Source organism: Bos grunniens, chromosome 2, assembly GCF_055505025.1.
Source record: "Bos grunniens cultivar Pamir isolate PY7600 chromosome 2, Bosgru_T2T1.0, whole genome shotgun sequence".
NCBI classification, from domain to species: Eukaryota; Metazoa; Chordata; class Mammalia; order Artiodactyla; family Bovidae; genus Bos; species Bos grunniens.
In genome coordinates this window covers 62,550,084-62,694,262 of record NC_141166.1, presented here as the reverse complement: position 1 = coordinate 62,694,262, position 144,179 = coordinate 62,550,084, and the positions used below count along the sequence as shown (strand labels likewise).

General features: G+C 38.6%; 1 pseudogene; it reads right to left on the bottom strand.

The window, feature by feature from the left end:
• Positions 1-103,865: 103,865 nt before the first annotated feature.
• LOC147378144 (peptidyl-prolyl cis-trans isomerase A pseudogene) lies at positions 103,866-104,399 on the bottom strand (annotated as a pseudogene).
• Positions 104,400-144,179: the final 39,780 nt, after the last annotated feature.

Below are 144,179 nucleotides of genomic sequence, written 5' to 3'. Positions count from 1 at the left end.
TTTCAGTTTTTTATTTTATCTGCTACATCAATCTTATATTTCACTCTATGAACACTAATTTTTCCTTTCATCCGATTTCTATATCTAAGAATTTATGTCTCTTGGTCTGGCTCCAAACATCATTCAACTGGAATTTTTATATATTCTGTAAACTTCTGAGTCCATGGCTTGTAGTCTAATTTAATAATCTACTGTGTGAAGACCCAAGGCAAGATATTGAATCTCTCTGTGTCCTCCTTTCCCTATCTGAGAAAGAGAGTGCCTTTACTAAATGTACCTTGAGAACTACTGGAAGGATAAAATTAAATAACATTGGGTGGAAGAATCCTTGGACGTACACAGTGGATCATCCATACCTGCTAGATCCTGTCCCTAACCATCCTGAAGAACTCTAATATTTTTGAAACAAAGATGATTTCTTATTTTTTATTTCTATGTCTCACATGTCCATTGTCATGAATTGCTTGGTCATATTGAACCATTTGCAGTTTCTGACATGTGTCATTCTTTCTACCAGATGCATTCTGAAATTGTTGACCTGTAAAAGTGTTGAAAGTGTTGAAATTGTTCAACACTTAGCTCAGGCTCACTTCATCTTGGAAGACTCCTGGGATCCTTGAAGCTGAGAGTTTTCCTCTCTCTTTGTGCCTATTACACTTCGTTACCTATATACATATTTCCTCTTGTGGAGCAAGAGCCTCTTGAGAAGAGATTTATTTGTCCTTTTATCCATGGAACATAGTTCAGGCCATGAGGTATAGGTGCTCAATGAGTATTTGTTGAATGAATGAGGTGAAAGAATGAGTACAAGCAAGACTCTCAGGAACCAAATGCAGCCACTGGATAGAGCCTCAAGCTGAACCCTGGGGATGTCTAATTGCCAATGCGTTCATTCAGCATCAAATTACTCAGCATGCTGTTGGCATTTTTGGTGATCCTTTTCTCCTTCAAACTCCCAGATATGGCAAAAGACACATGAAGAGTTGGCATCCTGGTCAGCCTTCAAGATGACCTTTGGATATGTAACCACAAGGAATAACTTGCCTTTTTTTTGACAGTTGTTTTTGTAACTTACAGATACTTGTAATGGTTCAGATCTCATTTATTTGTATGCATGCCATGGCTGATCTATAAAACATATGGCATTTTGAAATATTGATCTTTTCAGTGCCAGCAAGTAAGAGATATTAGTGCAGCCTGGGATTCCATTTGTAACCATGGGATTAGAGTCAGAGGAGTGGAAAATTGGAATAGACCAAAATTCATGTGCAATGGAAAGTACAGCTGGCAATGGTGCTAAAGAAGGAGAATAACAAATATGGGAAGCATTATTTTAAAAGCTGACTCGACCATCAAGTGGGAAAGGAGCAGTCAGCTTCCTGTGCCTCCAGGTTGGTTTTTCAGACTTAAATTAAGCACAACAGCTGGGAAAGGCAGAGTTGAATGATTTGGAAGCTGAGAAAGGTGGCATCCCTCTGGGTTCCTGTCACTTCTGCCAAGCAAGTAAATGGGAAGATGAATTGAAAAACAAGAAGTAACTGTGGTGAGGAAAGATTGAAAAAATAATAGAACGTTTTCCTAATGCTTGTAATTATATCTAAACTGGACCTTTCAAGTTTCTTCCAATGTCACTTGCATTACAAAGCCCTTCTATACCTTTCCTGACTCTGGAAGATTCTGCAATTATGCCCCAGAGACTTAACTCCATGTGTTTCTCTGTGGCTTCTGTTTGTGCAGAACCCAGGTTTGATTTGATTTTGTGCGTTCAGAGACAGAGAACCTAGCACACTCTGTGACACATAGAAGGTACTTCAAGGTGGACAAACTTAGAGACTATTACATAGAATGAAGTAAGTCAGAAAGAGAAAAATAAATATTTGTATACAATATTTTTACACATATATATGGAATCTGATATTCATAATATTAGAGTCCAAGCTAATGAAAGGTGTCTGAAATTTATTGTATACCCCTTGAGTCCAAATGGACTTGAGTCCAGGTTTACGGAATTCAAAAAGTTTCTGTCATTTTTTTTTAAATTTATTTTTTTATTGAAGGATAATTGCTTTACAAAACTTTGTTGTTTTCTGCTGAACCTCAACATGAATCAGCCATAGGTATACATATGTCCCCTCTCTTTTGCACCTCCCTCCCATCTCCCTCCCTATCCCTCCCCTCTTGGTTGATTCAGAGCCCCTGTTTGAGTTTCCTGAGCCTACAGCAGATTCCCGTTGGCTATCTATTTTATTGGAGAAGGAAATGGCAACCAACTCCAGTAGTCTTGCCCGGAGAATCCCATGGACGGAGTGAAGTCGCTCAGTCGTGTCCGACTTTTAGCGACCCCATGGACTGTAGCCTACCAGGCTCCTCCGTCCATGGGATTCTCCGGGCAAGACTACTGGAGTTGGTTGCCATTTCCTTCTCCAATAAAATAGATAGATACATTTCTCAGTTATGTTGGAGAGGGCCACGTGGATACTTGGGTCAATTGGAGGTTATTGAGAGGTGATATAGCACCATTACAGGCTGAGGCAGTTGACTGGCCTTTTCCTCTTCCTGTTGTAGTAACTGTTATTGTTTAGTTGCTAAGTCGTGTCTGACTCTTTTGTGACCCCATGGACTGTAGCCCACCAGACTTCTCTGTCCATGGGATTTCCCAAGCAAGAAAATGGAGTGGGTTGCCATATCCTTCTCCAGGGGATCTTCCCAACTCAGGAATTGAACCCGTGTCCCTGCATTGGCAGATGAATTCTTTACCACTGAGTCACTTGGGAAGCCCAGCAGGTGCTGTAGGTGTACCCAATCAGCAGCCTCAGCAAGAGGGATTCTGCAAATTACTCTCGATTCTAGCTGCAAGGATTTCATGGGTCCATGCCAAACACTCTACTGTCTGCATGTTATAAATGATATTCTTTCTGAAAAGGAATGGACCTCCCTGAGCCTGGATCCTTGAGTGATTTGTGTAATCGACCCTCCACCAATCCCCTGGTGATGTGTAACATAAGAGAGACTGAGGCTTGTGTGTTAAGTAAACACATTTATGGAGTTGTTTGCTGTGGCATCATAAGCAAGGCTCTCATGACTAGGACCCACCACTTATATTTTCAGCAATTTCTTTTTGCATATCCTTTCAGCTATACTTCATCTGTCAATCTGACCTTGTCTTTTCAATATCTTATATGCTATAATGTGGATTTATTATTTTTGAAATATGACTTGTCATTTTTAAGAATTTAGAGCAGGCAAGGTATCAGATATATATATATATATATATATATATATATATATATATGTACATATACATATATATACTCTCTTTTTATATATATTTGTTCAACCAGCAAATTTTAATGCAATCTAAAGATATACATGGATACATTTATGGATATTAGCTTCCTAAGAGAAATGAAGCTGCTTGAAACACATTCCAATCATTTGAAGGAGATTTCATGATAAAAAGTGACTGTTCTTCATATAATGTCATTTTGATTGATCAAAATGATCACATATCTATTAAACACCTAATCCTGGGCTTGCTAGGTGCTATGGTAGGGAAGGGGGAGGGTGAGAGAATTTTAACTCATGCTTGCTATTTTCCTTCCTCCCACATAACCTTTATAATTTTGAAAGGATGAAAAATATCATGCAGGTGGGATATTAATGTAACAAAGCAGAAGAATATTGAGTGATGTGGAGTCATCTTCTATTGAGGCTCAAACAAATAGACAAAAGTGAATCTGCTTTGAAGTTAGTTGACTTTGACCATTTTATCTCTTCTAACCTCCATGGTGATCTCTTGGACAATTGTTTTTGGAGACTCCCTCTTTTTCTGTGTTTTCTCTACAGTATTAATAATATGAATCATAGCAGGTAAGATGGATTCTGGGAGGGAGTTTAATTTGAATTTGGCCTTGAGGGATGTGGTACAAAGAAGTGGGGGCACATTACAGGCTTTGAAAAAAAAAAAAAGATGGTCAGAATAAAGGTATGGGAACGGCCACCTAGGTAGACCAGGGCTATATGTTGGAAAACAATAGAAGTGATCCAGGTATTGGTGGATCTTCTTATTCTCCTATCAGAAACATGGCTCTTCCTTATTTAACCTTTTTAGTTCCTTAATCTTGTGCATTCTCTACTGCCGATTTTGTAGTGATAGCTCAGTTGGTAAAGAATCTACCTGCAATGCAGGAGACCCTGGTTCAATTCCTGGGTTAGGAAGATCCCCTGGAGAAGGGAAAGGCTACTCACTCCAGTATTCTGGCCTGGAGAATTCCATGGACTGTAGAGACCATGGGATCACAAAGAGTCGGACACGACTGAGCTACTTTCACTTCACTTCACTTTATATGGTAAATACAATGTAGGGACATTTCAATTTTTACCAAGACATCTGGTTTTCAGTCATTTCTCTATCCATACAAAGCTAAAAACTTATTTCCTAATCTCTCTTTATCATCATCTATCCTTTATTCTTTTTGCTACACCTCTTACTCTGACTCTCGACACCAGGTAGACACACAGGCTGACGAGTAGTGACAAAATCTCTATGAGGATCAATCATCATCTGGATAGTACTGTGCCAGGATGTTTATCCTCGTGTGTCATTTCTCCCATTTATCCCAACAAGTGTTAACTGAATGTCAGAGATTGCACTAGATATTAGGGATATAAAGAAGAACAGTTGTGGTCTCTGGCTTTACAATCTTAGAAGGGAAATAGCTCTATAACATCCTATAACACAATGAGATAATTAGAGTTACAGTTAAGAAACAGTAGATGACTTATCTTTTGAGAGGTGAAATTTGAAACTGGTCAGAATTTCTTGTGTCAATTCATTTGTTTGGACTTACTTGACTTGGCTGCTACTGAAATATTGTCTTTTGGGTTAGCCTGATGCTGCTGCTTAAAAATGGACTCAACCTCTGTCGCTGGGGGTGTTTAAATCAGCCATGTACCTCATAAAATAGGAATTGTGGTGTAAAGGCTCCTCAAAAGAGTTCTGGTGGTGGTACTGTCAAAACAAGAAGAAAGGCCCAAATTAGCAAATAACTACAACTTGTGGTGAACCTATCTGAAAAGAATTCTACAGAGCCGTGAAACACGCTAATCCAGAGGGGAGAACCCTGAATGTGAACTAGACACTTCCTGAGGGAAAAAGCAGGTATGTGGAAGTGTGATAGATGCTTCCTTTCTTTCCTCCAGATCCAATCTGCACCCTTCTCTCCACCTTGTTCTATGTTCTAAGAAAATGACTATTACTGGGTGTCCCAGCCAACCTCAGTTGTCCCATAACTTCCACAATCAGAAGATAGGAAGGCAGGAATAGACAGAGGTTGCAGTGTTTATTTCCTTTGCTCCTTTCCTCTGGGGCTCGAGTGGGCAATGGCTGTGCTCACCAGAAGGTCAGAGTTTCTGTCTCATTTTCTTGTTATACAGCTACTGCAACTGTTACAAAATGACTATTACCTTCACCACGGTCTAGAATTTTTCCCTCTTTATTTGCCCTTCAGCCAAGGGGTAGAGTGTCTTCTGCAGTTGCTGGTTCTGAGGTGCTAGACCACTCCTTGTTGGCTTCCTGGCTTTGTTCTCATCATTTAGATAGGTGAAATATTACTATGCTTGAGTGGCATCTGTCTCATGTTGGGTCATCGAATGCAGGGTGGGACCTAAATGCTGGTGTTAGATTAAGAAACAGCTAAGAATATGAAACCCAACATTTGGAGACCATGGAGCCAAATGTTCGATAACCACTTGGTTCAGTGAAGTCCCAGCAGGCTTGAAAATCATACTGAAAGAAACTGATAACACACAACCAAGCAAGTCATGGAACAGTTGATGGCAAACAGGAGCAGGACTTACTGCATTGAAAAATTCCAATGATAACTTTTCACATTGTATTCTAAGAAAATCATTTATTTTCACCAGCATTCAGGAACCAGTTCTAGTCTTAGAGAGGAGCCAGACAAGATAAAATGAATTACCCTTCCAAGAAGTACTGAGGTGCTAAAGAACTTGTCCTTCTAAGACTGTGGGTTAGACAGTGCCTTTGAAGTTACAAACACCACAGTTGATGGGAATAACACTGTCTTTTAAAATTTTATAGAAAATATATTAACAGCTCTTCCAATTTCTTTATTTCCTTTGGTAGGTATTTAAGTTCTCTAAGCCCTGGTTTCCTTTTCCATAGACTGGAAATAATGATATCCACTGTTACATGCCAGCTAATCTTGTAGCAGTTTATAGAAAGCAAAGTCTTGGCTCAAATGTGATCATGATTTCTGAGCACAGCAAAGGGGATCCTTGGTCTGTTCTGTTCATTTAGTTAGAGGTTTTGAGGTGCATTCTCTTGTCTTCCATGTGGAAGATGAATGACTTAAAAAAAAATGTTTGTTCTACTAACAACCAATGAGTCATGAAGAAATCAAAAGGGAAATCTTGAATCAAATGAAATCTTGAATCAAATGAAATTTTGAATCTCAAAACAAATGAAAATGGAACTACAACACATTAAAACATACAGGATTCTGTAAAAGCAGGTCTAACAGGGAATTTTGCAGTGATAAATGCCTATATTAAGGAAAAAGAAAGATTACAAATAAACAGCTTACATTTATACCCCAAGAAAATAATAATAATAAAAAATAGAACAAACTAAGCTCAAAGTTAGCAGAAAGAAGGAAATAGCAAACATCAGAACAGATATGCATTTAATACACTTAACCTATAGAACATCATGCTTAGCCTAGCCAATTTAAACATGCTCAGAACACTTCTATTAGCATACAGTTGCACAAAATAACCTACTAGAAAACCTACTTATAATAAAATGTTGAATATCTAATGCAATTTATTGAATATTATGCATGCATGCGTGCTCAGGTAATTTAGTTGTATCCGACTCTTTGTGACCCAATGGACTGGAGCCCACCAGGGTCCTCTGTCCCAGGCAAGAATACTGGAGTCAGCTGCCATTCCCTCTTCCAGGGAATCTTCTTGACCCAGGGACCAAGCCCAAGTCTTCTATATCTCCTACATTGCAAGTGGATTCTTTACTGTTGAGCCACCAGGGAAACCCATTGAATACTATACTGAAAGTGAAGAGCAGGATGACTGGATATAGAATGGCCATAAATGTATTGGCTGTTTATCCTTGTGAATGTGTGGCTGACTGGTACATGCAGTTTGCTGATGCTGCCCAGCATCACAAGAGAGTATATACTGCATGATGCTAGTATTGGAAAAAAATTAAAAGTATAGTTTCTACTGAATGCATATTGCTTTTGTACCATTGTAAGAAATTGCTTTTGTACCATTGTAAGAAATTATAAATAGGACCATTAGTACATCTTTAATGTTCTCACCACAAAAAAAGAAAGCATAACTATTGGATGGGATGGAGGTGTTAGCTAATACTATGGTGGTAATCATTTTGCAATATATAAGCAATAAAGTTAACACATTGTACACCTTAAATATACACAATATGTCAGTTATATATCAATAAAGCTGGAGGGAAAATGGAATATAATCTCAGAGCATGGAGGAGCCTGGTAGGCTGCAGTCCATGGGGTCGATAAGAGTCCGGCATGACTAGCAACTTCACTTTCACTTTTCACTTTCATGCATTGGAGAAGGAAATGGCAACCCACTTCAGTATTCATTCTTGCCTGGAGAATCCCAGGTACAGAGGAGCCTAGTGGGCTGCCGTCTGTGGGGTCGCACAGAGTGGGACACGACTGAAGCGACTTAGCAGAAGCAGCAGAATTATATTATAGGGCCAAAACAAAAGAGCAGACAAACAAACAAACTGATAAACAGCCTCATCTCTACAATTATTAGCAATGCTGAAGAGCAGCAACAGTTTAGTAAGGCAGGCAGGTTTTTTAGCATTGCTCTAATCTCAGTCAAGCCATCAGAATCTTTAAACTACATACGCGTCCATCAAAGTTCCTATGCTGTTTTCAATATTCCAAGTTAGCTTGTTGTTGGATAAGAAATTTGGATGACAATCCATGTAATGAACTTAATAATTCATTCAGAAATTTGACTTGTGACTTTTTGTATTTCTTTCAAGATTCCCCAGCGCCTCCAGAAAAATCAATGTTAATGAGATCGCATTAAGAGTTACTTTTTGTGAATGGTTTTATCGGAAAGGTCATCCCAATAAGTATGCTATCTAAGGGGTCTGAATAGGATTGAGAAAGTAAATTTGTGTACCAACAATATCAGTAATAGTTTTATATAATATAAATAATAGTAATATAATGAGAATAAAAAATTCCACCATGCATATGGTTTTAGAAGCAGCTCAGCATTAACATTTAACTGATGACAATCCAATTAGGATTCAAGTAGTTCCTCCTTCATTTAAAATTAGTTGTTTGAAGCATTCTGGCTCCATCCAGATTTTTGTATTGGCTCTGACCAGAATTGGTGTCATGGCTTATGGCTTACCATCATTTGCAATTTTATGGAAAATTACAATGCAGTATAACATGCTTTCAAGGCATAATGACTATGTATTTGGAGAGTAGAGTGAATTATTAAGTCACAGGCTTTGATTATATGCCTAAAATTGATACGTTGGTAAGTCAGTTTGTCAAGCTTGGATAAAAAGTTGTGATGGAAGTGTTGAGGTAAGATGAAAGGGGCAATAGACTGGCTATATCCTCATAGTCTCTGCTGAATATTTAATCAAGTAGGCAAATAGGGCCTAAAAATGCAGACCAGGACATTTAATCACTGCTTGGTCTTTCATTCTGGAGGAAGGTATGCCGTATGTGCGTGCGTGCTTGCTAAGTTGCTTCATTTGTGTCCAACTCTTTGTGACTCTATGGACTGTAGCCGCCGCCTCCACCCACCCCCCGCCCCTGACCACCCCACCACCATCCTGCAGGCTCCTCTGTCCATGGGATTTCTCAGGCAAGAATACTGGAGTGGGTTGCCATGCCCTCCTCCAGGGGAATCTTCCTGACCCAGGAATTGAACCTGCCTCTTATGTCTCCTGCATTGGCAGGCAATTTCTCCACCACTATCACCACCTCAGAAGCCCCTAGGAAGGTATAAGACCAGCATTAGCCAAGACAAAGACACTAACAGAGGGAATAGAGACAGGGCATGGTGAAAGCACATTTAGAAGGTGAAATCCAATTCTGCACCACCAAACCAGCTCTCCAACAAATACTAAAGGATATTCTCTAGACAGGAAACACAAAAATGGTGTATAAACTCGAACCCAAAACAATAAAGTAAATGGCAACGGGATCATACTTATCAGTAATTACCTTAAACGTAAATGGGTTGAATGCCCCAACCAAAAGACAAAGACTGGCTGAATGGATACAAAAACAAGACCCCTACATATGTTGTCTACAAGAGACCCACCTCAAAACAGGGGACACATACAGACTGAAAGTGAAGGGCTGGAAAAAGATTTTCCATGCAAATAGGGACCAAAAGAAAGCAGGAGTCACAATACTCGTATCAGATAAATTAGACTTTAAAACAAAGGCTGTGAAAAGAGACAAAGACAGTCACTACATAATGATTAAAGGCTCAATCCAAGAAGAAGATATAACAATTATAAATATATATCCACCCAACATGGGAGCACTGCAGTATGTAAGACAAATGCTAACAAGTATGAAAGGAGAAATTAACAATAACACAATAATAGTGGGAGACTTTAATACCCCACTCACACCTATGGATAGACCAACTAAACAGAAAATTAACAAGGAAAAAAAAAAAAAAACATGTATCTATAAAGTTCACTAAAGCAAAGCAAAAAAAAAATAAATAAATAAAGATAAAATATGAGAAATAAAAAAAATAAATAAAATAAAACACCTTTGCTCCATCAAAAAAAAAAAAAAACAAACAGAACTTCCAGGCACTGTAATTTGGGTGGTTTGTTGTTTAACAACACGTGTATATCTTGTTAGCTTGCACATCTCCTGGTTCGTACTCAAGGATGCAGGCTCTGGAATAAGTGACTCCACGAAGTCCATTCTCATGCTTCCTCAGTCTCTCTCGTTTCTTTCTTTCTTTTTTTTTTTTTTTTGCTCTTCAGAAATAGAAATCCATTCAATAGAAAAAAAAAAAAAAGAAGGTGAAATCCAAGACAGCTAATTTAATTGATATAATAATTTTCTTCTTTGTAAACATGCCAAGTCATCCATCCCAATAGTCAGGAGCTCCAAATTAACTGATTTTGAGGCCATTTCTTTTCGTTCTGTCAGTGCTTTAAATTTACCATGGCAAATAGATGGAGAAACAGTGGATGACTCTATTTTTCTGGGCTCCAAAATCACTGCGGATGGTGATTGCAGCCATGAAATTAAAAGACGCTTACTCCTCGGAAGGAAAGTTATGACCAACCTAGATAGCATATTCAAAAGCAGAGACATTACTTTGTCAACAAAGGTGCGTCTAGTCAAGCCTATGGTTTTTCCAGTAGTCATATATGGATGTGAGAGTTGGACTATAAAGAAAGCTGAGTGCCGAAGAATTGATGCTTTTGAACTGTGGTGTTGGAGAAGACTCTTGAGAGTCCCTTGGACTGCAAGGAGATCCTACCAGTCCATCCTAAAGTAGATCAGTCCTGGGTGTTCATTGGAAGGACTGATGTTAAAGCTGCAATTCCAATACTTTGGCCACCTCATGCAAAGAGTTGACTCATTTGAAAAGACTGATGCTGGGAAAGATCGAGGGCAGGAGGAGAAGGGGACGACAGAGGTTGGATGGCATCACTGACACAATGGACATGGGTTTGGGTATACTCCGGGAGTTGGTGATAGACAGGGAGGCCTGGCGTGCTGCAATTCATGGGGTCGCAAAGAGTCAGATACGACTGAACTGAATGTGCAAATGCTGTTGAAAGCAGGAGAAACTTTTGACTTTTAAAGACAAAAAGGAAAACAAAGTGAAACCTTTTAAACTGGTTCATGTCAGGTCAAGGGTCTCATGTGTATCCTTCAGTTCCTGCAGTGTCCCTGTTTATTGCTATCTTTGAGTTTACCAGGATGAACTGGAATCATCTACTTGCTGCTCTGCATCATTTTTCATATTGATGTTTTCTGAAGGCAGAGCTCATTTTCTAGTTTAGTTCAGTTCAACTGGAGAGTTTGCTATACACTGTCTGTAGGTGTTACCTGAAAGTTTGGCAATAAATATATATACAAGATGTAGTTATGGCCAGAGAGTTTGGTGGGGAAACTTGCCATATTATCAATGCAGTACGGGCTGGGAGGATGGTACTTACATTGCCAATGAAAGCACAGATGAGATACACTGTATCATGTTCGCCTGGGAGAGGAAGGGATTTGGGCAGTTTTCCACAGTGGATGATAATAGAGTTAAGTGTTTTAAACTGTTTCATTGTTATTCATGTTAGGTGAGGCCAACAGATAAGAAGGTAGTTACCACTGAAAAGATACTTTGTTACTCAGAATTCCCAAGAGAAGGCCCCCCTTCATCCCCCACAGGAGATCACCAGGGTCCCTCAGTAGGCAGAGGGAGCCAGGAGAAGGCATGGCAGAGTCTTTATTGTGGTTTCCACAGGAAGGAACTAGTGAAGCAAGGTAAGTAGGTTTAAGATTGGCTAGTTTGAATAATTTCAACAGGCTCTGGGGCACAAGGGCTATCCCTTATTGTTATCTCATCCCAAGCCTTTCCCTTCTCCAGATGGTCTTCCTGACCCATGGAACAAACCTGGGTCTCCCCCATTAGAGGCAGATTCTTTACCACTAGGCCACCAGGGAACCCCCAAGGGATGTTTAGTACTGTGAAATAGTGGTTTGAAGTTTGAGAGCTTGATAAAGGGGTAGCCTGGCTGTGAGCTGTGCATTGGTTGGTTTGCCTACGAAAGACACTCTCCCAGGTGAGTTGTTTACCGTCTCTGGGAATTGGCCAGCCTTCAGGGAGCAGTGTCTCCAGGATCAGCAAGGACCTGAATATCAAAGCTTTGAACATATGGAAAATTAAAAGGCATAAGTAATAAAGTGGGCTCTAGGGTAATGGGAAAGAATTATCCAAGCAAAGAGATGGTCAAGGGCACACCAAGGAGACAAAAAGCTTGGGTAGACAGGGTGTGGAAAGCACATCACAACGTGTGACTGTGAATATATATATTTAAAGTTCACTAGAATTCAGATGATAAAGAATTCACCTGCAATGTGGGAGACCTGGGTTCGATCCCTGGGTTGGGAACAACTCCTGGAGGAGGGCATGGCAACCCACTCCAGTATTCTTGCCTGGAGAATCTCCATGGATAGAGGAGCCTGGTGGGCTAGTCCATGGGGTCACAAAGAGGTGACTGAGCAACTAAGCACAGCACAGCAATAGCACTGTAGTAGAACAGGGATGGTGAAAGCTGAGACCAAAGAGAAAAACCAGAGGCAAAATCAAGAGGAGCTTGGATGTTTTCCTGGAGGGCAAGGATTCTGGAGAAAGGATGGTCAATTAATTAGCCATGGGAAAAAAAATTGCAAAAAAGTAAAATGGACAGAAGGCTGTCATAATCTATCCAAATGAGAAAAGATGAAGGCATGAATTGAAGGTTGAAGGCAAGAAGTTATATCAGATTTATTCGACTCCTGAACTCATGTTCTTAACACTCTGTTATTTGGTTTATTATTATTATAATCATTCCATTATTATTATCACAAAAGTGTTACTAATTGTAGATAATTTGAGCAACAATATTGCAGGCAGGGATGAAAAACAAGGGTGTATTGTGGATGTAAAATAGACAGGATTTGTTAGGGATTCACTATCAAGGTGGCATTAATTTTGTATTGTATCTTCAAATCTTGGCAGGTAACAGTAGGAGCTCAGTACCAGTTTGTTAAATATACTAATTTCTGGTTAAAAAGTACTTTTGTGTAAATTTCTATACAAGCTACTTTATTCATCAGAGATTATATTCCTGAAGTTTATAATAGAGCCTGCGTATTTCCTGAAATGGCTAAATCTCTTATAATCATTGTTACTAGGCTCTCTCAAGAGAATAAAAACAATTTAGTCTAATTATTCCAGGTTTCCTGAGCGGAACCATTATTACACATGCATAGCATCAAAGAAAGCTCCCCATACTCCCCTTACAAAGTCAGGGAGATGGTTTCCTAAGTTAGATCACATCACTTCTGACAGTAAGAGAATTTTAGACTTTTCAGTTCATTAGTTTTTTGGTGGCTATATACAATGAACATATCCTTTGCTAGTCTTTAGGCATTTAATTTTGCCAGGTGTTTCAGAAACTAGACAGGCCATTGAAGAATCTAATGACTACCCTGTATCCAGGTAGGAAAAAGTTGAAACCTTGACTCAAAACACACCTGCCTACCACTGGCTTTATGGTCGCAAGCTTTATGATACCTTGGCTGATGTACTCCTGCAGCGAGCATTTCTGTTTTGGTATCCAACTTTCTATGCAGAGACACAGACATAAGATTTTTGAGTCAGAACATTGTCTTAGCTTACTTTTCATTGAGGCTTCTTCAATTTGGATAAAAATTTTACTTTATAAAAGAGTAGCATGATCATGTGAAGTAATTTACAGAGGTTATTTTATCTAATGTCAACTTTGGGAGGAAGGTATTCTGTAAGGAATTTGACAAAAAGTAACAATTGTGCCTTATAAAGGTGATGAGACTTGTCCATGGTCTCGTGGCAATAATTTAAATCACATTTATTTGACTCCTGAGCTCATGTTCTTTTCATGACGTTACTGGTCTTATTATTATCATTTTATTATTATTGTTACTACAAAAGTGTTTATTACTAATTGTAGGCAATTTTAAAAAATAAGAAGAAAAAATACCTTACCCATAACCTATCTTAAACATTTCAGTTTTCTTTAGGTTTTTTTTCCCCCCCAAACCAGTTTCTTCTACATTTATATGGCTGTGAATACACTGCATATATTATTTTGTATTACTTGGAAAGATTTTAAATTTTCTTTTGGGAGAGAGAAAAAAGAATTTAAATGATACAAAAGAAGCTGAAAATAGAAGGAAATATAAGCTTGAAGAAGTGGAAACAAATATTAAGAATTAAGATGTGCTGCAAACCCAAGAACATGTCAATCATTATAATTTATTTTAAAACTTTTTTTTTTTGCAGTCTTGAAGAAATGGCATCCTGTCACTGCCAATACACAGAAGACACACCTACCACTGTTCAGCAAAACCTCCAGAGTCCCAGCAAGTTTATATTAATTTTCCTACTTTCCATGTCAAAGATTATATTAGCTAAGATATCATAACTTTTGGACCCTTTTCTCTGGATAAGAAAGCAATAATTCAAGAATGAAGTTGTATGGCCTATATTTGTGAGAATTTAGTTAATAATGAGATCTCGTTAAATTCATCCTGTAATAGAACTATAATAATACTAGGAAAAAAATTGATTCTATTCTACAAGATTTAGAAACTCCTTCTAAACTTTTGAGGTGGCAATCAGGAAGCAATGACTCCTTGGTAAATCTGAACTAAAATTAAATAATTATGTTCAAAGAGTTAATTGTTAAAATGAATTCATCAGTTTCATTACTTCAAAAAGTGGAACACCTTATTTCAGCTATGCACTCTGGAATCCAACCCAGGAAGGTGTTAGAACTTGAGGAGCCATGAGAAGCTCCAGTGCACTTTCTGCCATCCAGCTGCCTTTAGAAATGGTGTTTTGTTTTGTTTTTTTTAAACTGGTGCACCGTCTTTTAGCTTATACAGAGTCTTGTGATGATTCAGCAACAGAATAAGGCAACCCCCCCAAAATTGATCTATATTGTATCTATCAAGAATTATCAGAAGTGATTTGAACTATGTAGGACTAATAACAGGAGTAAGTGCTTTGTCCAAAGCCATGCATGTCAGCAGTGGTATCAGTAATGCATGCTCAGTTGAGAAGGCATAAATCACAGTTGATGGGCGAAACCAAAGTAGGGAACCTAACTGTTGGCCAGATGTTGGAGGAAAAATCCAAATTCATACATTTGAGAGTGAAGTGGGCTCAAGAACAAAATATGGGCCAGAGATCACAAACAAGAATTGGCAAGAGATGGTCACCATATTGACAGATGTCTTATTATCTTAGATATCTTTTTTTTAGCTCCAATAGAGTGAACTGTCACCCTTCTGTGGCCATATGGAACTGTCTCCAACCAGTGAGATAAACTTAGGTAATTGGATAAAGCCCAGATACCAAGGTTGATAAATGATTAATATATAAAGATACGTGAATGACAAATATTTTAAAGAATATATGTGATAGAAACATGACAAAAATCAAGCCACAATCACTGGGGTCCAGGAAGTGATAATAAAATATCTTGAAGCAGCCTTTGGGCAGGTTAGTAATTTCCCACTCACGTGGACTAACCACTTTCCTTCCACCCCTCTTCCACCCAAACAGAAGCAACGTATTTTTTTAAACTGATTTCATTATATCTTCTAGATATCATAGCAAAAACTCTTTGAAACACTATAGGTTCCTCTACAGTTATATTTCATTCATCTTTCTATATGATACAATTTTGTGATATATATTCTATCATTGTATGCATCGCTCTTATTTCAGACTCTTCTGTTTATATCTTATTTCCCTAACTGATTATAGTCTTCCTGTGAATAGAGGTGGTGAATATGCTGAATATAGTCTTCCTGAGATGGTGGTCAATTGGAGGAGAATCAATAATTATCCTTAAATGACTTTTTTTGATATATTGTCCTCATTACACTCCCGTTTTCAGTATAAATTACTTTGACAGTTTTTTTTTTTTTTTGTTGTTGTTGTTGTTCTTTTTTGAAGGAAGGGGACAAGATCTATATGCTTAGACAGAAATTAATGGACCTGTGGTTAATCCTGTGACCTATGAAACCATCTACTTCTTTAGTTGATGATAAAGTAATTTGTGTGGAGACATTTTGTAAGCCATTAAGGCCCCTTAGAAACAATCATTTTTATTTGATTAAAATTCTGTGAGCTGATGATTGCTTTATAGAATTATTTTCAATCCTATTATTATTTGTAAAACATTGTTTTTAAATTCAAATGAATTTATTTTGATCTTTATACATAAGGACAGTCTAGGTTCCTAACAAAACAGTGTTAGAATTGGAAGTTACTACAATAGTTGGCTAGAACTTCCATAACAAAGCACCATAGCTTTGGGGACTTGGACAGCAGAAATAATTTTCTCACAGTCCCGGAGGCTGGGAGTCCAATAGCAAGGTGCAGGCAAGGCTGAGTCTCTCTGCATTGACTGACAGATGACTACCATCTTGCTGTGTTCTCATATGGGTTTTTCTCTTCAAGCCCTAATCCCTTCTGGGGATTCTTTGGTGCCTCTTCCTTTTGTCACAAGGGCACCAGTTCTACTGTATCAGGGCCCCACCCTTATGACCTCATTTATTCTTAGTTATTTCTTTCAAAGTCCTACATCCAAATATAGTCCCACTGGAAGTTAAGGCTTCAAATATGAATTTTGAGGGGACACAATTCAGTCCATAACAGTGAATTTATGGCTTAATCCAGTCCCCACATTTTGTAAATGAAGAAACTGAGGTCTGAAAATGGACAGGGCCCAGCAAATCAAAGACAGAACTGGGGCAGAGCTGGTAGACCCAGCTCCAATCTAGCCATCTTTTGCCTTTCTTGGTTGTGTTTTTCTTTCTCCAGTTTCCATCCAGTCAGTACACAATCAAAACAGGACACTTCAATGCATTTATTTCCATCCTCAGACCCTCAAGAATATGTTTGTGGGGAAATAACTTAAGCATCATTGAGATTATACTAGTAAATATAGAAGATAAGACTGCTGATAAGAGTAATGTGTTAATGATATTCTTTGTACTCTTTTTTGTGACTTCTAAGGTGTAATGTGAGTGTGTGTGTGTATTTATATGATAATAATATCAGATTTGGACATGACTATGTGTTTTGTTAGCCTTTTTTCAAATATGAAAAAGGACAGATGAACAAAAGAAAGACAGAAAAAATAATCGAGTATGTTCATACAGTTAAACACAGTTCACCTAAAAAGTAGACATGTACCTTCAAACACATATCCCTAGTTGACAAGACTGTTTAACATTTGGCTCAACATAGGCATGGACGCTTGGTTTGGGATGTGATGAACACATGTGGGAATTGCTGGTCACCCCTGCCTGTCCTTGTCCTCCTTCACTGGAGTGTCCTCTTTTCACAGCCAAGCTGTCCTGCCCACCACCCTCAGCACTGCTGTAGGAATGGTGACCCAGTGACCCACCCGCCCTTGCAGCTTGGTGTGGAAATGTGACTATGTTCTAGCAAAAAGTTAAAATTTTCTTTTCCTTATCCTTTCCAGTGTCTGGAATGCAGAACAAATGACTGGAACTCAAGCAGTCGTATTGCAGTATGAGAGAAAAGGCAGATTCTGAGAATGACAGTCACCAAATGGAAGGAGCATGTACCTGTCATACTTACATGAATCTGTTCCATCTAGCTCTCTACCTCTGAGGAGAGGGAGGGAATCAACCTCTCACTTCCTGTCACTTTAGGCTTTCTGACACATACAGACCAACCCAACCTAACACAATCAGCAGGCCTTTAACACGTACAGTAGTTACAAGCTCAGCAACAGACACTTTCTGTACTTTTCTGTATGAGTGCAGAGTATTTTAATTGCTTTAGTGGGTTAGCCTGGGAGCAAAGCCACCACTTAATACATCATTCATTTACTAAAATTTCAAGTGACAGACTATTGCCCCCCACCCATGGAACTTAATTTTCTTGTACAAAATTGTTTTGATACTTAGAAACCTGAAAATCATTTCAAATATTTTCCAAAGAACAGGAGAACAGTGTCAGGTATTTGTCTATTTGAGTGGACAAAATATACACTAGCTTAAAAAGGGCACAACGTAAGAGAGATTGTGGTCAGTGGTTGTTGAGGGAAGGAGGCTTCTGATCACACATTTAGTCCTGCTGGCAAATTGGGGTCATCTTTAATTTTGGCCAGGGCTCCTTTTTAAAGATCACATCCCCCTTTGTCTTTGGTTAGCTTACTATAGTACTGAGCCTTTACTCAATGTTAAATAATTTAATGTTTATTATACCTAGTGTTTTTAGATATTTAACTTTTCAGATTATTAGAAATAATCTTCAATGTGCCTTAGTGGCTCAGATGGTAAAGAATCTGTCTGCAATGCAGGAGATACGGGTCTGATTCCTGGGTCAGGAAGATCCCTGGAGAAGGGAATAGCAACCCACTCCAGTATTCTTGCTTGGATAATTTAATGAACAGAGCCTGGTGGGCTACAGTTCATGGGGTCGCAAAGAGTTGGACAAAGTTGAGTGATTAACATATTCACTTTCACTTTTTTTGATGTGCTAATAACTTCCTTAAAATAGTTTGAATGCTTAGGTTCCAGTTATTCCATCTACATTCCCATCAGCAGACAAAGGAAGAGGCAAAGAATGCCATGCCAAACTTCCCTTTAAAAAATTACTGGAAATTGTGCACAATACTTTTACAGAAGAAAAGCACATGATAATTTTTGATATTCAAGTCATCCCTCATCAGTGTTGAACATCATTATATAGCATATGCAGTATTTCTTTGGCAAATAACAGACATTTTCTTTAAAATTTGTTTTGGTATCTTCTTACCTAAAAGCATCATTTTTTCAAACTATGACACTGTACTATACAAAAAATATTGTTTTTTCTCTTTTTGTAGTTGAACAAATTGTCAACATTGTTGGAATTTTGAGAACTAGTTAATGTGCAGTTAGACTTTTATATTTGAGTTTACAGTAAAACCAGAGATTAGTTGAATCTCCATCATTAATGGAGGAAATACAAGGCACAGAAGAGATGCTTAAAATAATTAGCTTCTTTTTTTTTTTTCTGCATCCAGGTGTTGAACTTTGTTCTCTGAGTTTCTTTCTCCATAGGAGGGGTGGTCTGCTATAAGTAGTGGCAACAAGATGGCATCTCCCATGGAGAGACACTTGTACCACTTACAAGTTGGGAAGATGCTCTAACAAAGGTGGGCACTTCTGCTGTGAGCTGGTTTGTGCAGGTCTAAATATATCCCACATCTGCACAGACAGGAGAGATGCTTTGGCAGCACGTCTTAGCTTTAGTCTTTGTAGGAATTTGTGTTGAGCATTTTATAAGACACACTTGACATGAAGTTCAAAATCCATGTTGACTATGCTTTACAAAAATAAAGCCTATGTTTAAATGAGGTTATCATCTCATAAAATTAATACCTTTTTTCTCCCTAAGACAAAAGCAAGAAGTGAAGGATAGTTTGGTAGATTCTGAGAGTCAATTAGGAAACATTAACTTGGTTTGTTGGTCTCTGGGGTGTAATCATAGATTGTCAATACATAATAATTCAACAGAAGATGTAGGTGAGAAAGACTGGACTTGCAGTGGAGTTTAGGATAGGTTGTAGGTTGGATCAGGGACAATAAGTTCAGACAGAGCTAAAGAGAAGCCCCCTGTGAGCCTAGACTTGCACATCTCATTTTTATAACACATTTTGGGAAGACGTTTCAGTGGAGTTGTGGATAAGGAGAATAGAAGATGAAAAAGCCCTTGAGGAATAGGTGTGATTTTGAATGTGTAAAGTGCTATAAGATACTCTTGAAGGTGTCCTGGACAAGTTTGAGATTCAGGAGAGGTAGAGTGGAGAGAACCTGACTGAGGAATACCTAATAAAGTGGGAAGTGGTAGGAATCCTAGGTTAAGAGGATAGAGGACACCATTCTCAATAGAAGTTAGACTTCTCAGATAGAGGAATCAATAATGAAAGAGAACCAAGGAAAATGGAATTAATGGGAAATCAGGGCTCAAGAAGCTTATTTGTGACTCATGGTAAGAAATCTACCAGGACTTTAAAAAGCGGAACAATAATGGGGCAGTTGGCAGAGACAACAGTGATGCTAGGGAGCAGAAGGATTAGCCAGAGGGCAGAACAGAGGTGCCTTCTTGAATAAAACATTGGTGGGGTAGGGAGGACTAGAAAATGCAGGCACCACATAAGGTCCAGAGGAGGGACACTGACAGAACAGTGGGCTGGTCAAGCAGTGCAAGATGGGGTGAGGGTGCAAAGACAGCAACTTTATCAAAGCAGTTTGCACTTTCCAAAAGATCAAAGGTCAAGATTCCAAGGGAGATTAAGGTAGAGAGGAGAGAGCTCATATGGTGTCCTCAGCAATGGAAAAGTAGAAGATTCCATCGTTTCCTGAGATTTAAGAAGATGGTGAAGTGTGGATGCCCAGGACAATTGTGGGGGCAGGGCAGGTTTGAGGTATCACTGTGATACAGGTGACAGCAATCAAAACAAAACCCCAAACACCAGAAAGTGCAACTAAAACAAAACTCAGGCAAACACAATTTGTGATCCTTCTCTGTCACAGTGGAAACATGATGTAAAATGGGCAGGGGGGATTACTCAGTTGGTGTAGAATTTGTTAGCCAGACTCATTCATTCATTTATTCAATGAATATTATTGAATATTTACTGTGTACAAGGCATTTCCCCAAGTTCTGGATGTTTAACAGAACTCAGAAAACAGAACCCAGTCTTGAATTTCAGGACTTCATATCCTAGACCTGGAGGAGGAAGATTAAAAACAACAAATGACAAGCAGGTGTGATAAGGAGTCATGCATGGGAACCCAAAGCATCTGATCTCATCTGGAAGGGTAGGGTCAATGAAAAGAGTACAAGGCATAAGGTGAAGCCTGAGAATAATAAACAGATCACACACAACAGAACCACAGAGTTCAGTTAAAGGGTCTGGAAGGGAACTGGAGAATACTGACTGAGAGGGTGGTTGAAGGGGGATAGAGAATGAAAAAATGGGGTACAGAGGGTGATTTGTCCCTATAAGAGGGAATGGCTGGCATAAGCTATAAGGGCAATAAGAAAAGGAAATTGCTGTGGAGGCAGATATTGGATAAAGGAGAGAAGTAAAGAAATATAATTGGTCTTCTGGTTGCTTTCAGCAAATGCGGACTAGAGCAAAGGAGGGGCAAGTCCTGTATCTCCTCCCTGGCTCCCCAGGAGGTTGGCTTGTGTTGAAACAGAAAGAATCTATATCTTGGAATCATATGCAGGCTTGAACCACAACTCTGCATCAAATTTCCTGGATCTCAAAGTACTCATCTTAAAGATTATTGTCATAAACTTTGCAAGTTTTTGTAAGGACAAAATAGGATAATTTAAGAAAAAAAGTACTTTGTAAATTAAGTTGCAAAACAATTCTTTTTTGACATAAAGATGCTTCTTAGAGCATTTATGAGAGGAATACCTGTGTTCAGCCATCAACAAAACTCTTCATCACAACTTTTCTTTTTCCAAAGAGAGGGAAGAAGCATTAGCTTTATAATTTCACATCTCAAACACAAATCAAGACATGGTTGACAAGCATTTGTTAGGCCAGCAGGAGGACACTGTGCATTTACAATCTGAGAAGAAACACTTTGGAGTGTACCATACTGTGGCAAGCCCAACCCGATATAAATTAGAATTTAATGATTTTTACAAGAGCATTCAGGAGTTTCATACAGTCATGGCATGTTCACTGTATAGTATTGCTTTTCTCTGGAATTTGCTTTTCTGTCTTCATTTCCCTAAACTCTTTTCTTCCCACCACCCGTATACTTTACACCCCAAACTCACTCTCAATAGCACATCCAAAATTCTTCACAATAGGTAAAGTAGGTACTTCATTGTCTTAAGCAAAATAAGTGAGACTCAAAGCAAGATATTTTAAAATCCTTGGTCATTAGCTATGCCATATAAGAAATATGTTTTATTTATATACAAATCAGGAATCTGACCATACATAGTTCTGACTTACTTTAGTTTTTGCTTAGATCTATGATATGCTCTTTGCTTTTTTTTCCTCCTTAAGTTTCTCATTTTAGAAATTAGGTCAAATTGGGCCTAATATCAGTTTGAACTGATTCATCATGGATGGACCTAGAGACTGCCATACAGAATGAAGTAAGTCAGAAACAGAAAAATATCATATAATACCACTGATGTGGAATCTAGAAAAATGATACAGATGACCCTGTTTGCAAAGCAAAAATAAAGACACAGATGTAGAGAACAAACTTATGGAAACCAAGGCAGGGAGGGGGTGGAATGAATTGGGAGGTTGGATTGACTACTCTGTAGAAAATGAATAACTAATGAGAACATACTGTATAGCCCTGGGGACTTGGCTCAGTGCTCTTCGGTGACCTAAATGGGGAGGAAATTCAAAATAGGTTATATATGTATATGTATAGCTGATTCACTTTGCTGGACAGTAGAAACCAACACAACATTGTAAAACAACTATATTCCAATAAAAAGTAGCAACTAAAATAAATAAAATCCTTTGTTTAGTAATGTATAGGTTGTTTGATACATTCATTCACTCACTCAGCAAATGTATATTCATGGAACAAACATCTGTGCTAGATGCACATGGAGAGACATTCTAAGACTCACCTGGAACTCGAAGAGCTTGCAGCCCAGTGAAATGGGGGACTTGAAAGAGGAAAAGCAGAGCCTAGGAGAAGAACAGCAGAAGTGACAAACAGTTCTGGCACGAGGTGAAAAGGTGTGGAGGTGCTTGGGCTGAGATGAGGACAACTGAGGTCAGAGTTGCTGATTCAGAAGAGGCAGGGTGGGACATGTGACAGGCAGAGTCCACACTTCTGTGAAGTATTTAAGGTGAGAGTTTGGTTAGTGTGTAGAGGTTAGACCGCAGAGCCTTTTATTTAGAGGGGCACAGGGAACTATAGTCAATGTCCTGTGATAAACTATAATGGAAAACAATATAAAAAAGAATGTACATACATATATGCTCCAGGCATGTCCAACTCTTTGCAACCCTACGGACTGTAACCCATCAGGCTCCTTGTGGGTTACAGTCCTTGTAAAATTCCTTGTCCATGTAATTTTTTAAGCGAGAATAATGGAGTGGGTTGCTATTACCTACTTCAGGGGATCTTCCTAATCCAGAGATCAAACCCATGTCTCTTTTGCATCTCCTGTATTGGCATGTGGATTCTTTACCACTGCATCACCTAGGAATCCCATACACACATACACATACACATGCACACACACACACACACACACAAAAACAGTCACATTGCTACATAGCAGAAATGAACACAACACTGTCAATCAGTTATACTTCAAAAAAAAAAAAAAAAAAAAAGAAGAATATACTCCCTGGAGAATCCAACCCGAAACAGGTTGACAATTCAGTACTTTGAGTAAATCAATATTGAAACTAAATTGTTTTTCTGTTGCAAAAAAAAAAAAAAAAAAAGAATGGAACTGGGGGAACTGCAGTGGGAGCACCATTGGGAAAAAACTTCTGCTCTATGTTGAAGGGCTTGAATTTTTATCACATAGGCCAAAATGAGTTGATATATTTTAAATAGTGGGGTTATACCAGAAGATCTGTATTTTAGGATGTTCACTTCAGCAGAAATGGGAAGAAAACACAGGAATGGGGAGGAGAGATACATTATATTACTTACGGAAATCATTTCATGGTTCATGAAATTAATATGGTAAGTTCAAGCACTAGGGTTCAATGGAATGCTGAGAGTTCCCTTCCCTGAATTTCTTACAAAATTAAAATAAAAACAAAATGTTGTAGAGTTTTTTTTTTTTTAAACAAAGCAATATCTGCGATGACTTTCAGGTCTTTCTGTCATTCTGATATTAGTGTAAATGTGTCCCATCCTTCTGCTATTCTCCCAAGCTTAGAAGAAACTGTGGCATAGTGAGAGGTTGAGTTTCAGCAGTGTGATAACATGAGTAGGATCATTTTAGAACTCGAGTCATTGACAGAAGAGCATGCTGAAGTCTGAACAGCAGAGGACAGGATGAATGTTTGCCTGCCTAGAACACATGGAGTATCAAGGGTCCAGCCAGATCTAACCCACCCATGATTTCTCTGCAGACTTGACCATGCTTGTTGAAATGATGTGTTAGGGTGAATTTTACTATTACTAGAAATTTCATTACCATCCTCAGGAAGGCACACTACTGAAACCTGAAGATAGGGAACTACAGGCTGGGCAGGTGTGCAGACAGGATTCTCTTCTGAGTCCTAAACACCTACAGCAGCTAGGTAATAAAACCTTACTTGCTCTCTCCCTGAATTAAAGCCTTCACTCAAGTAAAGTGAGCAAATGGACATTCACTTCTTTCAGGGTAGATGTTTCCCTATTGGACACTATAATTATAAAGGCCAGGTTTACCTGTAAGTTCAAAGAAATTTACCAGTGCAGAAGAGTATGCACTGGATAATGTGCAAGCATTGGTCTTGCATGCATGATGTGAGCAGGCTCACAAAGCACATGACCCAACACAGTCAACCAGTGTTTTTATACTCATCAACTCCAAGAATTAATGTGGATTATCTGAAGTGAAGTTGATGTGCATTGTGAATTAACCAACTCACCAAATGACTTATAATGTGCATTATTAGCAATCAATCAGTTCATGCAATTGATTAATTCATTTGCACACTCATTCTGTAGATATTTATTAAGCATTTTCTTTAAGTGCGGGGAATGAAGATATACTGATACATCTTCTGATTCTAAAAATGATTTTACATTCATTAATGTCTTCATTCCTTTGTTCAGCAATAATTTATCATCACCTGCCTGATGAAGAATGAGAACATTCTTAAATCTTTCCATCAACAATGGAGAGTCAGACGAGGCATGACCAGGATGGCACTAAGATGAAGGAGAAAACAGGATCAGGTGCAGTGCCGCAGGGCTGCCAGTGATGAAAGCATTGATTCAGAGTGAGGGAATCAGGTTAGGATCTGCAGAGGGGTAACAGTTGTATTGAACTTTGAGGAATGTGGTGATTTTGACATTTAGCAAAAAGGAAGAAGATTCTTAGATGATCAGTATGGACAAAAGCATGGAAATTGGAAAGCAGAGGTTGGATAAGGGAAACAGTAAGTTGTTTCTTTTTTAATGTTCTGGGCATAGCATGCAGGAAGAGAGATAGGAAATAAGTTTGGAGAAGTCTACTGCAGAAAAAAACATGGAGACCTTGAATATTAGGCTGAAGTATTTAGATTTTACACGTTTTTCTCAATGAAAATTGTTAATATTTGGCTAAAGCTATGCTTCATGAAGGACTTTCCAGGTGGCACTAGTGGTAATGAATCTGCCTGCCAATGCAAGAGACACAAGAGATGAAGGTTTGATCCCTGGGTCAGGAAGATCCCCTGGAGGAGGGCATGGCAACCCACTCCAGTATTCTTGCCTGGAGAATCCCATGGACAGAAGAGCCTGGCAGGCTCAGACACGTTTGCACATGCACACAAGTATAAACTTGCATGTGAGAGCACACTCATGCACACACATGCACATAGATACAATCTAGATTAAAATGGAACCCACTGGATATTAGGAAGCTGGGTGGGAATGAATGCGGCAGTTAGACCTTCGGTAAGTGAGCTGTGTGCAGAGAGCAGGTGCAGGAGGCAGAGGTGCAAGGCTGGCTGGGGCTGTTTTGGAGCTTTCACTATTTTCTTAAGCAGTCCCAACCCTGATGGAGGCAAGTGGGGAGGAGGCAGTGCTGTGTTACTGGTGATGGGGAAGAAGTAGCCCAACTTGGAACTCTGGGCGATGACCAGGGTGACCAAATCTGTTTCCTTGCCATTTGCCCTTTACTTGCTGGTCTTTTTGGCTGAGAGGATGACAGAAATAATCAAGAGTTTGGGGAGAGTTTCAAGATGGACTAAAGGCCAACATGTAAGACTGGATACTGTAAAACTCCTAGAAGAAAACATAGGTAAGACATTCTTTGACATAAATTGTAGCAATATATTTTTTGAGCTGTCTCCTAAACAAGGGAGACAAAAATGAAAATAAACAAATGCAGTCTAAATAAACTTAAAAGCTTTTGCACAGCAAAAGAAATCATCGGCAAAATGAAAAAACAGCCTATTGAATGGGAGAAAATGTTTGCAAATGATATGACTTACAAGGAGTTAATATCCAAAATATATAAACAGTTCATACAACTTAACACAGACCAAAAAAAAAGGCTCAATTAAAAAAATGGGCAGAGGAACTGAATAGACATTTTTCCAAAGAAGACATACATATGGCTAACAGGCACATGAAAAGAAGATCAACATGGTTAATCATCAGAGAAATGCAAATTAAAACCACCTCACACCTGTCAGAATAGCCATCATCAAAAAAGAACACAAAAAGCAAAGGCCTCCCTGTCTATCCCAACTCCCGGAGACTCATGTCCATCGAGTCGGTGATGCCATCCAGCCATCTCATCCTCTGTTGTCCCCTTCTCCTCCTGCCCCCAATCCCTCCCAGCATCAGAGTCTTTTCCAAAGAGTCAACTCTTTGCATGAGGTGGCCAAAGTATTGGAGTTTCAACTTCAGCATCATTCCTTCCAAAGAACACCCAGGGCTGATCTCCTTCAGAATGGACTGGTTGGATCTCCTTGCAGTCCAAGGGACTCTCAAGAGTCTTCTCCAACACCACAGTTCAAAAGCATCAATTCTTGGGTGCTCAGCTTTCTTCACAGTCCAACTCTCACATCCATACATGACTACTAGAAAAACCATAGCCATTATGTTAAGTAACTGAAACTTACATAATGCTACAGCTCAATTTAAAAAAAGAATTTGGGGAGAGTTTAATCTTACTACCTTCTTTGACTTTAATCTTTGACTCCAGCAAACAACCAAAGTTCAAGATCTCTGAGCCTGTTTCCTTATCTGTTAAGTGGGGACAATGCAGTTGTTTTTATTACATAAGTTATGGTATTATAAAGAGCCTAATAGCATTTGTCAGTGTAAGAACTTGATAAATGGTAAGTGTTATTATCATTATTGTTATTATTACTACAAGTTTAAATGCCATAGACACATTACAGGACTTCCCAGGTAGCACTAGTGATAAAGAATCCACCTGCTAATGTAGGAGACAGAAGAGTCATTGGTTCTATCCCTGGGTCAGGACATCGATCCCTGGAGTAGGAAATGGAACCCTGCTCCAGTATTCTTACCTGGAAAATTCCATGGGCAGAGGAGCCTGCCCATGGAGCTACAAAGAGTTGGACGTGACTGAGAAACTGAGCACAGACACATTATCTCAAAAATATTTTATATAACAGGTGGCCTGGAATCATCAGGATGATTGACCAAGAACATTTATAAATGTATGCACTTATACATCTATAATTTTCCTACATTTATCTTTATTGGATATTTCTTGTCTGCATTTTTCAATTTACTTGAATTCTTTCTGTGTAAAGTTTCTAACTCCTAAGAAGACCTTTATTTCATATAAAGTTAAAAATATAGTGTTTATCCCAAGTTTCTAGGTTATTAGCAAAACCTCACATCATACGACTAATTAAGTATCTCTCTGTGATTTTCCCCTGAGTGACATTGTCCCAAGCTAGTAGTCTTTTAAACATGTTTAAATTAATCTGTGAGCCTACCAAATTGATTTTAATAAAATCTTTTGTGAACATTTCTATGTCTAAATAACACATTTCAAATACATGTGCATATCAGGTTATGTGCAGTTGTGTACAACATACATGTGTGCACACAGTCATAAACAAATGTGCACATCATTTGTCCCTACCCCTTCTACTAGTCCTGCCATCTTATCACAGAGCAATTAGATTTGTTTGGCATCAGTTGACCAACACAATCCACTATTTTTGTTTTCCTTTGTACTGTTCAAGTGGAAAAAAAAATTGCTATTTTCTTGCACTTTTCCCCTCAACAAGCACATATAGACTTTTTGCATGTTAATTGCTATATTTGATTTGCCAGTGTTGATTTATAAGGTGATGAGCTTTTAAAGACGTTTCCCACAGGACATTTGTTTTCTCTGACATTGTTTTGCTGCTAGACTCTGAGTGTTTTTGTTACCCAAGGCCATGATCATTGCTGATTTTATTAATTGGTTGATGCATAAGAGTTTATTTTGAATAAATACTGCCAAGCTTATAGCATGTGTCTTTCTTTTAGGTCGTTTTTAGATTATCATCTTATCTGGTTTCTCCTAAGCAATTAAGATAAGAAAGTCTATTAAAATTAAACTTTGAACAAAGATTTCAGAGTCATGAATATATGATAGGATATGCTTTCCAAAACTGTCAATGGATTGGTTTCAGATCTTTCTGCACAAGCATGTTTGTTATGACTTTGGAATTATCCTTAAAAACACTCTTATTTGCCATCCTTATACAGTTCTACTTTCCTGGTGGCTCAGACAGTAAAGCGTCTGTCTACAATGCAGGAGAGCCGGGTTCCATCCCTGGGTCAGGAAGATCCCCTGGAGAAGGAAATGGCAACCCACTCCAGTATTCTTGCCTGGAAAATCCCATGGATGGAGGAGCCTGGTAGGCTACAGTCCCTGGGGTCGCAAAGAGTCGGACACGACTGAGTGACTTTACTTCACGTCATACATTTCTAAGTACTTTGGTAGAAGACAGGTAGCATTTATTATTTTTATGAAAAAGGTTTGAAGTCAACATATGTGTATTTAATCCTGGCTTGATCACCTAAGAACTGGATGGACATACTAAGTTACTCAGCATCTGTGAGACTTGTATCCCTCCCCTGTAAAATGGAGATAGCAATGCCTCTTCATCCTGTGTGGAGAGTTCCAAATGTATGTGCACAAAAACAGCAAGTGTGTCAGTTACTCAGGCTTCCATTTATAATCCCAACTGTCCAGTTGCTTCTAGTTCAGAGCAGGAGTCTCCTGTTAGAAGAATTTGGCCTTTCCAAAGTGACTCCTCAAAACTCCCCTCTGCTGTTCCACTTCTATTCTCAATTTGGGACCTTGCTTCACACTTCAATGGGGAAAGAAATATTCCAATTGGGAAGACCTAGCCTCTCCTCTGGTCAGTCTCTGACCATGCTTGCATACCTCCTCACACCTCCCTCTCTGTGGTGTCTCCTGCTGTGATCTGAACCAGAAGCACCAACACCTCCATCACCTTCACCTGTAGCCTGGCTCAGTTCTTCCTCCACACTCGAGGTCTTTACTCCCTCAGACTCACTCTCTCTTCTGCATCCTTTGTTTCTTCTCTATGGGTCATTGTCATTGGTGTAAAAACATGTACCAGTATAGTCCAGTTGTAAATAAACCCTTCAGTGATCCAATGTCCTCCTTTACCTACTACATTTTTCTGTTGTCCTTTTCAGCAAATCTTTCCCAAGGAGTTGATACACTCACTGCACTCTTTCTTCATTTAGCTTCTCACTTCTTTATTTCACATGCTTTATAATCTCATGAGTCTAATTCCTGGGTCAAATATCCTTAACTTCTCTCTGGCCAATTCCACTTTACATTTTATGCCCTTATCTTCCATTACCTATCAGTAGCATTTAATGTAATTAACCATCCCCTTTGGAAACACTCTGCTTTCTTTTTTCTGAAAATTATTTATTTATTACCATTTTAAAGTTGACATATAGTTCATTTACAATGTTGTGTTAGTTTCAGGTGTATAGCAGTGATTCAGTTATTTATATATACATATATACTTATTTTTCTTTTTCAGATTATGTTCCACTATAGGATATCACATGATATTGACTGTAGATCTCTGTGCTCTGCAGTATGTCCTTGTTTATCTTATAGAGATGTGTATATGTTAATACCATAAAACTTAATTTATACCTCCCCTTCACTCCCCACTCTTCCCTTTGGTAGGCGTAAGTTTGTTTTCTATGTCTGGGCATCTATTTCTGTTTTGTAAACATGTTCATTTGTATCATTTTAAAGATTCCACATGTAAGTAATGTCATATGATAGTTGTCTTTCTCTGACTTATTTCACTTCATATGATGATCTCTAGGTCCATTCATGGTGATGCAAATGAAATTATTTCATTCTGTTTTATGGCTAAGTAATATTCCATCATGTGTGTGTGAAGTCTTTTTATCCATGTATCAGTGGACATTTAGGTTGCTTCCATGTCTTGTCTATTGTAAACAGTGTTGCTGTGAACACTGGGATGCATATATCTTTTAAAATTATGATTTTCTCTATTTGCCCCAGAATGGGATAGCTAGATCATATGGTAACTCTATTTTCAGTTTTTCAGAGAACCTCTACACTGTTCTCCATAGCATTGTCACCCTCCTTATTTAACTTATATGCAGAGTACATCATGCAAAATGCCGGGGTGGATGAAGCAGAAGCTGGAATCAAGATTCCTGGGAGAAATATCAATAACCTCAGATATGCAGATGATACCACCTTTATAGCAGAAAGTGAGGAACAACTAAAGAACCTTTTGATGAATGTGAAACAGGAAGTGAAAAATCTGGCTTAAAATTCAACATTCAAAAAACTAAGATCATGGCATTTAGTCCCATCACTTCATGGCCAATACATGGGGAAAAAATGGAAACAGTGACAATCTTTATTTTCTTGGGCTCCAAAATCACTGCAGATAGTGAACGCAGCTATGAAATTGAAAGATGCTTGCTCCTTGGAAGAAAAGCTATGACAGACCTAGACAGTGTATTAAAAAGCAGAGACATTACTTTGCTGACAAAAGTCTGTATAGTCAAATCTATGATTTTTCCAGTAGTCATGGATGGATGTCAGAGTTGGACCATAAAGAAGGCTAAGTGCTGAAGAACTGATACTTTCAAACTGTGATGTTGGATAAGACTCTTGAGAGTCTCTTGGACTGCATGGAGATCAAACCAGTCAATCCTAAAAGAAATCAGCCCTGAATATTCATTGGAAGGACTAAAGCTGAAGCTCCAATACTTTGCCACCTGATATGAAGAGTCTACTAATTAGAAAAGACCCTGATGCTAAGAAAGATTGAAGGCAAAAAGAGAAGGCAGTGGCAGAGGATGAGATGGTTATATAGCATCACCAGTTCAATGGACATGAATTTGAGCAAACCCTGGGAGATAGTGAAGGAGGAGATAGTAAAGTGAGGAGCCTGGTGTGCTGCAGTCCATGGGGTCATAAAGAGTTGGACATGAATTAGCAACTGAACAACATCAAATGGTTCTTTTCTTTCTACAATGGAAGGGTACTTGTGAAAGGTACTATATGGACTGCAAAGTAGAAAATATTTGCTATCTAGTTATTTATCAAAAATTGTTTTAGCTGATGGACAAGTGTTATATCAGTAGTTGTTTTTTAAAAATCACAATTTTCCTATTAATTAAAATGTAACATCTACCATATATCAATTTCCAATTACATGTTTTGTTTTTACCAGTACTATTTGTTTTGTTCATTGTTCTGTGTATTCTTGGGTCAATACCACTACTTTACTACAATTGTGTTGATTAAAAATGGTGAAAAACAAATTATCTGTCATTATTATCTTTCCAGTTTTCCTAGGGAATTCTCACACAAATAGTTTTCCATATAAAACTCAAAAAAATTTCCAGTTTATAAAACTGAAATCTTGATTGCCATTAGAGTAAGATGACTTATCGGTTTGGGTGGAATTGTCTTTTTTTATGATATTGAATGTCTTTCAGCCCAGGAACACACTATGCCTTAATCTTACTTATATTTTACTTTATGTCCTTTTATAAAATTTTATAGCTCTTCTCATATAAGCCCTATAATTTGAAGTTAAATTTAATCTATATTTGTGTTTTTTACAACTTTTGATAACAGGATTTTCCTCTTTTCATATCTATTATTAACATGGAATTGTTAGCATTAAAATCTATCTATTGAACTTGTATTCAAACATCTTATGAAATTGTTTTATCATTTTGAATATGTTTTTCATAGTCTTTTGTATTTTCTAGCAAACCATCAAATAAGGATATTAGTGATATATTTTGTTAGTGACTACAGAAATAGCTGCTGTTAATCATGACAACTTTCTTACTTCACTATTATTGTTATATCTCTTGTTGGATATTGTTAATTATACTTTGTGGTGTTTGGGGGAATTTCTATTCCTATTTTGCTAATAGTTTTTACTGTGGATGGCTTCTAAATTATGTTAGATGCTATTTTACCACATGGTAACATAATCAGGTATTCTGCTTTTTTCCTCTTTAATGTGTTGATAAAATTCTACGCTGACAAAATTGCTTAACACTAAATCAGTAGTCATGGAACAAACTTTTCTTAGTTAAAATGTGACATTTAGAAGTATGGTGCTATATTTAGTGTGAGTACAATTTTAATGTGATTATGATTTACCAGGATTTTCTACAATTTATAACAAAAATTTGCTCTAGTTTTCTGTTATCTTTGTTAAGTTTTGACATCACAATCTATGACCTGGGATCAGGTCAGTATGGTCACTCAGTCGTGTCTGACTCTTTGCGACCCCATGGACTGCAGCATGCTAGGCTTCCCTGTCTATCACCAACTCCCAGAGCCTACTCAAACTCATGTCCATCACATCAGTGATGCCATCCAACCATCTCATCCTCTGTCGTACCCTTCTCCTCCAGCCTTCAATCTTTCCCAGCATCAGGGTCTTTACAAATGAGTCAGTTCTTTGCATCAGGTGGCTGAAGTAGGAGTTTCAGCTTCAGCATCAGTCCTTCCAATGAATATTTCCTTTAGGATTGACAGGTTGGATATCCTTGCAGTCCAAGCTACTCTTCAAGAGTCTTCTTCAATACCACAGTTCAAAAGCATCAATTCTTTGGCACTCAGCTTTCTTTATAGTCTAACTCTCACATCCATACATGACCACTGGAAAAACCAGAGCCTTGACTAGACAGACCTTTGTTGGCAAAGTAATGTCTGCTTTTGAATATGCTGTCTAGGTTGGTCATAGCTTTTCTTCCAAGGAGCAAGGGTCTTTTAATTTCATGGCTTCAGTCACCATTTGCAGTGATTTTGGAGCCCCCCCAAAATAAAGTCTGTCACTGTTTCTATTGTTTCCCCATCTATTTTCCATGAAGTGATGGGACCAGATCCCATGGTCTTTGTTTTCTGAATGTTGAGTTTTAAGCCAACTTTTTCACTCTCTTCTTTCAATTTCATCAAGAGGCTCCTTAGTTATTCTTCACTTTGTGTCATAAGGATGGTGTCATCTGCGTATCTGAAGTTATTGATATTTCTCCCGGCAATCTTGATTCCAGCTTGTGCTTCATCCAGCTAGACATTACTCATGATGTACTCTGCATATAAGTTAAATAAGCAGGGTGACAATATGCAGCCTTGATGTACTCATTTCCCAATTTGGAACCAGTCTCTTGTCCATATCCAGTTCTGTTACTTCTTGACCTGCATACAGTTAAGATAATTAAAAGAAAATGTTGGTGATGGCAATGATAATGATATTTAGAAAGTTATACAGAATTCAGCTCCAAAGCATTCTGTATTTTATACCTTTTTAAGTAATAGATTTTTATAATTTATGTTTTCTTAAAATGGGTTAATCTTGTTGTTTTTGTTTTTAGTTGCTAAGAAATCGTGTCTGACTCTTGTGACCCCATGGACTGTAGCCCACCAGGCTCCCCTGTGCATGGGATTTCTCAGGCAAGAATACTGGAGTAGATTGTGGTTTCCATCTCTAGGTGATCTTCTTGACCCAGAGATTAAACCCACGTCTCTCACATTTCCTGCATTGGCAGACATTCTTTACCACTTATCCACATGAGAAGCCCATGTGGATAAAATCTTATAAATTTATATTTTCATGAGAAGAGCAGTTTTCTTTTTATAGAGTTGAGTTCATATTCTCTTATTACTATGAGCTTCATACACTTACAGGACTTTCTCATTTTTGGTATCTGTGTTGATCAGAATTGCCAGGAGGTTATAGATTGTTTTCTTTTTTAAAAAGGGCTAAGTGCAATGGAGAAGGAACTGGCAACCCACTCCAGTGTTCTTGCCTGGAGAATCCCAGGGACGGGGGAGCCTGGCGGGCTGCCGTCTATGGGGTTGCACAGGGTCGGACATGACTGAAGCAACTTAGCAGCATCAGTAGCAGGTTTAATAAAATATTTCTTTTAAATATTACATTTTATTAATTTCAAGTTTATTTATATTATCTATATTTTATTTTATTTCTATATATATTGCTATTATTTTATATTTATTATTAGTTTAGTAGTTATCTATTATGTAAACTTATTAGTTATCTAGTGGAATTTATCTCTATTATTATCTTTTCCCTAGATTATCTTATATAGCTATTTAATTATTTTTTCCAGTTTTTCATCCTTCTTCTCTTTATTTATAGCTTGCCTATAAGTATAATAAATATTTTTAGGACTACAAATTGCCCACTGAGTACTATTTATCCCATAAGATGGGATAAACGAATTTCTTCTTTATAAATTTTCATTCCTGATTTGTCTCAATTCTGGTATTTCTGGTATACGTTTGGAGGATATGAATAAATGAATGAAAAAAAACCCTGTAATTTCACCTTAAATTTCTTCTTTGAGTAGAAAGAATATTTTTTAGAAGAATATATTTTTTTAGAAGAATACTTCTTAATCCAAGTCGTAGATTTATTTTGATCATTTTTTGTTGTTTTTGAGGATTTCTTGTTATATTCTGTGTAAAGATTTCAGCCTTTATCATTTCTTTCTTTCTTTTAAAATGCTTGATAAACTTAATTTTTTTGCATTATTATTGATTCTTTCCATTATTACTGACTCTTTTCAGATAAGAAGCCAATCAGAGCATGGCAGGGTGGGAGGACTCTTTTCTAGAATTCTCAGAGAGGGTCACATTCACAACTTGCATTACTTCCCATGAGTCTGACAGAGAGAGGCCTCTTTGGTCATGTGCTATGAGCTCAGTGATGTAATCCTGTCAGTACTGTTGGTGTCACCTGCAGATATCTTTACTCTGAGTGTTCCCCATGAGCCTGTGGGTGTCATCTGACCTGGGCAGTTGAGATGTTCACCTGAGAGGCGAATGTCTCCTCATTGAGATGCTGTGGATCCGTAGGCTCTTACCTAAACTCCAGCAGGCAGTCGTAGGGTGGAGACAGGCCAGTAGGGTGGCAGAGGAAGGGATACCTGAGCATTTCCTGCTATCTTTTTTCTAAAGCAATGTAAATGGAGGATTTTCTCCTTGGTGTACATTCCTCCCCCTTCCCCCTCCTCTTCCTCTTCCCCCACCTCCTCCACCACCTCCTCCTCCTCTCTCTCTCCTGCTGCCCCTTCAGTTCTTCCCCTCCTCTTTACTTTTCTCCTCCACCCCTTCCTCTTCTCCCTCCTCCACTTCCCTCTTTCTTCTTTTTCTCCTCCTTTCTTTTTCCTCTCCTCCTCCCCACTTTCTTCTTCTTCTGATATGCTATCCTGCCTGAATTGGTTGGTCTATCTTGCTCTTGCTGTGGTTGATCAGCCTGCTTGGGATACACTGATAATCCATGTTGCATTGAGCCTCATATGTGAACTCTTCTAGGTGTCAGTGTCCCTTTCTCCACTTTTCCAGTCATGAGACTTAGTGGTAATATTTACTACATGCCTGGCAAGGTTCATAATGGGCAGTTTCTATTGTCACTATTTCTATTAATTACTTAGTCACTGCTTTGGCAGTTTACTTTCAGTTGAGCTGTCTCTGTATTTGAGTTAACCCTAATAATAAAGGGATCTCTACCTCCCCTTGACCTTGGAGCTGCTGTTCAATATTCCAGACTAAATGTGTTGATGTGTGGATGGGGGACCATCTGACCTCATCTTGGCTGCTGGCTCCAGTTCTTTGACAAAACAAAACACCCCCAAAAATCTGTCAGGAAAACTCTCTATAGAGGTCATTTGGAAATACAGTGCTACAAACAATATCACAAAATGGATATTATTTAAATTCTGGCTTGGCCAGTGTTAGAGCTTCAGTGTTATTTTAGCAATTTCAGCAGACCTGGGAGTGCAAATAGTTGTAATTAAAGGCTTCCAGTAACAGCCCTGTCAAGTCCTTGTGTGTATCACATTTGGCACATGTTTCAAAGCCGAGAGTGATATTAAATAGGCCATCTGTTGGTTTTCATTAGGTTTTCTCTCATCAATGGCACTATTAAATATAACTGAACCCATTTTTAAAAATTCCCTGACATCTGTGCTTTCAATTGGAACATTGATCAATATTAATAACAATGCTGCTTCACCTGAATTTATTATTAATGAAAAGTTAAATACAGCATAAATATCAATGTTTGCCCTACAATACCTTTAATAGTACTTAGCCAAACAAAGTCAGAGAAAGCGTGCTGCTGTCTTATGAGTAGAGTTAATGAAAATGCCTGGATACAAGTATTCCACTGAATCCCACTGGTGGCCAGCATATTTGCAGCATCTGGGCTAGCACATTTCTCACTGAAAAGACTTACCCTGAAAATTTTACCTGGCAAATTTTACTGTCCTTCAAGTACTGTCTTAGGCATGAGCTCCTCTTGGAAGTCTTCTTTGTCTTTATCAGTGTTGACTTACCGTTGCCTTTCCCTTCCTCCAGTTCTTGAACAAAAGACTTTGATCAAACTTCGCTTTCTTTCATGTTTGTCTCCCCAGGAAGAGCAGAATCATGCTTTATGTATTAAACCCTGTGTATAGTAGGTGCTCAGTTGTAACGAACCAAACAAACAAATGAACAACTGAAATGCGATTTTACCAGAAAGAAGAGAGAAAACTTTACTGAACTCAATAGTTGATGATGACTATATTTTCCCCAATGCACCAACAAGAGGCATGGCAAAAGTAGAAAGATTTATACAATGAGTTCAGTTCAGTTCAGTCGCTCAGTCGTGTCCCACTCTTTGTGACCTCATGAACTGCAGCACGCCAGGCCACCCTGTCCATCACCAACTCTCGGAGTTTACCCAAACTCATGTCCATCGAGTAGGTGATGCCATCCAGCCATCTCACCTCTGTCGTTCCCTTCTCCTTTTGCCCCCAATACCTCCCAGCATCAGGGTCTATTCCAATGAGTCAGCTCTTCACCTGAGGTGGCCGAAGTATTGGAGTTTCAGCTTCAGCACCAGTCCTTCCAATGAACACCCAGGTCTGATATCCTTTAGATTGGACTGGTTGGATCTCCTTGAAGTCCAAGGGACTCTCAAGAGTCTTCTCCAACACCACAGTTCAAAAGCATCAATTCTTCAGTCCTCAGCTTTCTTCACAGTCCAACTCTCACATCTGTACATGACCACTGGAAAAACCATAGCCTTGACTAGACGGACCTTTGTTGTCAAAGTAATGTCTCTGCTTTTCAATATGCTATCTAGGTTGGTTATAATTTTCCTTCCAAGGAGTAAGCGTCTTTTAATTTCATGGCTGCAGTCACCATCTGCAGTGATTTTGGAGCCCAGAAAAATAAAGTCTGACACTGTTTCCACTATTTCCCCATCTATTTGCCATGAAGTGGTGGGACCAGATGCCATGATCTTCGTTTTCGGAATGTTGAGCTTTAAGCCAACTTTTTCACTCTCCTCTTTCACTTTCATCAAGAGGCTTTTCAGTTCCTCTTCACTTTCTGCCATAAGGGTGGTGTTATCTGCATATCTGAGGTTATTGATATTTCTCCTGGCAATCTTGATTCCAGCTTGTGCTTCTTCCAGCCCAGCATTTCTCATGATGTACTCTGCATATAAGTTAAATAATCAGGGTGACAATATACAGCCTTGACATACTTCTTTTCCTATTTGGAACCAGTCTGTTGTTCCATGTCCAGTTCTAACTGTGGCTTCCTGAGCTGCATATAGGTTTCTCAAGAGGCAGGTCAGGTGGTCTGGTAGTCCCATCTCTTTCAGAATTTTCCACAGTTTATTGTGATCCACACAGTCAAAGGCTTTGGCATAGTCAATAAAGCAGAAATAGATGTTTTTCTGGAACTCTCTTGCTATTTCGATGATCCATCAGATGTTGGCAATTTGATCTCTGGTTCCTCTGCCTTTTCTAAAACCAGCTTGAACATCTGGAAGTTCACGGTTCATGTACTGCTGAAGCCTGGCTTGGAGAATTTTGAGCATTACTTTACTAGCATGTGAGATGAGTGCAATTGTGCAGTAGTTTGAGCATTCTTTGGTATTGACTTTCTTTGGAATTGGAATGAAAACTGACCTTTTCCTGACCTGTGGCCACAGATGAGTTTTCCAAATTTGCTGGCATATTGAGTGCAGCACTTTAACAGTATTCTTGCCTTGAGAACCCCATGAACAGTATGAAAAGGCAAAATGATAGGATACTGAAAGAGAAACTCCCCAGGTTGGTAGGGGCCCAATATGCTACTGGAGGTCAGTGGAGAAATAACTCCAGAAAGAATGAAGGGATGGAGCCAAAGCAATAACAATACCCAGTTGTGGATGTGACTGGTGATAGACACAAGGTCCAATGCTGTAAAGAGCAATATTGCATAGGAACCTGAAATGTTAGGTCTGTGAATCAAGGCAAATTGGAAGTGGTCAAACAGGAGATGGCAAGAATGAACGTCAACATTCTAGGAATCAGTGAACTAAAATGGACTGGAATGGGTGAATTTTACTCAGATGACCATTATATCTACTACTGTGGGCAGGAATCCCTTAGAAGAAATTGAGTAGCCATCATGGTCAACAAAAGACTTCGAAATGCAGTACTTGGATGCAATCTCAAAAAGGACAGAATGATCTCTGTTCATTTCCAAGGCAAACCATTCAGTATCATGGTAATCCAAGCCTATGCCCCAACTAGTAATGCTAAAGAAGCTGAAGTTGAACATTTCTATGAAGACCTACAAGAACTTTTAGAACTAACACCCCCAAAAGATGTCGTTTTCATTATAGGGGACTGGAATGCAAAAGTAGGAAGTCAAGAAACACCTGGAGTAACAGGCGAATTTGGCCTTGGAGTACAGAATGAAGCCGGGCAAAGGCTAATAGAGTTTTAGCCTTTTTAGCAAAGGCTAATAGAGAACCCTTGGTCATAGCAAACACCCTCTTCCAACAACACAAGAGAAGACTCTACACATGGACATCACCAGATGGTCAACACCGAAATCAGTTTCATTATATTCTTTGCAGCCAAAGATGGAGAAGCTCTATACAGTCAGCAAAAACAAGACTGGGAGCTGACTGTGGCTCAGATCATGAACTCCTTATTACCAAATTCAGACTTAACTTGAATAAAGTGGGGAAAACCACTAGACCATTCAGGTATGACTTAAATCAATTCCCTTATGACTATACAGTGGAAGTGAGAAATAGATTTAAGGGACTAGATCTGATAGACAGAGTGCCCGATCAACTATGGACAGAGGTCCGTGACGTCGTACAGGTGACAAGGATCAAGACCATCCCCATGGAAAAGAAATGCAAAAAAGCAAAATGGCTGTCTGAGGAGGCCTTACAAATATCTGTGAAAAGAAGAGAAGCAAAAAGCAAAGGAGAAAAGCAAAGATATAAGCATGAATGCAGAGTTCCAAAGAATAGCAAGGAGAGATGAGAAAGCCTTCCTCAGCAATCAATGCAAAGAAATAGAGGAAAACAACAGAATGGGAAAGACTAGAGCTCTCTTCCAGAAAATTAGAGCTGCCAAGGGAACATTTCATGCAAAGATGGGCTTGATAAAGGACAGAAATGGTATGGACCTAACAGAAGCAGAAGATATTAAGAAGAGGTGGCAAGAATACACAGAAGAATGGTACAAAAAAGATCTTCATGACCCAGATAATCACTAAGGTGTGATCACTCACCTAGAGCCAGACATCTTGGAATGTGAAGTGAAGTCGGCCTTAGAAAGCATAACTATGAACAAAGCTAGTGGAGGTGATGGAATTCCAGTTGAGCTATTTCAAATCCTGAAAGATGATGCTGTGAAAGTGCTACACTCAATATACAATGAGACCAGATATTAACTCTGAACTGAAGAGTCTACCTTCTTTCTTGTTTCTGTTCTTCCATCTTGCCCTGCAGCCCTAGACCAGTGTTCACTCCTGGCTGTCACATTATTTCTCTTTTAGGGGCTCAAAGACATTTTGTTTCAGTGGAGAAAGTTTAGAGTCTGGGTGAATGCCCTGTATCAGTATCTTTATGCTCTTGTGTGAACTCCTCCTCCTGGGTTATCAGGCACTTGAGAGTGGGGTTGGGTGTAATTCATCGCTGGACTCCTTGTGTCATGCACAGTGTCTGGTTCAAGAAAATGTTGCAAAACAGAATTGAACCCAGCAGAGACAGATACCTGAGTTCAGGTATGTTTGACAGGCCCAGTAAGTCTTCCTTATCTTCTAATTCATGATTTTATTATGTAGATTTTATAGCAATGTAAGCATTTATTATTATTATTCAGGTCTTATAGGGCCAACAGATGAAGAGATTATAGTCACTGAAAAGATAGTTTCCTACTCGAAGTTCCCAGAAGGAGGAGGCATGCTATACCAGCAGTGCCACACAGGGAAACACCAGGGTTGGCTTGGAGGCAGAGGGAGGGAGGAGGAAATGTGAGAAGAAGCTGTCATTGTGGTTCCTGCAGGAAAGAATGAGTAAGGAATTGTAAGTAGTTTTAGGATTGACTAGTTATAAAAGTTCCAACAGCCTCTGGGAGGTGTTGTGGCTGTCTCTAGTTGTCTGGTACCTTGGTACCTGGCTTTGGGTGATAAGGTGATCAAGTAGATAGCAACCTAGAGTAAGAGCTCAATAAATGAGGTCTTTGGGGGTGGATGTGGAGCCTGGATCTGCTGCTTTGCATATGTAAGTCACAGATTAGTTGTTTGCTGTCTCTAGGAAAAGATTGGAGATAGGAGAGACAGTGTCCTCAGGGTCAATAAGACTCCAGATGCCAAAACATCAAAATCAAAAGACAGCTGAATACATTCATCTATTTGCTCAACAAGCATTTCCTGAATGACTGCTACCACCAGGCCATTGTGTTGGAGAGTCAGTGTTGAATAGTCCCAAGCCCTCCCCCTGCGGTGTTCACAGTCATGTGAGAACTGGGGAGATAGTCACTGCACAGAATGACGGAGCTGTGACAGAGAACATAATAGGGTTGCCCAATGTGGACTAGGGGTTAAGAGTAGGGAATATTCCTGGGGGAACTGAAATGATTATTATAAGTAAGATTTTACGAAGTAGGGTGGGGTGGAAGGCAGTAGCAGTAGCGTTAGAGGTCATCCAAAAGCCAGCACGCCTTAATATTTTAAAGTTCCCTTAAGGACCGGGTGAATGTCTTCACTGGAACAGTTGCTGGGAGAAGAGACAGTTAGAGAAGGCCCTTTATATGAGAGGCAGCCTTTTCTCCTTACCCAGGTCTGATTGATTTGGAAGGTGTCATGAGAAGGTGCATGTCAGGGGATTTCAGCAACAGCTTGTATTCATCTAGTGCTTTCTTCATGCTGCATGCTTATTTTCTCTTCTTACACACAACTTTTGACTAAAGAGGGGCACATATATTTCTGTACTGTATTTCATTGTAATTATATGTTTAATAAAACACATATACAACTAAGTTGGGCTCCTTGATGGAGCTAATGAAACTTTGCTGTTTTCTTCATCTATTTAATTTCAGACTTGCCAGAGTCAATTTTAGACTCTGGCCATAAATATACACATCTATGAAGACGAAGAGAAAGAAGGAAGATGGGCCATTAGAGGAGGGAGGGTCAGGAAGAGGAAGTAGGGATTCTTTGATTCCAGAAACTTTCCATGACTTAGCATCTCATCAAGCTGAGAGTGTCTGCTATGCACAAGTGTCTGTTATTGATATGGATGCTCCTTGCCAAGAGAATAGGAGGGGGTAATATTTAAAGAGCATTTTGTGGTTATTAAATGACATATGCAACATACTTAGGAAAGTATCTGGCACTTCATAAAAGAGAATGATAAAATGGTAATTGTCATTATTGTCAATATTGTCCTTACTATCTTTTCATATGTGAACACCTACAATGTACACAGAAATTGATTTGTTCAATTTTGGAGGGGATGAAGAGACACTGTAAAGATGCAATACATTTAAGTCTTTAAGCCATTTTTGTGTGTGGTGTTAGGAACTGTTCTAGTTTCATTTGTTTACATGTAGCTGTCATTTTCCTAGCACCACTTATTGAAGAGGCAGTCTTTTCTCCATTGTATGTTCTTACCTCCTTTGTCAAAGGTGCCTATATGTGCTTGGGTTTATCTCTGGGCTTTCTATCTTGTTCCATTGGCCTATGTTTCTGTTTTTGTTCTAGAACCATGTTGTCTAGATGAATGAATAAAGAAGATGTGATACATATATACAATGGAATATTGCTCAGCCTTAAAATGAATGAATTTGTGTTCATTCTAGTGAGACAGATAGACCTAGAACCTGTTATAAAAAGTGAAGCAAGTCTGAAAAAGAAAAATAAATATCATATATTAACATATATATATATATATATTTGGAATCCAGAAAAATGGTATTAATGAACCTATTAATGGGGAAGAAATGGAGATACAGATATAGAGAATGGACTTGTGGACACAGTGGGGGAAGGAAAGAGTGGGATGAACAGAGAAAGTAGCATCAACATATATATACTACCATGTAAAATAGATAGCTAACACAGGGAGTCCAATTTTACACTCTGTGGTGACCTAGAGAGGTGGGATTGGGGAGGGGAGGGAGAATCAAGAGGGAGGGATTTAAGCCTTAGATTTTTGAAAGGCTGTTTAATGATGTTACATAGCATTCAATACCAGGTAAACCTAGAGAGTGTATTAAAAAACAGAGATATGATTTTGCTGACAAAGGTTCATGTGGTCAAAACTATGGTTTTTCCAGTAGTCATGTATGGATGTGTGAGTTAGATTATAAAGAAGGCTGAGTGCTGAAGAATTGATGCTTTTGAACTTTGGTGCTGGAGAAGACTTATGAAAGCCCCTTGGACAGCAAAGAGATCAAATTAGTCAATCCTAAAGGAAATCAACCCTGAATATTCATTGGAAGGACTGATGCTGAAGTGCCAATACTTTGACCACCTGATGTGAAGAGCTGACTCACTGGAAAAGACCCTGATGCTGGGAAAGATTGAAGGCATGAGAAGGGAATGGTAGAGAGTGAGATGGTTGGATGGTGTCACTGACTCAATGAACATGAGTTTGAGCAAACTCCAGGAGATAGTGAAGGACAGGGAATCATGGCATGCTGCCGTCCACTGGGTTGCAGAGTCAGACATAACTGAGTGACTGAACAACAACAAAAACCAAGGAACGTGTGCTGAGTGGTAGTTTCAGTGCAGAGGAGGACAGCTTACAGATGAGTGGTTAGGGAAGACCTCGTGGGTTTAGTGTATGCCCTGGCTTGCTTCACATACTTTGTAGGAAAAGATGCAAAGGAACGAATAGAAAACACAATGTTCTAAAGAGATACATCTGATTTGGTGATGGGTGTTAATTGGAAATTTTTAAACAAAATAATTTTTCTTTAAGATATCATATATTAATTTTTAATGTTATTAATTCTTAACACAGCGTCTCTTGTTTAGGGTGCAAGTTTTGATTTTCTACTTATTTGGCATCTCAAATAATATCCTCACATTTGATGTTTTTCAGTGCATGCATGCAGGCTAAGTCACCTCAGTCATGTTCAACTCTTTGCAACCTTATGGACTGTAGGCTGCCAGGCTCCTCTGTCCCTGAGCATTCTTTAGGCAAAAATACTGGAGTGGGTTTCCATGCCCTTCTCCAGGGGATCTTCTTGACCCAGGGATTGAACCCACATCTTTCTTGTCTCCTGCATTGGCAGGCAGGCTCTTTACCACTAGCATGATCTGGGAAGCCAGTGATTTTCAGCAATATTTTAAAAACATGTTAAGAAAACAGAGACATCTTTAGAGTCAATGTAAAATTCTCTGATGAAATCCAGCATTGATAAGAGGCAATGCTTAAATGTTTTTGTGAACTTCCTACAATTGGGCACACAACTGAAGATACACTTACCACTTTATAAAAGAGTGTAAGTTGTGTGCTATCTAATAAACTTCTTCTCTAATGGAAAATTGAGTTAAAGAAAAAGCTATTAAAACATAAAGTTATTTTAGTGGCATCTCTCATATCTTTTGGGGTTATGTTGGTTTCATTGTGTTATTATAACACCAGGATTGGATTAACTTTGATAACATATATTTTCAATTCAGGACAAAAAATTATAGAACAGTTTGCCTTGTGTTAGTTATTCAGATAATTGGGATAAGAAGATTTTTGGACTTTATTTTCCTTGAGTAATTGTCAACCCCTCATTTTCCTCTGTTTGTAAATGGACAAAAAGATTTCCTGAGATCCTAAACTGGGTTCTTTTGTGAGTGTAGCATTGTATAGAATGGTGTTTGGGGTCTGCTGGAGGTGTGTTTACACAGGGTTTCAAGAGTTGCAAAGAAGAACAAGCAACTTGATGCTTAGAGTTTGGACAGAGAGAAGAGTCTTGGGGTGGAAATCCCCAAGCTATAATCAATGATTTTTCAAGCAGATATAATATCAGCCTCAAAGGGAGATCATTTTAAAGTATAGATTTCAGGATTCCAGATCCTAAAACATTCTGATTCTGTAGGTCTGGAGGTTGGGAAAATGATAGTCTTCTAAAAGGACCACCACAAACAAGTCTTCTAAGAAGTTCTGGTTGCTAATGATTCTAACAGCACCTCTCAGGCAAGAACTAAATGTGAAAGGTAGTTTCCCTGAGGGAAGGGACAGTAAGGGCTCCTGAACTTGTGAGGGATGTATGGACAGGTCCTCATTCATACCTCCAGCCCGTGCATCCTCTGAAAAATGTCGGGGTCCTAGAAATGTCTTTCAAAGGCTAGTGGAGCATATTGCTTTCTACAGTTCCCCAGATGTGGAAACAGAGATTTGAAAAGTCCAGAACCTCAAGAGGGGGCCTTTGTTTGACTCTTAGAGCCAACTGAATAAGCATGGGAGGGTTGGAGTTCTAAGGATGTGTGCGTGAGCTGTGGCCATGACATATAGCTACTACAAAGGTGCTTCAGCTGGAAGCAAGGGTAATTACAACAGTCAAAGACATCATAACAATGTGAATCAAAATGCAAACTTTCATATTAACTGCTTTAACTAAATGAATTTAAAAATCATGACAGTAAGATAATCACTTATGTACACTCACAGCATTATGTACCAGATACTGAATATTCATATTTTGTATCCAGTCATTCCAACTCTAGGAATCTATCCTGGGGAATCATCGGAAATACAACATCTATGTACTAAGATATTTTCCAAAATGTTATTCATAACATTTCCTGTTATTCACAACAGGAAACAGATGTCCTAGATGGTTTGGTAAATGAAGGCATGCTTTATGAGAAGATATCAAACGACCACTAAAATATTTATTAAAATATAGGATATGAGATATCTCTCTTGACAGGATCATAGAGGAAGAAAAAAGCAGAGCATGAGAAAGTGTCCTACGTTGTTAACATGGACACACACACACACACACACAAAGAAATTATTGGAAAAAACTATGTCAACAGATGCCAAGGGAGGACTTTCTTCAAATTTGACATGGTGACTCTTTCTCAGCCATAGATCTCACCTTGATATTGCTTAAAGAAGCCAACTGTTACTTCTCTGTCTATAGTGAGTTCTTGTCATTACCATGATTTTGTTACTGAATTAAGTTGTATGGACTCTCCTCGAGTTCTTTTGCCTTTCAAGTTTATGTAGCTAAATCATGAATCCAAAGGTAAGATCCATGCTACACAAGCTTTGTTCGATGACCAAAGAATGGAGAAGTGGGAACTAAATTCACAGATCAACTTCTGGACCATGAGGCAAGAGAAGTTTGATTTTAAAGAATAAAGTTGAAAGGAGGAGGAATGAGGCTATTTATCCATTTTTGTCCTTAATTTCTGGTTCTACTGCTAATATGCTAATGTAGTAAAACCAGCATCTAATGAGACTTGGGGTCTGTTGGAGGTCAGATTCCTCACCCTCTTGGTCCCAGGTGGTTCCATCTGTATTTTGTTTGTTTGTCTCTCCCTATAACTTCATTTCTTATCTCTGGACCATTAAAGACTTAAAGATTTATATTGACTTCTGCTAAAAGTTAGGGTTGGGAATTTTGAGCAAGGATCTGGTGCAGCAGCTCTAGCAACTATTCTTCAAAACACTGTTCTTATCATTTATAGAAAGAAAATTACATTTATCTAATAATATTGATATAGGTTTTGCTCTTGAAAAACTGTGCTGCTTAGGATGAAAAGTATTTCTGCTTTACTCACTACCGTTTATTTGGGGGTTGACCCAGGTTGGTTCTGAAGCAGTGGGCACTCAATGAATTAGCATTTTCTATATCACATTAGCTGACAGCATCTGTACTCTCCCTATGTATTATATATTATATGTATATGGGGCTTACTAGGTGGCACTAGTGGTAAAGAACTCACCTGCCGGTGGGTTGGATCCCAGGGTCGGGAATATCCTCTGGAGGAGGAAGTGGCTACCAACTCCAGTATTCTTGCCTGGAGAGTCCCATGGACAGTGGAACCTGGTGGGCTACAATCCATAGGATTGCAAAGAGCTGTACAGAACTGAAGCGACTTAGTATGCATATACACACATATATATATATGTAATTTTCCACTCAATTCCACAGTCTCTGGTATTCCATATTTGATATTTGAGATTTGCTTTCATTGCTTTACTTTTCTTTACAGCTTTTAAAAAATATACATTCTTCTGATAAATAGCAGATGGAGTAAGGTAGTACATGACGTATCAATAGTTACGTATACCTTAGCAGGAAATAATTTCTCAGTACTTTTTTTCCCCTGTAAATGGTATCAGTCTATAAAAGAAAGGACAGCTCTGATGAATCAGGGAAGGAGCCTTATTTTTTGGACTTCAAGTTTGCCCCAATGGCCTCAGTCATGACTGGGCCCTGCCAAGGACAGCCAAACAGCCCCAAGAGGTGTGACCAGAAAGGAAGATGGAAGGGGTCAAAGTAGATATTTATTTTCTCAGCTTTGGTTGAGAGCTAACCTTTTCTATGGATGTTTGTAAAAAGGAAGGAGAAGGGTGCATGGTGATTGGGAGTGGGGAAAATGTTAGAAAGTGGTGGGGATATAAACAGATAGAGATTATAATGGAAGCTCAACATTTCATCCTAAAAATTGTTCTGAAATAAGTGCATCCATGGTTGTTATTTCCACTTACCAAAAATATCTAATCTGACTAACATGCTAATTTATTTTTCTCAAGTTTATTTAAAATTTCTTTTCCATAATTTGGAATCTGACTCTAGAAAAGATGTCAATTCAACTCGACAACATGTGAGCATTCTGATTTCCTTACAGAAGCCAAAGACTCAGAGTTCACTTTGGTTTGGTTCCTAGATCACTTTTTCTTAGGGAAACACAAGGATAAACAAACTGAGGTACTTGGATGTGTCCATCTCCCTCCATCCCCTCCTCCTTCCTCACCTTCCTTTCTCCCTCTTTCCTTATCTCTCTTCCTTATTCTCTTTTTTCTCCTTTCTACTCTCAGGTTGTAGTTAAGATTTAAGTTGAAGCAGATGAACAAAACAGATTGGAGACATTAACCTTAGGCTATCTTTGCCTCTGAAATTAGCATCGGCTCTGGATGTGAATGACTGTTGATTCCTATGTTAAAGAAACCTGCAATTTCTCAAAAATCGGAAGGATATTATGAGCACCTTAAACCTGCAGAGAGTTTCATTAATTACAGCTCCTGGACAAATATTTCTTACAGTAAAATCGACACATGAAGAAATGCTGATTTTAAGTCTTCACTGGCATGCCAGTGTTGATGATTAATGTCTATTCTACTTCTTTAATGAGAGACCTCACATGTGAATTAGGCCGGATCACAGAGATGATTCATCTCTTCCCTGCTAGAAGGCAAGGTGTGTTTTCTGCTAAAGAGGAAAGAGAAATTTGCTTTTACCTACTCCGTACTCCCAGCAAAGCCTTCTGGCATTCAGTTGTAACACATCCATCTCTTTCAACATGTTGCATCTCATCTAGTTTCTGCAATAATCTCCTAATGGTCTTCCCTCTCTCCAGTTCTCTGGTTTGCTATGGACTGATTTATGCCTGCTACCCAAACATTATTATTAAGATCGTCCCCATTTATGCTCAGATGTGCCTTGGTTTGGATGATAATTGTACAGTCACCCTATGATTTGAACTGTATCCACCTTTCCAACCTCATCTTTCACTTCACGTCTTTGTGCTTGCTGTACTTGCTCTTGTTCCCTTGGATAATTTTATATTTTCTGAGGCCTTTTAGTGTATGTTCTTTAGCCTGGCACAATGTCTTCTTCATCTCCCTATCTCAGCTCTGAAATTACTTCCAAAGCTTTCCTGACTTCACTAATCTAATTCAGGGCTCATCATTCAAAGGGTTTCTTAGCATTTACCAGAGTTATAAGTCCACAATTATTGTGACTACTTCATTGATGCTAATTCTCCCATTAGATTCTATCAGTCCCAAAATTTTATTTCCTCCTTTAGAGGAGGGAAAAATGTTTTAGAGAGATTAAAAAATTGATGTGTGATAATCGAGTGAGTATCTGAACCTCAGTTCTGCCTAACTCTGTCATTTCTATTTCCTGATAGAGGTCTTTAGCCGGAAGAGCTAAAGATGAAGTGTCTGGTTGACAATGACCCTGTATTGCAATATCTTCTGTATCTCTTTGGCATTAAAAGCAATTTCCAATAAATATTTTCAAGTTCTGAAAAGCCTTAAGATTGCTCAGCTGAAAAATTCACACTTTTCAGTGACATCACAATGCATCCCTTATTAGCGGGGAATCTCTTTATCCTTTTTATCATTCCTCTATTGGTGGCTCACCAATAGCAATTGGCAATGCTGGCAATTGGTGAACTGGCAATGAGGTGGCTCATCTCATCCCTCACTAATGGGTCCTTGAAGAGAAGAATTTCTGGTGCTGGAAATAAGAAGAAAGATTTGCCCCTATAGAAAAAACCTAGAGAGGAAGGAATATGTGGGGGGAATCATATGGGGCTTTAATCACATGGTCTCTCTGCGAAATCTCATGGACAGCAAATTCTACTTCCTGTCCCTCCTGGGAACCTGGTTAAGGTACATTTCCCAGCCTCCATTCCAGTGAGGAGAAGCACTGTGATTGACTTCTGACCAAGTAGAAATAGGGAGATGGGATGTGAGTCATTTCTATGATATAAAATCCTGCTTGCCATTTTCCATATTTCATGCACTGGAAAAGTAATGAAATTGAGTGCATACCTTGACCAAATCCAGAACTCAAAATCCCAATTTCCTCTTGATTTGCCTGCATAAATAGAAGCGCTGGTCAACTCCTTTTACACCTGATTTTAATCATCCTTACTCCCAGCCCTGATTCTGCTGTTAGTAGAAGTGTAAATTAATGTAACATTGTGGGAGATAATTCCCTATGGGCTTCTTGTGTTTCTGTAAGTTTTGTAAGCAGAGACATTGATAGCTTCTGTTTCAGACAGTTTCTTCAAGGATGCTTGTAAAGCAAACTGCCTTGTAAATATATAATGTTTTCCCCCTGGAGAAGATGCCAGATTAGTTTACTGTCTGGGACAATAAACTATTGTATACTTCTGGCTCAAAGATTGAGCAGGTTTGTTGTGACCTTTTAGAACACTGAGGGTTTCCTAAGATCAAGGTTTCACTGCATGTGTAGAATTTACCTGGGCCACTGCATTGCCCCTGTGGGCTTTGTGTGTGTGTGTGTGTGTTGGTGGGGGGCACGTGATCAGCAGGTCCAACTTGAACATGAAACCCATGCTGCCTGTTATGATGTGATTGATAATGATGAGTCTTTTATCCAGGAGTCTCATGTTTTCTGGCATCTATGAAACTGTGGCAGGATAATCTATTATGAAGGTAAAATCTCAGTCTCTTCACAGTTCTTGACAGCATTTGTTGAGAACAATTTGAACGTATCAGTGAATTTAAAATCCATTGATACTACAGTTTCATCCTCCGAAAATTTCTTGCAGAAAAATTTGTGTATTCAAATAAAAATACAAAGTTATTTCAGGGCAGAGTCTGATACTAAGAAATTAAAAAGAGCCTGATCATTTTAGTACAAACATACCTAATTTAATGATAGGCATTCCTAATTTGACTACAATTCAGCAACTAGAATAAGGGAAATCTTTACGAGCTGACACAGGACTTTCCCCATGATTGATTTTTTTCACGGGAAAAAGCAAATTATACCACAATACTATGAATTTTGGACTCATTGTCTATTCACTTTTTCACCTATCAAGCATTTATTGGGCATTTGCTATGTACCAGGATACATACTGATATCTCACAGGCAATACTAACAACACCCCTGAGAGGAAACCAGAGAGTAAACAATGATAAGAGCAAAAAATAAGGCAATCATCGGGCTATGGAAATATATTCAAATGATAGAAAGCCAAGGAGGCTGCTTTAGGTGGGGTGGAAATAGAAATATATAGTTTCAAAGGGATTCTAAGGTATCATTTGAGATGGTACCACAAGTTTGGAAATAAGTTAGCCAAGCAGGTATAGGGGAAGAACATTAGAGTCAGAGCCTCAGAGAAGAAAAAAGGTTTCTTTTGTTTGAGGATGAAAAAGGATCCAATGATGATCAGATGAGTTTGGTCATGAGGAAAGATGGTAACACTGAGGGCCATCATAATATGTTTTGTTGTTCAGTTGCTAAGTCATGTATGACTCTTTGCGACCCCATTGACTGCAGCACTCCATGTTTCCCTGTCCCTCACCATCTCCCAGAGTTCACCCAAGTTCATGTGCATTGAATCAGTGATGCTATCCAGCCATCTCACCCTTTGCTGCCCTCTTCTCCTTTTGCCTTCAAACTTGCCTAACATCAGGGTCTTTTCCAGTAAGTCAGCTCTTCTCATCAGGTGGCCAAATTATTGCAGTTTCAGCTTTAGCATCAGTCCCTCCAATAGGTATTCAGGGTTGATTTCCCTTAGGATTGACTAGTTTGATCTCTTTGCTGTCCAAGGAAGTCTCAAGAGTCTTTTCCAACAACACAATTTAAAAGTATCAAATTCTTTGGCACTCAGTCTCCATAGCTTTGACTATATGGACCTTTGTCAGCATAGTGATGTCTTTGTTTTTTATTTTTTATTTTTTTAATTTTATTTTTAAACTTTACATAATTGTATTAGTTTTGCCAAATGTCAAAATGAATCCGCCACAGGTATACATGTGCTCCCCATCCTGAACCCTCCTCCCTCCCCATACCATCCCTCTGGGTCGTCCCAGTCACTAGCCCCAAGCATCCAGTATTGTGCATCGAACGTGAACTGGCATCTCGTTTCATACATGATATTTTACATGTTTCAATGCCATTCTCCCAAATCTTCCCACCCTCTCCCTCTCCCATAGAGTCCATAAGACTGTTCTATACATCAGTGTCTCTTTTGCTGTCTCGTACACAGGGTTATTGTTACCATCTTTCTAAATTCCATATATATGCATTATTATACTGTATTGGTGTTTTTCTTTCTGGCTTACTTCACTCTGTATAATAGGCTCCAGTTTCATCCACCTCATTAGAACTGATTCAAATGTTTTATTTTTAATGGCTGAGTAATACTCCATTGTGTATATATACCACAGCTTTCTTATCCATTCATCTGCTGATGGACATCTAGGTTGCTTCCATGTCCTGGCTATTATAAACAGTGCTGCGATGAACATTGGGATACACGTGTCTCTTTCCCTTCTGGTTTCCTCAGTGTGTATGCTCAGCAGTGGGATTGCTGGATCATAAGACAGTTCTATTTCTAGTTTTTTAAGGAATCTCCACACTGTTCTCCATAGTGGCTGTACTAGTTTGCATTCCCACCAACAGTGTAAGAGGGTTCCCTTTTCTCCACACCCTCTCCAACATTTATTATTTGTAGACTGTTGGATCACAGCCATTCTGACTGGTGTGAAATGGTACCTCATTGTGGTTTTGATTTGCATTTCTCTGATAATGAGTGATGTTGAGCATCTTTTCATGTGTTTGTTAGCCATCTGTATGTCTTCTTTGGAGAAATGTCTGTTTAGTTCTTTGGCCCATTTTTTGATTGGGTCATTTATTTTTCTGGAGTTGAGCTGTAGGAGTTGCTTGTATATTTTTGAGATTAGTTGTTTGTCAGTTGCTTCATTTGCTATTATTTTCTCCCATTCTGAAGGCTGTCTTTTCACCTTGCTAATAGTTTCCTTTGATGTGCAGAAGCTTTTAAGGTTAATTAGGTCCCATTTGTTTATTTTTGCTTTTATTTCCAATATTCTGGGAGGTGGGTCACAGAGGATCCTGCTGTGATGTATGTCAGAGAGTGTTTTGCCTATGTTCTCCTCTAGGAGCTTTATAGTTTCTGGTCTTACGTTTAGATCTTTAATCCATTTTGAGTTTATTTTTGTGTATGGTGTTAGAAAGTGCTCTAGTTTCATTCTTTTACAAGTGGTTGACCAGTTTTCCCAGCACCACTTGTTAAAGAGATTGTCTTTAATCCATTGTATATTCTTGCCTCCTTTGTCAAAGATAAGGTGTCCATATGTGCGTGGATTTATCTCTGGGCTTTCTATTTTGTTCCATTGATCTATATTTCTGTCTTTGTGCCAGTACCATACTGTCTTGATAACTGTGGCTTTGTAGTAGAGCCTGAAGTCAGGTAGGTTGATTCCTCCAGTTCCATTCTTCTTTCTCAAGTTTGCTTTGGCTATTCGAGGTTTTTTGTATTTCCATACAAATTGTGAAATTATTTGTTCTAGCTCTGTGAAGAATACTGTTGGTAGCTTGATAGGGATTGCATTGAATCTATAAATTGCTTTGGGTAGTATACTCATTTTCACTATATTGATTCTTTCAATCCATGAACATGGTATATTTCTCCATCTATTAGTGTCCTCTTTGATTTCTTTCACCAGTGTTTTATAGTTTTCTATATATAGGTCTTTAGTTTCTTTAGGTAGATATATTCCTAAGTATTTTATTCTTTCCATTGCAATGGTGAATGGAATTGTTTCCTTAATTTCTCTTTCTGTTTTCTCATTATTAGTGTATAGGAATGCAAGGGATTTGTGTGTTGATTTTATATCCTACAACTTTACTATAGTCATTGATTAGTTCTAGTAATTTTCTAGTGGAGTCTTTAGGATTTTCTATGTAGAGGATCATGTCATCTGCAAACAGTGAGAGTTTTACTTCTTCTTTTCCAATTTGGATTCCTTTTATTTCTTTTTCTGCTCTTATTGCTGTGGCCAAAACTTCCAAAACTATGTTGAATAGTAATGGTGAAAGTGGGCACCCTTGTCTTGTTCCTGACTTTAGAGGAAATGCTTTCAATTTTTCACCATTGAGGATAATGTTTGCTGTAGGTTTGTCATATATAGCTTTTATTATGTTGAGGTATGTTCCTTCTATTCCTGCTTTCTGGAGAGTTTTTATCATAAATGGGTGTTGAATTTTGTCAAAGGCTTTCTCTGCATCTATTGAGATAATCATATGGTTTTTATTTTTCAATTTGTTAATGTGGTGTATTACATTGATTGATTTGCGGATATTGAAGAATCCTTGCATCCCTAGGATAAAGCCCACTTGGTCATGGTGTATGATCTTTTTAATGTGTTGTTGGATTCTGATTGCTAGAATTTTGTTAAGGATTTTTGCATCTATGTTCATCAGTGATATTGGCCTATAGTTTTCTTTTTTTGTGGGATCTTTGTCAGGTTTTGGTATTAGGGTGATGTTGGCCTCATAGAATGAGTTTGGAAGTTTACCTTCCTCTGCAATTTTCTGGAAGAGTTTGAGCAGGATAGGTGTTAGCTTTTCTGTAAATTTTTGGTAGAATTCAGCTGTGAAGCCATCTGGACCGGGGCTTTTGTTTGCTGGAAGATTTTTGATTACAGTTTCAATTTCCATGCTTGTGATGGGTCTGTTAAGATTTTCTATTTCTTCCTGGTTGAGTTTTGGAAAGTTGTACTTTGGGTTTGTCATAACCTTCCATCTAAGAAGAAAGTGTCTTCTAATTTCATGGCTGCAGTCACCATCTGCAGTGATTTTGGAGCCCAAGAAGAGAAAATCTGTCACTGCTTCCACTTTCCCCCCATCTATTTGCTATTAAGCGATGGGACTGGATGCCATGATCTGAGTTTTTTGAATGTTGGGTTTTAAGCCACCTTTCTCACTCTCCTGTTTCACCTTCATCAAGAGGTTCTTTAGTTCCTCTTTACTTTCTGCCATAAGGGTAGTGGCATCTGCATATCTGAAGTTATTGATATTTCTCCCGGCAATCTTGATTCCAGCTTGTAACTCATCCAGCCCAGCATTCCCCATGATGTTCTCCGCATATCAGTTAAATAAACAGGGTGACAATATACAGCCTTGAAGTACTCCTTTCCCAATTTTGAACCAGTCAGTTGTTCCATGTAAGGTTCTAACTGTTGCTTCTTGACTTGCCTACAGGTTTCTCAGGAGGGAGGTAAGGTGCTCTGGCATTCTGAGCTCTTGAAGAATTTTCCACAGTTTGTTGTGATCCACATAGTCAAAGATTTTAGCGTAGTCAATGAAACAGAAGTAGATGTTTTAATGGAATTTCCTTGCTTTCTCTATGATCCAATAAATGTTGACAATTTGATCTCTGGTTCTTCTGCCTTTTCTAAAACCAAGTTGTATATCTGGAAGTTCTGTTGAAGACTTGCTTGAAGGATTTTGAGTATAACCTTATTAGCATGGGAAGTGAGCACAACTGTGTGGTACTTTGAACATTCTTTGGCATTGCCCTTCTTTGGTGTTGAGATGAAACTGACCTTCTCCAGTCCTGTGGCCACTGCTGGGTTTTCCAAATTTGCTGACATATTGAGTGCAGCACTTTTAGTATTTTAAATAGCTCAGCTGGAATTCCATCACCTCCACTAGCTTTACTAGTGGAGTAATAGGTAGTAATGCTTCCTAAGGCCCACTTGACTTCATACTCCAGGATGTCTGGCTCTATGTGAGTGACCACACCATCATGGTAATCAGGGTCATCAAGTGGGGTTGATGAAAGGAGTTTTTAGATATCGTTTGAGATAAGATATTTGGAAGCAACCAAAAAAAAAAAAAAGCATGTTAGGGCAGTGATAGGATCTGGTTTTCTTATATAAATGATCATTCTGACTGCTATATGAAAAACAGACTTTATGATAGTCTCTTTCTATAAATGTATATGTATATATGCATATATATGCATATAGCCCTCCCTGGTGCTCAGACAGTAGACAGTAAAAAGTCTGCCTGCAATGCGGGAGACCCAAGTTCGATCACTGGGTTACAAAGATCCCCTGGGGAAGCATTTGGCTACCCACTCCAGTATTCTTGTTTGGAGAATTCCATGGACAGAGGAGCCTGCTAGGCTACAATGTATGGGGTCACAGAGTCAGACACGACTGAGTGACTTTCCTTTTCTTTTTCCATATATGTATACACACATGCATATACACATATTTATATACAAACATACATGTCCTTATTTTATGTAGAGGGAACAGCTTATGGTTTTGGGGGATTAATTGGGAGAACCTTAATACTTATTGCATCATAAAAAAATAAGGAAACACATTCTGAATATTAATAGGAAAAGATGGGGAAGGTAGAATTTCTGGAGCCAGGTTATATACAAAACCAAGATAAATTTTCCTCCAATAGGTATTAAAATCTCTTAAATTTTTTGATCTTACTTGTTTCTTTCTCACCAGAGGTGACAATATTAGCATTGCTTAGAAAATAATCTGTCTACACGCATGTACATGTTTACAAAAGCCATTGGTTTCTAGCATATGAATATTAATTGCCATCTTTGAAAAGAGATCAAGGGAGGAAAAAAGAGCCACAGAGAATATAGTCATGCAATCTTGTTTTGGATGAGTTATTAAACTGGAAGCTGAAATAAAAACCTAGGTTGAAAATGACCTGGTCAAGGAAATACTTATGAGATCTTCTGATAAACTCTGACAAAGATGGTATTAAGAGAAAGATCCTTTACAATGAAAAGACTTTAAAAGTTGCAAAATATAAATTCAATGTTTTTCCTACTGTCAGTAAAAAAATCAATATATATGTCTTCTCTCATAAATACATAATTCTAGCAGTTCAATGTTATGGCCATTTCTCACAAAACCATGTTTTGATTTGATAATATAATTACAGTAGAATGAAAGCTCCTTGTTGATGCTGAGATGTTATTTATACATCTACAAGCTCCCTGTTTAGAATGAACCTTGTTCTTGACCTAAATCCTTCAAGGTTATTGATAGCTATCCTGGAAGTCTCACTAATCTATTTACTGAAATTTCATTATCCCAAACTGTCATAGACACAACCACTTCCACTCTCATTCTTACTCCAAGTTAGTGACTCATATCAGGGAACAAATGTCATGTTCTTTTTAGGCAATGGAATAAAAAGAAAACTAACTAATATGGAAGTAAATTGGCTAATTGCTAATGTTTGAACATGTTCAGCTAATATTGGGAGCTTTCAGCCAGTGCAGTGATGAGGGTAGATCACTCTAGTAGCTGTCACTGGTTTTGTGTTTTCCTCTGATGTTGAAGGTGGGGGGCCTGTTATATCTAGGATGAAGTGAAGTCGCTCAGTTGTGTCCGACTCTGCGACCCCATGGACTGTAGCCTACCAGGCTCTTCTGTCCATGGAATTTTCCAGGCAAGAATACTGGAGTGGGTTGCTGTTTCCTTCTCCAGGAGATCTTCCTCACCCAAGGATTGAACCTGGGTCTCCTGCATTGTAGGTAGACACTTTACCGTCTGAGCCATCAGGGAAGTCCTATATCTAGAATGCTGCTGCTGCTGCTAAGTCACTTCAGTCGTGTCCGACTCTGTGTGACCCCATAGATGGAAGCCCACCAGGCTCCCCCATCCCTGGGATTCTCTAGGCAAGAACACTGGACTGGCCACCATTTCCTTCTCCAGTGCGTGAAAGGGAAAAGTGAAAGTGAAGTCACTCAGTCGTGTCCGACTCTTAGCGACCCCATGGACTGTAGCCTACCAGGCTCTGCCATCCATGGGATTTTCCAGGCAAGAGTACTGGAGTGAGGTGCCATCGCCTTCTCCAATATCTAGAATAGGCAGCAGTAATTGTCAGAGTCTTGGGATTTATTTATGGATTAATTAGAGAAACTACTGAATATCTTCTATGTTCCAGGCACTATACAGAATGAGTGAAATATGTTTTTGACTCTGTTCTGGTGTCTAATCATCTTTCATTTGGTTTTTCACCAAGTTGGATATACCACACTTACTTTTTCAAAATTTATATGTTCTCAAAAAGTACCATGAAATTATATCTCCCTCCAAGGCTTCTATTTGACTTTTGCTTGGTCATTTGGAATTCATAGAAATTGCTGTTGTATTTGAATAGCATATTTCCTATTGTTTTAGGCAGAGTGATTTATAGCAGTGTGTAGGAAGATTTGATTTTTGACATGCTTAACACTGATGAATTAGGTGAAATGTTTTTCAATCACAGGCTTCTGGCCAAGCTTCTTCTTAAGTGAAGCCCAGGTTCTCTCTGAGGAGGGAGACTGGAGAGGAAAGAACAGGTGAATTAAATAGTGCCATCCATCCTCAGACTAGAAAAACTTCTACCTACCTCTTGGCTGTGTCATCTCTGTGCTGTTTTGCTTAAATGCACAACTGGTCCACATTTTTATCAGTTCATGAGTGACTCTCCCTGGATTGTTGGAGTAGCTTAATAACTTCACTTATATTTTCCAGGGAAAGAAGACAACTATGAATCTTTCCCTTAAGGATTTTACTGGTTCTCTTCCCTCTCTGCCTCAGTATGGCTCAGAATAGTCCATGGTAATTTTGTCAACCTTCTAGGAGGGGACACACCCCCAGATTCTCTTGACCAAAGTCACGTATGTTCCTTGAATTCATGTATCAGAAATCAAATATCGAAGAGCTGCCGGTGGATCCTTCTGCAGGAGGTCTAAAAAGCCCTGTGATATCATAAAAACTCCCTCTTTTCTTGTTTTCCACTACTGATCCTAGGAGGTTAGCCTTTGTTTTTTAATTTTATTGGAGTATAATTGATTTATAATAGTTTCAGATGTACAGCAGAATGAATCAGTTATATATGTATATATCCATTCATTTCCAGATCCTTTTCTAATATAGCTTATTCAGTTTAGTTCAGTTCAGTCGCTAGGTCGTGTCCGACTCTTTGCAACCCCATGAATCGCAGCACACCAGGCCTCCCTGTCCATCACCAACTCCCGGAGTTCACTGAGACTCACGTCCATCGAGTCAGTGATGCCATCCAGCCATCTCATCCTCTGTCGTCCCCTTCTCCTCCTGCCCCGAATCCCTCCCAGCATCAGGGTCTTTTCCAATGAGTCAACTCTTTGCATGAGGTGGCCAAAGTACTGGAGTTTCAGCTTTAGCATCATTCCTTCCAAAGAACACCCAGGACTGATCTCCTTTAGAATGGATTGGTTGGATCTCCTTTATTACAGAATATTAAATAGAGTTCAATATATATATGTATTTTATTTATCATAATATGTATATGTTAATCCCAATCTCCTAATTTATCACCCCACTATTTTTCCCCATTGGCAACTGTAGTTTTGATTTTGAGATCTGTGAGTCTATTTCCATTTTGTAAAAGTTTATTTGTATAATTTGTATTAGATTCCACATATAGGCAATATCATATGATATTTGTCTTTCTCCGTCTGACTTCACTTAGTATGATAATATCTAGGTCCATCTATGTTGCTGCAAATGACATTAAGTTCATCCTTTTTAATGGCTGAGTAATATTTAATTTTATGTATATACCACATCTTTTTATCCCTTCATCTTTTAATGGACATTTAGTTTACTTCCATGTCTTTGTGCTACTATGAACATTGGAGTGCATGTATCTTTTTGAATTACAGTTTTGTCCAGATATATGCCCAGGAGTGGGATTGCTGGATTATATGGTAGTTCTATCCTTCCTGACACACAACTCTCTTCTTCATGACCTCTTCAACTCAGAGTTCCAGAAGCCCCATATTTACATAGATTCCTGTAGCAAGTTAAGGGATAATTTCTATAAAGAAAACTTTTGAGTGCTTTGGGATCACCGGGGGTGTCTTTTAAGAACTGAAGATTCTTATCATCTCTGGTGGATCATTCATTATCTCTGCTGGATTACTGCCACCAGAGATAATGATTCCATAAATCTGGGATAGGTTCCATAAACTAATGTAGTAATAATGCTCATTATGGTGCATGTGGCCTTGAGTTCACCCTTGAGGAATGTTGCATTGTGATAACAAACACTAGCTTGTGAATTGACAAACCTGATTGGATTTCTAGCCCCACAACTTACTAAGAGCATGACTTGGAATATGTTAATTTACTAACCAAAATTTGTAATCCAGCTTTCTTACTTCTCATTGATGTTTAATGTTATTTAATTTCACCAAGTCCATGATGACACATGGTATAGATACAAGAATCAGGTCATTCTAGGGAAGCTTACAAGTGAAGAGTCCACAAGAAGAGGTACACAGTTGCCCAGATTGCCTAACTTTCTGTAGATATGTAGTGGGGCTGGAGCTTGCTGGACCCACTGTGGCTGGATTCCAGGGAAGGAACTCCATGGTCTATTGCTCTCCCTTTAATGGGATGAGGGCCAGAAAGGCCTTGACAGTGAGTGGCATGATGCTTTGTGAGCTTGCCTGGTATTGTATGTGAGTTACAAAGTAATAACTGCTTAGATGCCACTGTTTAGGTGAGTGATGGGAAATGCCACCTGCTTAGGACCTCAAGACCTAGGGTACACCTCTAGGAAAAAGCAACTTCTCCTTTTGGGTGAGGGGTGTTTCCAGTTCCTTCTAACACATTTCTGGGCAATTCAGAGACAATTCTCAGGAAACTTTGCAGGTAGACACCACATTATCTCATAGGGCTTCTGTGAGCACTGGATGGGACAACATATGATGAAACAACTTAATTTAGTTATGATCCACAGTAAAAACTGTTTATGCTTTATCCCTTTCCTGTATCCTACAGGGCCTGGGACACTTAAAAACTGCATGTTTTATACTCTTGTATTCCAAATTGGCTAATTGGTTATATTATGATTGTTGTTGTTGATGTTTTTGTTATTATTAATCCCATTAATCTGAGTTGAAACCTTATTGGAGATTCTGTTTTTCTTCTCCTGAGGGAAGTTTAGTCTAAGCAAGAACAATTTTTTCTTCCTCTGAAGCTTAGGTTGAAGTCCATTATAATCTAATAATTTGCCGTAGAGTTTTCCACATTCAAATTGTTAGAAGCATTATATGAGTAGCTGAACTGCTAAACTGACTTCCTAAGGAAAGAAAAAACTGAAATTCACAAATTTTGATTATTTAAAAATATTGCTATTTGAAGGATTTGCTCTGAAATTATTTTAATATAACCATGTATTCCATTAGTATGTGTAAAACTTTATACATGAGGCTTTGTGAGCTCACATGGAATTATATAAAATGAATACTATTAAATGCATAGTATTCATAATATTGTGAGTTCAAGTTTAAATAATATTGTAAACTATTATATACACACATATGATTGCATTGTATAAATGTATCTGCTGAGATATGGAATGTGTCACTTTGCCAGAGTATAACTTTGTACAGGTTATTAAATAAAGCTGTATATCTCTTATTATTGAAAAAAACCTCAGCAAACATATACTATCTCTCTCTCTCTCTCTCTCTCTCTATATATATATATATATATATATATATACACACACACACACATACATACCACAATGCCTCCCATAAACAGAAACTCAAAGTTTCTTAAATATGCAGATGATAACCATTGTTTGTGATTTGGACATTTTCATTATCTAGAAAGAATCTATGAGCAGGGAATGTTGAAGAAAACAAAGGTCCATCTAGTCAAGGCTATGGTTTTTCCTGTGGTCATGTATGGATGTGAGAGTTGGACTGTGAAGAAGACTGAGCGCCGAAGAATTGATGCTTTTGAAGTGTGGTGTTGGAGAAGACTCTTGAGAGTCCCTTGGACTGCAAGGAGATCCAACCAGTCCATTCTGAAGGAGATCAGCCCTGGGTGTTCTTTGGAAGGAATGATGCTAAAGCTGAAACTCCAGTACTTTGGCCACCTCATGCAAAGAGTTGACTCATTGGAAAAGACTCTGATGCTGGGAGGGATTGGGGGCAGGAGGAGAAGGGGACGACAGAGGATGAGATGGCTGGATGGCATCACTGACTCGATGGACATGAGTCTGGGTGAACTCCAGGAGTTGGTGATGGACAGGGAGGCCTGGCGTGCTGCGATTCATGGGGTCGCAAAGAGTCGGACAGGACTGAGCGACTGAACTGAACTGAACTGAATAGTGCTAGATGATTATAGCACAGGTCCTATATTAGAAGATGTTTTAACTTTGGCTCTTGAATATCTCCCTATCGTTTACAAGGCCATAGTCAAAATTTCTCAAATCATTCTGAAAGCTCACCTATTTTGTCACAGAGACAGGCTCATTCAACATTTTAGGGGAATTACCAAGGGCTGCATTCATTTGAACCCATTGACTCATTTCAGAAAACGTTAGATCCTGATAAAGGAAAAACAGGAACAGGAATGAAGGGAGAATTTCTGTACTGGGGAAGAGCATGATAGATCAACCCCTTCGTCTTCCACCATCATAGAGAATCAGGGTTCTGTTTATATCCTTTGCAAATAGAGAACAGGAGAATCTCAAGGCATCAGACTCATTCCGATGGAATCATCCCAAAATGTAGTCCCAATGCTTCTACTACCTTACCTCTCCAATTTATTCCTTAATTGGTCATTAGTTTCCTAAAACACAAGTCTGACCATGTTGCTTTTTTTTTTATCAAAAACCTTCTCTGCATTCTATTTTTTCCAGAACATAAATTTACACTCAGCAGCATAGAATTCATTCCCTTCAACCCCAATTTCTGCCACGATGCTTCACATTCCTTCCACTCTGGTGCAAGTGAACCGCTTACTTGTCCAAACATCTCACACACTTTCACACTTAGTGTCTTGTGTAGTGTTCTTTGAGCTCACAACTGAATCCTCAGTTCCTAAGAGCACTAGTGTGACTGGTGCCATGTGTGGTTCAGTTGCTAAGTTGTGTCTGACCCTTTGTGACCCCATGAACTGTAGCATGCCAGGCTTCGCAGTCCTTCACTATCTCCTGGAGTTTGGTCAAATTCATTTCCATTGAGTTGGTGATGCTATCTAACTATCTCATCCTCTGCCAAACCCTTTTCCTTTTGCCTTCGATCTTTCCCAGCATCAGAGTTTTTTCCAATGAGTCAGCCCTTCACATCAGGTGGTCAAAGTATTGAAGCTTCAGTTTTAGCATGAGTCCTTCCAATGAATATTCAGGGTTGATTTCCTTTAGGATTGACTGGTTTGATCTCCTTGCAGTCTAGGGGCTACATAAAGAAGAAAAAATGAGAACAAAGGAAAATGAGACACTTAATAAAACAGGCAAGTCTATTATATAGATTTCATTCCTTAAAGAACTCAATAGTGACACATTGCTCAGACTTTGAAGAGAAAAGTAGGCAAAATTTGAGAGAATATGCGCTACTGTCTTATTTGCTCACTTGTTTATGTAGGCTGCTTTCTGGTTCATTTTGAAAATGTGATGATTAAGCATTATTTTATTGATGTTCAGCAGGTATCACTATGTAGTGGAAAGAGCTTGAGCTCTAGAGTCAACAGTCAACAGTCAGTAAACTGTTGGTTTTGGATTAAACCGTTGGTTTCTCTGTTAAATTGCTGTGTGACTTCAGAATCAATTAGAGTCTCAATTCCCTCATCTAAAATAGTGATAGCTACCCCAAGATTAGAATAATGCATAGCAAGTATACATGAACCCCACCATTCTTTATTAGTAATAGTAATTACAGCAATATGAAGTTAACACACAATTTATTGAACACCCATAAATGTACTTAACTTTTGCAGTGTGTTTTTCTTAAAGTCTCTAACGAGCGCTGCTCTTTTCCCCTCCCTCCTCTATTTCTCTCTCTCTCTCCAAGCACACACATGTAAATACCTGCCATATACAAAAACTCAATATTAAATTTGTTAAATATCCAGAGTATCATTTGTGATTTGGACATTTTCAATATCCAGAAAGAATCAGTGAGCAGGGAATGTTGAACAATTTAATCTCCACCTGCCACCTTTACCTCCCAGTAACCCTGTCTCCACACTGACCCTGAGTAGAGCCTTGAACATCTATATATCTCAAACGCAATACAACACAACACAATGCAAGGCAATGAGTACAGTCATTATACCCAAGATCTAATCTATCTACCAGAGATTTTTCACTTCACTTAAGGTGCTGATTGACATTTATGAGGATATTAATATAAGCTTGAATAAACTGATAATAAAATGCTGCTATGACAAAAATTGTTTGGTGAGGAAATCTAGCTCACAGAAACATTTAAAACTTGGCAGCAACTGTACTAACTGAAACCTGTTAGGGAAACACCCCTTTTCTCATCTGACATTTTGAAACCCATTGCCTTTATCTCCTTTGCAGCAGTATCCTGGTTTTATGTATTTTCTCATTCCATTTCCAGCTGGTTTTTCATTCCCCTAATTCCAGAGGACAGAAGACCCCTGCCCTGGTTTCCCTGTTTCTCCTTGTTATCCGTCTTATCAGAGCAGCACAAACATTGGTTTAGAGGCTGAGGGCAGGGTGTGAGCAGTTGCTGGTGTGTAGCCTTTGTAATATTTGCATATTTCCCTAAGAAGGAAAAAACAGATGGAATTTTTGAGTGAGGAAAATGAGGGCAAGTTAGAGCCTACATGAGAGAAGAAAGGTAGGAAGGACTGGGAGGGGTAGCTGAGACAGAGAATTGCCACCAAATGGTTCCTAGAAGGGCCCCATGGTGATGGAAAGGGACTTTTAAAACAAGTTTTCTATACCCTGAGCAGGCCCCTGGTGGCTCAGCAAGGAAGAATCCACCTGCAACGCATGAGACCATGGGTTCCATCCCTAGGATGGGAAGATCCCCCAGAGGAGGGCATGGCAACCCACTCCAGTATTCTTGCCTGGAGAATCCCATGGACAGAGGAGCCTGGTGGGCTACAGTCCACAGTCACAAACACATACAGTGAAGAGTCCAGCCCTTTGTATTTAACAGCAAAAATGTAATCCCTGCCTGCAGGAATACACTCTCAATTTATGACCACAAAACTTGCCTACAAAATCAGTCGCTACACACACGGTTCTGGAGCCTCAGTCCATGCAGTAGTAGTTTCTGGTTGTCAACGTGCCCTGCCCTCCCCAACCCCAACTTTCTTCCCAAGTCTTTAGAACACTTTGAAACTATGAAAAAAAAATTTAATTTCAATAAAAAGAAGCTACTCTGGCAGAAAGCAGGCAGCACCCTGATCACTGTCCCCTTTCCGGTCTTGGACGCCCTAGTTTCTGGGGCCCAGAGTGAAGGCTGCTACCCTACAGGATGCTCCTGGTTCCTGTCATTCCTCCCCTGCGCTCACCATCACCCTCCTGGGTAAGAACCATCCTAACAGTGGCTATAGCCTAGACACTCACTGATTTATAAGCCTCCTCATCCTGCAATAGTTCCAATCTTTCCTCATCTACCTGGTCAATGACAGTCCTCTCGTCTTATCAAATCTTCCAGGATTCCACTGGGCAGCCCCCTCTGCCCTGTGAGAGCTGGTCTATCTGTCATGCTCTGCCTTGCTTGCTGTGCTTGGCAGTGACAGGCTGGAAGGCCTCCTTTCCTCCCTGGCACTCTATTTCTCTAGATGAGGGGGCTTTCTCCTATCTCTCTCCTAACCAGGGAGGAGTAGGGATTTGCTTTTCTGACTAAAGAAGGTGGTGAGAGGCTGAAGATGGTCCATATTTCACCAGAAACTGTCTCAAAAGAGGAAACATGTCCACTGTCCTCTCTTTTGCTAAAGGCGTCTGGGTTTGGTGAGCACATCCAGATAACAGGGCAGAAAAGCTGGCAGGGCCTCAGGCCAGCCTCCATCTCCTAGAGCAGACCATGAGGCCCACCTTCCTCCCTTTCACTCTCCATTCTGCTGGTCCCTGATGTGTGCAGAGTGACTGAAACCCCTGCTCAAACCAGTGTGCATTCACTAGTTGGATTTGTGGATAGAACTTTTCAGAAAATAGTGCCCAAATCTGGACTTGGAAGCCAAAATAACAGAAAACCTCACTTTGCCTTCAGATCCAAATCCCATTTTCCAACTCAGCTTGACAAGAGAAGCCTATAAAGTGGGGCCCCAGCCAATTCTTTAAGATAGCTTTTGCTGAACATAAATCCTCATTGGCCCTTTTGTCTATTTTCAGGTGGATAGTGCAGGGAAGTGGTTAACACCTGCAAATTCCAACATCCATAGCCTACTTCAGTAGTAGCTATAACCTTTGCACACTTATACCTTTACCCCATAGCCCAAAAGTGATATGACACACTTATCAATTCAAATTGAAAGGCAATAAGCATGATTCCTGGAGAGACCTAGCAACTCAGCAAATATTTTTTGACTAACCATTGACTGTCTGAAACAAGAAGAAATCACTAATCTTATTAACAATTTCTTGAGGTCTTAATGCATGTATGTGGATAACTGAGCAAGACCCTACAGGGCCTTCCTGAAACAGGCCAGGCCCCCTACCCCACTCACCATGTTCCCTGATGGCCTTCTGTCTATAGCAAAACTTTAGTTAAAGAATACATTTAAATAAAGGAGTGAGAAAACGCAGAAAGGAAAACAGTCAAGCAAGACATAATAATAGCTTAGCTATTAAACTAAGTCAAGGACTTTTAGTTCCTCCTCAAAGGCTATAGATAATTTTTCTGAGCCACACTCTTTAACTGTTTTGCAGATACTGAATCCCCCACCAGATGATAGAAGTTAACTGTATGCTTCCCATAAGCAATAGACCCCAGATAGTTTGGAACCAGGTTGATGACATTGACTCCCGATTACCTAGCCACCAACTTATCAGAAGAATGTCCATGAGCTGACCACACACCCCACCTCTCCCTTAGCCTGCCTTTAAAAATAATTCCCTGAAAAACATCATGGAATGAAGTTCAAGCCTTTTAAATACTAGGTCCTAGATTCCTTGCTTGGTACTTGCAATAAACACTGCACTTTCCTTCACCACAACCAATGTCGGTAGATTGGCTTTACCGTGAACGGTTGAGAAGACCAAGGTTTGGTAATGCATGTGTAGTGTGTGTGTGTGCTTCTATAGTCTGAGAGAAACAATGACTGCATTACAGACATTTTAAACTCTCTATGTTAGTGTACATGCCTAGGTGAGCACTTCTTGTCTCCCCTAGCTGGAGAAATGTAGTAGAAAATGTAGGGCTCTTGGTGTTGGGTTCAGTCTGGATTTGGGCTCCACAGGGCAATACATGCCAGGCTTAGAGCACAGGCTCTGCATTTTCTGGGCTTGAATCCAGCTCTACTACTTACTAGCCATGTACTATTGGGCAAGTGACTCACCTCATTCAGGTTAAACTAGGTAAGACTGACAAAGTACTTAGAATAATGCCTAGCACTCAAGAAATACCAGCTAATATTACCAAGAATGCCCTTGTCATTTTTAAAAAATTTCAATTTATAATGAGCTATATAGTTTTTTGATTTTTCATCATATATAATATTTGGATTGTCTCATTGTCACTGTTAGTATAAAATTGTACTACAAATGTAAGAAACAATAATAAAAAACATTTCTGTAAGTTAGCTGATTCTATGAATCTCAAATGCTCTTTCATCAATATACTTTGTCTTAAAAGTCTGGTCAAAAAAATATTGTCAATATCCTGCTGTTATTTATGCAGAGCCATGGAAATGAGCTTCATCATGGGGCTGAGTGTTACTACTGTGGTAGATGTCAGAGAGAGGGCATTCTACTGAAGCTAATGGTCTTCACTAAGAGTAAAAGATGCATGTCCCTGTTCCTGAAGGAAGACCTTCTACAGTAGAACAGGAGCCATTCATCAGCTAAACCTTTCAGGTATCATTTGAGAAGTGGGAGAAATTAAATAATTCCAGGAAGGGCAATGAGCATTCCATTGAAGGTAGTGGGATAAAATGATTTAATTCAGCGCTGTTTGCAAATTGAGCTACACCAAGCTCCTAAAACCTAGGCAAAGAGCACAGGGCTCTCTATGACTTTAGTAATTCTTTTTTTTTTTGACTTTAGTAATTCTAAGGCATTAATTCACCTTACTATGATGGGAAGGTGCTAATAGCAAGAAGATAATACTTAAAAGAAATGTTCTAGAGATTACATAGTGAAGAGGTTTTATGACCAAATACCAGCTTCCCTGGTGACTCAGATGGTAAAGAATCTGCCTGTAATGCGAGTGACCCAAGTTCAATCCCTGGGTCAGGAAGATCCACTGGAGAAGGGAATAGCTACCCACTCCAGTATTCTTGCCTGGAGATTTCCATGGACAGAAGAGCCAGGTGGGCTACAGTCCAAGTGGTTGCAAATAGACACAACTGAGTGATTAACACTATTCACACTGTAGGATAAAGAACACCAAGTGGGAATCTGAAGATGTATGGACTGGTTGTGATTCTGGATGAGGAACTTACTATTTCTGGACCTTAAATCCTCATGTAAAAATGAGGAATTTCTGCTTGGATGATAACCATTAAGGCACATGCTTCAACCAGTCTATTCTGAAGGAGATCAACCATGGGATTTCCTTGGAAGGAATGATGCTAAAGTTGAAACTCCAGTACTTTGGCCACCTCATGCAAAGAGTTGACTCATTGGAAAAGACTCTGATGCTGGGAGAGATTGGGGGCAGGAGGAGAAGGGGACGACAGAGGATGAGATGGCTGGATGGCATCACTGACTCGATGGATGTGAATCTGAGTGAACTCTGGGAGTTGGTGATGGACAGGGAGGCCTGGCATGCTGCGATTCATGGGGTCGCAAAGAGTCGGACACGACTGAGTGACTGAACTGAACTGAACTCAAGGTACATGCTTTATAAATTAGCCATGAAAAGAGAAAGTATATTGTTGCTGTTACATCCTTTATTGTTAGCATTGATAAAGATAAGTAAATCCTTAATTTTTCTCACCTACAGATTAATAATATTTGTGATTATGAAGACTAAATGAGGCTGCACATGTAAAGCATTTAACACAATACTTAATAGAATGATTGTTTGTTACTATTATTATGAGACTAAAAGAGAATGAGAATGCTATTCTATTCTAGAATGCTCAGAAAGAAGGAATTCTTGGAGGAGTGGAGCCATCTAGCCCTATGGATTGGCAGGAGAGCTGTGGGGAAAAATACTACTCGGTGTCTATGGAGCATTTCCTCTCAGCTAATCTGAGCAATGAAAGTTGTTAGAGGTTGCTCAAAGTTTACTCACAAAATACAAGCAATCTGAATTCAATAATATATGAAAAGGATCATACCCCATGATCAAGTGGGATTTATTCCAGGGATGCAGGAATGATTCAATACTTGCAAGTCAATCAATGTGATATACCACATTATCAAAAGAAAGGATAGAAATAACATAACTATTTCAGTATATGCAGAAAAAACATTTGACAAAATTCAACATTCATTCATGATGATAACTCTCATCAAAATTGATATAGAAAAAACATATCTCAATGTAATAAAGATCATTTATGACATACCCAGAGTAAATGGTAACATGGTAAAGCAGATTTTTAGGCTTGCGTGAAAAAGAAAATCAGGTAAAACTGTGAGGAATAGATGTTGTATTGCTCTTCTTTCATCTTCTAATTACCTTCTTTTCATTTCCAGAATAGATATTTTTAGAACACACTTTAATTTTAGTTGGAAAAACATCAGTTGTACATTTTTATTTGTGAAAAGACGAATGGTATAAAACTGAAAACTAAAATTTTAAAATGTATCATGCCACCACTGGGTCTAATTGGCTTAAGGATGAAAAGCTGAAAGCTTTTCTTCTAAAATCAGGGACAAATCAAAGATGGACACTCTTTTCACTTTACAAGTCCTAGTCACAGCAATCAGACAAATAAATACATATAAAGGACACTCAAACTGGAATTGAAGAAGTAAACTCTCACCATTTGTAGTTGACATGATACTTTATATAGAAAACCCTAAAGTCTCCTTTAAAAAATATTAGAACTAATAAATGAATCAGCAAAGTTGTATGATGCAAGATTAATATACAGAAATCTGTTGCTTTTCTATGCACTAATAATGAACTATTGAAAGAAAAATTAAGAAAGCAATACGATCTACAATCACATTAAAATGGAATCAAATACCTTAAACTTAACAAAGGTGAAAGACCTATACACTGAAAAGTATAAAACAGTGATGAAGGGATTTTAAAATGATATACGGAAATGAAAAATTATTTCACGCTCATAGATTAGAAGAATTAATGTTAGATGTCCATCCTACCCTAATCAATCTAGAGATTTAATGAAATCCTTATCAAAACATTCATGACATTTTTCACAGAACTAGAATTTATATGGAACCAAACAAATACCTTGAGTTGACAATCCAATCTTGAGAAAAGAGAACAAAGCTACAGTTTCCACACTCCCTGACTTCAGACTATATTAAAAAGCCACAGTAATCTATAGTGCTGGCATAAAAATAGACACATAAATCAATGGAACAGAATAGTAAGCCCAGTACACACTTATGGTTAATTAATCTACATAAAGGAGGCAAGAATATACCATAGTGAAAAGACAGTCTCTTCAAAAATTAGTGCTGGGAAATCTGGAAAGCTATAAGTAAAAGAATGTATATAGTATTTTGTACTATATACAAAAAATAAACTCAAAATGGACTGTAGATCTAAATGTAAGACCTGAAGCCATAAAACTACTACTAGAGAACATAGGTTGTTCTACATAGGTTGTTCTACATAGGTTGTTCTCTGACAAATTATAGCAATATTATTTGGATCTATTTTCTAAGATAAAAGGAAATAAAAGCAAAAATCAACAAATGGGACCTAATTAAATTTAAAAGCTTTGCAAAGCAAAGAAAACCATTGACAAAATGAAAAGACCCCAACTGAATGGGAGAAAACATTTGTAAATAATAGTTGGTGCAGTGGGAAAGAATACCCTTGCCAGTGCAGGAGACACCAGAGCTGTTGGTTCTGTCCCTGGGTTGGGAATATCCCTTGGAGCAGGAAATGGCAACCCACTCCATGAAAATTGCATGGACAAAGGAGACTGGTGGGCTGCAGTCCATGGGGTTGCAAAGAGTTGAACGCGACTGAGCATGTGTACGTGCGCGTGCGTACACACACACACACACACAATCAAAAAGAGGTAATATCCAAAATATATAAATAGCTTATACAATTTAATAGAAAAAAATACAATTTTTTTTATAAATAGGCAGCAGGGGGCTTCCCTAGTAGCCCAGTGGATAAGACTCCACTCCCAAGTCAGAAGGCCAGTGTTCCATCCCTGGTTGGGGAACTAAGATCCCACATATCACAATTTAGCCTGTGTGCCACAACAAACACCCAGCACAGCTGGAAAAAAAAAAAAAGGGCAGACTACATATTTTTCCAAAGAAGATATGTGGATGATGAAAAGGCACATGAAAAGGCACATGAAAAGATACTCAGCATTGCTAATAATTATAGAAATGCAAATCAAAATCACAATGAGATATCTCTTCATACCTGTCAGAACTGGTATCATCAAAAAGTACACAAATAAAAATGTTGGTGAGGATGTAAAAAAAGAACCTTAGTACACTGTTGATGGGATTATAATTTGGTGCAACCACTTTTGAAAACAGTTACGGAGGTTCCTTAAAAAACTGAAAATAGAACTACCTTGTGTGTGCTTAGTCACTCAGTCATGTCCATGTCCATGTCCATGGTTGCTTTGTGACTCCATTGACTGTAGCCCACCAGGCTCCTCTGTCCAGACAAGAATACTGGAGTGGGTTGCCATGCCCTCCTCCAGGGGATATTCCCAACCCAGGGATCGAACCCAGGTCTCCCACATTGCAGGCAGATTCTTTACTGTCTGAGCTATCAGGGAAGCCCAGAACTATTATTATCTAGCAATTCCACTGCTTATATATTCAAAGAAAATGAAAATGCTAATACCTGCTTTCCAATGTTTGCAGCAGCTTTATTTACAATAGCCCAAATATGGAAGCAACCCAAGTGTCCATCAACAGAGGAACTGATAAAGAATATGTAGTACAAATGTACAATGTAATGTTACTAAGCCATGCTAAGAATGAAATTCTGCCATTTGCAATAACATGGATGCACCTAGTGAGAATTATGCTGAGCGAAATAAGTCAGGCAGAGAAATATAAATACTCTATGCTATCACTTATATGTGAAATCTAAAGGATAAAACAAATGAATGATTATGATAAAACAGAAACAGACTCACAGACATAGACAGCAAACTATTGTTTACCAGCGAGGAGAAGAAAGGGGAGGGGCTATATAGAGGTATGGAATTAAGTGACACAAATCACTATGTACAGAATAAATAGATCCAGGGATATATTAAACAGCTCAGGGAAATATAGCCATCATTTTGTAAAAACTTTAAATGGAGTATAGTCTATTAAAAAATAAAATGAAATTAAAACACATGCACACAGAAAACCTGCTATGATGTGACCTCCCACTTATCCCTTTAATTGACCCATAATTATTCAAATATTTATTGAGCATCCTACTCAGTGCTAGTTTTTTAGAAGTCACTGAGAATGCAGACATGAGCAGTAAGAGAACATATTATGTCTAATACAGAAGCCTATATAATTTACATCTAACTGTACTGCAGGGAGGCCTGGCGTGCTGCGATTCATGGGGTCGCAAAGAGTCGGACACGACTGAGCGACTGAACTGAACTGTACTGCACCGATTGTAGTGAGCTCTATCTTCTCTTCCTCAGAATATCTTTCATTAATTACTTTTGCTGTAATTCACGTTCTCTGATCTGGACCAGGTCTATATCAAATCTCTATCACAATAGACTCATCCTTTGTCTCATCTCTCTGCTCACTTCACGCTTCTTAGAGCTCTTGTATTAATCATTCTTCGAGATGATTTGCTGACTGTATAATTTAAAAAAGGGCATGCGTAGAAATGATTAGCATTTTAAAAACTCTTTTTCTCAATCTTGAAGAAATATAGTGCTATTTTTGGAATCCTTGTTACCAGAAGGTATAGAGAACCAAGCACAAAGGACTCAATTCTACTAACTTTGTCTCAGAGAAGATAATTTGTCACTTTTGAGACCCAGTTCCTTCTATATCACCAGGAAAACTTCTAAAAACCCTTTTAAACAAAATATGAGTAGAAAGAATGTAAGTAATTTGGTGAGAAACAAAGTAATTTATTGTCAATGAAAGAACCTTTTCAGTTCACATTGAACTGAAATACATATTCTTCAAATATGTATTTGAAGAATTTTAAAATATCTAATTTACTCAATGAATGTTTTCAGAAACAATTAAAATTAATTTATTGCTGTCTCAATTAAAATAATTGGTAGTAGGCTGAAATGGTTTTTGGAGATTTTAACACACCCAATATAAAAAAACAAAACTTGTAAAAGCCTGCAGGATAAAATGTCAATCTTTAACCCTGGAGAAATAATGAAAGCAAAAATAATTAAGTTGTTAAGATTAAAAAAAAAATCCTGCTGTTCAGAACATGGTGTGTAGCTTCCCTTCATTTCAATATTACTGATAATGATTGCTTTTTATAAACTGATGTGTTTGAAAACCTAATCTGTAAGAGGCAAATGTGGTATTAGGCAAGGGCTCATGAATTTCACATCTCAGCTTTTCAAAAGCAAGTTCTGATTCGTCTTTGTCTTTCCACTTGGGTATCAGTCACATACTCTATGGGATTGTGTGTTGAAAAATGTCTTCTGATGTGGAGACTTGGCTCCTCTTGAAAAAACACCAAGGAGCTTGTTCTGAAAGCACTATGTTTCCCCACATCGAACCAACTAAGTCCTTCTAAGGAAGGAGAAGAGAAGTTGTCCCCAACTGGTAAGGGGCCAGTCCATTGGAAGAACTGTAAACAGGGGACTGAAGGATTAACTTCACTAACAGGCCTGGCTTTCATCCTGTGGTATAAAATCTCCACTGCTAATTGTGATGTTGGAATCCCTTTGAAACTCAACCTGCCTAACTTTCTTTATCTTCTGCTTCTCCCCTTGCTTTCCTGCCATGCAGGATACTCTATGCTTTAATTGCCATTTTGGTTTTAATCATACTCTTACCTTTATTTTGAACGCCATGACACAGACATCAAAGGCTAACAGATTAACAATATTTGCAGATCCTTCAGTAAATCATCAGGTTCCACCCCCGGATCAGGATGATTCCCTGGAGAAGGAAATGGCTACCTATTCCAGTATTCTTGCCTGGAAAATTTTATGGACAGAAGAGCCTGATGGGCTACAGTCCATGAGGTCACAAAGAGTTGGACACGACTGAATGACTAACACTTCACTTCACTTCACCAAATCATAGGTCTGGGAATTTGAAAGCTGGAATTCAGGACCTTCTAAAGTGAAGAGGCTCAGGCAAAATCTCCAGTTTTTAGGTCAGTATCCCTGAAGAGATATAACCAAGAGTAAAAGTAAAACAACAACAACAAAATAAACTGACTTCCACAATTTTAATCCTAAATCATGTCAATCCTTAATTGGATTAAAGAGGTCTTTCCCTAACTAACATTCTCCCAGAGGTCTAAACATATTCTCTGTGAGGAATTATAACTTCATCTGGCTTAAAGACATAGACTGTTAGGGTGAATTTTAAAATTTTTACTCTATTTTACTAGGAAGAGAGCCAACTTAAATGTACGAATATTAAAATGTTGAATGTAAAAAAATAAAGAGATAAATCCAGCAAACACTAATCAAAAGAAAACATAACTATATCAATGTCAGGAAAAAAGAGACTTTTTGAAACAAAGCATCGCTTGAAATTAAAGGCTTCCCCGGTGGCACAGTAGTAAAGAATCGGCCTGCAATGCAGGAGACAAGATACAGTTTTGATGCCTGGGTCAGGATGACCCCATGGGGAAGAAAATGGCACCCCACTGCAGTTTTTTGCCTGTAAAATTCCATGGACAGAGAAGCCTGGCAGGCTATAGTCCATGGGGTTGCAAAGAGTTGGACATGACTGAACAACTGCACACACACACAGAAACTAAAAAGGGTATTTAAATATTCACCAGAATACACAAAAAGTTCTAAATTTGAATGTGCCTGGTTAACAAAATCTCAGAGTATATAAAACAGAGATAGAAATAAAAATAGAAATGGACACATCTACAATCATAGCAAAACATTTTAACACAAACCCTCTCATTAGCTGACAGAAAAACTAGACAATTTGACTGTATAGACAATTTGAACAACTGTGGAATATACATTGTCTTTATATGTCCAGTGAACAGTATTCAAAATTAAAGACATGTTAGATCACAAAGTAATTTAAACAAATCTGACAACAGTGGAACTAAAACAGAAACTAAAGAAAAATCTAAAATATTCTCAGTTATGCAAATTAAGCCAGAAAAAATTCTTTTAAAGAAGTCATGGATTCAAAAAAGAAATCAAATGGAAATTAAAACAATTTATAAAATATGTAGAATATAGCAAAAGTTCTGCTTAAAGAGAAATTTATAGCTTTAAATAACAACAGATAAAAGTTTGAGAATTTATGGTCTAAATATGCATATACATTTTTAAAAATAACAAAAGATTAAAACCAAAGAAAGCAGAAGGAAGGAAATAATATTAAAGATAAGAAATTATTTTTTTAAAAAGAAACAAACATGCAATAGAGAGAATGCACAGAAACTGACAATGGTATCTCAAAAAGATTAATATAATTTGCACAAAACTGGTAAAGACTATCAGAGAAGAATGCTGAAAAGGCACAAATTACAATATCCTGCACATATAATTAATATTAAAATACATTAATAAATGACAATGATTAAATATATAGTTGAAATAGACAAATTCCTTGAAATCATAATGAAAAAACAAAATAAGAACAAATAGAAAATCTGAAAGTTTTAAAATCTTTAAATAATTTAATCCATAATTTTCAGTCTAGATAATTTCACCATTGAATTTTTTTTAATTCTTAAATAAAATAGGAGCAATAAAAGACAAACTTCACTGTAAAACTGAAAACTGTAGAACTGAAAAGCTTTCCAAATTCTTGTATCTGTTTTATATTACCAATAAACAGAGATGGAAATTTTTTTTTTAAAAGAAAAACATTCACCATTTCTTCAAATAATGTCCATTCATTGGACTAAATCTAACCAAAGATGTATAAAATCTATATATGAGCAAGTTGCAAGATATTATTTAGAGAAATTAAAAACATCTAAATAAATGGAGTCAGATATGACTTAGCAACTAAACAAGAACAACAATTATGTTTATGAATTGCAAGATTAAAAAAACATATACATTTTCCTTCTATTAATCTATAAAACAATCCGAATTAAAATCCCAACAATTATTTATGGTGAAATTGTCAAGCTATTTCTAAACTTTATAAGAGAGTTCAGTTCAGTTCAGTCGCTCAGTTGTGTCCGACTCTGCGACCCCATGAATCGCTGCACACCAGGCCTCCTTGTCCATCACCAACTTCCGGAGTTCACTCAGACTAACATCCAAGGAGTCAGTGATGCCATCCAGCCATCTCATGCTCTGTCATCCCCTTCTCCTCTTGCCCCCAATCCCTACCAGCATCAGAGTCTTTTCCAATGAGTCAACTCTTCGCATGAGGTGGCCAAAGTACTGGAGTTTCAGCTTTAGCATCATTCCTTCCAAAGAAATCCCAAGGCTGATCTCCTTCAGAATGGACTGGTTGGATCTCCTTGCAGTCCAAGGGACTCTCAAGAGTCTTCTCTAACACCACAGTTCAAAAGCATCAGTTCTTCTGCGCTCAGCTTTCTTCACAGTCCAACTCTCACATCCATACATGACCACTGGAAAAACCATAGCCTTGACTAGACGGACCTTTGTTGTCAAAGTAATGTCTCTGCTTTTCAATATGCTGTTTAGGTTGGTCATAACTTTCCTTCCAAGGAGTAAGGGTCTTTTAATTTCATGGCTGCAGTCACCATCTGCATTTTGGAGCCCAGAAAAATAAAGTCTGCCACTGTTTCCACTGTTTCCCCATCTATTTCTCATGAAGTGATGGGACCAGAAGCCATGGTCTTCGTTTTCTGAATGTTGAGCTTTAAGCCAACTTTTTCACTCTCCTCTTTTACCTTCATCAAGAGGCTTTTGAGTTCCTCTTCACTTTCTGCCATAAGGGTGGTGTCATCTGCATATCTGAGGTTATTGATATTTCTCCTGGCAATCTTGATTCCAGCCTGTGCTTCTTCCAGTCCAGCATTTCTCATGATGTACTCTGCATAGAAGTTAAATAAGCAGGGTGACAATATTCAGCCTTGACTTACTCCTTTTCCTATATGGAACCAGTCTGTTGTTTCATGTCCAGTTCTAACTGTTGCTTCCTGACCTGCATACAAATTTCTCAAGAGGCAGTTCAGGTGGTCTGGTATTCCTATTTCTTTCAGAATTTTCCACATTTTATTGTGATCCACACAGTCAAAGGCTTTGGCATAGTCAATAAAGAAGAAATAGATGCTTTTCTGGAACTCTCTTGCTTTTTCAATGATCCAGCGGATGTTGGCAATTTGGTCTCTGGTTTCTCTGCCTTTTCTAAAACCAGCTTCCACCTAATCAAATATATCCAAAGCAGTTGAAGAAGAACAAAGTTAATGTTAAAAATCTTGCTATAAATCTACAATAATTAAAAGTGTCTGGTATTATACAAGGGGTAAGAGGCTGATCAGTTGAATAGAGCATGCAGAAAGAAACCCAGATATACATAAAATACTGTTTTTTATGATAAAATGGCATGCAGAAAACTGGAGAAGTGAAATATTCAATAAGTTGGATTACTTACTGCAGTACCTGGGTGCAATCTCAAAAATGACAGAATGATCTCTGTTCATTTCCAAGGCAAAACAGTCAGTATCACAGTAATCCAAGTCTATGCCCCAACTAGTAATGCTGAGTAAGCTGAAGTTGAATGGTTCTATGAGACCTATGAGATCTTCTAAAACTAATACCCTAAAAAGCTGTCCTCTTCATTTTATTTTTATTTTTTTAATTTTATTATTATTATTATTATTTTTTTACTTTACAATATTGTACTGGTATTGCCATACATCAACATGCATCCGCCACGGGTGTTCACGTGTTCCCCATCCTGAACCCCCATCCCACCTCCCTCCCCATACCATCCCTCTGGGTCATCCCAGTGCACCAGCCCCAAGCTTCCTGTATCTTGCATCAAACCTGGTCTGGCGATTCGTTTCTTATATGATGTTATACATGTTTTAATGCCATTCTCCCAAATCATCCCCTCCACCCCTCCCAGAGTCCAAAAGACTGTTCTATAGGGGACTGGAATGCAAAAGTAGGAAGTCAAGAGATACCTGGAGTAACAGGCAAATTGGGCCTTGGCATACAAAATGAAGCAGGGCAAAGACTAACAGAGTTTTGTCAAGAGAATGCACTGGTCATAGCAAACACCCTCTTCCAACAACACAAGAGAAGACTCTACACATGGACATCACCAGATAGTTAATACTGAAATCAGATTGATTATATTCTGAGCAGCCAAAGATGGAAAAGCTCTATACAGTCAGAAAAAGCAAGACCGGAACTAACTGTGGCTCAGATCATGAACTCATTGCAAAATTCAGACTTAAATTGAAGAAAGTAGGGAAAACCACTGGACCATTCAGGTATGACCTAAATCAAACACCTTACAATTATACAGTGGAAATGACAAATAGATTCCAGGGACTAGATCTGATAAACAGAGTGCCTGAAAAACTATGGATGGAGGTTCATGTCATTGTACAGGAGGCAGTGATCAAGACCATCCCCAAGAAAAAGAAATGCAAAAAGGCAAAATGGTTATTTGAGGAGGCCTTACAAATACCAAGAAAAGAAGAGAAGCAAAAGGCAAAGGAGAAAAGGAAAGATATACCCATTTGAATGCAGATTTCCAAAGAATAGCAGGGAGAGATAAGAAAGCCTTCCTCAGTGATCAGTGCAAACAAATGGAAACAATAGAATGGAAAAGACTAGAGATCTCTTCAAGAAACTTGAGACACCAAGGGAACATTTTATGCAAAGATGGGCACAATAAAGGACAGAAATGGTATGGATCTAACAGAAGCAGAAGATATTAAGAAAAGGTGGCAAGAATACACAGAAGAACTATACAAAAAAGATCTTCATGACCCAGATAATCAAGATGGTGTGATCACTCACCTAGAGCCAGACATCCTGGAAAGCAAAGTCAAGTAAGCCTTAGGAAACATCACTACAAAAAAAGCTAGTGGAGGTGATGGAATTCCAGTTGAGCTATTTCAAATCCTAAAAGATGATGCTGTGAAAGTGCTACACTCAATATGTCAGCAAATTTGGAAAACTCAGCAGTGACCACAGGACTGAAAAGGTCAGTTTTCATTCCTATCCCAAAGAAAGGCAATGCCAAGAATGCTCAAACTTCCACACAACTGTACTCATCTCACACACTAGCAAAGTAATGCTCAAAATTCTCCAAGCCAGGCTTCAACAGTATGTGAACCATGAACTTCCAGATGTTCAAGCTGGATTTAGAAAAGGCAGAGGAACCAGAGATTGAATTGTCAACATCTGCTGAATCATCAAAAAGCAAGAGCGTTCCAGAGACACATCTACTTCTGCTTTATTGACTACCAAAGCATTTGACTGTGTGGACCATAGCAAACTGTGAAAAATTTTTCAGGAGATGGGTATAACAGATCACCTTTCCTGCCTCCTGAGACATCTATATGCAGGTCAAGAAGCAACAGTTAGAACTGGACATGGAACAACTGACTTGTTCCAAATTGGAAAGCGAGTAAGTCAAGGATGTATATTGTTACCGTGCTTATTTAACTTCTATGCAGAGTACATCATGTGAAATGCCAGGCTGGATGAGGCACAAGCTGGAATCAGGGTAGGCGGGAGAAATATAGATAACCTCAGGTAGGCAGATAACAGCATCCTTAAGGCAGAAAGAAAATAAGAACTAAAAAGTCTCTTGATGAAAGTGAAAGAGGAGAGTGGAAAAATTGGCTTAAAACTCAAAATTCAGAAAATGGAAGATCATAGCATCTAGTCCCATCACTTCATGGCAAATAGATAGGGAAACAATGGAAACAGTGAGAGATTTTATTTTGGGGGGCTCCAAAATGACTGCAGATGGTGACTGAAGCCATGAAATTAAAGGACGCTTACTCCTTGGAAGAAAAGCTATGTCCAATCTAAACAGCATGTTAAAGAACAAAGACATAACTTTGCCAACAAAGGTCCATCTAGTCAAAGCTATAGTTTTTCCAGTAGTCATGTATGGATGTGAGAGTTGGACTATAAAGAAAGCTGAGTGTAGAAGAATTGATGCTTTTGAACTGTGGTGTTGGAGAAGACTCTTGAGAGTCCCTTGGACTACAAGGAGATGAAACCAGCCAATACTAAAGGAAATCAGTCCTGAATATTCATTGGAAGGGCTGATGCTGAAGCTGAAACTCCAATACTTTGGCCACCTGATGTGAAGAAGTGACTCATTGGTAATGACTCTGATGCTAGGAAAGATTGAAGGCAGGAGGAGAAGGGGGCGACAAAGAATGAAATGGTTGGATGGCATTACCGTCTTGATGGACATGAGTTTGAGCAAGCTCCAGGAGTTGGTGATGGACAGGGAAGGCTGGTGTGCTGCAGTCCATGGGGTTGCAGAGTTGGACATGACTGAGTGACTGAATTATACTGAAGTTGAAATTAATTGGATACCCATATGTTAGAGAATGAACATTGACTACTACCCTACTTCCTGCACAAAAACAATAGATTGATTGTAGATCTACCTTTAATAAGAAGAACGAAGCTAAAAGATATTATCTTCATAATATAGACAAAGTTTTCTTAAATAGGATACTAACAATAGAGAAGTGTATTTAGAAATTCACTGTATTAAAGTTACCAACTCCTTTGGATCAAGGAAATCTTTAAAAGAGTGAAAACAGCAAACATCACAATGGGAAAACATTAGCAATACATATAACCAACACATAATTTCATTCAGAGTGTATACAAATCTTACAAATCAACAAGAAAATTCAATGAAAAACTGTACAAATTTTGAAAGGACTCTAAAAACATATGATACTTCAGATAGGCAAAACATGTATGTAGATATACTCAATCTCACTGGGAATCAGGAAAATGCAAAATAACAATGGAACAGAGCTATATACCCACCAGAATGACTAAGAGAAAAAGACCTATAATACTTTGTGTTAGAACAACTGGAATGTTCAAATGGTGCTGGAGGGAGAGTGAAAGTAAAATGAATCATTTGAAAAACTGACTGAACATATACATTCCCTAGAACCAAACAATTCCCCTCCTGAATATATATCCAAAAAGAAGCAAGCACATGTGTTTATCCAAAGATTTGTCCAGGAATGAGTATAGTAACCTAATACATAATAGGATGAAACAAGGAAAAAACAAACAAACAAAAAACCAAGTGTTCATCACTGCTACTGCTACTGCTAAGTCGCTTCAGTCGTGTCCAACTCTGTGCGAACCCATAGACAGTAGCCCACCAAGCTCCCCCGTCCCTGGGATTCTCCAGGCAAGAACACTGGAGTGGATTGTCATTTCCTTCTCCAATGCATGAAAGTGAAAAGTGAAAGTGAAGTCGCTCAGTCATGTCTGACTCCTAGCAACCCCATGGACTGCAGCCTACCAGGCTCCTTCCTCCACGGGATTTTCCAGGCAAGAGTACTGGAGTGGGGTGCCATTGCCTTCTTACTAGTAAAGTGGAAAAAATAAATTGTGCCTTCTTTAAACAAAAGAATACTGTACAGCCATTCACCAACAAACCACAGCTCCATGCAAAATCATGGATAAATCTCCCAAACATTTATTTTTGTACAAAATAATCCAGACAGAAAAGAGGAAGTACCATATGAGTCCAGTTCAGTTCAGTTCAGTCGCTCAGTCATGTCCGACTCTCTTTGCAACCCCATGAATCGCAGCACACCAGGCCTCCCTGTCGATCACCTACTCCCAGAGTTCACTCAAACTCAACGTCCATAGAGTCGGTGATGCCACCCAGCCATCTCATCCTCTGTCGTCCCCTTCTCCTCCTGACCCCAATCCCTCCCAACATCAGAGTCTTTTCCAATGAGTGAACTCTTCACGTGAGGTGGCCAAAGTACTGGAGTTTCAGCTTTAGCATCATTCCTTCCAAAGAACACCCAGGACTGATCTCCTTCAGAATGGACTGGTTGGATCTCCTTGCAGTCCAAGGGACTCTCAAGAGTCTTCTCCAACACCACAGTTCAAAAGCATCAATTCTTCAGTGCTCAGCTTTCTTCACAGTCCAACTCACGCATCCATACATGACCACTGGAAAAACCATAGCCTTGACTAGATGGACCTTTGTTGACAAAATAATGTCTCTGCTTTTGAATATGCTATCTAGGTTGGTCATAACTTTCCTTCCAAGGAGTAAGGGTCTTTTAATTTCATAGCTGCAGTCACCATCTGCAGTCATTTTGGAGCCCCCCAAAATAAAGTCTGACACTGTTTCCACTGTTTCCCCATCTATTTTCCATGAAGTGATGGGACCAGATGCCATGATCTTCGTTTTCTGAATGTTGAGCTTTAAGCCAACTTTTTCACTCTCCTCTTTCACTTTCATTAAGAGGCTTTTGAGTTCCTCTTCCCTTTCTGCCATAAGGGTGGTGTCATCTGCATATCTGAGGTTATTGACATTTCTCACGGCAATCTTGATTCCAGCTTGTGCTTCTTCCAGTCCAGCATTTCTCATGATGTACTCTGCATAGAAGTTAAATAAACAGGGTGACAATATACAGCCTTGACGTACTCCTTTTCCTATTTGGAACCAGTCTGTTCCATGTCCAGTTCTAACTGTTGCTTCCTGACCTGCATAGAGGTTTCTCAAGAGGCAGGTCAGGTGGTCTGGTAGTCCCAGCTCTTTCAGAATTTTCCACAGTTTATTGTGATCCACACAGTCAAAGGCTTTGGCATAGTCAATAAAGCAGAAATAGATGTTTTTCTGGAACTCTCTTGCTTTTTTTGATGATCCAGCAGATGTCCACTTATATTAAAAGTCCCCAAACAGACAAAACTAAAATGTAGTGTTGCTGCTGCTGCTAAGTCGCTTCAGTTGTGTCTGACTCTGTGTAACCCCAGAGATGGCAGGCCACCAGGATCCCCTGTCCCTGGGATTCTCCAGGCAAGAACACTGGAGTGGGTTGCCATTTCCTTCTCCAATGCATGAAAGTGGAAAGTGAAAGTGAAGTCGTTCAGTCATGTCTGAATCTTAGCGACCCCATGGACTGCAGCCCACCAGGCTCCTCGATCCATGGGATTTTCCAGGCAAGAGTACTGGAGTGGGGTGCCATTGCCTTCTCCAAGTGTACTGTTAGAAGTCAGCAAAGTCTCCTGTGCTTGGAGAGTGATGGTGTTAATTGAGACACCAAGTACTCTTTTGAGATGCTTATTATTGTTACTTTCTTGATCTGGGGGCTAGTTACACAAAATGCATTAACTTTGCATAAATTGTTCAGACTGTTTCTGATTGTGTACTTCTCTATATGCACATTGTACTTCAAAATTATTTATTACAAATAATTCTATGGCTGATTCTTGTTGATATATGACAGAAAACCACACAATTCTGTAAAGCAAATATCCTTCAATTAAAAAAAAATAAAGTGGCAAAAACAATAACTCTAGTATTCCAAGCATGTGGCTCAAGTCAGGGATTACTCTGCTGAAGGCTGTGATTGTATGCTGTGCTTCCATCTGGATCAACAGCCCCTTCCAAATGCTCTGAATGAAGAATGAATCAAAAGCCATAGAACCACTACAATTTCTTCAAGTTGAGGGATCTCAGTGGTAGTCTAGTTGACTAAGGTACTGGACTCCCAATGTAGGGGTGATTGGGTTCCATCCCTGGTCAAGGAACTAGATCTCTCATGCTATAATGAAAGATCCTGCACGCCATAACTAAGACTCAGCACAGCCAAATAAGTCAATAAATAAATATTAAAAGGCTTTTTTTTCAAGATGAGGAAGCCTATCAACCAATAAAAAAAAAAAAAAATCAGAGTCCGAATTGAAACTGTTTCTTTACTTCATTGGGAAACTGTCGAACATGTGGCTTATGTCACAGCACCTAAGAAATGAAGATCTAGGTGTGGTCTTGTTTGGAGAATATCACATGCTTACATCAGCCTTTGGTTTTATAATGTGAAATAATGGTGTATTAGATAATAAATCTCACCTCAGATCTCACCTGAAGGGCTTAATACTAATAGGGGAAAGGGAAAATAACAATTCTGATAATAACAGCAATTATATAGATGTATAATGTAGGGTATATACACCCCACATGTATAGTGGGGTAATGTCAGTGAAAATGGCAGAGCAAGGAACTTTGAAAATTTGTGCTTCCATAAAAGTGATGAAAAAACTAGCAAAAATGCTTAGAATCTTTTTTTTTTTTTTTTAAATTTCTGAAAATTAACCCAAGGCTTACAACAATCTGAACTGTCTGGTGGCTCCCTAGAAAACTACCTTGAAAGGCTTGTCTGAGTCAGAACTTGCCCAGTGCTAAAGTAACCACCTAGGGAGTATTTGCTGAAAACATTGACAGGCAAATGTTTCAGCTGCTGCTGCCTGAGGCAATAGAAAATAGTTGGGACAAACAGATAATCAAAAAGTATGTGGGGAAAAGCTGGGGAATGAGATAGCCTGGGCTTCTTTGGTAGCTTAGCTGGTAAAGAATCTGCTTGAGGTGCAAGACACCTGGGTTTGATCCCTGGGTTGGGAAGATCCCCTGGAGAAGAGATGGAGATACAGACTTGAAAAGCTCTGACAGATTCCTGGAAACCTGGAAGACCAGATGTACGTGTAGGGATGTGCACATGCTAAGGAAAGTACTGAGATTCTCACCTCTTGTTTGAGTCTTTATGCAAACAGAAAGCGAAGGCTAAGCCATGGTTGTAACTCCCTGGCTAAGTGTCAAAGGATTGCCCAAATGTACACAGAACCCTCCAGAGAAAGACTGAGAGGTTTGGGGTTGCAAACGAATTTTCTATTCAGTCATTAACTGACCACAAGGCGATGGACAAAGAATTCAGTGGATCACTTGAAAAGAAATACAGATTTTATAGAATTAATTTAGAAAAGACACTGAACAAACAACTACAAGTATAGTAAACATAACAGCAGCAAAACTGGGCAGGTGTGGTCTGATTTCCAGAGATGTACATTATAGTACTGATGATACCCATAGCTTTTAGAAATATTACAGAAATGCAAAAAAAAAAAGAAGAAGAAGAGAGTATGAACCCTATGAAAGTGAGAGTGACTCTGTTGTGTCTGACTCTTTGTGACCCCATGGACTATACAGTCTATGGAATTCTCCAGGCCAGAATACTGGAGTGGGTAGCAGGTCCCTTTTCCAGGGTATCTTTCCAAATCAGGGATCAAACCCAGGTCTCCCGCATTGCAAGTGGATTCTATACCAGCTGAGCCAACAGGGAAGCCCCAATATACACACATACACAAACCCCAAAACAAAGCAGTGAATATAAACTGTCCCTGCAGAAAGCCTAGATATGGGACTTTTAAGACAAAGACTTTAAATCAGCTATTTTAAATATATTCAAATAATAAAAGTGAACTTTCTTTAAAGAACTAAAGAAATAGTCAAGAACAATATCCATCAAATAGAGTATCTCAACAAAAATATAGAATTTTTTTAAAATAGAAATTACAGAGTTGAAAAGTACCACTGAAACAAAAAAGAAAAATTTATTTTAGTAAATTTAATGGTTAAACAGCACTCTCAAGCAAATGAAGGAGTTGGTGAACTTGAAGATACATCAGCTGAGATTATCAAGGCTAAGAATAAAAAGTCAAATATGAAGAAAAATGAACAGAGTCTCAGAAACCTATGGAATATCATCATATGTACCAACTATGTGTAATAAAAGTCCCAAAGAAGAAGAGGAGGAAAAAGAAGAAAGCATATTTGAATAAATAATGGCTCAAACTTCCCAAATGTTAATCTGTGCATACAAATTCAAAGAGCTGAAAGAACAGGTATATTTATCAACAAAGATTTCTGTATTTGGCAAAGCCATCCTTCAGAAATGAAAGATAAGTTCAGACATCCCAGAGAACCAAGCACTGAGAGAATGTTAAAGTAGGAGAAAGTTCGTAGAAAAAAGTCCTTCAAGGTAAAATGAAAGGACACTCGACAGTAATTCACATCCACATAGATACATAGAGAACAACAGAGCAGGCACAGCCATATGAGTAAATACAGAAGATGGCGTGAACTTATTCTTTTTACTGTAATCCTTTCTCCCTATATGATCAGGTGCATGAATCAATAATTATAAACCCATGTTGATGGACATACACTGCAAAATGATTTAATTAAAAATATTAACACCACCACAAAAAACGTGAGGGAAATGGAGCTACAACAACAAAAAAATTGTGTCCTATTGAAGTTAAATTGGTCTTAATTTGAAATAGGTTATGATATCAATAGTTGTAATCCCCAGGTCAATAACCAAGAAAACAACTAAAAAGTATACAGTAAGTGCAGTGGCAAGAGAATTAAAGTGGTATACTAGTAAGTTTAAATTTAACACAAAATAAGGCAGTATATTTTAGGAACAAAAGATTCATGGCATATGGAAAACAAATAGCAAAACAGAACAAATCCTTCTTTAGATCAATGTAAATAAAGTAAACTTTCCCATTAAAAAGTAAAGATGAAAGAATGTATTAAAAACATGATCCAACAATAAACTATCGTGAAGAGACACATATAAGTTGAGAGTGAAGAATGAAAAAAAAAAACCTACATAAATAGAAATCAAAATAGAACTGGAGTGGTTATAAAGATAGTAAACAGACTAAAACAAAAATTGTTACTAGAGACAAAGAAGTATACTGTATATTTTACATCAGTACATCAAGATATAACAATTATAACACAAATACATCTAGGAGTAAAGCCCCATGATACGTGAAGAAAAGCTGACAGAATTGAAAGGAGAAATAGAAAATTCAATAATAACAGTTGAAGACTTCAATCAGTTCAGTCAGTTCAGTCGCTCAGTCGTGTCCGACTCTTTGCAACCCCATGAATCGCAGCATGCCAGGCCTCCCTGTCCATCACCAACTCCCGGAGTTCACTCAGACTCGTGTCCATCGAGTCGGTGATGCCATCCAGCCATCTCATCCTCTGTCGTCCCCTTTTCCTCCTGCCCCCAATCCCTCCCAGTATCAGAGTCTTTTCCAATGAGTCAACTGTTCGCATGAGGTGGCCAAAGCACTGGAGTTTCAGCTTTAGCATCATTCCTTCCAAAGAAATCCCAGGGCTGATCTCCTTCAGAATGGACTGGTTGGATCTCCTTGCAGTCCAAGGGACTCTCAAGAGTCTTCTCCAACACCACAGTTCAAAAGCATCAATTCTTCGGCGCTCAGCCTTCTTCACAGTCCAACTTTCACACGCATACATGACCACAGGAAAACCATAGACTTGACTAGACGAACCGACTTCAATACCCTACTTCTAATAATGGATGGTACAACTAGAAAGAAGACCAGGAAGGAAAAAGATTTAAACCACACCAAAAGCCAAGCAGACCTAACAGAAATCTAGGCAACACTCTACCCAAGAGCAGCTGAATGCACATTCTTCCCAGGTGAGTATGTAACATTCCACAGGGTAGACCATATTTCAGGCTTATGTCTTAATAAATGTTAAATAATTGAAATCATACAAAGTATGTTTTCTGAGTACAGTGAAATGAATGAATGAGTTTGAAACGATGAATGAGTTTGAATAATTCAACTAAATATGGAAATTAAACAGTACATTCCTATTAATAAATAAGCAATGATTAAAGAAGAAATTACAGGGGAAATTAGAAAGTGTTTTTGATTAATATAGCCAAACACAATAACCAATGTAATAGAATTGAGTCTAAAAATAAAACCATATATCTACGCTCAATCTTGCCAACAATGGTGGCAAGATTATAGAATATTATTGTCATGAAAAAAGAGTGATATACTGATTCATACTACATCATGGATGGTCCTTAAAAACTTTAAGTAAAAGAAAAAATCTTTAAGTAAAAGAATACAGGCAAATCACCACATATTGAATAATTCCATTTATATGAAGTGTCCACACAGGTAAATCTATAGAGGCAGAAAATAGATTATTGGTTGCCAGGTGATGAGAGTGTGGAGAGTGACAGGTAACACTACAAGGTTTATTTTCAGGTAATGGAAATATTTTGGAAATAGGTCATGGTGATGGCTGTACAACATTGTGAATATACTAAAATTCTCTGCATTATACAGTTTAAAATGGTGAATTTTGTGTGAGTGACATCTCAATTAAAAATGCAAATATGTGCATATGTATTTATATAGATCTCCAGTGCAAGTCTTTTATATGCATTAACTCTTCTTATCATAATAACAAACCAATAAGATTACTCTATTTTCCCCCCACCCCTATTTTACTTATGGGGAAATTGAAGAAAAAGCACAGAGAAGTGAAGAAACTTGCCAAGGTTACATAATTAAGAGTGGTACATAGGTTACACAGTGGTCCAGTTCCATGGTCCATTCTACTGATAGCTGTGGAAGCCCACTCTAGACAGCCACAGTGTTGAGTGCTTTATGGTATCCTGTTCATTCCCAGCAAGAACTCAGGAGATAATTATACTTACTTGCTGCTGCTGCTGCTGCTAAATCACTTCAGTCGTGTCCGACTCTGTGCGACCCTATAGACTGCAGCCCACCAGGCTCCCCCATCCCTGGGATTCTCCAGGCAAGAACACTGGAGTGGGTTGCCATTTCCTTCTCCAATGCATGAAAGTGAAAAGTGAAAGTGAAGTCGCTCAGTCGTGTCCAACTCTTCGAGACCCCATGGACTGCAGCCTACCAGGCTCCTCCGTCTATGGGATTTTCCAGGCAAGAGTATTGGAGTGGGGTGCCATTGCTTTCTCCGATTATACTTATTTAGGAGACGAGAAAAGAAAGGCTAAATGGTGGTAATATTATCTATGGTCATACTGTAATTGAAATGTAGCAATACCAATGTAATAAACCAAATGCATCAAATGACTAATATATGGGGATTATTAGAAAGTCTGGGGATTATCTGAAAGTCCAAATTCTTTCTGTTTTCTTGTACTGCAAGCTTTGTTGTATTTATGTCCCAATGAATTTGCCTGACTCTGGAAGGTCCATTTGCCTGCTAAATAAATTTACATTTTCAAATAGGGCAGGGCAATACTTACAAATGAAAGTAGTTTTGCAGCCTGCTGATAAGGAGGCTGACCACAAGAGGTGGTTTAATTTGTATTAAACCACTTAGTTTTATCTAAGTCAGGAAGGAGGGTGGTAGCAGCATCTCTAGGTGAGGAACCAATCAATCACTCAAATGTAATTTGTCAAAAGAAATTTCCTTTTAAGACAGTTCCCAACCTAACTGAGTCTGTCAATTAAACAGTGTGGTATATGAGCTTAGATCTGTTCAAGAAGAGAAAGGCAATGCTGCTGCTACTGCTAAGTCGCTTAAGTCGTGTCCAACTCTGTGAAACCCATAGATGGCAGCCCACCAGGCTCCTTGTCCCTGGGATTCTCCAGGCAAGAACACGGGAGTGGGGTGCCATTTCCTTCTCCAATGCGCGAAAGTGAAAAGTGAAAGGGAAGTTGCTCAGTTGTGTCCGACTCTTAGGGACCCCATGGACTGCAGCCCACCAGGCTCCTCCGTCCATGGGATTTTCCAGGCAAGAGTACTGGAGTGGGGTGCCACTGCGTTCTCTGAGAAAGGCAATGACAAGGTGTTTAATCAGAAATAACTGAGAGGCAAAGATAAGTTTTTGATTTTTTTAAGATTCTAAGAATCTAAGTAAACACAGAGGGAAAGAATGGATAAGAAGTCATTTTAAGAAACAAAGAAAATCAGAAGAGAGCAAAACTTAGATGGGCCCAGTCAGCTTCTTGCTAGGAAAGACTGAAGGCAAAAAGAGAAGGTGGCTGCAGAGGATGAGATGGTGAGATAGCATCACCAACTCAGTGGACATGAATCTGAGCAAATTTTGGGAGATAGTGAAGGACAGGGGTGCCTGGTATGCTACAGTCCACAGGGTTGCAAAGGGTTGGACACAACTTAGTGACTGAACAACAACAACAACAAGTCAGCCTCTTGTTCAGTCATATCTCTAGACTTCAGTGAAGTGAAAGACGAAACACAGATGTCAAAAACAGACAGACCTCTGCCTATCTCTAAGAACTTGAGCAAGTTACCTAAAATCTTTGATTCTTGGTTTCAGTTTCTGTAATATGGCAGTAATAACGCTTGCTTCTCAGGGTTTTTTATGGGGATTAATTGACATAATGGAAAACTTCTAGTGCAGTATATGGCCATTGCCCCAGGTGCTTGCTAAGTGCAATTTTTTCCCCTTCTCACATATGTTCATGATATTCTAAAGTATGCACTCGCTATTTTGCATATGTCAAAACTTTCCCAATAATGAGCCACCTAAGTCTCCCCATATTCAGAATAGTACTGTTGTTGTTCAGTTGCTAAGTAGTGTCTGACTCTTTACTACCCCATGGACTACAGCACCCTAGGCTCCCCTGTCCTTCACCATCTGGAATTTTTACAAATTTATGTCCATTGAGACAGTGATACTTTTCAACCATCTCATCCACTGTTGTCCCCTTCTCCTCCTGCCCTCAATCTTTCCTAGCATCAGGGTCTTTTCCAATGAATGGGTTTTTTGCATCAGGTGGCCAAAGTATTGGAACTTCAGATTCAGCATCAATCCTTCCAATGAATATTCAGGGTTGATATCCTTTGGGGTTGACTGGTTTGATCACCTTGCTGTCCAAGGGACTCTCAAGCATCGTCTCCAGGTGAATACTTGAGATATACTTTCTTTTATTTTGACCTTCCTGCTAAGACAGAATGTGTTAGTGATCATTTTATTACTATTCAGCTGTGGATAGGCCAACTATCTTTACCCTTGAAAAGAGGAGGGGTACACCAGAAGGAGAGGTACACCACATTACTCCATGCAGGGAAAAACAGGGTGGGTCAGGGGGCAGAAGGAGTGAGAAAAAAACATGGGCAAGAGCCTTTGTTATGTTTTCCAAATGAAGGACCTGACAAGGCAGGATAAGCAGGCTTAGACTGGCTAGTTCGGGTAATTTCAGTGGGCTGGGGGCTGGAAGCTACCCCTAGTTGGCTGGTACCTGGTCCTGAGGTGATAAAGAGTAGGTGGACAGTTGTTTGAAGTGTGAGAAGTCAATAAAGTGGGGTGAAGGCTCTGAAAGCAGTGGAGGGATTTGATCAGAGGAGGGGTGTGGCCTGAGTTACCAGTAACTACATCACTTTTGTTGCTATGTCATTAGCAGATATGTTAAGAATAAAAAGTTTAAAGTGAAGTCGCTCAGCCTTATCTGACTCTTTGCAACCCCATGGACTGTAGTCTGCCAGGTTCCTCTGTCTGTGGGATTTCCCAGAAAAGAATACTGGAGTGGGTTGCCATTTCCTTCTCCAGGGGATCTTCCAGATCCAGGGATTGAACCCTGGTATCCCTCTAGAGTGCCTGATGAACTATGGAATGAGGTTCGTGACATTGGACAGGAGACAGGGATCAAGACCATTCCCATAGAAAAGAAATGCAAAAAAGCAGAATGGCTGTCTGGGGAGACCTTACAAATAGCTGTGAAAAGAAGAGAAGAGAAAAGCAAAGGAGAAAAGGAAAGATATAAACATCTGAATGCAGAGTTCCAAAGAATAGCAAGAAGAGATAAGAAAGCCTTCTTCAGCGATCAATGCAAAGAAATAGAGGAAAACAACAGAATGGGAAAGACTAGGGATCTCTTCAAGAAAATCAGAGATACCAAAGGAACATTTCATACAAAGATGAGCTCGATAAAGGACAGAAATGGTATGGACCTAACAGAAGCAGAAGATATTAAAAAGAGATGGCAAGAATACACAGAAGAACTGTACAAAAAAGATCTTCATGACCCAGATAATCACGATGGTGTCATCACTGACCTAGAGCCAGACATCCTGGAATGTGAAGTCAAGTGGGCCTTAGAAAGCATCACTATGAACAAAGCTAGTGGAGGTGATGGAATTCCAGTTGAACTATTCCAAATCCTGAAAGATGATGCTGTGAAAGTGCTGCACTCAATATGCCAGCAAAGTTGGAAAACTCAGCAGTGGCCACAGGACTGGAAAAGGTCAGTTTTCATTCCAATCCCAAAGAAAGGTAATGCCGAAGAATGCTCAAACTACCGCACAATTGCACTCCTCTTTGCACTCATCTCACACGCTAGTAAAGTAATGCTCAAAATTCTCCAAGCCAGGCTTCAGCAATATGTGAACCGTGAATTTCCTGATGTTCAAGCTGGTTTTAGAAAAGGCAGAGGAACCAGAGATCAAATTGCCAACATCTGCTGGATCATCGAAAAAGCAAGAGAGTTCCAGAAAAACATCTATTTCTGCTTTATTGACTATGTCAAAGCCTTTGACTGTGTGGATCACAATCAACTGTGGAAAACTGAAAGAGATGGGAATACCAGACCACCTGATCTGCCTTTGAGAAATTTGTATGCAGGTCAGGAAGCAACAGTTAGAACTGGACATGGAACAACAGACTGGTTCCAAATAGGAAAAGGAGTTCGTCAAGGCTGTATATTGTCACTCTGTTTATTTAACTTATATGCAGAGTACATCATGAGAAACACTGTGCTGGAAGAAGCACAAGCTGGAATCAAGATTGCCGTGAGAAATATCAATAACCTCAGGTATGCAGATGACACCACCCTTATGGCAGAAAGTGAAGAGGAACTAAAAAGCCTCTTGATGAAAGTGAAAGTGGAGAGTGAAAAAGTTGGCTTAAAGCTCAACATTCAGAAAACGAAGATCATGGCATCTGGTCCCACCACTTTATGGGAAATGGATGGGGAAACAGTGGAAACAGTGGCAGACTTTATTTTTCTGGGCTCCCAAATCACTGCAGATGGTGACTGCAGCCATGAAATTAAAAGACCCTTACTCCTTGGAAGGAAAGTTATGACCAACCTAGATAGCATATTGAAAAGCAGAGACATTACTTTGCCAACAAAGGTTCGTCTAGTCAAGGCTATGGTTTTTCCTGTGGTCATGTATGGATGTGAGAGTTGGACTGTGAAGAAGGCTGAGTGCCGAAGAATTGATGCTTTTGAACTGTGGTATTGGAGAAGACTCTTGAGAGTCCCTTGGTCTGCAAGGAGATCCAACCAGTCCATTCTGAAGGAGATCAGCCCTGGGATTTCTTTGGAAGGAATGATGCTAAAGCTGAAACTCCAGTACTTTGGCCACCTCATGCGAAGAGTTGACTCACTGGAAAGGACTCTGATGCTGGGAGTGATTGGGGGCAGGAGGAGAAGGAGATGACAGAGGATGAGATAGCTGGATGGCATCACTGACTCGATGGACGTGAGTCTAGGTGAACTCTGGGAGTTGATGATGGACAGGGAGGCCTGGCATGCTGCAATTTATGGGGTCGCAAAGAGTTGGACACGACTGAGCGATTGATCTGATCTGATCTGATCCCTCATTGCAGGCAGACTGTTTAACATTTGAGCCACCAGGGAAGCCCGATGTTAAGAACAAAAGTAAACTATTCTCAGGAGAAGTGGTGATAATCCAAGCAAGAATTATTAGTGACTTGAATCGCAGGATAGTGATGAGCTGGATTCTGGATGAACTTTTCAAGGTACAGATGATAGGATTTGTCAGAACAGATGAGGGGGTATTAGAGCCAGGAAGGGGAGCTTCCCAGGTGGGGCTAGTAGTAAAAAACCCACCTGCCAATGCAGGAGACATCAGAGATGTGGGTTGATCCCTGTGCCATCCCCTGGAGGAGGGCATGGCAACCCACTTCAGTGTTCTTTCCTGGTGAATCCCATGGACAGAGAAGCTTGGTGGGCTACAGTGCATAGGGTTGCAAAGAGTCAGACACGACTGAAGTGACTTAGCACATACACATGCAGAGGCAGGGAGGAGTTAATGAAGATCCCAATCGTTTTGGCCTGAGCAAGTGGAAGGGGACAGGTGAGACAGCAGCCACTGTATGAGGACAAGCTTGTGTGTGGGAAAAGCATTGGGTCAGGGGAAGAGCAGACAGGCTTTTGGAAAATTGAATTGGAAGTGCCTATTAGGTATCTGAATGGAGATGCCCAGAGGCAGATGGATGTATATTTCAGGAATCCATGAAGGAGCTCTAGACTGGAGTATAAATTTTGGAGTCATTTGCATATAAATTATATTTGAAGCCCTGAGACTTGATGGAATAATATAAGAGGTGAACATAGAAAATATAAAATAATAGGTTGTGAGAACCCTCTGGGCACAATCTTCAGTCCTGACCTGTAAATCAACTAACTGGCCATCAGTTCAGCAGAATTATCCCATTCATGCTGCTGCATCTTTTTTCATAGAACCTATCTTCTACTTCATTACATATTGGTCTGTGTATTTGTTGTTTATGATCTCTCCCTTTCTCTTTTCTGCCCTCTCCACCATTGGACCCAAGCCTCTTAAGGGGAGGGTGTCTTTGTGTGTCTGTTTAATAATCTATTCCAAGCACCTAAAATAACACCTGATACTAGGTACTCAATAAACTTAAACTTTTTCTTAATAAAAGAAATATTTATTAATGAAAGAAGTGGTGATTTTATTAATTTCTTGTTGAAGATCTTTTATTCCTTAAAATTTTAACTTTTAAAAGTTATAGTATCAGGAAAAGGTAAAACTTAATCAGATATCATATTGAAAAGAAAGTCACTCAGTCATGTCTGACTCTTTGCGACCCCATGGACTGTAGCCTGCCAGGCTCCTCTGTCCATGGAATTCTCCAGGCAAGAATACTGGAGTGGGTAGTCATTCCTTTCTCCAGGGGATCTTCCCAACCCAGGGATAGAACCCAGGTCTCCTGCATTGCGGGTGGACTCTTTACCATCTGAGTCAGCATCTTTGATAACAGGTTTGAGCAAGATCTTGAAAGAAATGGAACTAGAGACATGCCCTGGTCAAGACTGAGTAGAGAGAGGGGGAAAAAAAAATATTAAGGGAGGAATGAAGATAGTAGAGAAAACCTGGCTCTAGGACTCTGCTTTGATCCGTTAGGGAATAATGTGCATGCTAGGCAGCTTCAGTCCTGTCTGACTCTTTGCGAACGTATGAACCATAGTCTGCCAGGCTCCACTGTCCTTGGGATTTCCCAGGTAAGAATACTGAAGTGGGTTACCCTGCCCTTCTATGGAATCAGTTCAGTTCAGTTCAACTACTCAGTCATGTCCAACTCTTTGCAATCCTATGGACTGCAGCATGCCAGGGTTCCCTGTCCATCACCAACTTCCAGAACTTGCTCAAACTCATGTCCATTGAGTCGGTGATTCTATCCAACCATCTCATCCTCTGTCATCCCCTTCTTCTCCTGCCTTCAATCTTTCCCAGCATCAGGGTCTTTACCAATGAGTCAGTTCTTTGAATCAGGTGGCCAAAGTATTGGAGTTTCAGCTTTAGCATCAGTCCTTCCAATGAATATTCAGAACTGATTTCCTTTAGGATGGACTGGTTGAATCTCCTTGCAGACCAAGGGACTCTCAAGAGTCTTCTCCAACACCACAGTTCAAAAGCATCAACTCTTCAGTGCTCAGCTTTCTTCACAGTCCAACTCTCACATCCATACGTCACTACTGGAAAAACCACAGCTGACTAGATGGACCTTTGTTGGCAAAGTAATGTCTCTTTTAATATGCTGTCTAGGTTAGTCATAGCTTTTCTTGCAAGGAACAAGCATCTTTTAATTTCATGGCTGCAGTCACCATCTGCAGTGATTTGGGAGCCCCCCAAAATAATCTGTCACTGTTTTCATTGCTTCCCCATCTATTTGCCATGAAGCAACGGGACCAGTTGCCATGATATTAGTTTTCTGAATGTTGAGTTTTAAGCCAACATTTTGACTCTCCTCTTTCAATTTCATCAAGAGGCTCTTTAGTTCTTCTTCACTTTCTGCCATAAGGGTGGTGTCATCTGCATATCTGAGGTTATTGATATTTCTCCCAGCAATCTTGATTGCAGCTTGTGCTTCATCCAGTCCAACATTTGTCATGATGTACTCCTCATATAAGTTAAATAATCAGGGTGACAATATACCACCTTGACGTACTCCTTTCCCAATTTGGAACCAGTCTGTTATTCTATGTCCAGTTCTAACTGTTGCTTCCTGACCTGCATACAGATTACTCAGGAGGCAGGCAGGTGGTCGTGTATTCCTATCTCTTTAAGAATTTTCCACAGTTTGTTGTGATCCACACAGTCAAAGGCTTTGGCATATGGAATAATATAACATATTATTTCTAAGACGTGGCTCATCCTAGGCCTCAACTTTGACAGGAATAGTTTTGCTAACATTTTCAACATGATTTAATTCAAAGAAAACGTGGATATGTCATAAGTGCTTGTTGATGAAAAAATATTTGTTTTGCCTTAGCTGTGTTCTAAGCAATGGGCTAGCTGTTGAGGGTAAAATATGAATAATGATAGTCAGTATTTAGTTGGGGTGTGATCTGTTAAACAATAAGAAACAGACACATACAGGGAGACCATAGGATAAGAATTATAAGCTTGCTTGGTAGTGTTAGAAAGATTTGTAAAGCAGGTATGGCTTGAAGTAAGGCTTGAAAGGTGAGTAACATGAGTTTGTCAATCGTCACCCCTTTCTGGACATCTTTTTTTTGTTGTTATGTGGATTCTGACAGTTCATAATCCCATCTTTCCATAATGACCCAGGAAAGCTCCATAGAACAATTCAGAAGATTCAAAAGTAACTCATATTTCCAGTCATTCTTTCACAAACATTTACAGAGTGCTTCAGTTCAGTTCAGTCGCTCAGTCCTGTCCGACACTTTGCGACCCCATGAATCGTAGCACACCAGGCTTCCCTGTCCATCGCCAGCTCCCAGAGTTTACTCAAACTCATGTCCATTGAGTTGGTGATGCCATCCAACCATCTCATCCTCCATCGTCCCCATCTCCTTCCACCTTTAATCTCTCCCAGCATCAGGGTCTTTTCCAATTAGTAAGTTCCTCGCATGAGGTGGCCAAAGTATTGGAGTTTCAGCTTCAGCATCAGTCCTTCCAATAAACACCCAGGACTGATTTCTTTAAAATGGACTGGTTAGATCTCCTTGCAGTTGGAGTGCTTACTTTAGGTCAAACACTGGACACTAGAAATATCAACTTAAATAATTCATGAACACTGCCCTCAGAAGACTTATGCTCTATAGCTATAATTTTCAAACGTTGGGGCACCTCAGAATCACCTGGAGTGCTTCGTAAAACACAAGTTCACTGGCCCCAGTCCAAGAGTTGTTGATTCACTAGGTCCGGGGTAGGGCTCAATAAGTTGCATTTAAAGCAAATTCCTGGGTAATGAGGTATTACTAGACTGAAGACCACTTTGAAAACCATAGATTCTTGGAGAATGGGTCAGTTAAACAGATCAATGTGATGGGTACACGAAGGAGCAGGTAAGATTTGGGACAGCCCCATCTGGGATGTGGAACTAAAAGTCACACTGCAGCAAACCATCTTTGTTCTGCTTCCTTTGGAATTGATTCTCTGCTGATGAACTACAGGCTTCTTTGTGATATATCTTACATAGCAGTATCAAAACCACAACCCCACAAATTCCCTTATCCAAGGAACATTTACATTTGCTGACAATACTCAGAGTCATTACTATAAACTAAGTGCATCTGGATTTTGAATTATTTTATTGAAAGAAAAAAAAAGAAACATTTAATTCACAATGATTGAAGACAATTAAAATACAGCATAAAATACTTTGTAAAATCTACAGATTACCAAGAATTTAAGTGGATAGTAGAGTTGGGAAGAACAATTCATTTATACCCCTACAGTGAATGAAAAGAATTCAAATAAGATCTTGCAAACAGTTAACCTTTAATGAATCAATATTGTTCAGTGAGTTTCAAAACAGTCAAAAATGTTTCTTCAGCTACCTCTCTATGTGTAGCATGGTATGATACAATGAAAAGAAAAACAGTTTGAGAGGTAGCTGATAACCTCAAATAGATTGCAATATATAGTTAGACAAAAGGGTCAGGTTGTATCCATTCATGTATTTATTTTGCCTCTATTGTATACTTGAAGCTGTGTTATATTCTGGGAAAATGAAATTAAACTGTAGAATTTAAAAGGTTTTATGTTTCATATTTTAGTGAAGGAGACAGTAATTTGTGAAAAAATAAAGATATGTTGAGTGAGGTGTAGTGATTGCTCAAGGATGAAATGGTAACAGTGACATAGATCAGCAAACATCTGAGGATTGAATAAGGCATTCATTGGATCCTAATGGAAGCTGGACAGGTGGATGAGTTTGTTGGACAAGGAGACACTCAGGGGCAAGGGACCTGTTTGCTCCTATAGAGAGGTATGACATGGCATGTGATGGTCAGGAGATATGAGTAGTTCAGTATAGAGAAGCAGACAAGGGGCAGATGATCAAGGAGTCTGAATGCTGTTTTTAATACTTTAATTTTTGAAAATTGAGTTATGTTTGCCATACAACACTGTGCAAGTTCAAGTTTTTCATAATAAATGACAAATATTTATATCTCACAGTTTCTGTGGGTTGAGAATCTGGGCATGGACTATCTCTTTGCTCCTGAACCTAAATCCTTCACAAGGTTGCATGCATCAAGGTGCCAGCAGGCACTGTGGTCTCTTTGGAGGTTGGACCTGTGAAGGATCTACTTCCAAGCTTACTCACATAGTGTTGGAAGGATTCAGTTCCTCCTGTGCTTCTGGACTGAGGGCCTCATTTCTCTGATGACCGTTGGCCAGAGACCCCTGTCCATTCCTTGCCATGTGAGCCTCTCCAAGGGCAGCTCACACATGGCAGCTGGCTTCTATCAGAGCCAGAAAGAGAAACAGAGGGTGTCCCTAGCCTAAGTCATAGTGTTTTTGTAACCTGGACCTAGATTGACATCCTATAACTTATGCTGTATTTTATTAATTAACAGCAAGTAAGCAAGCTTAGTGCACAATCAAAGGAAGGGGAGACGATTAGGACGTAAATTCCGGGATGTGAGGACCACTGGGGCCACCTGAAGGTTACTGACAACAATACGGATTCTTACCTTATTCACAAGATTTGCTACAATCTACTAGCCAAAAACTAAGGACCTGTTTTGACAAATGTTCTGGATCTCTGTGAAAACTCATGGGAAGAGAGTTGAGGAGATGGGGTCCCAGATACTCTTAGCCAGGCCCTCCACCCACTTGGCTGTCTACTGAAATAAACATGTCAGCAGGGAAGGAAATGAGCATCATGTATCTGAGGCACAGTGCCTGATGAAGGATTCTAAAAGTCAGGTCCATCAGAGAGTCACTGAGGTTCTATTAATCTTGCAGGAAAGCCACAGGGTCTGGCTTTTAATAGAGGAAAAGGTGAGCCACAGCTGTCTTGCAAAGCAGAAGGATGTCTCCTCCCACTCTGGCTCCCTCGTTGACATTCTACATAAACTTGAGTCACAGTGCATTAGTTTGTCTTAATTTTGCATTTATGATTTTCAGCTCCTACTAATTCCTGAAAGGATAAAGGAGACACAGAGTTAATATGACATCCTCTATTGAGAATTAAGTGGGTTTGCTGGGGCTTCTTAAGAAGACTTTGTCAGCCATAGTAACTGATTCTTTGGGGTTTCTGGACTCTAAGAGTCTGTCTAAGCTTTCAGTCTTAACCTATTATATAGTTAGAAGGAACATAGTTCAACATGCAAAATTGAGGTGACATTCAAGAGCACCTCCTAAACTCTTGGCAATCAGTATTCAAAGAGCACTTGGGGCATTATTTCAGTTAACTCCTGCAAACACTATGCGTGTGTGTGTGCATGCTCAGTTGCTTCACTCGTGTCCAATTCTTTGCACCCCTAGGACTGTAGCCCACCAGGCTTCTCTGTCCATAGGATTCTCCAGGCAAGAATACTGGAAAGGGTTGCCTTACCATCCTCCAGGGGTTCTTCCCAACCCAAAGATCGAACCCTTGTCTCTTATGTCTCCTGCCTTGGCAAGTGGGTTCTTTACCACTAGTGCCACTGAGAAGCCCCAAACACTAGGCATAGCCAGAGTTATTATCATCAGTTGGCAAATGACAAAAGTGAAATTTGGGGAGGTTAGGTCACTGGCTCAAGGCTATTCTGGCCACAGGCATGAGCCAAGGTCTGGTGAAGGCTTGCCTGACTGCAGAGTCCCCACTCCATGGCACATCTATGTTCTTCCTAGAGGAACATAATCACAAAAGCAACAAGGAAGCAACAAAAACAAAACCCTTCATACCCTCAGATGGCTTGTACTTGGAAATCAGGCTCACACTTCTTCACTTTTCTTTATATTGGTATAAGTGCTGTTGCTGGTATAAATATTGGGACTGACACTGTTAGTGATGTCCATTCAGTATGTCCAGGGAATTAAACCCAGGGCCTTAGAATATGGCATGTGTGTGTGCATTAGTGTATGCTAGTAACTCAGTTGTGTCTAACTCTGCGACCCCATGGACAGTAGCCTGTCAGGCACCTCTGTCCATGGAATTCTCCAGGCAAGAACACTGGAGTGGGTAGTCATTCCCTTCTTCAAGGGGATCTTCCCAATCCAGGGACAGAATCTGGGTCTCCTACATTGCGGGTGAATTCTTTACTAGTTGAGCCACAGGGAAGCCTGGAGCATGGCATCAGTTCAGTTCAGTCGCTCAGTCATGTCTGACACTTAGCGACCCCATGGAATGCAGCACGCCAGGCTTCCCTGTCCATCGCCAGCTTCTGGAGTTTACTCAAATTCATGCCCACTGAGTTGGTGATGTCATCCAACCATTTCATCCTCCATCGTCCCCATCTCCTCCCACCTTCAATCCTTCCCAGCATCAGGGTCTTTTCCAATTAGTCAGTTCCTTGCATGAGGTGGCCAAAGTATTGGAGCTTCAGCTTCAGCATCAGTCCTTCCAATGAATATTCAGGACTGATTTCCTTTAGGATTGATTGGTTTGATCTCCTTGAGTCCAAGAGATTCTCAAGAGTCATATCCAGCACCACAGTTCAAAAGCATCAATTCTTTGGCACTCAGCTTTCTTTATGGTCCAACTCTCACAACCATCCATCACTACTGGAAAAACCATAGCTTTGACTAGATGGACCTTTGTTGGCAAAATTATGTCTCTGCTTTTAAATATGCTTTCTAGGTTGGTCATAGCTTTTCTTCCAAGGAGCAAGCATCTTTTAATTTCATGGCTTCAGTCACCATCTGCAATGATTTTGCAGCCCAAATAGATCAAGTCTCTCACTGTTTTCATTGTTTCCCCATCTATTTGCCATAAAGTTATGGGACCAGATGCCATCTGTTGACCAGATGACTTGATACTTCTGAATGTCGAGTTTTAAGACAGCTTTTTCACTGTCTTCTTTCATATTCATCAAGATGCTCTAGTTCCACTTTGCTTTCTGCCATAAGAGTAGCGTCATCTGTTTATCTGAGGTTATTGATATTTCTCCTGGCAATCTTGATTCCAGCTTGTGCTTCATCCAGCCCAGTGTTTCTCATGATGTACTCTGCATATAAGTTAAATAAGCAGGGTGACAATATACAGCCTTGACATACTCCTTTCCTAATTTAGAACCAGTCTGTTGTCCCATGTCCAATTCTAACTGTTGCTTCTTGATCTGCATACAAATTTCTCAAGAGGCAGGTAAGGTGGTCTGGTATTCCCATCTCTTGAAGAATTTTTCACAGTTTGTTGTGTCCACACAAAGGCTTTGGCGTAGTCAATAAAGCATATGTAGATGTTTTTCTGGAATTCTCTTGCTTTTTTGATGATCCAGTGGATGTTGACAATTTGATCCCTGGTTCCTCTGACTTTTCTAAATCCAGCTTGAATATCTGAAAGTTCTTGGTTCACATACCATTGAAGCCTGGCTTGGAGAATTTTTTTTTTTCTTTTTTTCTAATTTTATTTTATTTTTAAACTTTACATAATTGTATTAGTTTTGCCAAATATCAAGGCTTGGAGAATTTTGAGCATTACTTTGCTAGCATGTGAGATGAGTGCAATTGTGTAGTAGTTCGAACATTCTTTGGCATTGCCTTTCTTTGGTATTGCAATGAAAAGTGACCTTTTCCAGTCCTGTGGCCACTGCTGAGTTTTCAAAATTTGCTGGCATATTGAGTGTATGGCATGCCTGAATTCAAATCCTGGCTCCTTTTTCTACTGTCTGTGTGACCTTGGTGAAGTTACTAAAACTCTGTGAACCTCAGTTTATTCGTCTGTAAAATGGAGCTAAAAGTGCCATTAATGTGTGGTTCCTAGGAAGAGCTGGTGTTTGCCATGTGGAAGTTGCTTCCTTTCTTTGGAATAAGGGACAGTTAAGCATTTAGTGCTCCTCTGAGGATTTGCCTGGATTCCTTCATCAAATGGATGTTTCCAAGCTATGTTCGTAAGTAGTCTTATATCTTTAATGGAAATAGTTACATTCAAGTTTAGCTGTTAAGGTTGGTCTTTTGTGAAGCATCACTAAAATTAGTTTTCACTGAAATGTGTTCCCTAGACTATTTTCCCCAAAGATGGCTGGGCATTGATGAGGGATGCCCTCGTGGCCAAGGTGCCAGTGGCCCATAGTGAAAGGGAAGGGCCACTGAATCAGAAGCAGGTAATCTTGTTAGAGCCCACTTGAGATGGTCTGATTCCCCATTGTTACTAAATGCTACTGAATTAAACAAGCAATCACTGTCCCATTTTAAATACATGTTTCCTGCAGTTCAAAATCTAAGGAGCATTTGAAAAAAAAAAAAAGTAGACATATGCAGATTAAAAAAAAGAACACAAAATCCAGCTACATGGTACATCTTAAAGTAAGTGTTTCAGGGACAGAAAAACTCAAATAACATCTAATACACAGATCCAACTAGGAGGAAACAGAGTGTCCCTTAGGTCTGGGAGCTCATTGAATGGACATTGATGGATTTGTTTTCCTTTCAGATTAAACTGAACTTCTGACGTGAAAGTAGTTTACTGGCTTCTGATCTTGAAAGCAACAATCTTTTTTTTCTCCCTCTAACTAAATTTCTCTTGTTTAGGTGTTTTAGCTTTTTAACAGCTTGAAAAGTGGCACATCGGAGTGCCACATTGGAAGATTCAGAAGAAATTATTTGCTTAAAAAATGTTGAGAGAAACAGAGAATTTGGCTAACTTTACTTTCCCTCTGGTAAAGTGGTGTCTGGCAAATGGACCATTCTAGGGGCTTGAATATTTTCTCTTAGGCTCAAATGCCCAAAGATATGCAAAATAACATTTCAGCAATTTTTCATAGCTTGACAAGATAAATATTATCGGAACTGAATATGAACATTTGTGTAAATGAGGGCTGGCCTTTAACAATGGAGATAACGCATAGGAGTGTTAAGTAGATGTCAGTGTTGGCTGTTGATTAAATAATGTCTGTGCTGAGAACTCATTTTACCTTAGCATCTGTGGATGTAATCTCATCTTCAGGGTTAGCTGGTTTAGGAAAAGGTATCTTATGCTAATTTATAGCTCAATAAATTTTAATTTCAGACATTGGCAGATAAAACATCTAGATATGGCAGAGACACCCACATGAATGTAGAATAAATGCTATTGCTTATGTGTGACGGCTAGCTTTCCCTGTCATCTTTGATTACATGTTACACTTGTCAAAAACTAAGTAACCAACATTGGTTCCTCACTGCTCACTAAATTCTAGACTTTATTTGGATTTCATCAGTTTTTCCATCAATGTCCTCTTGCTATTCCAGGATGAAGATCAGGTACCATGATGTGTTTAAGTGTATATCTCCTGAGTTTCTTCTGTTTGTGTCAGTTTCTGAGTTTTTACTTGCTTTTTGTGACCTTGGCAATATTACTGTGTGCTAGCCAAGTATCCTGTGGAATTTCTCCCAGCTTGGGTATGGCTGATGTTTTTTCTCATGAATCGACTGAGGTGAAGGTCTTTCTCATCACAGTATATGATGGGGTCACAACAGCCACATGATATATCTGATGATGCTACTATTCCCCCCCCCTTTTTTTTTTTTTACTAAAAGATACACTAAAACATGAAATACTAAAGAGTATATCAAATGACTTATTTTTGCATTCTAGGTAGGAGTGATTTGAAGCAAAAGGAGGGAATTTCATTAAAAAATACTCTGGATATACCTTAGCCCTTCTGCATATTTGAACTTAGATGGAGTAAGTCAATTGAGGGAACATCTGGGTTATGCCTTTTTTTTTAAAGTAGTTTTCTTTTTTGTTGTTACTGTTGTTTTGTTTTTATTTCATAATCATAAATTTAACTTTGCAATTCAGCTAAACTTGGAGGGGGATAGGAAAATATGGAACCCAAAGAACTGTAGCAAGAGCACAAAGATTATAGGATATTTCAAGTAGATAGGTGTAAGGGGTGCTCTCCTGGGCTACAGAAGGAATGGTCTGGTGGTTAAGTAAAGCACAAGTCAAATGTATTAGATTTTTCCACAGTCAGAAATGGTGATCCTCTTGCTGGTCTTGCCATTCCTGGATCCAAAGCACTCCATGGCTTCTACAATATCCATGCCCTCTTTCACCTTGCCAAAGACCACATACATGCCATCCAGCCACTCAGTCTTGGCAGTGCAGATGAAAAACTGGGAACCGTTTGTGTTGGGGCCAGCATTTACCATGGACAAGGTGCCAGGACCTGTATGCTTCAGGATGAAGTTCTCATCATAAAATTTCTTGCCATAGATGGACTTGCCACCAGTACCACTGTGGCATGTGAAGTCACCACCCTGGCACATAAGTCCCAGAACTATTCTGTGAAAGCAGGAACCTTTATAACCAAATCCTTTCTCCCCAGTGCTCTGAGCATGAAAGTTTTCTTCTGTGTTTGGAACTTCATCTGCAAACAGCTCGAAAGAGACGTGGCCCAAGGGCTTGCTGTCGACAGCGATGTCAAAGAAGAAGATGGGGTTGACTGTGGCTGGACAGCTCAAGAGACTCCAGGGTGGCAGCATCTGCAAGGCCTAAAGTAGTTTTCTTTAGGAACTGTCAACGTATTGTTGAACTGTGGACTTGTAACTCTGCATGGACTATGGCTAGTCAATAATATGTACTTAAAAGCTGCATTATTGCAAAATGAGTGTTTTATCCAGGTACTCATTCTTTTATTGTTATTTGCTTTTTAAACTTTGTTTTAGTCACTTAAAGAAAATCTTCTTAAGACATAATTTTCCTCAAATCCATTCCAAGTTGTTTAGGAATGAATAAAGAAGATGTAGTATATGTATATGTATACAATGGACTATTACTTAGTCATTAAAAAGAATGAAATAAGGCAATTTGCAGCAACATGGATGGACCTAGAGAGTGTCATACTGAGTGAAGTAAATCAGACAGAGAAGGAGAAATATTGTATAACATCCCTTATATGTGGAATCTAAAAAGAAACGATACAAATGAATTTACTTACAAAACAGAAAGAGACTCACAGACTTAGAAAATGAACTCCTGGCTGCCAGGGGGAAGGGATAGTTAAGGACTTTGGTAAGGTCATATACACACTGCTATGTTTAAAGTGGATAACCAGCAAAAAACTATTACATAGCACTTGGAACTCTGCTCAATGTCATGCGCCAGCCTGGATGGGAGAGGGGTTTAGGAGAGAATGGATACATGCAACTGTATAGCTGAGTCCCTTCACTGTTCACCTGAAACTGTCACAACATTGTTAATTGGTTATTCCCCAATACAAAATGTTTTTGGTATTAAAAAATAAAAAATAAAGTTAAAAAATTACAATTAAGAAATAACAAAAATTAAAAAATAGTCATAATTTTGGGCATGTACTTATGTGGATATGAACTAGATAGATGATAGTAGTTTTTAAAAAAAGAAAGATGAAATGAGGAAAATTCATTAGAACCCAGTGATTATCTTGAAGGAGAGGATCAAGAATTATTTTAAAGTATTAAGCATGTACCAGGTGAATGACAATACCAATGCTAATTAGGTCTAGATAGGAAGGTAAACTTGGATAATGACTCCATTTTACTTGGATTTCAGTTTCAAAAGATATTATTGTTCTTACTTATGGGGCCATCAAAGAAACAGTTGAAAATGTGGGATTGAATGCCATAAAGAAGGTCAGCGTTGAAGAGAGAGCCTGTTTGAAATGAAGCATCATTAAATGGAAAAGATATTTTAGAGATCTCCAAACATGATCACTCCTTAATCTCTGCAATTTATTCAGTGGAACCAACTTTCCAAGCCAGACACTTCTTTGGCTGTCCCCATTGCAGCCTCTCATTACGACTCTGGGATAAAAGCAAACCAAGGTCAAATATCAGATCCCTGCAGGGAGATAACCTGAGCCCTTTGTCTGATGAAATCTCTGCACCTGACAGCTCACTGCTCTTCAGGGAAATCCAAAGCAGCTTCTTTCCTTAATGTTCAAAATTCAGCACTCTGAACTGAGTCAGGTGCCTTGCTGCTCGTCTCGCCTCATCTCCAGTGATCCAGCAAACTGAGCATTTGCTGGCAGCCCCGATCGACTCCTGGGATTTTAAGACCCTTGGCAGCTGGAACTGTGTTTGATATTGCTCTTTATTTTTCAAAGTACTTGACATGGAACAGGAAGTGTACCACTCACATCACAGGAGGAAAACATGAGCTAGTCAGGTATCCTGGAGTTCAGAATCTTGCTCTGCCATTTACACTTGAGCACCTAGGGATGTTGCTTAATCCTGTGGAGCAGAAGATTCCCCCTCTGAAGTTTTAGGAGAATAGTGCACACTTCATAGAGAAGTTGTAAGCATTATGTGTGGCAACATATTAAAGCTCTTAGCACAGAGTCTGGACATAATATTCACTTGATAAAAGATAAGAGTAACAGACACCTATGTAGCATTTACCAAGGTTTGGGTATTACACTAAGTAAATCTAACTTAACTCATCTGTTTAATCCCCTATAACAATTTAATGAGCTCAGCAGATATTGTTACCCATTTCACAGGTGAACAAACTGAAGATTGGTAAGCCATCTTGCCTAAGGTCAAACAGTTAGAGGTAGTAAAAAGTAGACAGCTGGACTCTTAATCTTTGCTCTTAAACAATATGGTATATCATTATTATGCATATAGCACACAATGATAATAATGATACCTATTATTACTATTCATAAAGATTCTTTGTGCTACTATTTTGGTAGGGACAAGACAAGAACAGTTGCTATAAACACTCTTATTTAATACTGCTTTAGTTATTCTAGTCACTAGGACAAGAAAAATGAAACATACACACAATAGAAAATTTTTTTTTTCAGTTGTTGGCTCTCTGGCATGAAAACTCCAAATAATACATCTAAATAGAAGAAAAGTGAAAGTGAAGTCGCTCAGTCATGTCCGACTCTTTGCGACCTCATGGACGGTCGCCTACCAGGCTCCCAAGATCCATGGGGTTTTCCAGGCAAGAAAACTGGAGTGGGCTGCCATTTCCTTCTCCAGGGGATCTTCCCAACCCAGGGATCGAACCTGGGTCTTCTGCATTGCAGACAGACGCTTTACTGTCTGAGCCACTAGAGTGATCCTATTAATAGAAGAAAAGCTGATTACTAAAAAAGTTCGAAAGCTGTCCTATGTATCAACTACATCAGACAGCATTCATGAGCACTCCACAATGCCTTTCACACATATTTTAAGAGTTGATGCTGGCTGCTGGGAGCTCAGCAGATACTGTCAACCAGAATCCAGGAGCCTCTTCAACTTTGTTCAGTTCAGTTCAGTCGCTCAGTCATGTCTGACTTTTTGCAACCCCACGGACTGCAGCATGCCAGGCTTCCTTGTCCATCACCAACTCCCTAAGCTTGCTCAAACTCATGTCCATAAGTCGGTGATGCCATCCAGCAATCTCATCCTCTGTCTTCCCCTTCTCCTCCTGCCTTCAATCTTTTCCAGCACCAGGGTCTTTTCCAGTAAGTCAGTTCTTCACATCAGGTGGCCAAAGTATTGGAGTTTCAGCTTCAACTGGGTAACGCTGGGTTAAGATACCATCAGCTTTCAATACCACATTCCCATTAGCCTGCACCAACAATATCTTGAGTCGTGTGTTTCCACCCAAAGTCTCCTCAAGACCAGTCCAGCTCTTAACACCAAATCCTAAAACCAGACTACATGGTTTAGGCTTAAGTTATAACACCAACCCATTTCTGTACCAGTCTGTCCTACTATTTCTGGGTAACAAATTATCACAAATCTTAGTTGTATGTGAACACCATTTTAATTATTTTTAATTTCAATTTTACTGACAAAAACTGACAAATAAAATTGTAGGATATTTAAATTATACTTTATGGTGGTTTGCTCAACGAACACATTGTGAAAGGATTCCCTAATCTAATTAATACATCCATCACCTCATATATTATTCTCTCTTAGAAGAACATTTCAGTTCTTCTCTCTTAGGAAATTTCATTTATACAATGTTATGTTATCAACTATGCTCACCATATTTTACATTAGACCTTTTACCTTATTCATCTTATAGCTGAAAGTTTGTACCCTTTAGTCATAATTTCCTATTTTTCCTCACACCTCTGCCCCTGGAAACCACTCTTCTATTCTCTCTTTCCACAATTTTGACTTTTTAAGAGATAGCATGAAGTATTTGACTTTTTCTGTCTGACATTTCTCTTAGCAAAATGCCTTCAAGTTCCATCTTTGTTGTCACAAATGGCAGGTTTTCCTTCATTCTCATGGCTGAATAATAGTCCATTGACTGTGTGCATATATAAATAGACCACATCTTCTTTATCTGTTCAACCATTAATGAACATCTAAGTTATGTCCATGTCTTGGCTACTGTGAATTGTGGATAATGCTTCAAAGAACATGGAGTGCAAATAACTTTTTGAAATTCTGTTTTCATTTTCTTTGGGTATATCAATGCAGAAGTAGGATTGCTGGATAAAAATAAAATGGTAATTCTTTTTTATTTTTTTAAGGAAACTCCATACTGTTTCCTATAGTGAGTGCACCATTTTACATTCCCATCAGTAGTGCACCAGGGTTCCTTTTTTCCCACATGCCTGCTAACATTTGTTATCTCTTGTCTTTTTCATGATATACATTTTAAAATGTGTGAAGTGATAGCTTACTATGGTTTGACTTCCCTAATGAATAGTGATGCTGAATACCTTTTTATGTACTTGTAGGCAATTTGTCACCCTGCTTATTTAACTTGTATGAAGAGTACATCATGAGAAATGCTGGGCTGGAAGAATCATAGGCTGGGAGAAATATCGATAACCTCAGATATGCAGATGACACCACCCTTATGACAGAAAGTGAAGAGGAACTAAAAAGCCTCTTGATGAAAGTGGAAGAGGAGAGTGAAACAGTTGGCTTAAAGCTCAACATTCAGAAAATGAAGATCATGGCATCTGGTCCCATCACTTCATGGGAAATAGATGGGGAAACAGTGGAAACAGCATCAGACTTTATTTTTTGGGGCTCCAAAATCACTGCAGATGGTGATTGCAGCCATGAAATTAAAACATGCTTACTCTTCGGAGAAGGCAATGGCACCCCACTCCAGTACTCTTGCCTGGAAAATCCCATGGATGGAGGAGCCTGGAAGGCTGCAGTCCATGGGGTCGCTGAGGATCAGACACGACTGAGCGACTTTCCTTTCACTTTTCACTATCACGCTTTGGAGAAGGAAATAGCAACCCACTCCAGTCTTCTTGCCTGGAGAATCCCAGGAATGGGGGAGCCTGGTGGGCTGCCGTCTATGGGGTCCACAGAGTCAGACATGACTGAAGCGACTTAGCAGCAGTTAGCAGTACTTTTGGGAAGTAAAGTTATGACCAACCTAGACAGCATATTATAAAGCAGAGACATTACTTTGCCAACAAAGGTCCATCTAGTCAAGGTTTTTCCAGTGGTCATGTATGCATGTGAGAGTTGGACTGTGAAGAAAGCTGAGCACTGAAGAATTGATGCTTTTGAACTGTGGTGTTGGAGAATACTCTTGAGAGTCCCTTGGACTACAAGGAGATCCAATGAGTCCATCCTAAAGGAGATCAGTCCTGGGTGTTCATTGGAAGGACTGATGCTGAAGCTGAAACTCCAATACTTTGGCTACTTCATGCAAAGAGTTGACTCATTGGAAAAGACCCTGATGCTGAGAGGGATTTGCGGCAGGAGGAGAAGGGGACAACAGAGGATGAGATGGCCGGATGGCATCACCGACTCGATGCACATAAGTTTGGGTGAACTCCGGGAGTTGGTGATGGACAGGGAGGCCTGGCGTGCTGCGATTCATGGAGTCGCAAAGAGTTGGACAGGACTGAGTGACTGAACTGAACTGAACTGGACTGAGGCAATTTGAATATCTTCTTTGGGGGAAAAAAAAAGTATATATATATATATATTCAGTTCCTCTGTCTGTTTTTAATTGGATTGTTTGATATTGAGTTGTATGAGTTTTTTTAAAAAATAGTTTGGATATTAACCCCTTATCAGATATATTATTTGCAAATATTTTTTTCCAGTTCAGTGGGTTGCCTTTTTATTTTGTTGATGGCTTCCTCTGCTATGCAGAAGATTTTAAATTTGATGTAGTCCTACTAATTTATTTTTATTTTTGTTGCTTTTGCTTTTGTTGTCAATTCCAAAATAATTATTGCTAACATTGATGTGAAAGAGCTTACCCTCTATGTTTTCTTTCGGGAGTTGTATGACTTCAGGTCTTACATTCAAGTCTTTAATCCATTTTGACTTGACACTTATGATGGTGTAAAATAATCATCTGATTTCAGTCTTTTGCATGTGCTGTCCAATTTTCCAACACCATTTATTGACTGTCCTTTCTTCACTGTATCATCTTGACTGCTTTGTCCCATGTTAATTAACCATATATGCATAGGCTTAATTCTTGGCTCACTATTGTGTGGCATGGACTTCTGTGTCTGTTTTTATGCCAATTCCATCCTATTTTGAGTACCATAGCTTGCAAAGTAATTTGAAATTAAAAAGTACTATGACTCCAGATTTATTCTTCTTTCTCAAGATTGCTTCGACTATTTAGGGTCTTTTGTGGTTTCATACAATTTCAGAATAGATCATTCCAGTTCTTTGAAAAATGCTGTTGGAATTTTGATACTGTTGGATACTATTGGAAATGGAACCAAATCTGTAGATTGCTTTGGGTCTTAAGGACATTTTAAAAATGTTAATTCTGCCAATCCATGGACATGGAATATCTTTCCATTCATATGTATCATCTTCAATTTCTTTCATCAGTGTCTCAGTTTTCAGTGTATAGATCTTCACCTCCTTGGTCAAATTTATATCTAGGTACTAAATTTGATGCAGTTGTAAGTGGGATTGTTTTCTTAACTTCTCTCTCTGCTAGTTAATTTTTAGTGTACAGAAACTAAACTGATTTTGGTATATTGATTTTGTATCTTGCAACTCTACCAAATTCATGTGTTAGTTCTAATGGTTTTTGATGAAGTCTTTCAGGTTGTCTATATGTAATATTATGTCACCTAGAAACAGAGCCAGTTTTTCTTCTTTTAAATTTTGGATATTTTTGGATTTCTTTCTCTTGCCTAAATTTCTTTGGCTAGGACTTCCAGCACTATGTTGAATAGTGAGTGAGTACTCTTGCCTTATTCCTGGTCTTAGAGGAAATTATTTCAGCTTTTTACTATTAAAATTGATGTCAGCTGTGGACTTGTCATATATGCTTTATTATATTGAAGTAGTTCCCCTCTATATGCAGTTTGCTGAAAGTTTCTACCACAAGTGGATGCTGAATCTGTCAAAAGCTTTTCTTTCTTGCATCTATTGAGATGATCATATGATCTTTGTCCTTCATTTTGTTAATTTGGTGTATCACATAGATTGATTTACATGTCAAACCCATCTTGACATCCCTGGAATAAATATCACTTGATTATGGCATACAGTCCTTTGGCTGTATAATTGAATTTAGTTTGCTAATATTTTGTTGAGTATTTTTTTCATTTATGTTCATCATAATACTGACTTGTAATTTCCTTTTCTTGTAGTGTCCTTGTCTGGCTTTGTTACTGTTGGCTTTGTAAAGAGAGTTTAGAATTGTTTCTTCCTCTTTAATTTTTTGAGAAATTTGAGAAGGATTGGTATCAATTCTTTAAATGGTTAGTAGAATTCAATTGTGAAGCTGTCTGATCCTTGACTTTTCTTTGGTAGGGGATTTTTGATTACTGATTCAATCGTCTTCCTAATAATTGGTCTATTCATATTTTCTCTTTCTACTTGATTCAGTCTTGGTGGGCTGTATATTTCAATGAATTTATCCATTTTTTGTAGGTTGTCTATTTTGGGGGGCATTTAATTGCCCATAGTAGTCTTATGATCCTCTGTACTCCTTTATTATCAGTTGTAATATCTCCTATTTAATTTCTAATTTTATTTAAGTTCTCTCTCTTTGGTAATTCTAGATAACATTTATTTCTATTCTGGGCTCAGATGGTAAAGAATCTGCTTGCAGTGTAGGAGACTCCAGTTTGATACCTGGATAGGGAAGGTGCCCTGGAGAAGGGAATAACTATGCACTCTACTGTTCTTGCCTGGAGGATTCCATGGTCAGAGAAGCTTCATGGGCTACAGTCCATGGGGTTGCAAAGAGTTGAACATGACTGAGTGACTATTACTTTCATTTTATATTTGTTTAATCTTTATTTTTAAAATTTCCTTTCTGATTATTGTTATTTCCTTTCTTCTAATAATTTTGGGCTCAGTTTGTTTTTTTTTCTAATTCCTTGAGGTGTAAAGTTAGGTTTTTTTTTTTTTTTTTAGTCTTTGTGACTATTGTTATGTACAACCTTCCTAGAACTACTTTTGATTCGTCCCATAAATTTCAGTATGTTGTATTTTCATTTTCACTTGTCAATAGTTTTTGATTTCCCTTTCGATTTCTTCTTGATTCATTCATGATCCAGGATCATGCTGTTTAATCTTCAAATATTTGTGAGTTTTTTAGTTTTGTCCTTGTAACTGATTTCTATTTTTCATGTGCCTATTAGCCATCTGCACATCCTCTTTGGAAAAATTTATATTCAATTCTTCTGCCCATTTTCTAATCAGGTCATTTGTTTTTTTGAGTTCTATGAGCTACTTTTAAATATTAGATATTAATCCCTTATTGGCCATATAATTTGCAAATATTTTTTCCCATTGTTAGTTGTCTTTTCCTTTTGTCTATGATTTCCTTTGTTGGGCAAAAGGTTTTAAGTTTAGTTCCCATTTGTTTATTGTTGCTTTTTTCCCTTTTGTTTTAAGAGACAGATCCAAAAAGATATTGCTGTGATTTATGTCAGTGTTCTGCCTATGATTTCCTCTAAGAGTTTTATGGTATCTGATCTTACATTTAACTATTAAATGTATTTTGTTTATTTTTTATGTTGTTAGAAAATGTTCTAATTTCATTCTTTTTAGCTGTTCAGTTTTGCCAGCACCACTTTTTGAAAAGAATGTCTTTTCAGTCTTGTATAGTGCTGCCTCTTTTGTCACTGATTAATTGACCATATGTGTGTGGGCATATTTCTGGACTCTCCATTCTGTTTCATTGATCTATTAATAACTATTTGTGTGTGTGTGTGTGTGCACTAATACCATAGTGTTTTGATTACTGTAGCTTTGTGGTATAGTTTGAAGTCAGGGAGTGTGACACCTCCAGCTCTGTTCTTCTTTCTCAAGATTATTTTGGCCATTCAGGTTCTTTTTGCTTCCGAACAGATTTTAAAATTATTTATTCTAGTTCCGTGAAAAATGTTATTTGTATTTTGATTGAGGTTCCATTGAATCTGTAGATTGCCTTTGGTAATATGATCATTTAAAAATTTTCAGTTCTTTCAGTCCAAGTACATGGTGTATCTTTTCATCTGTGTTGTCTTCAATTTCTTTCGGCAATGTCTTATAGTTTTCTGACAATAGGTCTTTTACTTCCTCAAGTAGGTTTATTCCTAGGTATTTTATTCTTTTTAAGATTATAATAAATGGAATTGTTTCCTTAGTTTCTGACAGTTTGTTGTTAGTATATAGAAATACAATGTACTTTTGTATACTAATTTTGTATCCTGCAATTTTACTGAATTCATTAATGAGCTCTAGTAGACTTCTGGTGGAGAAGCTTAAGTTTTTAAGGCTTATTTTGTGGTCTAAAACATGATCTATTGAGGAATTTCCCATGTGCATTTGAGAAGGCTATGTATTATTTTGCTTGTTGGATGGAATATTCAGTAAACACTGTTAAATCCATCTTGTCTGATGTTCCATTTAACTCTGATGTTTCCTTATTGATTTTTTTGTCTACATGACCTACCATGTTATAAGTGGGGTAGTAAAGTCCCATAATATTTTTATATTGCTTTATATCTCTCCCTTCAGATCTGTTAATTTTTGCATTACATATTTAGGTGCTCATGGCACCCCACTCCAGTACTCTTGCCTGGAAAATCCCATAGATGGAGGAGCCTGGTGGGCCACAGTCCATGGGGTCGCGAAGAGTCGGACATGACTGAGCGACTTGACTTTCACTTTTCACTTTCATGCATTGGAGAAGAAAATGGCAACCCACTCCAGTGTTCTTGCCTGGAGAATCCCAGGGACGGGGGAGCCTGGTTGGCTGCCGTCTATGGGGTCGCACAAAGTGGGACAGGACTGAAGTGACTTAGCAGCAGCAGCAGCAGCATGTTGGATGCAGGGCTTCCCTGGTGGCTCAGACAGTAAAGAATTTTCCTGCCATGCAGAACACTTGGGTTCAATCCCTGGGTTGGGAAGACACCCTGGAGGAGGGCATGGCAACTCACTCCAGTATTCCTAGAGAATCCCCATGGACAGAGATGCATGGCAGGCTATAGACAAATGTCCATGGGTTGTAAAGAGTCGGACCTGACTGAGTGACTAAGCACAGCAGAGCACATATTGGGTACATGACTTCCCGGGTGGCTCTAGTGGTGAAGAACCCACCTGCCAATGTAAGAGACATAAGAGATATGGATCTGATCCCTGGGTTGGGAAGATCCTCTGGAGGAGGGCATGGCACCTTACTCCAGTATTCTTGCTTGGAGAATCCCATGAACAGAGGAGCCTGGTGGGCTACAGTCCATAGGGTTGTAGAGTCAGATAAAATTGAAGCAACTTAGCATGCATATACATGCATATTGGGTGCATAAATATTTATAAATGTTATATTCTCTTGTTTAATTGACTCATTATTATATTATTATTTATTATATAATGCCTTCCATTTTTCTATTTACAGTTGTTGGCTTAAAATCTATTTTGTCTGGGATAAGTATAGCTATCCCTGTTTCTTTTTATTTTCTATTTGCATGAAAACTCGTTTTCCATCTCATTACTTTTTGTGTATGTATTGTTAAACCTGAAGTACATTTCTTGTAGTCAACATATAGTTGAGTCTCATTTAAAATAAAATTTTCAGCCACTTTATGTCTTTTGATTAGAGAACTTAGTCCATTTATATTTAAAGTATTTCTTTTAGGTAGGCACTTACTATTGATATATATATATATATATATATATATATAGTAATTCTTTGTTTCTTTCTGTTCTTGCTCTCTTCCTTAGTGACCTAATGGTTTTTTAAAATTTGAAGTGGTGTATTTAGATTCCTTTTTCTTTATATGTTTTGTTTATTTATTATAGGATTTTGCTTTGTAGTTCCCAGGAGACTTGCTTAAAATATTTTAGGTTTATAACTTCCTATTTTAAGCTGATAATAACTTAACTTCAAACACATACTAAAGCTCTACATTTATAAAGTGCCCCCTTCCATTTTATGTTTCTGATGTCGTAATTTATATCTTTTCATCTTATGTATCCATTAACAAATAATTGTAGTTTTAAAGTTCTTTTTACAACCATATGGTGTTATAGTTGGAGAGGGAAATGGCAACCCACTCCAGTACTTTTGCATAGAAAATCCCATGGACGGAGGAGCCTGGTAGGCTGCAGTCCATGGGATCGAAAAGAGTCGGACACGACTGAGCGACTTCGTTTTCACTTTTCACTTTCATGCATTGGTGAAGGAAATGGCAACCCACTCCAGTGTTCTTGCCTGGAGAATCCCAGGGACGGGGAAGCCTGGTGGGCTACCGTCTATGGGGTCACACAGAGTCGGACATGACTGAAGCGACTTAGCAGCGGCAGCAGCAGCAGCAGCAGTGTTATAGTTATAAAACTATATCTAATCTATAGATACATTATATAGATATCTATATATGTCTATCTATAGATATATATAGATATCTATATATATAGTTTTATAGTTATATTATCATAATTATAAATAATAGTAGTTTCATAGTTATATTATTATAGTCCACAGGCTGGTATCAACATTGCCAGAGAAAAAATATCAATAACCTCAGATATGCAGATGACACCACCTTATGGCAGAAAGCAAAGAACTAAAGAGCCTCTTGATGAAAGTGAAAGGGAAGAGTGAAAAAGTAGGCTTAAAACCCAACATTCAGAAAACTAAGATCATGGCATCTGGTCCCATCAGTTCAGCTCAGTTCAGTTGATCAGTTATGTCTGACTCTTTGCGACTCCATGGACTGCAGCACCCCAGGCCTCCCTGTCCATCACCAACTCCTGGAGATACTCAAACTCATGTCCATTGAGTCAGTGATGCCATCCAACCATCTCATCCTCTGTTGTTCCCCTCTTCTCCAAACACCCTCAATCTTTCCAGCACTAGGGTCTTTTCCAATGAGTCAGTTCTTTGCATAAGGTGTCCAAATATTGGAGTTTCAGCTTCAGCATCAGTCCTTCCAATGAATATTCAGGACTGATTTCCTTTAGGATGGACTGGTTGGATCTCCTTGCAGGCCAAGGGATTCTCAAGAGTCTTCTCCAACACCACAGTTCAAAAGCATCAATTCTTCAGCGCTCAGCTTTCTTTATAGTCCAACTCTCACATCCATACATGACTACTGGAAAATCTATAGCTTTGACCAGATGGATCTGTGTTGGCAAAGAAATGTCTCTGCTTTTTAATATGCTGTCTAGGTTGGTCATAACTTTCTTCTAAGGAACAAGCATCTTTTAATTTCATGGCTGCAGTCAAAATCTGCAGTGATTTTGGAGACCCCCAAAATAAAGTCTGTCACTTTTTCCATTGTTTCCCCATCTAATTGCCATAAAGAGTTGGTACCAGATGCCATGATCTTGGTTTCTGAATGGAGTTTTGAACTCTATTGAGTTTTAAGCCAACTATTTCATTCTCCTCTGTCAATTTCATCAAAGTCTCTTTAGTTCTTCTTCACATTCTCCCATAAGGGTGGTTTCATCTGCATATCTGAGGTTATTGATATTTTTCCCAGCAGTCTTGATACCTGCTTGTTCTTCATCCAGCCCAGCGTTTCTCATGACATAATCTGCATAAAAGTTAAATAAGCAGGGTGACAATATACAGCCTTGACGTACTCCTTTCCCAGTTTGGGTCCAGTCAGTTCAGTTCTAACTGTTGCTTCCTGGCCTGCATACAGATTTCTCAGGAAGCAAGTCAGGTGGTCTAGTATTCCCATCTGAAGAATTTTTCAGTTTGTTGTGATCCACACAGTCAAAGGCTTTGGCATAGTCAATAAAGCAGAAATGGATTTTTTTTCTGAAACTCTCTTGCTTTTTCCATGATCCAGCAGATGTTGGCAATTTGATCTTTGGTTCCTCTGCCTTTTCTAAAACCAGCTTGAACATCTGGAAGTTCTTGGTTCACATATTGCTGAAGCCTGGCTTGGAGAATTTTAAGCATTACTTTACTAGCGTGTGAGATGAGTGCAAAGAGGAGTGCAATTGTGCGGTAGTTTGAGCATTCTTTGGCATTGCTTTTCTCTGGGATTGGAATGAAAACTGACCTTTTCCAGTCCTGTGGCCACTGCTGAGTTTTCCAAATTTGCTGGCATATTGAGTTAAGCACTTTCACAGCATCATCTTTCAGGATTTGAAATAGCTCCACTAGAATTCCATCACCTCCACTAGCTTTGTTCATAGTGATGCTTTCTAAGGTCCACTTGACTTCACATTCCAGGATGTCTGGCTCTAGGTGAGTGATCACACCATCGTGATTATCTTGGTCATGAAGCTCTTTTTTGTACAGTTCTTCTGTGTATTCTTGCCACCTCTGCTTAATATCTTCTGCTTCTGTTAGGTCCATACCATTTCTGTCCTTTATTGAGCCCATCTTTACATGAAATATTCCCTTGGTATCTCTAATTTTCTTGAAGAGATCTCTCGTTTTTCCCATTCTGTTGTTTTCCTCTATTTCTTTGCATAAGTGATTCAGTTCAGTTCAGTTGCTCAGTTGTGTCCTACTCTTTGTGACCCTATGAATTGCAGCATGCAAGGCCTCCCTGTCCATCACCAACATTCACTCAAACTCATGTCCATCGAGTCAGTGATGCCATCCAGCCATCTCATCCCCCATTGTCCCCTTCTCCTCCTGCCCCCAATCCCTCCCAGCATCAGGGCCTTTTCCAATGAGTCAGCTCTTTGCACGAGGTGGCCAAAGTATTGGAGTTTCAGCTTCAGCATCAGTCCTTCCAAAGAACACCCAGGACTGATCTCCTTTAGAATGGACTGGTTGGATCTCCTTGCAGTTCATGGGACTCTCAAGAGTCTTCTCCAAAACCACAGTTCAAAAGCATCAATTCTTCGGTGCTCAGCTTTCTTCACAGTCCAACTCTCATATCCATGCATGACCACTGGAAAAACCATAGCCTTGACTAGATGGACCTTTGTTGGCAAATAATGTCTCTGCTTTTGAATATGCCATCTAGGTTGGTCTTAACTTTCCTTCCAAGGAGTAAGCGTCTTAATTTCATAGCTGCAATCACCATCTTCAGTGATTTTGGAACCCCCCAAAATAAAGTCTGACACTGTTTCCCCTTACAAAATTACAGTATTCTAAGTACTTTGCCCACTTCATGTGAAGAGTTAACTCATTGGAAAAGACTCTGATGCTGGGAGGGATTGGGGCAGGAGGAGAAGATGATGACAGAGGATGAGGTGGCTGGATGGCATCACTGACTCGATGGACATGAGTCTGAGTGAACTCCGGGAGTAGGTGATGGACAGGGAGGCCTGGTGTGCTGCGATTCATGGGGTCGCAAAGAGTTGGACATGACTGAGCGACTGAACTGAACTGAAAGCTTAATTACGTATTTATCTTTGCTAGTGAGATTTATGCTTTCATTTTTTCCCTTATAATTAGTATCTTTTCATTTTAGTTTGAAGAAGTCCATTTAACATTCTTGTACAGATTAGTGGTGACGAACTCCTTCAACTTTTGCTTGTCTGTCAATCTCTTTATCTTTCCTTTAATTATGAAGGATAACTTTGCTAGGTAAAGTATTCTTGATTGGTAGGGTTTGTTTGTTTGTCTTTCAGTACTTTGAATATGTCATGCCACTCCTTTCTGATCTGCAAAGTTTCTGCTAAAAAATCTTCTGATAGTCTTATGGCGGTTACCTTGTATGTAACAAGTTGTTTTTCTCTAACTGCTTTTAAGATTCTATCCTTGTCTTAACTTTTGACAGTTTAATTACAATGTGTCTTGGTGTGGCTCTTTTTGAATTCACCTTAACTGAAATTCTCTGGTCTTTTGGATTTGGATGTCTAACAGAGCCTACATTTTGATTGGTTCCTGCCACATAGTCACTTGTCCCATAGTTAGGGGCTTCATCTCTAATAGAGTCCAACAGCACATAAACAGCTGTTCTTGAGAACTATAATTGCCTAAAGATAAAATCTATTATGAGTCTGTTTTGTTGGCTCACACAATGAACTCCACATGGCATCTTTTCCCACCATAGATAAGTTCTTGATTGTAACTGTAAGTGACCATAAGCAGAGGTTGCATATTAGTGTATCCTGATTCCTCCACATTGGGCCACTCTTGGTACCCTGTATCATATATTGGATTTCCTGGTAAGCAGACTCTGAGATGGAGATTTGAAAACAGGCCATTTGTTGGGAGGGGTGCTTTCAGAATCAGCATTTCTGGTATAATAAAGGAAGCAGGATTGGGCAGAGTGATTATGGGACAGAGTGATATAGTAACAATAAAGTTAGTCAATCCCATCTGTAGTTATGGAGTGAGTTGTCCCTTCAGAGTTGTCTGATGTTAGAAAAGCAGGTAGGGAATTTATATCTCTGCATTGGCCAGCTACTGGATGTAGGTAAACCCAGGGAAGGGGGCAAAACTTGTGCAAGGCAGCTTTCTTTAGCTGAAGTTTCAGTCTTGGACAAGGCTTCTGGGAGGTACCCCGATGCCATCCAGTAAGTCTAGCATTAAGGTTTATTGCTATCAGAAACAACCTACCAATTGAAGTCAACATTCACAGATCTTATCTTTTTATATAGTCCAGTGTAAGTTATTAATAAGACTTCATAGGAATGTAATAGCATTTCAATTGACCAGGGTTTTAACATAGTTGTATTGGCAAAGAAATGCAATCTTGGCAAATAGGGATATATATTTGATTAATCTCAAAGAGAACCACAAGATCCCTACAATTGTACCTATAGAAAGTGGGCTTCTAAAATGATAGAACTTCTAGAATGTAAATTATTTCTGTGTCTCTATCAAGCATGAAAGTGGATGTAAAGGTGCCAGAGAATAGAATTGGGGCAGCCAGACTGAGTAAGCAAGGATTTCATCCCACCAATAGTGCAGAGAGATACTTCTTTTATTGTCTAGTATATGATGTGTGCTATGGATTAAGAATCTGTCTATATTACTCCCTTTCTCTGATTTCTGAATGAGAACATTTTGGATTTTTATCTTATTTTCCTTTGACTTTTAAATTGGTATGCTTTGGATGATTAAATTAATCATGCATTCTATTTGTAGACCACAGAATATTGAAATGGGATTTCAAGAGGCATTAGAGGCAGAATGAACATACCTTGGATCTGGAAGTGCCTTAGGGCTATAACTCTTTGGGAAGTGTTGAGCAGGATTTAATTGTATATAGATACCTTGTAATTTGTTTGGTGGAAACAGAAATGAATGCTTGAGAAGGGTGTGTGTATGTGCTTGTTGGTGAGGTTAAGGAAAACTCAAGATATTGTTTTTATGTTTTAGCATTTTTCTTCCATTTACATTTCCCCTTCCTTTTAAGATACTCTTATCTTTTTCTATGTTCCAGTAAGTCAGTGAATCACAAAATCCCTCTCTATCACATTCACTATAGGATTGAAAGGTGACCTAAATATGGCCAATCATACTAATCAACTTCTTGAATCTAAGGTTCATATATGACCTAATCAGGGAAGATTAACATTTTGTCCTATGATTAACATCTGAACATTGGAAGAAAGACTTCTTTTTAAACTGACGTTGCTAAACTAAGAGGATATGAATATGGGATTAGAGGTTATCTGTTTCCTTATAGGGGAAGACACTACATACAGGAGAGAAAGAATGGGACAAACCCAGAGAGGTAAGAACCAGAGCTTGAGAGAAAGCATGGGTTGTCATTTGGGCACCTGAGGCCAGGTGTACTTGAAATCACCTCCAAATTCAGTCCTCTTGGTTACGTGGGGGCATAATCTTCCTTCAGTGCAAGATAGTTTCAGGTAGTTTTCTGCCCCTGTGACCAAATAGATCATCAATGATCGACTTTCAATAACCAGTTATGTTTCATCAGCTCTCATTCTCCTTAAGCTCTTCTTGATATTTCCCAAGAAATATTAGTTACTGGTTTCCTGAAGCTCTCTGTCTTAGTCCATTTGGTCTGTTAGAACAAAATGCAACAGACTGGGTAGCTAGTAAACAATAGAAAGGTACTGCTTACAGTTCTGGAGGATCAAGGAGCTAATATAGTCAGGTGAGTATTCTCTTCCAGGTCACAGACTTTCCATTTATCTTACGTGGGTGGAAGGGCTAGTGAGCTCTGTGGGATCTCTTTTTATAGAGCACTAACCTCATTCAGGAGACCTCCACCTTCAGGACCTAATCATCTCCCAAAGACCTTACTTTTGGAGGGCTAGGATTTCAAAAATTGAAGTTTAGAAGAACACAAACATTTAGACCATCACACCCTCTCTTCACTTGACCTCTGTTATTCCCCTGCCCACCTCCCAACACACACTTTTCTATAATGATACAAGAAGCATGGACCTGTCTTTTTTTTTTTTTAATTATAATTTTAAAAAATGTTTAATTGTAGGATAATTGCTTTACAGAATTTTTTAGTTTTCTGCCATATATCAAGAAGAATCAGCCATAGGTACACCTATGTCCTCTCCCTTCCAAACCTCCCTCCCATCTCCCTCCCCATTTCACCCTTCAAAATTGTCACAGAGCCCCTTTTTTTGAGTTACAGTACACTCATAAGTAAGTTTCTTTCCCTAGGTCTTTATCTCTTCATCTCCAAAATGAGGATGTTACACTAAAATTACTCCTAAAATACAGCATTCAGTTCTAAATTTCTGTGCTTTTATAACAGGAGGAAGTGGGGAAAAATAACTGTGAAGTTAGAAGTTGCAAAAATTTTAGCATGTGCTTGTTTCAGATTCACTTAGGTGGAATAATTTTTTAATTTCACTTTTAACTGTTGGGTAAGGTCATGATGCTCTATAATAAGTGCGTGTTTTTCCAGAAGAAGGAAGAAGACCTTTTGAAAAAAGCTATAAAGGATTTGACAATGCCCAGTGTTATTGTTGCTTGAATCCAATTACTGGGGAAGCATTCTGCACATCTTTACACATCACATTTCAACATGTCATCTCCTCTAAGTGGAACCGATTGCATTAAAGTCATTATGAAACTACAGTCATCCTCCTCCCTTCAGTAAAAATGTAATCATAAAAAATTTAAATGCACATATTCATTTTCCTCCCCTTCAGCCAAGCAAGTATACTTTGTCAGTATTCTCTGAAAAAGTGATCATCAGGTCTCTGTTTATGAAAATCTTAATGGAAAAATTAGATACACAACAGATTCCTGCTAAACTAAACATCTGATTCCATTACTTGGAAAACTAGCTGGTATTCATTTTTACATCTGCCACAAAAAATCTTTTAAGTTTGCTATTTTTCCTCCTCTCTTTTTTTCCCTTTATCGTGTATGTGTGAATTAAGAGAAAAGAGAAATTAAACATTTTCCAGATACTCAAGATAATATTGTACCAAGTGTTTAAATTGCAGATTTTCAAGATTATATGTTCTCACTGAAAAGGTTTTAATTTACTTATATCCAAGAGTCTTTCATTTACTTTATTTCTTCCAAATCAAATTAAATCTCACTCCAATTTCTTATTTGTCAAAATAGTTTTTAAAAAATGTAATGTCTTTTTGTTTTGAAGAGCTCCTATCTTCTTGGGAATTATTTCGGAAAACTTAGGTCCTGCCATGTTTCACAATATTTGGTTCAGATTTTCTGGTCTATCCATAATGGTCAGCAGGAATGTATTATATCCGGACCTAGGTGATTCCTTGAAGTTGACAACATTGCACACTTTTGCTAGTGTACAAACTTGCACAAGAAGACTCTTCATGAGGCTAGGAGCTTTTTCTCCTCATGCCCAGTCCTTCTGCCATGAAATCTTGTTCTCAGAAGTTCTACCATCTTTTCAAGGTGCTGAATTATAGGCAGAGTAATTGACCCTTTCACCTAAAGGATTTTCCCCCATTTCCGCACTGCCTTCTGAGCTAGTGCAGAAGTTTAAAAAACGTCCAACTATTATCTATCTACCTACCCACCTACAATCTACTATCTTTATCTACAACCTATCTACTACCTATTTATCTATATATAGTCTATTTACTAAGTATATACAGCCTATCTACAGTCTATCTACCTACCTATCTATATCTATCTACCTACCGCTTATCTCTCTATAATCCATCCATCTATCTAGATAGCTATCTTCTGTCTGCAATCTATGTATGTGGATATGTATGTATCTAACTATAGTATATTACCTATGTACATCTTTCTTTTTTCTTCATTCCTTCCTCCTTATCAATCTACAATATATTTTCTTCCTATCTACCTATCTACAAACTAGCTGTATGCCTATCTATCTATTATCTATCTATCTATTTATGTCTATCTATGTTCTTCACACATAAGCAAGGTTCTGGGCGCCCTACAGGGGAAAGTTGGTGTCCCCACCTTTGCCTGGGGAGTTTGGTATGTCCTAGTACAGCACATGCACTCTTGTATCCTCAAGTCTAGGGGACCAGATATATATATATAGCTTTCGAGGTTTTGAAAAAAAAGCCCAGAGAGGATTATCAGAAGTTTGGGCACTTCTGCTTTGAGACAAGACAAATGAATGTAATTAATTATCCACACAAACAAAGGCCTAGCTACATTTTGGAGAAAGGAGGAGTGAATATTACCAGCACATTTTAATATACTATAGTGAGCAAAAAGAACCACTACTTTATCTGGGTTCAAATCCCCACTCCATATAGTTGTGAGACCCTGGGTTAATTACTTAAACTCTCTGCACACTCATTATCTTATTTGTAAATTGAAAATATATTATTAGTACCTAATTTATGGAGTTAATATGAATGTTAGATATGTTATTATTAGAAAGGTGTCAGATTATCCATGAGCACCATGTAAATGTTTCTTATTATTAGTCACACTCTAAGCCTGCCTTTTTTGAACTCAATAACCCTCAACATCTAATGCTGAATATAGAAATACATTCTTCAGATTCAAAGGTTCATATCTTGATCTTATCAACTGTACCTTGGGTCATGTAACCTCTAAGATTTAGTTTCATCATCTGGAAAATGTAGTTATTAGTACCTACTTAGAAGGTGGTTGTATATATTAAATGATGTCTGTGAATCTCTTAGCAGAAAGTTTAAAGAATTCTTAACTCTTGACCCCTGAAGGAAATTTATTTCCTGGTCCAATTCCATGCTGCCCAACTCTAATATCATGTTTTGTCAAAGGGTGGCTTATTTCTTCTTCCTTTTTCCTGACCACAGGGCTAGAAACAAGATAGGCACACAACTACATATAAATCCTTGAGCTTAGTTAACCCAACTACTGTAGAAATAGGTCTAAGTTATCTTTCCATTGGCTGTCACCTATCATCAGCAGTGCACCATCTGTTGTCCAGATCTGACTGCAGGACTCAACCCCCTAGCTACATTCATTTTTCATGAAGTGGAGTCACACTGAGAGAGTGTTCATTCTTGCCATGGATGCCCTGCCTTGGGCCAAGCAGCCAGGCTGCCTGAATGGAAGCCGATGCAGATTGCCTGGCCTGGAGGAGCCATCAGAAGGACCCCCAGGTTGCCTGGGAGGATGCATCTGGTACCCATGTTGGGCCAAGTCTAACACATGGACTGTTAGCAATATTAATGACTGTCCTCGAGTGGGCCCAGCCAAATGTCATTTCTGTTCAGTAGTTTTCCAACTCACTCTGTGTGGCAAGGCTGAGTGGGAGGATTAAGCTGTGTGCTCTTGATGGCAGTAGCATCTATTCTTTGAGGGACAAAGAGGGGCTTAGCTCATATCCATTTAGTTTGTTGTTGCTTTTGTTTGTTTGTTTTTCATCAATCAGTGAACTGTCATAAACTTATAGTTCTTCTGTTGTATGCCCATCTTTAGCCTAGGCACTTTGTGGAACTCCTTAATAACTGTTTTAAGCCTCTGAGAAACTTACTATCTAATTGCGAAGAAACAAGCTATATTTATTAACTAAGTGGGGAATTAAAATATTGAGCTCTGACATATTGATTTAACAAACATCCATTCATGGGTCACATAATTACTAAAGAGTGACCATCAGTGGTATGGCAGTGCACTCAGCTACAGGTGAAGAAAGTAAAACAAACAATGTATCCAGAAACAGTCACAGGACATTTCACAGGGGAGAGAGAGGGAGATTGAGCATTGATTAAAGGAAGGGACAGACTGGTAGTCTGATGTCTTTCCTGCTTTGGCCCCTTTAGGTAAATCCAACCCACAGGTAATACCATCAGAGGAATAATGCAAAGAGTTCTCTGGGTCTCAATACTTTTCATGCTGCTTGCCAGTCCTGTTGGAACTGAGACCTGAGTGTATGAATGTCTATTTCCCAAATCTAAGTTAATGTCCTGAGGTTGTGGTAAGCATTAAATCTAGTTAGTGATAAATGCTGTATTCTTGTTTCCTTCTTGCTGGGCATATGGTAGAGTTGGGTTTTCTTCTCTTTTTGATGCTGTGTGTGCCCATGTGACTATTTCTGGCAAGTGAAGTTTGAATGGGAATGGACTCTGTTACTTCCACATGGAGGCTGAGAATCAATGTGTGACTCTCCATGACTCTTCTCTCCTACAACCATAGAAGCATGTGCCAAAATGGAACTGCCTCAGTCTCTCTCCCTAGTGGCCTAAGCTACTGGCCAATCTGTACTGGTCATTTATGTGAGGCAGAAATACATTTTTTTTTAGCGGGGAGCGGGGGCTGCACCACACAGCTTGTGGGATCCTAGCTGCTTGACCAGGAATTGAACCTGTGCCCTCTGCAGTGGAATGGCAGATTCCTAACCACTGGACCATCAGGGAATTCCTGAGAAATGCATTTTTGATGCGTTAAGATTTTGTGTGAGATTTTGGGGCTGTTTGTTACCTGGATCATTCTACCAGACTTGGAATCATAGGACAAATGCCAATTATAATAGATATGAGGTTAATGAAGGGCAGAGATGATGTCTATTTAACCACAGGATGAGGGGAATCTCAGAATCTCCTCAATAAAAAAATGATTTCCCCTACCATGTGGGAAATCTCTACTTCTTGTATCTCCTTTAAGTTATGGCAAAAATCTTCCTGTTAGAATGCAAATGCAATTCCCTACAGCTGCTAATTAGACAGCCACACAGATCAAGTTTGCCAGCTGTGTTTCTTTCTAGCCCTGTGGTTTTCATTTTCTGCTTTTGTGTAAGCCTAGTGGCCCAAAGCTACAGTGAGAGACAGATACTTTTTTTCCCTCTCAACTTTCAATGTGAAAAACTTAATGAAGATAATTTTTATTAATTAAAAAATTATTTTATGAATTGCATTAAAATCTCTTTTACATGCAATTGCTTATTGCTAGTACAAATGTAGTCCCCAAATCCACATATAATTATTTCAGATACAAACATTTGCATTTGACATTCCTCATGCTGTCATGGAAAGAACAGAGAGGTATTTAGGTTTTCTGTGACCTAAATCAGCTTGAGAAACATTGAATTATTACTCATTTATTTTCCTAGGTTTAGGGATTCACAACTCTGTCTATGTCTTTCCCAAAAAAGTATGTTAAAATGATGGGTTTTAGGAGGAAACAAAAGCTCCCCAGGGGATTATGCTACTGAAGAAGACAGAGGGTTGTCAAGGGAACCGGTACTTGACTTGGTATCAGTGGGGAAGGGAGACAGCCTGTGTCCATAGAGCCTCACCATCCGGAAGAAGACTGCAGACTCCTGTGTCCACATAATTTAGTTTTCCCAGGAAATTCTCACTTGGAACAATAAGTGTGTAAACTAATAAATAAAGTTGCTGTTGCTTCAGGAAATTTCTGCAAACCAATTTGTCTGGCTGAATGGTTTGCTCACTGGTTCATAGATCCCACATAGTTTATTTCTCAGGCTCACTTCAAGACCCCACCTCATTGTGCTACCCATCCTAAATTATTGTCTCATGAACCAAATCCAGTAAAAAATGACTCCCTGCCTGGAAAGATCTGCTTTATATCACTAGAGTGAAAACCCCCAAATTCTTTCAATATCTTCCCAGTCTCCTCCTTATGAGACAGTATTAAGGTTCTGTCAAGGTAGCAATTCCCCTTTCACACTAAGATTTGATGAAATAGGATCATATGTTCATCCAAGTCATATATCACCTTCTCCTTGTCTGTGTGTGTGTGTGTTAGTCACTCAGTTGTGTTTGACTCTTTATAACTCCTGGACTATAGCCTGCCAGGCTCCTCTGTCCATGGAATTCTCCAGGCAAGAATACTGGAGTGGGTAGCCATTTCCTTCTCCATATCCTTGTTTAGAAATGGAGGATTTTCTACTGTAGAGCACAGGGAACTCTGCTTAATGTTATGTGGCCCCTGGGTGGGAGGGGAGTTTGGAGGAGAATGAATATATGTATATGTATGGCTGAATCACTCTCCTGTTCATCTGAAACTATCACAACATTGTTAATTGGCTATACTCCAACATAAAATAAAAAAGTTTAAAAAATACAATAAAGAATAAACATGTATACCTGTGGCCGATTCATTTTGATATTTGGCAAAACTAATACAATTATGTAAAGTTTAAAAATAAAATAAAATTGGAAGAATTAAAAAAAAAAAAAAGGAAAAAAAAAATAAACAAAATATTTGAATATTTGCCCTCAAATGCAAAACACATTCTAAACAGCAAATTTATTTTTAATCACATAGTTGTTTATGCTTGTAAGTGACTAGTCCAGTACTAACTGCCTAGGGATTCTAGCTGTGTTGATGATACATTTAGACAAATTAAAAAGAAACAAATGTGCATGTTTTGGCCAAGGAGCCCAAATTTCAAAGTGAGTCTACATTGCATCTATCCCCAAAAGGAAATTCAAACAACTTTGCAAAGAGAAGTATAGCAGTAGAAATTGAAACTTCTATAACCCTATAGACTGGTGCTCTCTGTGTAAACGATCATGTCCAGTTTCACCAGTGCCAAAAAGTAGATCCTTTTACTGTCAATAATGATCCTAGCCTCACACAATATGAAGATGGGTTTGGAGTATTTGGACTTTGCTTTGTCAAAGCTATAGCTATAACTATTTTGTTTGCAAACAAAGAGCGCATTTTGGTTTTCAACCATTCTACAATTAATTAGCCCTTTCATACTTATAACTGGCATATCCCACACTCAAGCAGACAGCAAGGCCACATTTCTGCTAATCCCCATCTTGCCATGAATTTTGCAAATCAGATCTGTCTCCAAGAGACTGGGCATCAGCTTTATCATTTTGCTGCCTAAACCCAAAGAGGAGAACTGTCCCTCCCAACTACCTAGCACTCACTAAGCATCAACCCTGTGTGGAGACTGTGCTATGAATTTACTTGTCTTTAGTCATGAATCCTCAAGATAGCCTGATGAATTAGCACTGTTATCAGCCTCATTTTAAGATGAGAACATGTAAGCAGAGAGAATTCAAGTCAACCAGTGATAGCAGCTAGGATACGGGGAACTGGGATGTGATCTCTACTGGCTATTTCCACAATCTGTGCACTTACCAAACTCCACCCTATGACCCGGAATTAACACACACTGTAATTTGTCTTACTAAACAAGTCTAAAATATCTGCATCAAGATTGCTTCACCATTTTTTCTTAAGAGATGGGAAAAGGAACGGCTCTTCATTTTACATTGTGTAGGCAAAAGGTGGCTTTTTCCAAATAAAGGGATCGTCTGCTGCTGCTGCTGCTAAGTCACTTCAGTTATGTCTGACTCTGTGCGACCCCATAGATGGCAGCCCACGAGGCTCCCCCATCCCTGGGATTTTCCAGGCAAGAATACTGGAGTGGGTTGCCATTTCCTTCTCCAATGCATGAAAGTGAAAAGTGAAAGTGAAGTCGCTCAGTCGTGTTGGACTCTTAGCGACCCCATGGACTACAGCCCACCAGGCCCTCTGTCCATGGGATTTTCCAAGCAAGAGTACTGGAGTGGGGTGCCATTCTACAGGTAAATGTAAGCTTCTATTTCCAGTGACTGAAATATATTCTAGGCTCCATGAATGCTTATAACAAATTTGAGCTCCACCTGCTAAGATGGCTGCCCTCATTGTCTTGGGTTTCCAAATCACTTGGACCAGAAAATCCTTCAATCTTGCTCTTACCTTTGTAAGATAAGAATCAGGGCTGGATATCAGCTGACCCTGACTAGCCTTTCTCCTGATCCCTTTCGTGTTCCCAACTGCCTGTCCTTTGCTGCATCCTGAAAACGTTTCTCCCTATATACCTCATTTCCCTATAAGGAGATGTCCTATCTCATTCACTATTTCCCAAATAGAATGCCTAGCAGTTTTATACACACAATTCAGTTTTTTCCTTCATGTAGTATAAGATTAATCTATTATTTTTACTTTTATTATATTGTTTGTCCACTGAAACAGTGAAAGTGAAAGAAAGATGAGATTGAATTAACCTTACAAGTGAGACTGTAGTGAAGTCTGAAAATCTTTAAGAAGAAAACTGAAAGATTTCATGTTTTTTATATAACTGGAAATGTTTTCCAAGTGGCTTAGATGCTCTATAAAAGAGGGGGAAGTTGTTCTCCTTTGAGCTTACACCTGTTGAGGCTAATAAATCACTATACTGCACACTTTGATTCTTATCCTCCCCACACACCCCAACCTCATTTGCAAAATGCAAAGATGCATGCTTCATTTGTGGGTGAATGAGTCTGTTTAATTGGCAAGTTGTCACGATTTCTCGTAATTATGGTTTTTTAACTATGTGAAAAAAGACAAATGGTAAATTATAGTAACATCATTTGTCATCTCATGTAACGATGATCTCTGAATTATAAGTGCTGTGTGCACTAATGCATCTGTTATTTCTCTGTGACAAATAGGATGATCAAAATCTTTAATAGATTGTACTCTTTTCTTCTGACAGGTTTATTTATTCTTTTTTCTGTGTTTACAAAATCCCTTCCCACTCATCATCTTTTACTTGCACCCAACACAGGGACATAGAACCAGGAGTGAGAGCAAACCAAGCTTTTCTCTGGAAAGCAGAACAAAATAGAACTACCATCCTGACTGGGGTATGGGGTGTTCTTGCAGGCAGCTTAAAGAGGGAACTTGGAAAATTGAAGCCACTGCTTAGGTAACACCAGTTCTTTGCTAGGTATGCATCACTATTCTGGTTATCTCCAGGAATCATTCAGGAGCATTTTCTCACTCCTCCTTCAGAAGGGCCCTTCCTCTGCTGGCTCTAGCCTCATTCTCTCAGTTGCTTGGTGAGGCATCTTTACTCCTGCTTAGAAGAGTTTCACACACCACTGTAAATTCCATCTGCTGTGCACACTACATAGGGTGACCTGAATATCACCAATCTGCTCTCTGATGGCACTTGGAGGGCTGAGCAGGTGGTTTCTCTGGTGATTGTCATCTTATCTCTAATGTCACCTTTTTATTATTTCTTCCTGTCTTCTTTAGAGATTCATAATCAACAGTCTTTAAACTGGGCACATGTCCTTATGGACATAGAAATATTTTCTACGGAGTATGTATGTGTGCCATGCTTAGTTGGTCAGTTGTGTCCAGCTCTGTGACCCTTTGGACTGTAGCCTGCCAGGCTCTTCTGTCCATGGGATTCTCCAGGCAAGAATTCTGGACTGGGTTGCCGTTTCCTCTTGCAGGGGATCTTCCTGACACAGGGATTGAATACCACGTCTCCCAGGGCTCCTGCCTTGTAGGTAGATTCTTTACATAGATGTAAGAAAATAAATTTATGGATTCTCGACTTTCATTTGTACCTTTCTCTAAGATTATTCTGCATGAAACCCGTCTATCAGTTCTTTTCTTAATTCCTGTTTATGAATTTCTTTTTCTAATTTCTAAGGGAAAAAAAGGAAGTATCTCTCTCAGCTATCTGGAATCTATTAAAGTGCTGTGATCCAGGCTGTAAGAACCTCCTGGGCACTCAACAAAAGGACAACTCGAGACTGTTTCCTTCTCAAAGAAGGGAGCTTTATTCCAGCCAGGAAACACTCATGCAAGAGAACATCCACAGCTAGCTAGTTAGCATCTTAGCATTAAAACTCAGCAGTGAGAATTTCATGAAGGGGATGTGCATTAACAAGTTTATTTAAATTAAAACAATGAACTTAGGCTTTTTCTCTTAGAATTTAAGCCTCTTTGGCTGATTGGTGTGACAGTGAGGACTAGGATGAACGGACTAAATCTGCAGATTTTAATCAAAATATATTTAAAGCATTATAAAACATGTAATACCTTGGAAAACATTCTCTGATAATTATTAGAATTGCAATAAAGTTTTTCAGGTATCATATTAAAAATATGTCAAGGGTCCAGCCATGCCACATGGGAACAAAATAGCACTGACTATTCAGTCTCCTATCCCAATTCAGTCACCTCTATTTCTCTTCCCATATTTCCTCCATCCATCTCAAAGTATGGAGAGCAGCAGTTCCTTAAAGCTTGCACAGGAGATAGAAATAAAATTATTTTTTTAAAAGATCTGAGTTCTTAGAATACAGGAGTGGACTTGTTCATTTTAAATGTGACACACGTTCTTTACACAGATGGATTAAAGTTGATTTCATCACTCTTTTTCACATTCTGGCATGATTTACTTTTATAGACATTATAGTTAAGGTAGTCAGTGTATGTTTTGAAGGAATTAAAGCCTTAGGGAATTAAGTGGTTGCATAAACTAGTGAATTATTAAGGAGCCTGCAGCTCAGTGGAAAGATAAAGAGAGAGAGACCCAGTTTAGGGCAAAAGCCCAAAAGACAGAGGCATCCATTCAGCCCTTAAGTCTTAAACAAAAGGTTTCCCTAAAATGCTTCTGGATGAAAGCAAATCCAGAATCAAGTCAGTTTTCAGAAATATCAGAGCCTAAAGGAAAGTTCTTTTTAACATATGCCTTGTAATATTTATACCCAAGTGTCAAAGGAAGAGTTTGGGTATTAATTCAGTCATAAACTTGAGATGAAACAGCCCCCAGGAATGTACTTGTCTGTTGAGATCTATCAAAACTTGGTAGCAGGCGGCACACCTTCCCTTCTGGCTGGCGACATGACAGATGACCTCCTGAGATCAGAAAGCTTGCCGGGATGGGACATGAGGCATGGTATAATTACATATTTCCCCCTTCTTTGGACTTTGGAACTAGATGTGCACAAAGGAAAGTTACCTTACTATGTGAAAAAAAAGGAGCTTATGAGCAAGATGAAGACATTGAAACAGCATGTGAGCAGACAACACTCTTGCCCAGATGGAAGTCATTTTGGTAGGAGGTGAAATGGAGCCCTTGAGGATCATGGAATGTGCTCAGAGAAGCAAAGGCATAAGAAAGACCTGAGAAGGGAGGGACAGAGAATAAGGGAAAGATAGATGGAAGGGAGAGAGAAAGAAGAGTTGATTTAGAATGCCAAAAATATGAGTACAGATATGTTCAGGGCATGAATACAAATGTGACTGCATAAATGTATAGGGTATTAGAATCTACAAAGTTTAAAGGGGTTTGCTAAAGGAGAAAGCAAACATTTTGAAGTCACCACAATAACAGCATAGTCCAGTACAGGGGTCAGTAAAAAATGGCTATGGGTCATTCTGCCCCATTGCCTGTTTTTGGTATGGTTCAGGAGCAGTGAATGGTCTTGATATTTTTAGATGACAGAAAATACAAGAAAATATATTTCACATTGGTACTAATTTGTGATTTTAAAATTCCAGTGTCAAGCTGAAACTAATTAGAACATAGCCATACTCTTTATGACTCCATAGCCTGAGTCCACCAGGCTCCTCTGTCTATGAAATTCTCCAGAAAAGAATACTAGAGTGGGTGGCCATTCCCTTCTCCCAGGGATTGAACCTGGATCCCCTGAACTGCAGGTAGATTCTTTACCATCTGAGCCACCAGGGAATACTTCATATTTATTTGTGTATGCTTAAATAAAAGAATTGAATAGTTGTGACAAGGCCACATGACCTGCAAAGCCTAAAATATTTACTCTCTGACCCTTTACAGAAAAATATTTCCAACTCCTTGCCTAGAGAATGTATATTGCGCTTTTAGCCAGAAACACATTTTTGTTTTCCTCAGTGTGTCACCTGGGTTGGTTAGTTAGACTTTATTGGATTTGGTTTCACCATCAGTAAAACTGATCATATATTTTGGTGGGTTTATGGTTTAACTGGGAATAGTCTCAAAATGTGTTCATTAACCTGGCAGAAATTGTTTAAAGTCACTATTTAACATAAATGAGTAATTCTCCTAAGTCAGATTGACGATTTCCTCTTGAATCAGTTTCAGTAGTTGGTCTATTTGAAATTGGTCAATTTAATCTTATTTATCCAATTAATAGGCATAAAATTGAATATAACATTCCTGTAGAATCTCTTTCATTTCTGTAAGGTTGTTATTAATTGTCCCTATTTCATTTTTTATTCTAGTTATCTGACTCACTGAATTTTTTCCTTGGTCAATTCAGCTAGAGATTTGTCAATTTTGTTTGTCTTTTGGTTTTATTACTTCTGTCATTTTTCTATCCTCTATTTTATTACTTTCTGCTAATTTTTATTCTTCTCTTTCTTTTTCGTTTGCTTTAGACTTAATTTTCTCTTTCTTTTCTCCATCTTAAGATAGAAGGTTAGATTATTGATTGAGGTCATTCTCTTTTTTCTTTTCTTCTTTTTAAGGTCTTACTTATTTTTTCATATAGGCATTTAGAACTTTCCATTTCCCTGTCAGTACTGTTTTGACTATATCACATCAGTTTGGGGATATTCTGTTTTTATTATCATTTCATCTCAAAATATTTTCTCATTTTCCACTTAATTTCTTCTTTGACTAGTTGAATGTTTGAGGTGTTTTGTTCAGTTTCTGCATATTTGTTAGTTTCTCAAATTTCCTTTTGTTATTGATAATTTTGTTCCATTGCAATAGGACAAAAAATTTCATCAAATTTTATTTTTTTAAATTGATTGAAATATGTTTTATGGACTAGCATATGGTCTGTCCTGGAGAATGCTCCATTCTGCTTAAAGAATGTATAATCTTCCACTCCTTGTTGGATGATTCTATAAGGTATCTGTTAAGGTTAATTTGTGTATAGGTTATTTAATACCCACATTTCATTTTTGTTCTTCTACCTAATTGTTCAGTTCATTAATTGAAGGTGTGGTGTTGAAGTCTATAACTATTATTGTTGAATTGTCTATTTCTTGTTTCTAAATTTTTGCTATTGTTAGGTGCATTTTGTTGTTTTTCAGTTGCTCAGTCATGTCCAACTCTTTGCAATCCCATGGACTACAACATGCCAGGCTTCCCTGTCCTTCACTATCTCCTGGAATTTGCTCAGACTCATGTTCATTGAGTCAATGATGCCATCCAACCATCTTTAAGTCTTATTTATGGTCCAACTTTCACATATGTACATGGCTACTGGAAAAACTGTAGCTTTGACTATATGGACCTATTTCTGCAACCTAATGTCTCTGCTTTTTAATACGCTGTCTAGGTTTGTCATCCGGAGAAGGCAATGGCACCCCACTCCAGTACTCTTGCTTGGAAAATCCCATGGACGGAGGAGCCTGTTAGGCTGCAATCCATGGAGTCGCTAAGAGTTGGACACGACTTAGCAACTTCACTTTGACTTTTCACTTTCATGCATTGGAGAAGGAAATGGCAACCCACTCCAGTGTTCTTGCCTGGAGAATCCCAGGGACGGGGGAGCTTGGTGGGCTGCCGTCTATGGGGTCGCACAGAGTTGGACACGACTGAAGTGACTTAGCATAGCACAGGTTTGTCATCGGAGAAGGCAATGGCACCCCACTCCAGTACTTTTGCCTGGAAAATCCCATGGATGGAGGAGCCTGGTTGGCTGCAGTCCATGGGGTCATGAAGGACATGGGGACATGATTGAGCAACTTCACTTTGACTTTTCACTTTCATGCATTGGAGAAGGAAATGGCAAGCCACTCCAGTGTTCTTGCCTGGAGAATCCCAGGGACGAGGGAACCTGGTGGGCTGCCATCCATGGGGTCACACAGAGTCGGACATGACTGAAGTGGCTTAGCAGCAGCAACAGCAGGTTTGTCATAGCTTTTTTCCCAAGGATCAAGTGTCTTTTGATTTCATGGTGGCAGTCGCTGTCTGGTGATTTTGGAAAATAAAGTCTGTCACTGTTTCAATTGTTTCCCCATCTATTTGCCAGAAAGTGATGGGACCAGATTCCATGATCTTAATATTTTGAATGTTGAGTTTTAAGCCAGCTTTTTCACTCCTCTTTCACCTTCATCAAGAGGCTGTTTAGTTTCTCTTCTCTTTCTGCCATAAGGGTGGTGTCATCTGCAAATCTGAGGTTGTTGATATTTCTCCTAGCTATCCTGATTCCAGCTTGAGCTTCATCCAGCCTGGCATTTCACATGATATGCTATGACCAACCTAGATAGTGTATTTAAAAGCAGAGTCATTACTTTGCCAACAAAGGCCTGTCTAGTCAAAGCTATGGTTTTTCCCGTAGTCATGGATGGTTGTGAGAGTTGGACCATAAAGAAAGCTGAGTGCTAAAAAATTGATGTTTTTGAACTGTGGTGTTGGAGAAGACTTTTGAGAGTCCCTTGGATTGCAAGGAGATCAAACCAGTCAATCCTAAAGGAAATCAGTCCTTAATATTCATTGGAAGGACTGATGCTGAAGCTGAAACTCCAATACTTTGGTCACCTGATGCAAAGAACTGACTCACTGGAAAAGACCCTGATGCTGGGAAAGATTGAAGGCAAAAGGAGAAGGGGACGACAGAGGATGAGGTGGTTGGATGACATCACCAACTGGATGGGCATGAGTTTGAGCAAGCTCTAGGGGTTGGTGATGGACAGGGAAGCCTGGCGTGCTCCATGGAATTGCAAAGAGTTGGACATGACTGAGTTATTGAACTGAATTGACTCTGCATATGAGTTAAATAAGCAGAGTGAAAATATACAGCCTTGATGTACTCCTTTCCCAATTTTAAACCAATCCTTTGTTCCATGTCTAGTTCTAACTGTTGCTTTTTGACCTGCATATAGGTTTCTCAGGAGGCAGGTAAACTGGTCTGATATTCCCATCTCTTGAAGAATTTTCCACACAATTTTGTTTTGATCTACAGAGTCAAAGGCTTTGTGTAGTCAGTGAAGTAGAAGTAGTGGTTTTTTGGACTTCCCTTGCTTTTTCTATGATCCAACACATGTTGGCAATTTGATCTCTGGTTCCTCTGCTTATTCCAAATCCAGCTTATACTTCTGGAAGCTCTTGGTCATGTACTGTTGAAGCCTACTTTGAAGGATTTTGAGAATTACCTTACTAGCAAGTGAAATGAGTGCAATTGTGTGGTAGTTTGAACATTCTTTGGCATTGCCCTTCTTTGGGACTGGAATGAAGATCGACCTTTTTCCAGTCCTGTGACCACTGCTGAGTTTTTCAAATTTGCTGGCAGATTGAGTACAACACTTTAACAGCATCATCTTTTAGGATTTGAAATAGATCAGCTTGGTTTGTAGTAGTGGTTCCTAAGGCCCACTTGACTTCACACTTCAGGATGTCTGGCTCTAGGTGAGTGATCACATCATATTGGTTATCTGGGTCATTAAGACCTTTTTTGTACTGTTCTTCTGTGTATTCTTGCCACCTCTTCTTAATATCTTCTGCTTCTGTTCGGTCCATACCATTTCTGTCCTTTATTGTGCCCATCTTTGCATGAAATGTTCCCTTCATGTCTCTAATTTTCTTGACGAGATTTTTAGTCTTTCCCGTTCTATTGTTTTCCTCTTTTTCTTTGCATTGTTCAGCTTACAAGGTTTACTTTTATAATTATTATATCTTCTTGGGGAATTGACCGTTCTGTTAGTATAAAATGTCCCTATTTACCTCTGGTAACATTTTGTTTTGTTTTAAAGTGTATTTCTTCTGAAATTATGTAAGTAATCCAGCTTTTTTCTGTTTGTGTTTTCATGATATATTTTTCCATATTTTTAATCTTGTACCTCAGAATCTATATCTGTCTCCTGTAGACAGTGTATAGTTGAACCACCCACTGGGGAGCTGGCACTAGCTCCAGCACCCTGCTTACCAGTAGGCCAACACCAGCTATCACGCATCAGTGAGCCAACACCAGTTCTGGGACCATTGGGCCTTGGTGCCAGAAACTACAGAAAACATTATGGAGATTCCTCAAAAAATTAAAAACAGAACTACCACATGACCCAGCAATTTCACTCTTTGGTGCTGATCTGAATAAAAGGAAAACACTAATTTGAAAAGCTACATGCACCCCTATGTTCATTGCAACATTATTTACAATGGTCAAGATATTGAAGCAACCTAAGTGCCTACCAGTAGACGAATGGACACAGAAGATGTACTATGCGGTGTGTGTGTGTGTGTGTGTGTGTATAAATACATATAATTTTTAAATGTATAGAAATATAAAATCAATATGCTATGTAACATGAACTACACAGAGTTGTAGGTCATTTATAATTCAAAAGTCAACTAACCAACCAACTCATACAAAAAGAGATTGGTCTAGTGGTTACCAGAGGAGGCGTTGGAAAGGGGAAGAATTGGATGAAGGTGGTCAAAAGTATAATTTTTCAGTTATAAGATAAATAAGTACTAGGATGTTATGGAAAACATAATAAATATGATCAGCACTGCTGTATCTTATGTATGGAAGTTGTTAAAGGAGTAAATCCTAAGAATTCTCATCACAAGGAAAATTTCTGTTTTCTAGATCTTTAATTTTGTATCTATATGAAACAGTGGATGTTCACTAACTTTATTATGATAATCATTTCATAATGTATGCAAATCAAATCATTGTGCTGTGTACCTTAAACTTATACAGTGTTGTATATCAATTGTAGCTCAATAAAACTGGAAGGAAAAAGCAGTTTCACATGTACACATCTGTATGTTTTAAGTTGGTTATTTTGTCTTCTTTTTTCATTTTTGTGTCAAAATTGTATTGTTTAAATTATCATGGCCTAAAACTGTGTCAGACTGCTTGATGGCATCAGTGCAATTAACCTTCTTTTTTATTTTCAATTATTCCATATATATTTGAAATTTAAGTTTCTAACCACAATGTACCCCATTGGAAGAACATTAAGTTTATAGATTTAAGTTGAAATAGAGTTGACATCTTTATAAAATTAATCCTTCTGATATACAAACATGGTATAATCTTTCTAATTATTCAGGTTTTTGTTTATGTTAATAGATTTAAACTTCTTTATAGAGTTTCTATCCACTCTTTTTTTTTTTTTAAAGTTGTTAGGTTAATTACTCAACCAATTATTTTGCTGTTGGTATTGTACATCATATTCTGTTATAGTTTTCCTTTAAAAAAAATTATTGATGTTGAAAAATACTTCTAAATTTTATATGTTGTTCTACACTTTGTGCTCAGTTGCTTCAGTCATGTCTGACTCTTTGTGGCCCTATGAACTATAGCCCACCAGGATCCTCTGTCCATGGGATTTCTCAGGCAAGAATACTGGAGTGGGTTACCATTTCCTACTGCAGAGGATTTTCTTAACCCAGGGCTAAACCGGTGTCTCCTGCATTGCAGGCAGTTTCTTTACCACCGAACCTCCAGGGAAGCTCCTATACATTGTTTTATTACATAGCAGTTTAGCTGAACTTAGTTAAGTAGTTTTAATATGTTCTCAGTTTTGCTTTCTTGTAAATTATCATATCATTTGCACATATAAAACTTTATTTCTTTTTTGATCTTAATAATTATTTTCTCTTATTGTAGGTATTCTTGTCTTATTATTAACTTAAAAACACCTCTTTAGTTTCTATATTAAGCTTAATTTTTATGTGGAGTTTTTGTAAATACCATTTGTTAGATTAGGGAAATTTTTTATATTCCTGTTTACCTATAGGTATCTTAAATTTGCTAGTATATATTAACTTGTTAAATGCCTACTGCCTGCTATGCTGTGATTTTGTTTTTCTCCTTAAACTGTTAATTTGGTGAAACAAAATGAAAGACCTGTAATTATATCTTTGGTTTTACATCCCTGTGATAAATCTATATGAATTGGAAATTATATTTTGCTTAATATACTCTTGGGTTGAATTAACTATAATATATTATTTAAGACTTTTTAGATCTATGCTCAAAAGGAAAATGAGTCCACATTTTTTTGATCTCTTTGAATTTCATTATCTGACATGTCAATTACATATTAATTTCATCTAAAATCTGAGAAGTTTTCCCCTTTCCCTAATTTTAGGAATGACTTATTTGTGAGTGTGATTTTGTCTTTTGACATGTGGGGAAATCCAGCAGTAAGTCATTTAGGTTTAGAAATATGGGGAATTGGGAGACAATTTATTTAATAGTTATTTGAATATTAATTTTTCCATCCATGTGCTAATTTTGACAGTTACTGTGCCTTTGATCTTATATATTTATCCATGTTAAATAGATTTTTGGTTGATGGCTTATTCTTTTCCAAAATGTTCTTCAAAGATTTTTAATCTCTTCTATATTTGGGGTTATTTCCCTCCCTCCTTTCTTGTTTTAATAACTGCACCCTTTCTCTGTTGTAAACGCTTGCTTGTTGTGTTTTATTGATCTATCTTTCAGAAGTTTACCATATTGTACATTCATAATCATTCTTTTGTTGTTCTTTTTCTGTCTTGTGGATTTGTGATATCTTTTTTGATTCCTTATTTCAAGTTTGTGTTTATAATTTATTTAATTTCCTGAGGCTGATACTTAAGCTCATTCATTTTTTTATATTTTTCTGACAAATTTAAAATTATTATTCTGTTTAATTAAACATTTTGATATTTTAAAATTTAACTGCTAATTAGCACTAAGTAGTTCAGATATTTTTCCTCATTTCATCTTTGAACCATTGGTCAATGGGAGTAAACTATTTTTAGTTATGGGTACTATGTATGTGAAGTTGTTTCAGTTGTGTCCGATTCTGACACAGCTGAATCCGACACACCTTATGTATGGACCATATGTACAGACCATACATATGGATTCTCCGTCCATGGAATTCTTCAGGCAAGAATATTGGAGGGGCTTGCTATTTCCTTCCGCAGGGGAATCTTCCCAACCCAGGGAGCGAACCTGTGTCTCTTGCCTCTCCTGCATTGGCAGGTGGATACTTTATCACTACTGCTATCCGGGAAGTCATTTTTAAATTTATCGGATTGTGGTCAGAGAAAATATTTGGATGCTGAAATGTACTGAGACTTCATCTATGCCTTATTTCATTATTCCACATGCTTTTTGAGAGAATCTAGAGTCCTAATGAATGGTACAGAAAATGGAAACACTTCAATTAAAGTGTACTTGTTATGCGTGTGAGTCGAGTTCTCTATAACCTAGGATAATTTTGAGAATACTATGTTTTGAGTGATGTGTGTGTGTATGAATTCTAATTACATTTTTCCTACTACTTTTTCATATGATATATTACACAGTTCAAGGCTACATATTTATGTGATATATGATTCTAATTATTGTACCCACTTGGTATAGGTTTTTCCTTTAATCAATATGCTGTGTTCCTTTTTGTCACACTTTCATTTTTATTTGAATGCTTTTTTGTTATATTGAAATGACCAGTCTGAATGATTTTAATATTTGTTAGCTATTCCTTTGTTTCTGATCTGTTTCTATCAAACTTCTTGTGATATGTTTCCTAATCTTTTAAATACACATATTAGTTTTGTTTTATTAAAATTTATTCTTTTAATAAATAAATCCATTTATGTATATAATAATGACATATAAAAGTGAGCTTACTTTGCCATTTCCTTTCATATTTTGTAATTATCATCATTTTTTTGATCTTGATCTCTTTTTCTAATTATTGTTACATAGATTATTATTTTTTTCTTTTTCCATTGTTTATGTGTAGTCTATACATTTTATTTTTTGGCAGCAACACCTAATTTTAAATATATATTCATCATTTCCTTAATTATTGAAGATTATCAATACCTGTACACTCTTTTATGGAAAACAATAATTGTTTTTATTACGCTTTTATCACTCACCTATCTTTAACTTTCCCAACCATCATGCTGACTTTATCCAAAGTTTTAATCTTAGATTGTTGCAGGTACTCTTGGTGAGTTTGCTATCTTGTCAAAAATCAATCTTACAATTGTATTTCATCAGTCCTAAGAGTAATTGTATGCAAGTCAGGAAGCAACAGTCAGAACTGGACATGGAACAACAGACTGGTTCCAAATAGGAAAAGGAGTACGTTAAGGCTGTATATGTCACCCGCTTATTTAACTTCTATGCAGAGTACATCATGAGAAACGCTGGGCTGGAAGAAGCACAAGCTGGAATCAAGATTGCCGGGAGAAATATCAATAACCTCAGATATGCAGATGACACCACCCTTATGGCAGAAAGTGAAGAGGAACTCAAAAGCCTCTTGATGAAAGTGAAAGAGGAGAGTGAAAAAGTTGGCTTAAAGCTCAACATTCAGAAAATGAAGATCATGGCATCCGGTCCCCCCACTTCATGGGAAATAGATGGGGAAACAGTGGAAACAGTGTCAGACTTTATTTTTCTGGGCTCCAAAATCACTGCAGATGGTGACTGCAGCCATGAAATTAAAAGATGCTTACTCCTTGGAAGGAAAGTTATGACCAACCTAGATAGCATATTCAAAAGCAGAGGCATTACTTTGCCAACAAAGGTTCGTCTAGTCAAGGCTATGGTTTTTCCTGTGGTCATGTATGGATGTGAGAGTTGGACTGTGAAGAAGGCTGAGCACCGAAGAATTGATGCTTTTGAACTGTGGTGTTGGAGAAGAGTCTTGAGAGTCCCTTGGACTGCAAGCAGATGCAACCAGTCCATTCTGAAGGAGATCAGTCCTGGGATTTCTTTGGAAGGAATGATGCTAGAGCTGAAACTCCAGTACTTTGGCCACCTCATGTGAAGCATTGACTCATTGGAAAAGACTCTGATTCTGGGAGTGAATGGGGGCAAGAGGAGAAGGGGACAACAGAGGATGAGATGGCTGGATGGCATCACTGACTCGATGGGCGTGAGTCTGGGTGAACTCCAGGAGCTGGTGATGGACAGGGAGGCCTGGCGTGCTGTGATTCATGGAGTCGCAAAGAGTCGAACACAACTGAGTGACTGAACTGAACTGAAGAGAAATTGTGAAAAGCAACACTTAATTCAAGTAATATTCATCTGAATATCAGTATTATAGAAAAACACATTTTCCCCATAAATTAATCTTTTTCTTTCTTTGTGGTGCATAAAGTAATGGTGAATAACTTTATCTTTGGTTCAATTAAATATGGAGATTTATTTGTCAACTTGGATTCCTATTCTTCTTGTTTCTTATGTGGTCATTGAATACATTGTGAAATACTTCCCCTCAAAGTTATCAGATATGGTTTTTCTCTCATAATCTTTCTTGGTCCTTGTATGACTTCAAAGGGGAAAAGCTTGGTGCTCTATAAACCCTTTCAATAGAGAGGGATGGTATGGGGAGGGAGGAAGGAGGAGGGTTCAGGATGGGGAACACATGTATACCTGTGGCAGATTCATTTTGATATATGGCAAAACCAATACAATATTGTAAAGTTAAAAAATAAAATAAAATAAAATTAAATTAAATTAAAAAAAGAAATCTAGTATCATTTAAAAATAGACATATTGACTTAAAGAATATTTTGTTTTTCCTTTGTCCCTATTTCCCTTCTTCTTTAGGCAGGCTGGCTTTTTTGTTTTTACATTTCTTAGCTTATCACTTATAATTTTCATTCTCTATCTCTTGATTTTGCTTTTAGAAAGACCTCCTTCATCCTATTTTTCAGTTTACTAATTTGCTCTCTGAATCTAATTTATTCTATAACTTAACTCATTATTATGAGTTACTATATATAACTCATTATTGTAATAATAATTTATTATTATGCAGATAATAATGAGCACTATATTTGCAAGTAGAAGAAAATCCAATTTCATCTTAAAGATGAAAAGGAATTTAATGGCATATGTAACAAAAATTTAACAGTCTATAGCTATAGTAGGAAGAGAGATCCAAGCTCTGATCTTTATGTATAGAACCGATGCTCAGACTCACCTGCATTAAGACAGAAAAATGATTTTATGAGTCACACTACATCAAGCAGAGCAATCTAGAAGCATCTGTGTCTCACAACTTTCCAGTGAAATCCTGACAGTCACTTGAATTTGACCACCTTAGGTTACATGACAGCACACATATCAGTCAGTATGTCCAGGAGGCAATATGTACTGTTTAGTTTTTCAGGGCACATGCTCTTTGAGAACCACACAGGTCCTGGTGGAAATCATGGGCCACTAGAAACGAGGATGGTGATGCTGGCAGAACAACCAGTTGGTGCCATGAATATTTTCGAAAATGTTATTTTTAAGGCAATATCTCCAATCACTTCTCATGCACATATCTTGTTCTTATTTTATGTTTACAAATGCCTTTTAAAATTTTCGGAAATACTAACAATACTTGCTTTAAATCTCTCCTCAAATTGGCCACATTGTACTAGTCTCTTTTGTTATGGATAGGTTTTCTTACTGCCTTTCTTTCTTGATGTTTGAGAAAGCTATGGCTTCAGTGTTGAGGAAGCTATGGCTTCCCTCATAACTTAGTTGGTAGAGAATCTACCTGCAATGCAGAAGACTCAGGTTTGATTCCTGGGTTGGGAATATCCACTGGAGAAGGGATAGGCTACCCATTCCAGTATTCTTGGGCTTCCCCTGTGGCTCAGTTGGTAGAGAATCTGCCTGCAATGCTGGAGACATGGGTTCAACCCCTGGGTTGGGAAGATCTCCTGGAGAAGAGAAAGGCTACTCACTCCAGTATTCTGGCCTGGAGAATTCCATGGACTGTAGAGTCCATGGAGTCACAAAGAGTTAGACATGACTGAGTGACTTTCACTTTCACTCAATGTTTTACCTTCATCAATACCTTGACTGTTTAGCTCCAAGCTCAGGTCTAGGATT